This window comes from Leopardus geoffroyi, chromosome A2, assembly GCF_018350155.1.
Source record: "Leopardus geoffroyi isolate Oge1 chromosome A2, O.geoffroyi_Oge1_pat1.0, whole genome shotgun sequence".
Taxonomy (NCBI): domain Eukaryota; kingdom Metazoa; phylum Chordata; class Mammalia; order Carnivora; family Felidae; genus Leopardus; species Leopardus geoffroyi.
Genome location: NC_059331.1, coordinates 162959457 through 163103635, shown reverse-complemented (window position 1 = coordinate 163103635; position 144179 = coordinate 162959457). Strand labels below are relative to the sequence as shown.

Genomic DNA, 144179 nt, shown 5'->3' with positions numbered 1-144179 from the left:
TGCCCTCACATATAAAGGGAGACCTATAAGACTCGTGACTGATCTCTCTTTTGAAACTTGGCAGGCCAGAAAGAATTGGCACGAGATTTTCAGTGTGCTAGACAGAAAAAATATGCAGCCGAGAATCCTTTATCCAGCAAGTCTGTCATTTAGAATAGAAGGAGAGATAAAGGTCTTCCCAAACAAACAAAAACTGAAGGAATTTGTCACCACTAAACCAGCCCTACAAGAGATCCTAAGGGGGACCCTGTGAGACAAAATACCAGAGACATCACTACAAGCATAAAACATACAGACATCACAATGACTCTAAACCCATATCTTTCTATAATAACACTGAATGTAAATGGATTAAATGCGCCAACCAAAAGACATAGGGTATCAGAATGGATAAAAAAACAAGACCCATCTATTTGCTGTCTACAAGAGACTCATTTTAGACCTGAGGACACCTTTAGATTGAGAGTGAGGGGATGGAGAACTATTTATCATGCTACTGGAAGCCAAAAGAAAGCTGGAGTAGCCATACTTATATCAGACAAACTAGACTTTAAATTAAAGGCTGTAACAAGAGATGAAGAAGGACATTATATAATAGTTACAGGGTCTATCCATCAGGAAGAGCTAACAATTATAAATGTCTATGCGCCGAATACCGGAGCCCCCAAATATATAAAACAACTACTCATAAACATAAGCAACCTTATTGATAAGAATGTGGTAATTGCAGGGGACTTTAACACCCCACTTACAGAAATGGATAGATCATCTAGACACACGGTCAATAAAGAAACAAGGGCCCTGAATGAGACATTGGATCAGATGGACTTGACAGATATATTTAGAACTCTGCATCCCAAAGCAACAGAATATACTTTCTTCTCGAGTGCACATGGAACATTCTCCAAGATAGATCATATACTGGGTCACAAAACAGCCCTCCATAAGTTTACCAGAATTGAAATTATACCATGCATACTTTCAGACCACAATGCTATGAAGCTTGAAATCAACCACAGAAAAAAGTCTGGAAAACCTCCAAAAGCATGGAGGTTAAAGAGCACCCTACTAACGAATGAGTGGGTCAACCAGGCAATTAGAGAAGAAATAAAAAAATATATGGAAACAAACGAAAATGAAAATACAACAATCCAAACGCTTTGGGACGCAGCGAAGGCAGTCCTGAGAGGAAAATACATTGCAATCCAGGCCTATCTCAAGAAACAAGAAAAATCCCAAATACAAAATCTAACAGCACACCTAAAGGAAATGGAAGCAGAACAGCAAAGGCAGCCTAAACCCAGCAGAAGAAGAGAAATAATAAAGATCAGAGCAGAAATAAACAATATAGAGTCTAAAAGAACTGTAGAGCAGATCAACGAAACCAAGAGTTGGTTTTTTGAAAAAATAAACAAAATTGACAAACCTCTAGCCAGGCTTCTCAAAAAGAAAAGGGAGATGACCCAAATAGATAAAATCATGAATGAAAATGGAATTATTACAACCAATCCCTCAGAGATACAAACAATTATCAGGGAATACTATGAAAAATTATATGCCAACAAATTGGACAACCTGGAAGAAATGGACAAATTCCTGAACACCCACACTCTTCCAAAACTCAACCAGGAGGAAATAGAAAGCTTGAACAGACCCATAACCAGCGAAGAAATTGAATCGGTTATCAAAAATCTCCCAACAAATAAGAGTCCAGGACCATATGGCTTCCCAGGGGAGTTCTACCAGACGTTTAAAGCAGAGATAATACCTATCCTTCTCAAGCTATTCCAAGAAATAGAAAGGGAAGGAAAACTTCCAGACTCATTCTATGAAGCCAGTATTACTTTGATTCCTAAACCAGATAGAGACCCAGTAAAAAAAGAGAACTACCGGCCAATATCCCTGATGAATACGGATGCAAAAATTCTCAATAAGATACTAGCAAATCGAATTCAACGGCATATAAAAAGAATTATTCACCATGATCAAGTGGGATTCATTCCTGGGATGCAGGGCTGGTTCAACATTCGCAAATCAATCAACGTGATACATCACATTAACAAAAAAAAAGAGAAGAACCATATGATCCTGTCAATCGATGCAGAAAAGGCCTTTGACAAAATCCAGCACCCTTTCTTAATAAAAACCCTTGAGAAAGTCGGGATAGAAGGAACATACTTAAAGATCATAAAAGCCATTTATGAAAAGCCCACAGCTAACATCATCCTCAACGGGGAAAAACTGAGAGCTTTTTCCCTGAGATCAGGAACACGACAGGGATGCCCACTCTCACCGCTGTTGTTTAACATAGTGCTGGAAGTTCTAGCATCAGCAATCAGACAACAAAAGGAAATCAAAGGCATCAAAATTGGCAAAGATGAAGTCAAGCTTTCGCTCTTTGCAGATGACATGATATTATACATGGAAAATCCGATAGACTCCACCAAAAGTCTGCTAGAATTGATACATGAATTCAGCAAAGTCACAGGATACAAAATCAATGTACAGAAATCAGTTGCATTCTTATACACTAACAATGAAGCAACAGAAAGACAAATAAAGAAACTGATCCCATTCACAATTGCACCAAGAAGCATAAAATACCTAGGAATAAATCTAACCAAAGATGTAAAGGATCTGTATGCTGAAAACTATAGAAAGCTTACGAAGGAAATTGAAGAAGATTTAAAGAAATGGAAAGACATTCCCTGCTCATGGATTGGAAAAATAAATATTGTCAAAATGTCAATACTACCCAAAGCGATCTACACATTCAATGCAATCCCAATCAAAATTGCACCAGCATTCTTCTCGAAACTAGAACAAGCAATCCTAAAATTCATATGGAACCACAAAAGGCCCCGAATAGCCAAAGGAATTTTGAAGAAGAAGACCAAAGCGGGAGGCATCACAATCCCAGACTTTAGCCTCTACTACAAAGCTGTCATCATCAAGACAGCATGGTATTGGCACAAAAACAGACACATAGACCAATGGAATAGAATAGAAACCCCAGAACTAGACCCACAAACGTATGGCCAACTCATCTTTGACAAAGCAGGAAAGAACATCCAATGGAAAAAAGACAGCCTCTTTAACAAATGGTGCTGGGAGAACTGGACAGCAACATGCAGAAGGTTGAAACTAGACCACTTTCTCACACCATTCACAAAAATAAACTCAAAATGGATAAAGGACCTGAGTGTGAGACAGGAAACCATCAAAACCTTAGAGAAGAAAGCAGGAAAAGACCTCTCTGACCTCAGCCGTAGCAATCTCTTACTCGACACATCCCCAAAGGCAAGGGAATTAAAAGCAAAAGTGAATTACTGGGACCTTATGAAGATAAAAAGCTTCTGCACAGCAAAGGAAACAACCAACAAAACTAAAAGGCAACCAACGGAATGGGAAAAGATATTTGCAAATGACATATCGGACAAAGGGCTAGTATCCAGAATCTATAGAGAGCTCACCAAACTCCACACCCGAAAAACAAATAACCCAGTGAAGAAATGGGCAGAAAACATGAATAGACACTTCTCTAAAGAAGACATCCGGATGGCCAACAGGCACATGAAAAGATGTTCAGCGTCGCTCCTTATCAGGGAAATACAAATTAAAACCACACTCAGATATCACCTCACGCCAGTCAGAGTGGCCAAAATGAACAAATCAGGAGACTATAGATGCTGGCGAGGATGTGGAGAAACGGGAACCCTCTTGCACTGTTGGTGGGAATGCAAATTGGTGCAGCCGCTCTGGAAAACAGTGTGGAGGTTCCTCAGAAAATTAAAAATAGACCTACCCTATGACCCAGCAATAGCACTGCTGGGAATTTATCCAAGGGATACAGGAGTACTGATGCATAGGGGCACTTGTACCCCAATGTTCATAGCAGCACTCTCAACAATAGCCAAATTATGGAAAGAGCCTAAATGTCCATCAACTGATGAATGGATAAAGAAATTGTGGTTTATATACACAATGGAATACTACGTGGCAATGAGAAAGAATGAAATATGGCCTTTTGTAGCAACGTGGATGGAACTGGAGAGTGTGATGCTAAGTGAAATAAGCCATACAGAGAAAGACAGATACCATATGGTTTCACTCTTATGTGGATCCTGAGAAACAACAGAAACCCATGGGGGAGGGGAAGGAAAAAAAAAAAAAAGAGGTTAGAGTGGGAGAGAGCCAAAGCATAAGAGACTGTTAAAAACTGAGAACAAACTGAGGGTTGATGGGGGGTGGGAGGGAGGAGAGGGTGGGTGATGGGTATTGAGGAGGGCACCTTTTGGGATGAGCACTGGGTGTTTTATGGAAACCAATTTGGACAATAAATTTCATATATTATAAAAAAAAAAAAAAAAACTGAGAACAAACTGAGGGTTGATGGGGGGTGGGGGGGGTGATGGATATTGAGGAGGGCACCTTTTGGGATGAGCACTGGGTGTTGTATGGAAATCAATTTGACAATAAACTTCATAAATGAAAAAAAAAAAAAAAAGAAAAAAATTATAAACTGACACTTTAGAGTTTCTTAAAGATGATGATCATGAAAACACTAAATAGCAACAGCTATAGGATTCATTTAAAGAAATGAGGGGAGGGGCGCGTGGGTGACTCAGTCAGTTGAGGGTCCGACTTTGGCTCAGGTCATGATCTCACTGTTCGAGGCCTGCATAGGGCTCTCTTCTGTCAGCGCAGAGCCCAGTTTTGATCCCTCCTCTCTCTGTACATCCCCCACTTACACTGTCTCTATCTCTCTCAAAAATAAACAAACATTGGGGCACTTAGGTGGCTCCGTTGGTTCAGTGTCGTACTCTTGGTTTCACCTTAGGTGATGATGTCAGTTTTGGAACCAGCTCTGATCTGACAGTGGAGCCTACTTGGGATTCTCCCTCTCTCTCTGCCCCTCCCCCGTTCATACTGTCTCTATCTCTCTCAATATAAATAAGTAAACTTTAAAATAAATGAATAAATAAATCAATAAACATTTTTGAAAATAAAGAAATGAGGGGAGAAAATTCATTGCACCCAAGACTTGTCCAATAAGAATAAAAGAATGAAAAATAATAAATTCAATTCCTACCTCCAAAAATACCTGTGAAAACTAAAAGGAAGTAAACCAAAGGAAAGTATGGAAATAATAAAGATGAAAACAAAAATTAATGTAGTAGGGAGGAAAACACACTAGGCCTAATTAACAAATTAAAATTCAGGCTTGTCAAAAAAAATTAAACTACTAATTATTTTTTTGGAGAAGAAAAGGGGAAAGGACCACAAATAAAATTTTCAATATGATAAGAGGTTATGGCCATTGAATTAGAAGAAATTTTTTTCTTTTTTATTTAATGTGAAATTTATTGTCAAATTGGTTTCCATACAACACCCAGTGGTCATCCCAACAGGTGCCCTCCTCAAAGCCCATCACCCACTTTCCCCTCCCTCCCACCCCCCATCAACCCTCAGTTTATTCTCAGTTTTTAAGAGTCTCTTGTGGTTTGGCTCTCTCCCTCTCTAACTTTTTTTTCCCCTTCCCCTCCCCCATGGGTTTCTGTTAAGTTTCTCAGGATCCACCTAAGAGTGAAAACATATGGTATCTGTCTTTCTCTGTATGACTTATTTCACTTAGCATAAAACTCTCCAGTTCCATCCACATTGCTACAAAAGGCCATATTTCATTCTTTCTCATTGCCAGGTAGTATTCCATTGTATATATAAACCACAATTTCTTTATCCATTCATCAGTTGATGGACATTTAGGCTCTTTCCATAATTTGGCTATTGTTGAGAGTGCTGCTATAAATATTGGGGTACAAGTGCCCCTATGCATCAGCACTCCTGTATCCTTTAGAAGAAATTTTTAAAATTTAAGACCTATGTACAAATAAATATGAAGACCTAGATGAAATGGATAATTTCCTAGGGAAATACAGATTACCAATACTGTCCACTAGACTGGTGAAGGTGAAATCATAGACCAATTTACATGGAAGAGATAGGGAAAGCCATTCAGGAACCATACCACAAAGTAAACATCAGGGCCAGATGGTTTTGCATGGGAATTCTTCTGAACCTTCAACATCCAGATGTCCCAGTGCTCTTTAAATTGTTGCAGAACATTGGAAATGAACGGAAATTCCCCTAACTGCTCTTTCAAAAGAAATATAGCATTGATACCTAAGCTTGATAAAGACCATATAAAAAGATGAAACTATAAACCAATATCTCTCATGAGTATCAAAACAAAAATACCAAATAAAATACTAGTAAATAGACTCCAACACCACATTCTTAAACATAAATGAAAAATTGATTCGTTATTGGAAAATCTATTAATGTCATTGACTTATCAATAGACTTAAGGAAAAATAATCATAAGGTTATTTCCATAGATGATTTGTGAAAGCCTTTGACAAAATTTAACAGCTATTCATGATAAATAATATAATAGCTATTCACTCAAGAAAAGAGTGGACAGGGGCACCTGGGTGGGTCAGTTGGTCTAAACGTCTGACTCAATTTCAGCTCAGGTCATGATCTCACAGTTCTTGGGATTGAGTAGCGCATCTGACTCTTTGGGACAGTGTGGAGCCTGCTTGGGATTCTCTCTTCCTCTCTCTGCCACTCCCCTGCTCACACATGCTCGCTCTTCCTCTCTCTCTCTCTTTCTCAAAATAAATTTTAAAAACTTTTATAAAAAGTGGAGAATACTTGTTTAAAATATTTATACACACACAAATACAAATTGTATACTACTGTAATCCAATATCTCACTTACTTAACTGGGAATCACTGAAGATATATTTAGGAACAAAGCAAGCCATGTCCATCCTTTACTATTCAACATCGTGATAGACATCTTAGCCAATGCAATGAGATAAGAGCAATCAATTATGGGCATAAGACTAAATAAAAAAGAAGTGATAAACTGTGGTGCATCCATAAGATGGAATCCTAGTCAGCAATTAAAGAAGACAAGCTATGGACACACACCACATGGATGATTCTCAAAGTTTTTATGCTGAGTGAGTGAAGCCAGTCTCCAAAGGGACTTTGTTTTACTTATCTCTAAATTCTCAGTGTACTCTTTTGTTGTTGTTTTGTTTGTTTATTTACTTTGAAACGGAGGAAAGGGAGAGTGAGCACAAGCAGGGGAGGGGCAGAAAGAGAGGGAGAGAGAGAATCCCAAGCAGGCTCCAAGCTGTCAGTGTAGAGCCCGATATGGGTCCTCAGCCCACCCATGGTGTGATCATGACCTGAGCCAAAATCAAAAGTCAGTCGCTCAATTGACTGAGCCACCCAGGCGTCCCTAGACTCTCATTGTAGTATTATGGTATAAAATCTACCCTGAAGTAAAACAATCAATGAATGTTAATGAATTGATGAATAGATATGAACTGTTAAAACTCGAGAGAAGGGAATGTGTTGCATGTATCATTCTCCTATTGTATGAACCACCATATGTAGTATTTATCAAGGACTCTGCCTGCCTTCTGCCCTGGGAGAAAAATGGGCAATGCTGTTCTCAGGGTATTTCATTTTTTTTAATGTTCATTTTATTTTTGGAGAGAGAGAGAGAGAGAGAGAGAGAGAAAACGTGAGTGGGGGAGGGGCAGAGAGGGAGACACGGAATCTGAAGCAAGCTCCAAGCTCCAAGCTGTCAGCACAGAGGCCAACTCATGGCTCGAACTCACGAACTGTGAGATCATGACCTGAGCCAAAACCAAGAGTTGGATGCTTAACCAACTGAGCCACCCAGGCATCCTTAGTCCGTTTCATTTTTAAGAAACTAAGCAATCATCAAAATAGTAGCCTTTTCATATTTCCTTCATATTTTAAATTTCCAGGAAACTTTGTTCTTTCCTGTTGATCCAAGTTTTTTCTAGCATCATTCTGTTTTGGCCTGAAGAATTTATTTAACATTTTGTTTACGCAAGCCCTAGTGAGACAAATTCTGGTTTTCATTGTCTTCAAATGTATTTTTTAATCTTTATGCTTGAGAGAGAGTTTTGCTGAATAAAGAAGTCTAGGCTGATCTTTTCTTTCTCTTCAGCTTTTCAAACATATTCCAATGTTTTCTGGCTCACATTCTTTCTGATAAGAAAGCAGCTGTCATTCTTATATTGGTCCCCTATATATAATGTCTTTTCCCCTCCTCTGGTTGATTAAAAATTTTTTGTTTTCTTTGGTTTTTCAGTATTTTTACTATAAAGTGCCTGAGTTGTCTCTCTTTGTATTTCCTCCTTAAAGTTGATCATGATTTTTGGATTTCAAAGTTAAGGTTTTTCATCAGTTTTTTTTTTATTTGTGGTCATTATGCACTCAAGTTTTCATTCTTCTATTCTTGGGTTCAAACTGAATATATGAGAGTAGTTATTATTAGTCCATTGACATGAGCGCTACATTCATTTGGGGTTTTTTTTCAATATTTTCTTCCTTCTTGGGTTCGAATTGAGAATACGAGAGTGCTTATTATTATTCCACTGACCATGAGTGCCACATTCATTTGTTTTTTTCAATATTTTCTTTACTTTTTGTGCTTCAGTCTCAATAATTTCTCTTAACCTGTCTTCAAGTTTTCAGATCCTTTCATCAATGTCCCATATGCTTGTAGGTCCATGCATTTAAGATGTTTTTTTTTTTTAATTTTAGATACTTTATTTTCTAGTTCCAGATTTAATTCTATTTTACAGATTATATTTCTCTCCTGAGATCCTTAACCCATTATATTTATTTTTATATAAATCGTTAACACATTTATAATTGTTATTGTAAAGTCCTTAAATGATATTTCCAACAAATGAGTCATCAGTTTTTCTGTTTCTACTATTAATCCTTTCATTATAAGTCATATTTTTAATTTTTATTGAGTTCATTTTTAATATTTTGAGGAACCTCCATACTGTTTTCCAGAGTGGCTGCACCAGTTTGCATTCCCACCAGCAGTGCCAAAGTGTTCCCCTTTCTCCACATCCTCGCCAACATCTGTCATTGCCTGAGTTGTTAATTTTAGCCAGTGTGACCGGTGTGAGGTGGTATCTCATTGTGATTTTGATTTGTATTTCCCTGATGATGAGTGATGTTCAGCATTTTTTCATGTGTCTGTTAGCTATCTGGACGTGTTTTTTGAAAAGCGTCTAGTCATGTCTTTTGCCCATTTCTTCACTGGATTATTTGTTTTTTTGGGGTGTTGAGTTTGATAAGTTCTTTATAGATTTTGGAATCTAACCCTTTATTTGAGATGTAATTTGCAAATATCTTCTCCCATTCCATCAATTGCCTTGTAGTTTTGCTAAGACATGTTGAGTAGGAAGTTCCTGTGACCAGGATCAAAGAGGTTTTTCCTGCTTTCTCCTCTAGGATTTTGATGGCTTCCTGTCTTATGTTTAGGTCTTTCATCCATTTTGAGTTTATTTTGTGTATGGTATAAGAAAGTGGTCCAGATGAGGGGCAACTGGGTGGTTCAGTCGGTTGAGTGTCCTACTTCGGCTCAGGTCATGATCTCGCGGTCTGTGAGTTTGAACCCCGCGTCGGGCTCTGTGCTGACAGCTCAGAGCCTGGAGCCTGTTTCAGATTCTGTGTCTCCCTCTCTCTCTGCCCCTCCCTGCTCATGCTCTCTCTCTCTCTCTGTCAAAAATAAATAAACATAAAAAAAATTTAAAAAGAAAGAAAGAAAAAAAGAAAGAAAGAAAGAAAGAAAGAAAAAGAAAGAAAGAGGTCCAGATTCATTCTTCTGCATGTCCAGTTTTCCGAACACCATTTGCTGAAGAGACTATCTTTATTCCATTGGATATTCTTTTCTGCCATATTCTAGTTGGCCATATGTTTATGGGTCCATTTCTGGGTCGTCTATTCTGTTCCACTGATATAAGGGTCTGTTTCTGTGCCAGTACCATACTGTCATGGTGATCAATGCTTTGCAATACATCTTGAAGGCTGCAGTAGTGATGTCTCCAGCTTTGGTTTTCTTTTTCAGGATTGTTTTGGCTACTCGAGGTCTTTTCTGGTTCCATAAAATTTTAGGATTGTTTGTTCTAGCTCTGTTTAATGTTATATATAATATTATAAGCTCTGTGAAGAATTCTGGTGTTATTTTGATACAGATTGCGTTGGATATGTAGATTGCTTTGGGTAGTATCGACATTTTAATAATATTTGTTCTTCCAATCCATGAGCATGCAATATTTTTCTTTTTTTGTGTGTCTTCTTCAATGTCTTTCATAAGCTTTCTGTGTATAGATTTTTACCTCTTTGGTTAGGTTTATTCCTGGGTATTTTATGGTGTAAGGTTAGGTTGTGTTTCTGAGACCTTTCTTCCTTCATTAAGAAGGCCTGGATTGCTATATTCTCCCCTTATGATCGCCTTTGTTGCATCCCAGAGGATCTGGGCTGTAGTGTTATCATTTTCATTGGCTTCCATGTACTTTTTAATTTTTCTCTTTAACTTCTCGGTTATCCCATTCATTCTTTAGTAGGATGTTCTTTACTCTCCAACTATGTGTTGTCTTTCCAAATTTTTCCTTGTGGTTGATTTTGAGTTTCATAGTGCTGTGGTCTGAAAATATGTGATCATATGTGATATGATCTTGATATTTTTGTACTTGCTGTGTCCCACTATGTGATTTATTCTGGAGATTGTTCCATGTGCACTTGAGAAGAACGCTGCTTTATGATGAAATGTTCTGAATATATTTGTTAAGTGTATCTGGTCCAATGTGTCATCCAAAGCCATTGTTTCCTTGTTAATTTTCTACTTAAATGATCTGTCCATTGTTGTAAGTGGGGTGTTGAAGTCCCCTACTATTATGGTATTATTGTCAATGAGTTTATGTTTGTGATTTATTGATTTATATATTTAGGTTCTTACATGTTGGGTCATAAACGTTTACAATTGTTAGGTCTTCTTGGGGGAGAGACCCCTTAATTAAAATATAATGCCTTTCCTTATCTCTTGTTATAGTTTTTATTTTAAAATCTAAATTGTCTAAGTATGGCTACTCTGACTTTCTTTTGGCGACCATTAGCATGATTTCTCCATCCCTTTACTTTCAATCTGAAAGTGTCTTTCAGTCTAAAATGGGTCTCTTCTAAACAGCCAATAGATGGATCTTGTTTTCTTACCGATTCTGTTACCCAATGTCTTTTGATTGCAGAACTTAGTCCATCAACATTTAGAGTGAGTACTGAAAGATATGAATTTATTACCATTGTGTTGCCTGTAGAGTTTGAGTCTCCGGTGGATTTCTATGGTCCTTTCTAGTCTTTATTGCTTTTGGTCTTTTTTTGTCTTGGTTCATCTTTTCTTCCCTAAGAGAGTCCTCAAAATTTTTTTCTAGGCTGGTTATTGGTCACAAACTTCTTTAGATTTCCTTTGTCTGGGAAAGACTTTATCTCTCCTTCTAATTTGAATGACAACCTTGCTGGATAACGAATTTTCAGCTGCATATTTTTCCAATTCAGCACTTTGAGTATATCCTGCCACTCTTTTCTGGCCTGCCAATTTCTGATAGATCTGCTGAGAACCTGATCTGGCTTCCCTTGTAGGTTAAGGACTTTTTCCCTTACTGCTTTCATAATTCTTTTCTTGTCTGTTTATTTTGTGAATTTGACTATGAAGCGACTTGTTGATAGTTGGTTTTTGTTGAATCTAATGGGAGTTCTCTGTGTTTCCTGGATTTTGATGTCTGTGTCTTTCCTCATGGTAGAAAAGTTTTCTGCTATGATTTCCTCACATAAACTTTCTTCTCTGTTTTATCTCTCTTCATTTTCTGGGACCCCTATTATTCAGATGCGATTCCTTTTTAATGAGTCACTGAGTTCTCTAAATCTTATATCATGCTCTTTTGCCTTAGTTTCCCTCTTTTTTTCCTGAATCATTATTCTCCATAGGTTTGTTCTCTGCATCATTAATTCGCTGCTCTGCTTCATCCATCCTTGCCACCTTGGCATCCATTTGAGATTGCATCTCAGGTCTAGCATTTTTAATTTTGTGCTGACAAATTTTACTTTTTTTTTTTTTTTAATCTCCATGGAAAGGGATTGTATGCTTTTTCAATCCCAGATAATATTTATATTATCCAGACTCTAAATTCTGGTTGAAACATTTTGGTTATTTGTATGAAGCTTTTCCTCCTGTTCTTTCTTTTGGAGTGAATTCCTTCACTTCTTCATTTTGGATGAAAAAGAAATAATAAAAAAATAAAGATTAAAAGTTAAAAATTTAAAACAACACACAAAAAATGAAATAAAAGATTCTAGATCCTAGGTGTGTTCTGGTCTGGTTGTTGAAAGAAACTTGATAGAATAGAGAAAAAAGGGAAAGAAAGGGGGGAAAAGGGAATAAAAAGAAAATGTTTGATAATTAAAAAAACGAATACAATAAAATAGAATAGAGTGAAATGCTGAAAGTAAAATGGAATAAAAAATTTTACAAGAAAGTAAAAAACTACAGTAGATATAATTTAAAGAAAAATATTTTTTATAAAATCAGAAAATAAAAATAAATTTTTTCTCTTTCTATATTCAAGTATAAGAAAAGAAGAAGAAAAAAGAATGAATGGATGGACTAGCGAACAGAATGAAATATGAATGAAATTATATCCAGTTTCCACTAGAAGTCAAACTATGGAGAAATCGATAGTCTGTAAACTAAAGTGGTGGACTCATGTACCTCTAGAGCTTGGTTGGCACAATTGGATAGGGTTTGGTGTGATGGCTCCGTTTATACTAGATGGCACTGCTTAGATTACTGGGGTAGATCATTGTGGCACCTGTATCCATGAATGCACATGGGCGGGAGAGGTGTAAATGGTATCACCTACCTACCCAGTCTCTAGCATCAGAACTCTGTGCTCTCACTGACTGCAATCATGCACCCCTCCTTTGTCCCTGGCTTCTGTCCACTCCCTGCCTCTACACTATCCAGAACCAAGTCATCAGCCTGCCAGGTAGTACCTCCCTTCTGAATTTTATCTCAGATGAGGCTGTGATTCCAAACCCCTCATTTCTGAGGGCCCTGTGGCTTGGACCCACTCTGACCCCCTCAGGGAGTGTCTTGCCAAGACTTGTTTGGGTGCTGGCCGCCCTTGCCCCCAGGAAAATTTGCATGACCATGTTGCTGCTGAAGCCCAGAGACTATGGCCAGATGCCAACATTCCCAGAAAAAATTCACGCAATCTTGTAGCAGCAGCATCTAAGAGATTATGGTAAATCACACCACACATCTGGCATCAGGTTTCACTGCTTCCTAACACCCTTGCTCAACACCAACAAATGGCTGTTCTCTAGGGTCTGCTGGGACCTTTGCCTGTGGAGAAGCTGCATAGCCTCTACCAAATGTCCTCTTAACTGGGGAACCACCTCTCCCCATGTGGCCAGAGACCCCTCACCCTTGGACCTTGCTGTCTATTCCTGGGGATTTGCCCTTCCCACCAGAACACCACCAGGTGTTGAGCTGTATAATTTCCAACTCTGTGCTCCCCTGTTTATAGAGTGGCATTGAACTTTCTTCTTTCTCCTTTCTCTCTTTCTTGTTCAGTCCCTTATGTGTGTTTCCACTCTTTCTCTTTCTCTCCAGCTGCTTTCAGGAAGAATTTTTTCCTGTACTCTCCCCGCTGTCTCAATCCTCTTTCCACAAGCAAAAATAGTTCCTTAACATCTGAGCCTTCTCTCTCCACCAGTTCACCTCTCCATGCTGCATACCTGTGAAGTTCTGTGGCTCAAGTTATGAAGATTGTTGTGTTAATCCTCAGATGCATTTTCTAGGTGTTAAAAATGCTTTGGTGCTGATCTAGCTGAAATTCAGGGATGAGAGAAGCAGAAAACTTCCAAAACTCTGCCATCTTGGCCCCTTCTCCTAAGTGACTATTTCTAAAAGGATTGTGAGCTTCTTTGTGTTGTGTTTCTCTAATGCTTGAGATTAATTAAAAGTTCAGTCTACACCGGGATTTATTGGTAGAACATGGAAATGTGCTTTGGAAACCTTAGAATGGATAATGTGAGAAGTACCCAGGAGAAAAGTAGAAAAGGGATAAAGACACCTCTTATTGTTATACATATATTAAAGACAATTTTTGCTCCAGGAAAACCAGAAAGGTCTCTGAAGCCTTGGTTACACATAATATATATCAGTGAATAATTAATGAATCCAAGGAAAAGGTAGTGTTTGACTGGCAGAGGGGTTGAGAATGTGGCTGGGAATTTCCAAGGAAAAGGAGGAAAGATGTGCAGAGGGTAAACCAAAACTAGCTCCAAAATAATCTTGAACTTTTACCAAAAAGTAAAATTCAGTGTTCTTAGAAGAAGTAACAAAGGGGGTCACATGAGTGGCTCAGTCCATTGAGCATCTGACTCTTGGTTTCGGCTCAGGTCATGATCTCACAGTTCGTAGGTTTGGGCCCTGCATCGGGTTCTGCACTGATGTGTGGAGTCTGCTTGGGATTTTTTTCTCTCTCTGCCTCTCCCCTGTTCATGCTCTCTCTCTCTTTCTCTCAAAATAAATAATGAACTAATTTTAAATTAAGTAATAAAAAATAGCAAAGGTATTTTCCAAGAAAAAGTGGACTCCAATTTTACAGAAATATGAGAGAAGAGAAAATTTTTATTTTAATAACAAGCAAACAATTCAACTGGGAGGGGGTGTAAGTAATGAAGGTCTGAGGGGATGGAGGTGAAGTGGCAACAGTTAGTTTCACATGAAAAGAAGAGAACTGGTTATTCAGCAAATATATTGCATTGAGGTCAGTCAAAGAGTTGCTATACATACATCTGAATACAGCAAACAGTTGTTCTCTTCTGCGTTGAATCTCCGTCTTTCAACTGCTCTTTCTGGCATTTCACTTAGTTGAGTTTTGAGAGGTCTATTTTCTAAACAACTCTTTGTCCTTCAGTAGGCAGCTGATAAGGAACAATTTGAATCCTTCTGTAAAACTGTTACTACATAAATTTCCATTCATCTGGAAAGAATTCTATAAGCATCTCCACCAATAGATTACCCAACACAAAGAACAAATCTTTCTAACAAATCATAGGGGGAAGGTGATCACTGTGTCCTAAAGGAAAAATAAGTGAGTAGAAGCAACAGAGGGAGAAGATCTACCAATCTAGAAAGAAACTAGATTTTACTTGGGATAAATAGACAAAGTTCGGGGCCACCTTTATACCTTCTACTCTGGAGTTCCACAAATTGAGTATTCGTCCCTCCCCTGTTAAGTCAATCAAACATCTACCAATCTCCAACAGTGAATCTGATTATACCCCTTAGTCCTGAGAGTCTGAGAGACAGAAGCGAGAGTGCTCCAAGGTTGGTGAATGAGTTCAGGGGTGCGGGGGCTGGGTGGGGGGGTGGCAGACAGTGGGCAGGGCCAGTGGGAAATATGCAGGAAATAGAGAGATCTTTTCATTCAGGTAAATCTTACATAAACAGGTGAGAGAAAACAGGAAAAACTATCTGCAGTGCTTCCATGATCAATTCAAGGTTTCTGCAATGAGTCTCACCTTCATATCTGGCGTTCTGCTGCTTTAGGGCATAGAAAGCCTCTTTCCCTGCCAATTCTCTCTCCATTTGTTCCTTTCATTTCTGCCGCTCCAGTTTATCCTCCAGCTTCCTGATTTTTTCTTCAAACTCCTCTCTTACCTGCACTCTCTCTCTAGCTGTGCTCCATAAAATTCTTGCATCTCTTGGATTTGTTTCTGAATCTCCTCTTTGGCCTTTTGGTACATCTTCTTAGTGTAGCATTGTCCTTCATTCTAGGCCACAATGCGCTAGACCAGGGCCAGCAGTTGGCTTCTCTGGGCCTCCTGCTCAGCTTCTGTTGCACCATTCTTGTACACGCAGTAGTGATCACGGAACTATCCCTCCAGCTCTTGGATGCCTTCGGGTGCTTCCTCTAAGTAATCATGGAAATTGATGCCATCCAAGTCATCTTTCCAGGTGAAAAAGAGAATCATGTATCTCCTAGCTCTGAGTCCAAATATTTACTGAATCTTTTCAATGGCCTTGTGCTCTTCCTGCATGTACGGGACCAGCTGTCCCATCAGGGGCAGGGTGTGAGGTCCTGGGGAGGTCAGGAAGACGTAGCGAGTAAACTCTTTGCAGGTGTCAGCATCCTGTGCCTCGGTGTCAAAAATGCCTGGTGTATCCACGACACAATTTCTCTTACCTGCCACCTGCTGCTCCCTTTCTTACAGGTCTTGGTGGCAGAGGTTGTGGCAATGCTAGAAGGAAACACTTTCTCTCCAAGGGTGCTGTTGCCCATGGCACTTTTCCCTGCTCCGATCTTACCCACTAAGAGAAGTCTCAACTGTGAATCTCTGCCATCTTGGTTTCTAAGCCCTGGGATATCAGGAAACAAAATCCACAGCATTAGGAGGTAATCCAGCTGCTTCCCTATAGGGCCCCCATTTTCCCTCACACACACCCCTCCTCTGGTGCCCCAGGGTCCCCTACCATGAGTGACTGCTGCACTCCCAGAACTCTATAGAAGGCCCTTCTAGAGAAGCCTATTCAAAGTCTATAGAAAGCCTGAAGTTCTCTTGCAATACTTGGGGAATGCCCAAGTACTTTCCAGGATTTCCTGGAGCTTCTTACTCTTACTTTTTTGTAGCTAAGAAGCCTACAGAAGGGTAAACAAAATATTGTAGTTTACAATGAGAATTCTGAGCTGCTGCTGCTGGTAGCTATTCCTCATAAGAGCAATGCAGCAAGGAACACAAAATCTGTCTTTGGGGCATCTCAGTGGAAGACTCCCTCCCCATTTATATTCAGAATGGAACTTTGCTTCTCCCATTAAGAAGTCAGTTAGGCAGGTTACACAAACCAACTCATCCTTTTAGGGTACAAAAGGGATGCCTGTGTGGAAAGACCAAGTGTCTTTTTCTATTTCATGTGTGCAACCATCCTGTCAGGGGTTGTGGCATGAGAGAGAACAATATAATTTAACTTTAAAGTTTAAAAGCTTAGCTTAGAATACAGTGAAGTTTTTATATTCTAAAATAAGACATTACAGAATTATAGTCATAAATTACTGACATTTCTCCAAAGTTATTATAAAATCCCTTGATACTAAAAAAAATGAAAGAAAAAGAGCACCCGGGTGGCTCAATTGATTGAGTGTCGGACTCTTGATATTCGCTCTGGTTATGATCCCAGAGTCGTGTGATTGAGTCCCACATAGGCTACACGCTGAGCATGGAGTCTGTTTAAGATTCTCTCTCTCTCCCTCTCTCTCTTAATCTCTCTCCCTCTGTCCCTCTCCCTTTCTATCTCTCTCTCTAAAAAAAAGGAGGGGCTCCTGCGTGGCTCAGTCAGTTGAGCATCCAACTTTGCCTCAGGTCATGATCTCACAGTTCATGAGTTTGAGCACCAAATCAGGTTCTGTGCTGACATCTCAGAGCCTGGAGCCTGCTTGGGATCCTGTGTCTCTCTTTTTCTCTACCAAACCCCTGCTCTAGCTCTGCCTCTCTCTGACTCAAAAGTAAATAAGTATTAAAAATTTTATTAAAAACTTTTTTAAAAAAACGATCATATGATTCAGTAATGCCACTTCTGGGTATTTATCCCAAGGAAAAAACACTATCTGGAAAAGTTATCTGCATTCCCATGTTTATTGCAGCATTATCTACAATAGCCAGGATATGGAAACAATCTAAATGTCCACTGATGGATAAATGGACCAAGAAATCATGGCATATATACACAATTGGATATTAGTCATCCATTAAAAAAAACCCAAATCTTGCCATTTGCAACAGCATGGATGGATGTCAAGGGAATTATGCTCAGTGAAATAAGTCAGACAGAGAAAAACAAGTACTCTACGATCTCCCTTATATATGGAATCTAAAAAAGAAAAAACAAGACAAGCTCACAGTTACAGAGAACAGGCTGATGCTTCCCAATTTGAGGGGATTGGTGAAACCTGGGAAGGGATCAAAAGATAAAAGATAAAATAAAATGAATATATGTTATGACAACATACACGTATATAGGCTAGTGGGAAATAGCAAGACTTGCTGGATATATTTTTCAATTGATGATTAAATCTACTGAAAGGAGATGAATTTTATTTTATGTAAATTAAAATTCAATAAAGCTGAAAAATTGCAGCATTTTAGTACAACTGGATGCATTTAGGATAATCCGTCATGGTAGATTTACATGATTTTTTTTAAGTTTATTTATTTATTTTGACACAGAGAGAGAGCATGAGCAGGAAGGGGCAGAGAGAGGGAGAGAAAGAATCTCAAACAGTCTCCACGCTGTCAGTGCAGAGCCCAACACAGGGCTTGAACTCACAACCCATCAGATCATCACCTGGGCCAAAATCAAGAGTTTAAATTTAAAATCAAGACGTCTAACTCACTGAGCCACCCGGGTGCCCCAACATGATTTACAATCATCTAAAACTGGCTACAAGCTGTCATCCTACCTGTGTCCATGCCCCGTTATGATATGAATTTGTATCTTTTTCTCATCCACAGATCGAGTCTATTTCTGCATCTTTGGGAGCTCAAAGCCTCAAAGGTTTTGCAGTTTGCCTTTTGACAACGTCTGCTTCTTTATGCATTTCTTGCCTCTGTTTTATAATTTGACACATTTTTTCAACCCATGTCCTCCCTCTCATGCATTTAAAAATATCTGTAACACTTTATTAGAAATGACATAGTAAAGAGAAGAAAGGATGATTCCTATGCACCTCACAGCTCAGTCCCCAGGAAGTCTGTAGTCTACAATCGACGTTGGCCCAGTTCCCAGAACCTTCTCACAAGAACAAGCACGGTTGTTGTCAATTTACCAGTGCACAGCAACACTTCTTTCTTGTCTTCACCACAACTATTTCCTGCTGCATCTCCTTGTGTTTTTGTCTTCCGGTGACATAGGGTTGGAAGCACCTCACAGCACACAAGGCTGAGGTGCAAGGTCCATGACCCCTACCCAGCCCTGCAGTGGAAGCCTGCAGCATTTTGGTAGAATTGGATTCAATTAGGATGATCAGTTGTGGTAGATTTACATGATTTTTCAAAATTAGTCATTTATTTTGAGAGAGAGAGAGAGAGGGAGAGATAGAGAGTGTGAGCAGGAAGGGGCAGAGAGAGCAATCTACAAAGTGGGAGAAAATGTTTGCGAGTCACATATCAGATAAAGAAAGAACTTGTGTATATACTTGATAAAGATCTTGCAAAGAATAGAATGTGTCAAGAACTCTGAAAATTCATTAACACAAAGACAGTCCAATTTAAAATAGAAAATACAAACATTTTCGACATAATTAAAGTATGTATACACCAGTGAAACCATCATAACAAGCAAGATAGCGAATGTATCCGTCAGCCACAAAAGTTCTTCATGCACCGCTCACCTGCCCCTGTCTCTTAGGCACCATTTATGTGCTCTGCAAAATATGCACAGCAAACTGTTCCTGATGTGAACATTTGAGTGGCCAGACCTAGATTCAGAGCTTCAGGTCCTTAAGAAGAAGGTTTTCTTACCATCAATGCCACCTTCTGCAACATGGTAATTGTTGACCCCAAATCCTAGAGAATGCAGTCCAACTTAGGAAGAATTTCAGATAACCAAGATACTTCTTAACAGGAAGAAAGAACTTCAGAACAATTGCCTCAGATATTCCATTTTGTATTTTTGTCCATAAACATAGACGAGGCCAAGAATAAATAAATAAAATAAAATAAAAATAGATAGACCACTGTTTTAAAAACATACCAGAAATTATGCAACCTCACATTCACATTCACAAATGATTACAAATGCACTCTGGGTTGTTGTTCATGGACTATGTGCACAGCACTTTGGCAAATGATCGCTGCCTCTGGAACATGCATCTTCAGGGCTCATCACTCGCAACGTCTCTGAAACTCCCTCAGCAGAGTCGTCTTCAGAGTTAAAGGCAACAGTGGAGGACAAGTCTCTAATGTGGAGGTACTTTTTGCTTCCAAACACTAGCATGCTTTGGTCACTCACCCTATTTACCAGATTGAGACTGTCAAAAATGAAATTCACTCTTAAAAGGCCAAGTTGTGGTCTCCAAGTGTACTCAGAAATTTAGCCCCAGCGATGCCACAAGCTTACCTGCAAAATCACCCACACAGATGTAAAGATCATATCCATTTGCTGCTGTGCTCTTGACCACCTGTCCTCTCCTCGGACTCAAGCATGTGGACACTCCTTGGCACAGATTTTTAGCTGGTCAAGTCTTGGGTCTGATTGACCTTGAATAAGTAAGGCCCAGGGCCCAGAGGGACCCTGACCCACCTGAGATATTGGAGGCCCTACTCCACCTCTCTGAATCTCTAGATTCTCTGTGATTTACACATAAATATCCCTCCCTGGTGGGATGTGGGAACTTCCTGTCAGTTCTCTGCACGAACAAAGTGCCTGTCACCTGGATTCCCAGTGCTACACTCATAGGAAACACACACCTCAGTTACAGGATTAGGATCGGCAAGATCTTGGGGTTCTTCTCTACTGGATCTCCTCTCCATCAAGTCCTCCTGTGTGCAACTATGTGATTAAATAAGAGGGATGTCACAAGGACAGGGAGAGAAGACACTTATTCTTTCCTCCCATCGGCCCTTCAAACTGGCTCCATCCGTGCCACCTGAAGGAAACCTTACACAGGTTCTGCCTTAATCAAAAAACCTCTCCAATCACTATTGGTCACATTCATGTACTCAAATCCTCTAGTGTAATAATCACACTCTCAATTTCACTGAGGGGTGGGGCGCCTGGGTGACTCAGTCAGCTGAGCGTCTGACTTCAGCTCAGGTCATGATCTCGAGGTCCATGGGTTTGAGCCCCACGTTGGGGTGTGAGCTGACAGTTTGGAGCCTGGAGACTGCTTCAGATTCTGTGTCTCCCTCTCTCTCTGCCCTGCCCCTGCTCATGCTCTCTCTATCTCTCTCTCACAAATAAATAAACACTTGAAAAAAATTTAAAAAGGAGTTAACATGGCAGAGAAATAAAGGAATCTGAAGTTCCCTCGTCCCTAAACACAGAAGTATTGAGGCGAGAAGGCTTGAAATTCCAGGAATCCAGGCTACAGAATGACAGAAACATCTCCAGGGGCCCATGAGGAAAATGTGATGGGCCATAGATGCATGATTTCAAACTGGGAGAGATAAAAAAAAAGACAGCGTAGGAACGGAAGGGAGGGATACCCTTCTGCAGAAAAACAAAAGAAAGCGAAAGAGAGGTTGCAGAAGTGGAAGGTTGTATTTGGACAAGAGAAAAAACATGGGTTGGGGAACAGAAAAAATGGAGAAAGAACCAATTTTTAACTCCAGGGCTTTCTCCGGCCTCTTTGTGTACCTGGGGAGGAGGGGAGCCAGCCCAAGCTCTGTAGCCAGCTCCCAGGCACAGGTGGAGAGAGCAATCCCCTCCCTTGAGTGCTGTGGGAAGAAGGCAAATAGCCATTCCAAGGACAAAGGACACTGCAGGACCCCCCACCACCCAGAGGCCCTTTGTGACCATACCCTGGAGTGACAGTGTGCCAGAACTGGGGCACGTGGAGCAGGATCCTTTAAGACATTGGGGTTTGAATCCCAGCCGACTGCCTGGGAGACCCAGGATCCTGGAGCAGAACAGACTGCCCACTCTTGCTCCTATGGCACTGTGAGGATGACCTGAACGGAGTGGTCTAGGATGCCTGGTCTGGGGAGGAGAGACTGGGGTGTCACCATTTTACTCCCCATCACCAACAAGGTGGGGCTTCAGGGAACGGACAATGGATCGACAGTGGAGGTGGACCTGCTCACACCAAAGCATGCCCCTCTGCACCTGGTAACTGTGTGTCTAACAGAGCAAGACTCAACACTGACTGAACCAGACAGTCCCTCCTCCAGACCAGCACAGGCACTGGTTACAAGGCACCATCAGATATTGGTCCAGTAGTTTTGCATTCTCTGATTTGATTCTTGGTCAATATTTATTTTATGTATGTATATACATATATATTTCTTCTTCTTCTTTCATCTTTCTTCCTTCTTTTTCTTCTTCTTCCTCTTATTTCTTCCCTTCTCTAGGATGGTTATTCTGGTTGTTGGTTTGTTTAAGCAGACATTTTTAATCTATTCTCTTTATGCCTCTTCTGTATCTCCTTTATTTTCCTCTCTCTCTCTCTCTCTCTCTCTATGGACTAAGCCATAAAGTTTATCTGATCTCTGTTTGGTCAATTTTTTTTTCTTTTCCTTTTCCCTGCCCATGTCATTTCTCTCTTTGTATGGGATAAGGCCTCTTCCACCACCACCACCGCCATTAAAAATTATTTTTTCCAGGCATACTTCAACAAACAAATCAAAGCACTCCTGGTAGAAGGTCCAAACCACCACTAGGAATAGGGAGATAAAGTAATCAGAGTCTCAACAACAGAGAGCACAAAACACACTCCAAAAATACCTCTTGAAGGGCCAGGACCTGGACAACAATATGACCCCCTGTTTTAATATAATAGTTCTCACAAGAGCAAGACCCATAAGAAGCTATTAAAACACATAAGGAACAGAAAACTAGGCAAAATGATGAAACGGAAGAATTCTCCTCAAAAGAAACTCCAGGGGGAAATGACAGCTAGAGAATTGCTCAAAACAGATATAAGCAATATAACTGAGCAAGAATTTAGAATAATAGTCATATTACTGGGCTGAAAGAAGCATAGAAGACAGAAGAGAATCTATTGCCACAGAGATCAAGGAACTAAGAAATAGTCACAACAATTTAAGAAATGCTGTAAATGAGGTGCAAAATAAATTAGATGCAGTGACAGCAAGGATGAAGGAGACAAAGGGTAGATTAAGTGAAATAGAAGATAAAATTATGGAAAAGGAGGAAGCCAAGGAAAAGAGAGATAAGAACATACTAGACCCTTAGGGGAGAAATAGATAATGAGGAGATTCAATGAAACATAATAATATCCATATCATAAGAGTTCCAGAAGAAGAAGAAGAAAAGAGCGAGAAAAAGGGAAGAAGGTTTACTTGAACAAATTATTGCTGTGAACTTCCCTTATCTGGGGAAGGAAATGGACATCCAAATCCAGGAGACAAAGAGAACTCCTTTCAGATTTAACAAGAATAGATCTTCTCCACAGAATATCATAGTGAAACTGGCAAAATACAAAGATAAGGAGAAAATTCTGAAAGCATCCAGGGATAAACGGGCCTTAACCTACAAGAGTAGACACAAAAGGGTAGTAGCAGACATATCCACTGAAACTTGGCAGGCAAGAAGAGAGTGGCAGGAAATATTCAATGTGCTGAATAGGAAAAATATGCAGCCAAGAATCCTTTATCCAGCAAAGCTGTCATTCAGGATAGAAGGAAAGATAAAGGCTTTTCCAGACAAACAAAACCTGAAGGAATTAATGAACACTAAACAAGTTCTGCAAGAGATCCTTAGGGGGACTCTGTGAGTGGAATGCTGCAAAGACTACAAAGGACCAGAGATATCACCACAAGCATGAAACCTACAGGTAACACAATGACACTAAATCCATATCTTTCAATAATCACTCTGAATGTAAATGGATTAATGCCCCAATCAAACACCTAACATATCAGAATGGATAAAAAAAAAAACCCAAGATCCATCTATATGCTGTCTACAAGATGTCCATTTTAGACCTGAAGACACATTCAGATTGAAAGTGAGGGTATGGAGAACCATCTATCATACTACTGGAAGTCAAAAGAAAGCTGGGGTAGCCATACTTATATCACACGAACTAGATTTTAATCTAAAGGCTGTAACAAGACATGAAGAAGGGCAATATATCATAATTACAGTGTCTATACATCAAGAAGAGCTAACAATTGTAAATGTTTATGCTCCCAACTTGATTGCACCCAAATAGATAAATCAGTTAATCACTAACATAAGTGATCTTATCGATAGAAATTCTGTAATTGGAGGAAACTTTAATTCTCCACTTACAACAATGGACAGATCGTCTGGGCAAAAAAAATCAATGAAGAAACAATGGCTTTGAATGATACAGTGGACCAGATGGACTTGACAGATATATCCAGAACTTTTCATCCAAAAGCAGCAGAATTCTTTTCGAGTGCACATGGAACATTCTCCAAAATAGATCACATCCTAGGTCACAAAACAGCCCTCAAGAAAAATAAAAGATTTTCCCCGTTGAGGATGATGTTAGCTATGGGCTTTTCATAAATGGCTTTTATGATCTTTAAGTATGTTCCTTCTATCCCAACTTTCTCAAGGGTTTTTATTAAGAAAGGGTGCTGGATTTTGTCAAAGGCCTTTTCTGCATCGATTGACAGGATCATATGGTTCCTCTCTTTTTTTTTTTGTTAATGTGATGTATCACGTTGATTGATTTGCAAATGTTGAACCAGCCCTGCATCCCAGGAAGGAATCCCACTTGGTCATGGTGAATAATTCTTTTTATATGCCGTTGAATTCAATTTGCTAGTATCTTATTGAGAATTTTTGCATCCATATTCATCAGGGATATTGCCCTGTAGTTCTCTTTTTTTACTGGGTCTCTGTCTGGTTTAGGAATAAAAGTAATACTGGCCTCATAGAATGAGTCTGGAAGTTTTCCTTCCCCTTCTGTTTCTTGGAATAGCTTGAGAAGGATAGGTATTATCTCTGCTTTAAACGTCTGGTAGAACTCCCCTGGGAAGGCATCTGGTCCTGGACTCTTATTTGTTGGGAGATTTTTGATAACTGATTCAATTTTCGCTGGTTATGGGTCTGTTCAAGCTTTCTATTTCCTCCTGATTGAGTTTTGGAAGAGTGTGGGTGTTTAGGAATTTGTCCATTTCTTCCAGGTTGTCCAATTTGTTGGCATATAGTTTTTCATAGTATTGAGGAGGGCACCTTTTGGGATGAGCACTGGATGTTGTATGGAAACCAATTTGAAAATAAATTTCATATATTAAAAAAAAAAGAAAAGAAAAATAAAAGAACCGAGATTATACCGTGCATATTTTCAGACAACAATGCTATGAAACTTGAAGTCAACCACAAGAAAAAATTTGGAAAGCCTCCAAATGCATGGAGGTTAAATAACATCCTACTAATGAATGAATGGGTCAACCAGGCAATTAAGAGGAAATTAAAACGTATATGGAAGCAAGTGAAAATGAAAACATGACAGTCCGAATCCTTTGGGATGCAGCAAAGGCAGTTCTAAGAGGTAAATACATTGCAATCCAGGCCTATCTCAAGAAATAAGAAATATCCCAAATACAAAATCTAATAGCACACCTAAAGGAAGTAGAAGCAGAACAGCAAAGAAACCCCAAAGCCAACAGAACAGCAAAAGAGAAATAATAAAGATTAGGGCAGAAATAAACAATATAGAACCCCCCCCCCCCCGCCAAAAGAAATACAGTAGAACCGATCAATGAATCTAATAGCTAGTTTTTTTCTTTTCTCGAAAAAAGAAACAAAATTGATAAGCCCCTAGTCGGGCTTCTCAAAAAGAAAAGAGAGAGGACCCAAATAGATAAAAAGCACAAATAAAAGTGGACAGATCACAACCAACATCACAGAAATACAATTTTCAGGGAATACTATGAAAAATTACATGCCAACAAGCTGGACAACCTAGAGGAAATGGGCAAATTTCTAGACATCCACACGCTACCAAAACTCAAACAGGAAGAAATAGAAAATTTGAACACACCCATAACCAGTGAAGAAACTGAATCAGTTATCAAAAATCTAACAACAGATAAGAGTCCTGGGCCACATGGCTTCCTAGGGGAATTCTACCAGACATTTAAAACAGAGTTAATACTTACCCTTCTCAAGCTGTTCCAAAAAATAGACATGGAAAAAAGCTTCCGGGCTCATTCTGTGAAGCCACAATTACCTTGATTCCCAAACCAGACCGAGACCCCACTAAAAAGGAGAATGACAGACCAATATCCCTGGTTAACATGAATGCAAAAATTCCTAACAAAATACTAGCAAATCAAATTCAACAGTATCTCAAAAGAATTATTCACCACGATTAAGTGGGATTCATTTCTGGACTGCATGGCTGGTTCAGTATTCTCAAATCAATTAATGTGATACATCACATTAATAGGAGAAAGGATAAGAGCCATATGATCCTGTCAATAGATGCAGAAAAAGCATTTGACAAAATATAGCATCCCTTCTTAATAAAAACCCTCAAGAACGTTGGGATAGAAGAAACCTACCTTAACTTCATAAGAGCCATATATTCAAAGCCCACAGCTAATACCATCCTCGTGGAAACAAAGTAAGAGCTTTCCCCCAACATCAGGAACTTGGCAGGGATGTCCACTCTCATGCTGTTGTTTAACCTCATGTTGGAAGTTCTAGCCTCAGCAAGCAGACAACAAAATGAAATAAAAGGCATCCAAATTGGCGAAGAAGTCAAACTTTCACTTTCCGCAGATGACATGATACTCTACATGGAAAACCTGAAAGACTCCACCAAAAAGCTGCTAGAACTGATACATGAATTCAGCAAAGTCACAGGATACACAATCAATGTACAGAAATCAGTTGCCTTTCTATATACCAATAATGAAGCAACAGACTACTTTCTTACAGCATACACAAAATTAAACTCAAAATTGAGGATGTGGAGAAACAGTAACTCTCTTGACTGTTGGGAATGCAAACTGGTGCAGCCGCTCTGGAAAACATTATGGAGGTTCCTCAAAAAATTAAAATGGAACATCCCTACAACCCAGCAATAGCACTACTTAGAATTTATCCAAAGGATACAGGAGGGCTGATTCACAGGGAAACATGTATCCCAATATTTATAGTAGCACTTTCAACAATAGCCAAATTATGGAAAGAGCCCAAATGTCCATCAAGAGAAGAGTGGATAAAGATGTGGTTTGTATATACAATGGAATACTACTTGGCAATGAGAAAGAATGAAATCCTGCCTTTTGCAACAACATGAATGGAACTGGAGGGTATTATGCTAAGTGAAATAAGTCAGTCAGAGAAAGAAAGATGCCATGTGTTTTCACTCATATGTGGAGCTTAGGAAACTTAACAAAAGACCATGGGGGAAGGGAAGGGAAGAAATAATTTCAACCAGAGAGGGAGGCAAACCATAAGAGACTCTTCAATACAGAGAATGAACTGAGGGTTGATGGGGGGGGGGGTGGGCGGGGAATGGGTGATGGGTATTGAGGAGGGCACTTGTTGGGATGAGCACTGGATGCTGTATGTAAGTGACAAATCATAGGAATCTGCCCCCAAAACCAAGAGGACACTGTATACACTGTATGGTAGCTAACTTGACAATTTATTGACAATAAATTGTCAAGTTAGCTATATATATATGTATATATATATGTATATTTATATACATATATATATATATATTTACAAAAACTTTTAAAAAATATTACTGAAGGGTAAATCTTCTACTGTCCCTGGCATCCCTGGCATGTGCCTGCTCCCAGAGAAGAACCTGCAGTGTAGACAGGGCTGCTTAGAGCTCTCCCCACGCTGCCATTCTCCTCCTGTCCTTGCCTTGGCTCTGATTCTTCATGGGCTGGAGGAGAAGAGGCAGAAACACTGAAGATGAGTCAAGTGTAGTCTGGCCTTGGTGGGGGGACAGTGGCAGCATTCTTAGTGGCTCCTTTCCCCATGGAACACTGTTAATAGCCTTCAGAGTCTCCTCTGGGAATCTGAAATCATAAGCCCAACAGAAGGCCACTCTCTCCTCTCCCATCGCTTGCTTCAACGTCTGTTCCTAGTGCTGGACTTCCAGAACTCTGATGCACATACAAGCTGCTGGGATCCTTGCTGGGCCCCTGGGCAAGTCCCCTTCAAACTGGCTTTGGGTGCCTCCCTCCCATGTGGCCCCATTTGATATATGAAGAACACATACTTTTTCCCCATTAGTGAAAGTTCTGACTGCATCCAAGACCTCCACCACCATGTGTACTCTGCTCCCTCCACAGAGCAAAACAACAGCCTTCATGTATCCCATGACCACCAAGCAGCAGAGCCAAACTCCGAAGGACACACAAATCTCTTAATGTACACTGCCCACACCCCTCTGGCAGTATCAAACTCCAGAGGCCGCCTCACTAGGTTTCAGGAGAGAGAAAACCTCCATCTCTCTGGACATGGCAAGCAGAGACGACTCCCTGTGGAGCCTCCCTTACATAGTTACACAGTTACACCTGGGCCCCCTTCTGCCCTGGGGAGACGATTCTGCCACAGATGAACTCCAAGAATTGACCAATACTAATTTGTCATTGTCCCTATAAATTAAATGTTCTCGTCTAAAAGCCCTTTCCTCTTGGGATGCCTGGCTGGATCATTTGGAAGAGCATGCAACCCTTGATCTCATGGTCATGAGTTGGAGCCCCATGTTGGGTGTAGAGATTACTTAAATGCGGAAACCTAACAGAAAAGGTCCTTTCCTCTTGACCCCTTCAAATATCTATCAAATTAGTTGAAGGACTAAACCTCACAAAACGTTCTTGCTTCTTCCTTTGGACATCCTAATGGAGCTTCAAGCATATAGTTTTGGACTGTGGGGTATTGGCAATTAGTAAAGATTCAAATGATAATAAGGGAGATATTTATGTTACCCTGAGCCTTTCATATAGCCTTCTGACCCAGATTTCACGTTAATGCAGGTCATTTACATTAGACCCTAACTTTGACATCTGATATTGAACTTGTCACAAACCTAACTGAACGCTGTTGCCCCTGACTCTATCCTTCCCCTGAAAATCTTACCCGTCACCCTGAACTTTCCTGTTTCTGAATGGAAGCATGACCATTGTACCCATCACCCATATGGACACATCCTACACATCCTTCACAGTAGACTTCACACACTAAATTTTTCCTCAGGTCTTCCTCTATAAATCCTAGTGTAAATTCCCCATCATGAGTCATGACTATCACATATTTCAACAACAGGGATCATGCACACATTAAACGCTGGAAATTCCACAGTCTTCAGCACTGAAATAGAACCACATTCAGAGAAAACTGGAATATAAAATATGTTAAGAGAAGTGAGTGAACAATATTTCGATCGTCAAGTGAAGAGATAATGATTTATTTGATTTACTTGTTTTTTCTCTGGTTATCTCTTACCTTCCAAAATGGAATCTAATGTTGGGAGAAAAGAAATCAGCTTACATAAGCTGCACATTCAAATGGCCTGAACGCAAGTTAATTGTGTTAAGAATGCTTCTGCATATCTCTGGTGGAAAATATATTTTAAACGGTTCTGAAATGAAAAAGGACAGGGTACGAATACTTTGCTCTCTAGATATACTAGAGTCACTTACAAGGAAGTAGTTTTGAACATAAGAAGTGCATGATGGCAGAGAGTACTTTGGTCTCACTTTGTCATTTGATGCATGTTTTCTCATGAGAGGATTTTTTCTTCCGTGTTTTTACTGCATTCTGAATACTTATGATGAATCTTAGAATGAGCGGGTATTTAGAATCTTAAATTTTCCAGACTTAATCTCTAATCCATCTCCCAAAAAGTTACTGATATGGTAAATACTCTCAGCCATGTTCACAGACGAAACAAAGGACGAATAAAAAATCTAATAATTTGGATTTGGGATGTCTGCAATCCTTGTGAGTGACTGAGAGTCACCCATCTAACTTTGAAATTTCTCTATTATTTTAGCAAGGCAGAACCTTTCATCTACTTACTGCAAATGTCACAGCATGGATGGGTAAGGAGAGATTTTTCTGGTGTCAGGAAACAAGCACTAGAAGGAATGTAAAACCATCAACAACAATAAAGATGCTCTGAAAGAGAACTGGATACCATAAGGCTTATCAATCAGGTTCTCACAGGAAAAAGATAGTCTGCTCTCATTAGGTACTTGGAGAAAGTGTAGAGAAGGGGCCTCTTACACACTGTGGACACAGGGAACTTGGAAACCACAGGGACGTTGATAGTATCGATAAGAAAATTAAATCCCACCTGAAGGGGTGAACGAACACTGGAATTCAGAAGAAGAGCTGGGTAGAAAGCCCACCAAGGGAGGAGCTGTGACCTTTGGCGTAGGGTTGCAGTTAGTCAGAGATGGCCCTGCAGAGATAGAGGTGGGGGAATGGATACCCCAGCCTTGCTTTTCTACTTCCACAGGGCCTCTGACTTGGACTTCCCATTGGCCAGCCAGGCAGAAGTCAGAGAGCAAGAGATCCCACCGATGTAGTGCAAATAGATCAGCCTCAGGGGGCAAAGAGCTAGGGTGAGGTGTGATCCTGAAGAGGCAAATGAAAACTATGTGACCCAGATGGGATTTTTCAGATACAATTGGAGACATTTTAAGTTACGATGGTCCCTAAAAAAGAGAAGAGAGAAACACAATAAGAGAATCCTGTGACTTTCAGATCTCCATGAACCACAGAACAATCTTTCCAGAGAAACCCAATACCTCCCTAACATAGTATTTGTGGCCATGTGGTGCAACGACGCATGTGACCAGTGTTTCAGACACTTAACATGTGCAGGATTTCTGATTTGAATTTTCCTGAGTCTTTGAACTCTATATGCCATTGCCTGATTATGCCAACTTTCTGTGAAGAGGGACAGGTGGGAAGGGGAGGCGGTGGGGAAGGGGAGAGCTGGGAAGAGGCTTCATTCTGGTTAGTTCTCACTGCATAACCATTCTGAAGCTCACTGGTTAAAACAAAAACCATCATTTATTTGTTCTCATAAAGCTGCAATATGGGCAGCACTAAGTGGGAATGGATCATCTTTGCTTTCTGCAACTTCGCCTGAGATGGCGGGGCATCCGGAGGGCCCGCTTCTGGGACAGCCGGAGTTGCCTCATTTGCATGGTGGGCAACTTGATTTGAGTCACAAATGAAAGGTGAGCTGGGAAGTGGGCCAGTGACTTCAGGCCCTCTGCATGGGGGCCTCTCAAGAGGCAGCCTGGGCTTTTTCACAACATGACAGTCAAGTTCCAAGGGCAAGAACCCCAACAGGGCAAGGAAGCATTGCCCATATGTAACCTTAGAGTCACAAGGTGTTGCTTCAACCATCTGCTATTAATTGAAACGGTCCCAGATCTGCCCAGTTCCAAGGTAGAGGACACAGGCCCTGCAATTCAGTGACAGGAGTAACAGGGTCAGGTTATAGGAAGAATAAGTAGAAGCTACTGTCACAGCTGTCTATGGAAACTACAATCTACCACTATCGCAAATCATCGTAAATTCAGAAGAAAAAATGAAATGGACTTTACTACCAAAACATATCCCATATTTTTGAAAGCACGCTCATAATCCCATTTGAGCCATCTCTAAATAATCCCGTCTCAGCTTCTTCCCTGATATTTTTTATTTGTTCAGCATACTTCATCTTTAGCAATTTTGTTTTTTCCTCCCGTTCTTCCTATGATTTATCAGCATATTCCTTTTCTACTAGTTTAATTTCATTATTTAATTGATTGGCATAGATTTTCTTCAGGTCTTCTTCCCGTTGCCTCAGGCTCTTCTCTGTGTCCTTGTAAATGGCATTGGTAAAGTAAGCCCCTCCGTTGCTCTGCACCATCTCCTCTATCAGCTCCACCAGCTCCTGCACTTGAGCTTCCTTCTCAGCCTCTGACTCTGTTGTTGAAGGCACAGTAGCGGTTCCCACACTCGCTGATGATGTTTCTTAGCTTCACATCTGAATCTGCCAAGAAGTCACTCAGGCTCTTCTCCTCCAAGTCATCTTTGCGAGTGAACAACACGATCATGTGCTTCAAGGCTGGCTTCCCAAAGACAGCCTTGATCAATGCCACGGTCTTCTGCTCTTCTTCCCTGTAGAGGCCCACCTGGAGGACCAAGATGATGGCGTGGGGCCCAGGGCAGGAGTAGAGGACACACCGGCTGATTTCCCTGCACGTGGTATTCAGGGTCTCCTTGGTGTCAAAGAGCCCTGGGGTGTCAACAACAACAAGTTTCCTCCCCTTCCATTCCTTGGAGGCTTTTTGACACCTGGACCAGACAGCACGGGGAGCAACTCTAGACTCAAAGACTCTACTCCCCAGGATGGTGTTGGCCGTTGCGCTCTTCCCACTTCCAGTTTTCCCCACCAGAATAATCCTCAGAGTGTTGTCCTGAGGGTCTGCCATGTCACTACCAGTGGCTGTGGGGTGTAAAAAAGAGAAGGAGAAGAAAAAGAGTCAAAGAAGGTAAGTGGAAAGCATCACCTCGCTCTTATGACCTATGTGTTCCTCCCTGAAATCCTGCAGTAGTGTACTATCCATGTTGGTCCCATAAAGACAGAAAGATGAGACAATTCAATCACCATAGAAAAACAAAGTAGTTAAAGAGTTCCCCTACAAAAGAGTACCAGGTCCAGATGGTTTCATGGGGATCTCACTTACCCTTTCTTAAACTATTCCTGATGGCTTAAACAGAAGGAAACCTTTCCAATTCTTTCTATGACACAAGTGTGATATTGATCCCAAAGGTTAAGAAAGATTTCACCAGTAAATAAAGCTACAGACATGTCTCATTTGCGAATCCTAATACAAAAATCCCAAATAAATTGTCAGACACTAAAATGTAATACCCCATAATTACATGTGATTTATTTCAGAAATAGTAGGGTGGTTCAATATGAGAAAATGGATTGTAACAACACATCCTCGTTGGTAGATTTAAGAAGAAAATTCCTTGATGCAGAACAGACATTTCCCCAAATTCCACACTGTTTTAATAGATACTTCTTTAATATGTTTATATAGAAATATAAATTTTAAAAAATTTGTTACCCTTTTTTTCTCTGCAGCTAAAATAGTTGACTATTAAGTTCATTTGGATGAATGAAGAAGGAAAATTAGCCTGTAGAGTCAAAAAAGAGAAGAACAATGAGGGAGGGCCAGCTCTAACAGATAGTAAAATATTTTAGCCCCTATAATTAAGGCAGTATGAAGAGTGTGTGATCAGAGACAGATCAGAAAACAAAAACGGACAATTCAGAAATAGACCAAATTGGTCTACTATATTCATGAGTATCCAGTGCAATTGTATCATGTTACATTTATCGTCCATAAGGCAGCATCTCACAGCAATGGGGAGAAAGATGGACTCATAACCAGCATTGGGATAACTACAAAACCACACAGAAAAAGACAAAACTGCACCCACGTCTTCATGCCATTCACATGCTAAATACGTTAGAAATATAAACACTAAAAATAAATCCACATAAATACTAGAAGAAACTCAGACAAATCCTTTGTAACCTAGGGGCGGGGCAACCCTTTCTAAGATTTGAAAGATTGTAAGGAAAAGGATTCATACATCTGACTAGGTAAAGATCTAAAAGTCAATGGGAGACAAGGAACACCACAGACAATTAAAATACGAATGTCAGACTATATCAAAGAGGGTTAATTCTCTTCTTATACAAAGAATACCTAAAAGTAGAGAGACAAATATCCAACAGCTTGATAGAAAATGGAGCAAGAGATATGAATAAACAGTTCAAAGAAAAAAAGAAATGTCAATGCTCCTCAACTTTGTAAAAATATATGAACACTCACTTAAAGTAGAGAAAAATACATCCAACATAGGAAAAGAAAAAAACTAAACATAACAAATTAAAATTACACTGAGATACTATTTCTCCACTTATGGATTTGGCAAAAATTGAAAAATTTGCTGCTATAATTATCAGTAAAAGTTTAGAGGAAACAAGTTCTCATCTCTGTGGCTAATGAGAATAGAAAAACAGTCTAAAACCTTCAGAGGAGAAATTAGCAATATCATATAAATTACATATGCATTTATTCTTGGATTGTGAGTCCCAGTTTTAGGATTTATGCCTGTAGTGGTCAAGGGCAGGTCAGCCCTAAACATGCAATTTTGGCATACTGACTATTTCATATAAAAGTACCTTAAGACACAGCCTGTGTGGGAAGATTACTAAGACCCTCTTCTGTCCCTCTGCAAGCAGGAAACAAATCTCCCATGTAAAAGTCCCCTTCCTGTCCCAGGAGGTAAAGAGACACTCCACAGGCCTCTCCACTGCTTGTCTCCTCCTGCAACCCCGGAAACACAACTTTCCACCCAGGATCTTGCTCCTTCCACATAGTCAGAAGCAGAGAGATAAATGTGGACAAAGCCACAGCTTCCTTTTTTATGTTTTCCTTTGATCCTTTCCATTTCACACACACACAGAAATGTGGATATAATGAATTTTCAAAAGGTGTGGGGTCATTAAGAGACATTCCTTGAATTCTATAGGAGTCTTCTTGTGGGGCTCAGGGTGTTTTCTGATGCTCAGATCTAGATAATCTCAAAGCTCAACTTATTAAAATAGTGCAGAAATAATAGTAGTTTAAAAGAATCGTTCCCTCATTGTCCTGTTTCTTCTACATATCATCTTTGGAACCTTGGGGGATCCGATTCCTATTGCCTCCATAACAAATTCCCAAAACATTAGTAGCTGAAAACAATATAAACTTCATCTTCTACAGTTATGGAGGACAAGAGCATGGAATTAGTTTTATGGAGATAAAATCAAGGTCTTGCAGAGCTGGGTCTTTCTGGAGGCTCCAGGAGAGAATCCATCCATTGCCTCTTACATCTTCTAGAAGCTGCCAGATGTCCTGGGCTTGGGGCCACATCACACCAATCTCTGCTGCCTTCATCACATTGCCTACATGCCTCTCCTTAGAAGGACCTATCTGATTACATCTGGGGCCCACCCAGATAATCCGGAATAATCTCCCCATCTCAAAGTCATTAACTTAATGACACCTGCAAAGATGCTGATGGAATAAGGTAACATTCACAGGCCCTGGGGATTAGAGTGTGGCCATCTTTTGGGGGCCACCATTCAGCCTGCCACATTTGGGTGAGTTAACCTCTCTGCAACTCACTCCCCTAATCTTTAAAATGGAATACTTACTTCAGACAGTCATTGTGAAACCAGATAAATTTGTACACATGAAGTGGTACTCAAAACATAGTGATCAATAGGTATTAGTTAGTAGTAATAATTCAACCCTCAATGCTAGTCTCATAGATTACCATTCTGAGGCTCATGTACACATCATAGATGCTGTCTTAGTCAGTGTGGACTGCCATAATACCACAGCCTGGGAGCAGGAACAACAGGAATTAATCTCTCACAGTTCTGGAGACTGGGCAGCCCAAGCCCAATGTGCCAGCCAACTTGTTTCCCTGGGAAAGGCTCACTTCCTGATTTGCAAATGGCACTGTCTCACCGTGTGCATACATAATGGAGCGAGGAAGCAACTCTCTGCTATCTCTTCTTACAAGGGCACTAATCCCATCAAGAGGACCCCAGATTCATGAACTCATGGAAACCCACTTACGTTACCCCCAAATACCATCATGTTGGGGCTTAGGGATTCTGGAGCCTTTTCTCTTGGTGCCAAATAAAACTAGTCACTTCTACTTTGTAACAATCTCTTTTACATGGATATCACTCAAGGTTTCCTGGTTTCTCCCCACTCACTCCACTCCCAAAGGGCACTGCATGAAAAGGAAGACTCAGCACCTCCACAGCCTGTCTACCAGGATAAGGGATCTGGATTATCTATACCCCTGCACTCACATGTCTTCAATGAAATTGTCTTCTGGCTCCACGGATGTGCAAGAAGAGCTGCCTCTTGCAAGATAATGGCAGCCGTGTCACAAAAGAGATATAGGTGTTAGGTGTGACAGTGCACTTGGGGCTGAATCCTTCAAAGAAAACATTGACCAAACCCTCATGAAATAAGGACCATGCCCCCCAAAGGGGCTTTTACTGTCTTCCACGATGTTATATTCGGTTATGAACCACAACCATTCAGTCCTGTTCTCAAACAGGTCTCTGCTTCCTCCTAAGGCTTCTCCGAAGATCTGCCAAAAGTGACCACTCAGAATTTGTGTCTTCACCAGAGGGTCACAGTCTTGGAGCTTCAGGAAAAAACTGTAGGACGTGCTCTGAACTACTGGTGCCTCAAAGAGACTCTTCAGAGCAGGTTTCCAAGATGGCAGCACTGACTCCATGCTCAGACTGTGCCAGTGAGCAAAGCCAGGACTACTGGGACTCTCAGTCTGGAAGCATATGTACCTCATGAAATCAGACGACTGACTCAAGATCCAGCAGAGTGAGAAGTAATGACATAGGACTGAGTGAACGGATTCAAGATGTGCCATTGTGGTTATTTGTTTGGAATATTGATGGCATTCTGTTTGATGTTCTACTTGTATGGCTATTTGTGGAAACCTTATTTCTTTCTCCTTAAACGAATTAGTAGACTGTGTATTTGTAAACCCACAACAACCGTCTATAAATATTACCTCATCTTCACTTACACTCAAAATTCAGACAAAAATGCTTCTACTAAGTTTCATTCAATTTCATGATGATAGAACCATTTGCATAGGTTTAATAAAAATCTGTCCTCTTGTTTCCAAAGATATCATTGGAAAAATCGATTCTGCAGCAAGGCCATATATACAGTGTGATATCTGAGAGTGATTGTTGTTTAAACAAAGACCATCAGACCACTGTTAAGGAGCAATTGTTGGAGTTACATGTGGAGCTAATGTCTCCAAAACCTTCATAAGAAAACTAATATGATGTCTGGCTTCCAGGATCCCAATCTCTGGGAGTAAGGAAGTCCACTCCCAGGTAGTCCAGAAACCCAGGCAAATTTTGGAGACCTCAGGAAGAGGGAAATTCACTGAGATTTATGGGTACAGCATGCAAAGTTTACTGGAGCAAGTGTTTGAGCCTTGGTTTCCTACTCCTAGGATAGAAGAATGGCAGGGGCTTTGAAAAGTCTGATTCAAAATTCATTTTGAAAATTTCCAAAAGAAGTTTATCCTTTGGAATTGATAGTTGCTTAATATGATTAGGCTCTAGATTTCCCCAGCAACTCAAAGAGGCTTTTCCGGTTAAGATTCTTGCTGCATCTGTATAAATAATCAGGCCATGCATAGTAAAAACAATCTTCTAGGATCAACAATACTTGTTGGAGACTGTTTATGATCACAAAGTAGAGAACGCTATGAAAATGATCCAAAATTTAGAAATAGGCAAGAGAGATTACTGGAGTGTTCTATTGTTCTGTGTGGTGCTGTGCTTGATGATCAGCTGTGATATTTTACAACACTTTAAGGACAGAGAGAATTTTTGCACATCTCTGCCTTGGAGATACTCAGCGAATTTTCTGTCTGGTGGAATATAGAACTCAAAAATTACATTTTACTACTCTCTTGAACACATCAACATTTGATTTCAAATGAGCTTTGTGTTTCTGTTTGTTTGTGTTTTTTGTTTTATTCTTTGCTTCTTTGTTTGTTTTTAACTAGGGTTCACACCCAGCATGGAGCCCAAACTCAAGACCCTAAGGTCAAGACCTGAGCTGAGATCAAGAGTCAGATGCTTAATTGATTGAGCCACCCAAAGGATATTTGAACCAATTATAGAATCATATGGTTCTCTAGTTAAGCCATGAGTTGAGCAAAATCTTTGATGTGTTTATACTTGCCCAGGAGTCATGAGTTTGCTTTTTTTGAAAACTGCGGATAAGAAAGAGAGGCAGAAATAGCATGATTCAACCCTTGGAGGTGGAAATAACACTGACACCGAGAACAGCTAACAATTTGGAGTGCAGGAATCATTACCAGCCTTTACTGAGGGCCTACTGTGTCCCAGGCACTTGCCTCTCCATCATTATCACCTTCGTTCCATACAAAAGTGTAAACGGATATTAACGGGAACAATGATATCTAGAAGAATCTCATTCTTGGAAGAGGAGTTGAGACTGATTATAATGACTGTTAAATACCAGGCCAAGGAATGTGGATTCTAAGCCCTAGGCAGTAGAAGATTTCCAAGAAGCAGAGACCTAAGAAAACTATCCCAATGGGCTTAACCTGGTAACTGCAACTAGGACTGGAGAGGAAGAGATAAGGGGTACTGTACCCTCACACTGCACACACTGTCCCTCTCTTACCATCCATCCTAGGTTGAATTGTGTCCTCCTAAAGAAGTCCTAACTCCTGATACCTGAGAATGTGACCTACTTTGGAGCACGGTCTCTGTGATGTCATGTCATGAAGTTAATGTTGAGTCCTACTCTGATGCCTGGAATCGTTTCATTCACAGTGAGGGAAGTTTACACACAGATACACACAGAGAGCACCATGTGACAAAAGAGGCAGAGATTGGAGTGAAGCACCTAGAAGGCAAAGAACAAAGCAGGCCAGCCAGCACCAGAAGCTAAGACGCAGCAAAGAAGGATCCTTCCCCAGAGACTTCATGGCGAGTATGGCCCTGGGAACGTCTCGGTTTGGCACTTGTAGCCTGTGCCAGTGAGACAGTAGCCATAACAGTGAGACAGTAAGTTTCTGCTCTTTAAGCAACAGTTTGTGGTCATTTGTTACAGCAGCTCCTGGGGGAATTAATATAGATTTTAAGGCCAAGAAGTAGCGTCCTGCTCTGGTAATTACTTAAAATGTAGGAGTCGTTTCGAAATTGAGTAATGCATGGAGGCTCGAAGAATTCTGAGGTACATGATAAAAAGAAAGGCCTAAGGGGATGTCGGTGGTAGGATGAACATCCAGGTCACTTTTTGGTGAGGTCTCAGAGAGAGGTGGGGACCACGCTGCTGGCCATTGGAGGGACAATGGCACTTGCTATAAAATGGCAGGGGGCAGGGGTCAGTGAGGCGGGCTAAATTGAGGTGGGCTGCTGGGTGGAGAGTAGACCATGTAAGTGATGAACTTGAATATTTAGCTGAGGAGAATTCCAAGAACAGTGTGGAAGATGTGGCTGGTTTCTCCTTGCTGCTTCTAATGAAATGAGTGAGGAAAGAGAGTGGTGGCCTTTTTCCAGCCAAAGAGCACCAAGATGACCAGCTGCCATCAGAGCCCAGGAAGAAGAAAGCAAGGGCCTCCCCTCAAGGCTTCAGAGAGCGCATGCCTCTGCTGTCATCTTGACTTTGGACTCCAGGAGCTACCACACAATCCATGTCTCAGCTGTTTCAACTGCAGTTTGGACGACCTGTCATGCAGTGCTAGGCATCCAGTATGTCCCCTCCACCTTGCCCCTGCCTGCTTTCTTGTCCCATCCTCTGAGAAACCGAAAGGTATCCCCTTCTGTGGCACAGTGTCAGCAGGCAAGTCTTCTAGGCTACGTGCTTCCTCATTCCCGCCACATTTCTGGCCCAGACGGACCCCGGGTCTCCCTGATGAGAGAGAGCTTGCGGCTTTCTCAGAATTTAGATTTCAGTCCTCTAAAGAATTCTCTTTTTGGAAACAAATATACAACATCAAAACAAAAACTAACAATTGTTTCTTTTAAAGAGACACACAGGTATTTAAGGCCTGGGAGTGCGGTTAAGGCCTCCTGAACTCTGAAGCTAAAAAGGCAGACTATCAGGGTGCCATGAGCTGGGGGGTCTGAGGTAAAAGCGGGCCCCAGTCCCAGCAGCAACAATCAATCCCTCGCTCTTACAGAATACCAACACCGCACAAAAGGACTATTTTCTCTTAATCAGCAAAAATGTCTCCTTAATATATGAAAATCAGTCAGTGGAAAAGTCTGTGGGCCTGATTCTGCCACGATCAAGCTCTATGGCTTGGAGAAAACCCAAACACAAACAGACCCCCAAAAACCACATTCCCCATGTGCCCCACTATCTTTACAGATAAGAAGTCCCAGATTGTCTCAATTCAATGCCTCCTACACAACAGCATCATGCAAGACAATCTGTGCCTCTCCCAATGAGGACAAATCCCAAGACTTTTCCCCCCCCACATGACTCATGACCCTGGGCCCATGTACCTACACAACTTCTCAGGTGTAAATGGCATCTTGTAAATGGCATCGGTAAAGTAAGCCCCTCCGTTGCTCTGCACCATCTCCTCTATCAGCTCCACCAGCTCCTGCACTTGAGCTTCCTTCTCGGCCCCTGAGGCTCTGTTGTTGAAGGCACAGTAGCAGTTCCCACACTCGCTGATGATGTTTCTTAGCTTCACATCTGAATCTGCCAAGAAGTCACTCAGGTTTTTGTCCTCCAAGTTATCTTTGCGAGTGAGCAACACGATCATGTGCTTCAACGCTGGCTTCCCAAAGACAGTCTTGATCAATGCCACGGTCTTCTGCTCTTCATCCGTGTAGCGGCCCAGCTGGAGGACCAAGACGATGGCGTGGGGCCCAGGGCAGGAGTAGAGGACACACTGGCTGATTTCCCTGCATGTGGTATCCAGGGTCTCCTTGGCGTCAAAGAGCCCTGGGGTGTCAACAACAACAAGTTTCCTCCCCTTCCATTCCTTGGATGCTTTTTGACACTTGGTGGTGACAGCATTGGGTGCAACTCTAGACTCAAAGACTCTACTCCCCAGGATGTTGTTTGCCGTTGCGCTCTTCCCACTTCCAGTTTTCCCCACCAAAACAATCCTCAGAGTGTTGTCCTGAGGGTCTTCCACGTCACTACCAGTGGCTGTGGGGAGTAAAAAAGAGAAGGAGAAGAAAAAGAGTCAACGAAGGTAAGTGGAAACCATCACGTTCCTCTTATCTCCTTTGTGTTTCTCCATGAAAACCTGCAGTAGTGTACTATCCATGTTGGTCCCATAAAGACAAAAAGATGAAACAATTCACTCACCATGGAAGAAACAATAAAGTAGTTAAAGAGTTCCCCTACAAAAGAGTACCAGGTCCAGATGGCTTCATGGGGATCTCACTTAACTTTTCTTAAACTATTCCTGATGACTTAAAACAGAAAGAAATCTTTCCTGTTCTTTCTATGACATATGTATGATATTGATCCCAAAGGCTAACAAAGATTTCACCAATAAATAAAGCTACAGACATGTCTCATTTGCGAATACTAATGCAAAAATCCCAAATAAATTGTCAGACACTAAAAAATAAAACCCCACAATTAAATGTGATTTATTTCAGAAATAGTAGGGTGGTTCAATATGAGAAAATGGATTATTACAACACATCCCCTTTAGTATATTTAAGAAGAAAAATACCTTGATGCAAAACAGACATTACCCCAAATTCAACACTGTTTTAATAGATACTTCTTTAACGTGATTTTATAGAAATATAAATTTTAAAAAATTTGTCTCCATTTTTTTTCTCTGCAGCTAAAATAGTTGACTGTAAACTTAATTTGGAAGAATGAAGAAAGGAAATTAGCCTGTAGAGTCAAAAAAGAGAAGAACGATGAGGGAGGGCCAGCTCTACCAGATAGCAAAATATTTTAGTCCTATAATTAAGGCAGTATGAAGAGTGTGTGAACATAGAGAAAGCGAAAACAAAAACGGACATTTCAGAAATAGACCAAATTGGTCTACTATATTCATGAGCAACCAGTTCAATTGTATCGTGTTACATTTATTGTCCGTAAGGCAGCATCTCACAGCAATGGGGAGAAAGATGGACTAATAACCAGCATTGGGATAACTACAAAACCACACAGAAAAAGACAAAACTGCACCCACGTCTTCATGCCATTCACATGCTAAATACGTTAGAAATATAAACACTAAAAATCAATCCACATAAATACTAGAAGAAACTCAGACCAATCCTTTGTAACCTAGGCATGGGGCAACTCTTTCTAAGATTTGAAAGACTGTAAGGAAAAGGATTCATACATCTGACTACATAAAGATCTAAAAGACAATGGGAGAAAATGAACACCATGGACAATTAAAATACGAATGTCAGACTATATCAAAGAGGGTAAAATCTCCTCTTATACAAAGAATACCTAAAGGTACAGAGACAAATGTGCAATAGCTTGATAGAAAATGGAGCAAGACATATGAATAAACAGTTCAAAGAAAAAAAAAGAAATGCCAATGCTCCTCAACTATGTAAAAATATATGAACACTCAAAGTAGAGAAAAGAAACCCAACAAAGGAAAAGAAAAAAACTAAATACAACAAATTAAAATTACACTGAGATACTATTTCTCCACTTACAGATTTGGCAAAAGTGCAAAAATTTGCTGCTATAATCAGTCGGTAAAAGTTTAGAGGAAACAGGTTCTCTTCTCCATGGCTAATGAGAATAGAAAAACAGTCTAAAACCTACAGGGGAGAAATTAGCAATATCATACAAATCACATATACATTTATTCTTGGATTGTGAGTCCCAATTTTAGGATTTATGCCTGTAGTGGTCAAGGGCAGGTCACCCCTAAACGTGCAACTTTGGCATACTGACTATTTCATATAAAAGTACCTCAAGACACAGCCTGTGTGGGAAGATTACTAAGACCCTCTTTTGTCCCCCTGCAAGCAGGAAACAAATCTCCCATGTAAAAGGTCCCCTTGCTGTCCAGGAGGTAAAGAGACACTCTCATGACAAGGGATGGGAGATTTAGAGCCAAGAAGACTGTATAAACAGCCTACTACTTTCTACTTATTTACTACCCCAGCCCAAAGTCTCTTTAGAATTCTTCCCTAACAGATGCTCCCAAAGTTAAGTTTTCTTTGTTTTGTCAATCCCTCACAGATCCATCGTCTCTTTGCCTAAAAAGTATAAAAACTGGGGCACCTGGGTGGCGCAGTCAGTTAAGCGTCCGACTTCAGCCAGGTCACGATCTCGCGGTCCGTGAGTTCGAGCCCCGCGTCGGGCTCTGGGCTGATGGCTCAGAGCCTGGAGCTTGTTTCCCATTCTGTGTCTCCCTCTCTCTCTGCCCCTCCCCCGTTCATGCTCTGTCTCTCTCTGTCCCAAAAATAAAAATAAACGTTGAAAAAAAAAAAGTATAAAAACTGCCTGCGTTGGTCATCTCTCTTGGTCTTAGTTTCATTACTGAGCATCTTTGCACTCTGCTTTTTTTTCCCTCTTATTTATATGCCTCAAGTGAATTTAATTCTTAGTGCAGCTGGAAGACCTTGAAGGGTAGAGGAAGAAGTTCCCCTTCCTTATATCCCAGAGCTACACTGACAAAAACACAGGAAAAGATTAGGCATATTTTATTCTCTGCATCACTATTTGTAATAAACACCAAAAACCTACCAAATGCCCACTGGTAAGGGTCTGATTGAAAACCAAGGTACATACACACAGTGATGTACTATCCAACTATAGAAAGGAATAAGAAATACCTCACTATGCTGGGATGGAGAGATCTCCAGGATATTTCATTAAGCAAAAAAAAAGGCAAAGTGAAGAAAATAATATTTAATTTACTGTCATTTCTCCAGTGGGGAGGAACATGAAATGCAGGTACAAAATACAACATATATTTCATGCACATGAAAAAGCAATGGCAGATCATCTGAACCGTCACCAAAGAAGTTACTGACAGAGGGATGGGAGGAATAAGGCGGGGGACAGGGTAGAAGCTGGAAACTACTTTGAATATACTTCGATTTCATAGATTTGTCTTGAAAGCATGTACTTCCTTCTTTTTGAGAGTTCGAATTACAGCTCTTTTCCTTTATGAAAGACCTACATGTGTACCTGCTGTTGCTGGCTGACATAAATTCAAGAGGATTTTTCATTTGTACAAAAAAAAAAAGCTGAACATGAATACAGCGTTCCGCATTTGTTTCACAGCCAGTTGAGCTAATGGAGAGGCCGAGTGGGCCCTTGTCCACGCCAGCTGCCAATCACCTTCCCCGGGAACCTCACACAGGGGTTCACCATCCAGCCACCAGAGCTGTGAGCCAGATGAGCACGTGGGCTTTCTCTCAATTGAATTTGTGCATCTGTTAACAAGTTGTGTCTAAAAGTATCAGAAACACATAAGGGAGGTTATTTGGGGGAGATCTGGGAATGCGCACCCTTTTTCCATGTACATTCATGGTAATTGCTTCTCTCCTTTATGTCATTTTGTCTCATAAAAGATTTCATAGGAACGTTCTGCTTGAGGATAGTGAGGAACATCTGTAAATAGCTTACATAATTATACAACAAAAACTATATTTTCAGATAACTAGTAAAAATCAAAAGCAAATGCAATACATAGTATTTGGTGTAATAGACAAACCACACAAAGAATTGGTCCAAGAAACTTGAAAATGCAGTTGCTTCATTGGCTATTGTCCTAATGGGATATAGTGTAAGGCCAAATAGGGGGAAAAAACGTCAAGAAAATCTTAAATTGCTCTCAGGAATCCTGTCCTATTCTTAGCTTTTTGTGCACATGCGTAGTTTTGAAGCCCAAGGACAAGCCCATTAGCAATGAACACCCTTAGTACCCATACTGTGCCCTTCAAATGCCATTTCCCACCAAAAACATTAAGAATCTTAGGAGAATGTACCGATTCCAGATCTGGCCCAAGAAATGTGCAAGGGGATCCTAGACTATCTAGTCATACTAGAAAGTGAGGATTCTATCAAAAACTACTCAGACCGTGGGATGCCTGGCTAGCTCTGTCAATGCAGCATACATCTCTTGATCCCACGTTCATGAGTTCCAGCCCACATTGGGTGCAGAGATCACTTTCAAAAAAAAATGTTTGGATCTTACCGAAAGGACTACAGGGCCAACTTGAAGAGGCTGACTGGACAGAGATGGGGTAATTTGAGTACCAATGAGAAAAATAATGTCAATGGATTAAAATTCATCAAATATGTTGACGTTCATGAATTCATATCAATACCATCATCGCAAAAGAAGTGAAGTGTTCTCTCTGGGGTATGCTAGGAAATGATGTCATCAGTGTGAACATGGACAAAAAAAGAATCAATCGTTCCTTTTGTCTTATTAACTACACCTTATGAAATGAAAGTATGATTCAGGGGAAGTTTCTTTTTATAGGATTATGCCATCCAATAAATGAAGAAAGATGGATAGAATTATAATACTATAATTTGCGACCATTAATGAAACAAAGTTACTCTAGGCTACCATTACTGTCTGCTACATTACAGAAAGAGACAGAAGAATATATAAGGTGCCTTCTGATGGACGTTTACAATTGCACCTATGAAATATTGCCACCCAAATAACCAGGCAAATCTTAATCTGATCAAGCCTCTCCTTAAATTTAAATTTATACAAAACACGGAAACTGGAAGAACATGTCATATGACGTCTTGAGGATTTAATGAGCAAAATGTACACTGTCCAATTCTCTTGCAAAAAGGACCAACCATTTCTTAACCAAAAATATTTTACAAAAAAAAACAAAAAACGAAACAGGAAGGTGAAAACTTATTTATCAAATTAAACTTAAGAGATATGAAAGAATTGAAATTTATGAACCTTATTTGGAGCTGATTTCAATTTTAAATTCTATGAGATAATCTGGGAATTGGAATACACCTGGTAATTTTTTAAAAATTCTAATTGCTTTTTGAAGTCTGATCATGGTATATTTTAATGACCTTTATCTTCCAGACGTACATATGTAAGTATTTACTGATAAAGTGATAAAATTTTTAGTATTCTAGTAATTTAATACTTTTTAGTATTCTAATGTTTGAAGTGTATTAATTAATCAATTAATTTCATCTCTACACCCAGCTTGAGGCTCAAACTCACAACCTTGAGATCAAGAGTCCCATGCTCTTCCCACTGAGCCAGATAGGCGCCCCCACTCTAATTTTTGAAATGAGGAAATTGATGTGGCTCGGAAATGCTGAGGAAGTTGCCCAAGGTCACTGCGTTAATGGGCTTTGGGCAGAGGAGGGATCCAATGCAAAGTATGTCTGACCCTACACTCATGCATAACCCTTGCAAGCTCTGGTCCCTTCCTGGTTCCTTCTCAGGTCCTTGATTCTACATTTCTGTTTACATTGGATCAGAAATAGATCATGGGAGGCCAGGGGAGGTAGTTCACTCTCTGTCCAGAAACATGAACTGGTAGCAACCCTGGAATTAGGGAAGGCAAGCAAAGGGCTTCACGCACATTTGTTTTCTATAGAATAGCTCAATCTCTCTCCCATGGCATCCCTTCCTTACCTCCTCTGTTACACTGTCAATCACACCATTTCTCTCTTACATGTTGGAAAGAACACAGCCAGCTGAATTCTAGGCTTCCTATGCCATTTGTGACCTGGGTATCCCGGGGAATTTGATAAAACCACACACAAACCGTCTGGGATTCAGATTTTCTTTCAGGAAAAAAGAGGGATTGGGAAATACTGGTCTCTAAATTGCCTTCCAGCTCTAAAGACCTTCCTTGAGGACACTAGTTTCCCACCAAGGGAAACAGATGGGGTGTCAGGCAGCACTCACTCTGTCATAAGAGCAACTGATGGAAGACATGCTGTTCAGCAAGTTTGTCCTACTAAATAGGAGACATGTGGACATGGGCCACTCAATCTCCTTAGTCCCACCCTATCTTCTGCTGAGACCCCTGTGGCAGCTTCCTCATTGCTGGGCTGCTGGCACAGTACTCGGTCCCTTCTAGGAGCAGAACCCACACCCATGCACACCCCTATGTCCTGCTGCCCCTCACGGTTCCATTACTCTGAGGCCAGACTCACCCTCTTTTGAAGGAGCTGAGTTCCCCATTGTTCTCCAAACAACCTGTTTGAGCTGCTGCTTTTGCTTTCACTGTGAGGAAAATGTGTTTGCACCCTTCAAACCTCTGAGGCAGGAAGCTCAGAGGAGCTTGGGAGGAGCTAGTGAAGGAACTATTCGTCTTTAAAGAGACAGAAATATTGCCCTATAATTGGAGGAGTGCTTTACTTTTACCAAGGTGTAAGCTTTTTCTCCATGTGCCTGCTGTCACACCAAATTTTCCAAACCTATATTTGTTGTTTGGGGTTATACTGGTGGGTCCCAAAGGCCCTTATTACATGACACAAAACACGCAAACAGAGCCAGGTGTGGTGTTGGATCATCTTCCCTGCATGGCGTGGGAGACTCTGGGGTGATTCTAGGAAGAAGAAACTCAAATACGTGGCTAGATGTGTCCAACTTTAGAGCCTGGGACACTTCCCAGTGATTGTATCATATGGGTTTTCATGACAGTCTTTCATGAAGGTCTCAAGTTACTCATTAAAAATTTACCAGCCTTCAGGTACAAAGCCAAGAGTCTAAACCATTGGGAGCCAAGAGAAAAAAAGGAAGATGTGGCCTGGAAAAAGTCTTCCAATGACCGTACACCTTCTCTAGTTTTCTTCATATGGTTCTTTCAAGCCCCAAAATATGCATGACCTGACAACCAAAGATGCACCCAGGGAGGAGATCAAACTTTCCCCTTCAACCTTCCTACTTTCCTCTACCCCAGACCCAGGCACAGGTAGATTTCCCCAGATTTAGCCAGTGCATCCATTCCAACCTGCTCTGGAAACTTTGAGATGATAGGCAGATGGTCAAACCTCTCACGGTTGGCCAGCTGTTCCAATTGTCTGTTGCATCATCGTAAAATTATAATGTTTCTGATTATATATATTTGTTCACTACATTGAGACATGGGATTAGTTGATGCTCACACTTGAAGGTGGGTACTAAGAGAACTAAATGTGGCAGGAAGTAGTGGACAATGGGGTGGCAACCCATGGAGGGAAGCAGCTAGATTTGGAAATTATTGTATTAACACTATATTATTGGTCCATACCATTAGACCAGTTATTGGTGCTAATGACGTGGAGGGTCCCAGGTAACTGTTTTCCAACTTGCAATAAAGACACAGACCGGGACCAGCTATGTAATTTGCAAAGTCTGGCACAAAAGGAATATGCCAGGCCCTTTGTCAAAAACAAACAAAAAAAATTCAGAATTGCAAGATGACATCAATAGAACAGTAAACCCTTCTAAGTACAGGGCCCTGTGCAATGGCACAGGTCACATACCCATGAACTTGGTCTTGATGAGGCTGCATACATAAAAGTCTAGAGGAGAGCTAGAATTATATTTCCTCCCCAAAATATCTCTACCACTTCCTAGTTTCATTTCAAGCTACATATTCCTTGAGGGAAACTTGTCCTTGGATGTTTTCATGGTCAGCTAATTGCTTTTCCAGGTATTATGCTCAGGTATGCTGCTAAGTTCCCTAGAGGGAACAGGAGACTAGTTGACACAGAATCCATGGATGCCACAAGAAATCAGATGCGGGTCTCAAATGGTGACAGCCTTGTGATCATTGGTCAAAAAGGAGCATGTGGCCCCCATCAGTCCCATCCTGAGCCCTAAGTTAGGAGTGATCTCCTTCTACAAGATTCTGGATAGAAGCAGTGTAGCCCCATATCTGAATTGTTCACTTAGCCACGGTCCTGATCATTGAGGGCTTCCTTCCACTTGCACCTATGCTGTGAGCCACAGGCCTCTCCACCGCTTGTCTCCTCCTGCAACCCTGGAAACACAACTTTCCACCCAGGATCTTGCTCCTTCCACATAGTCAGAAGCAGAGAGATAAATGTGGACAAAGCCACAGCTTCCTTTTTTATGTTATCCTTTGATTCTTTCCATTTCACACACACACAGACATGTGGATATAATGAATTTTCAAAAGGTGTGGGGTCATTAAGAGACATTCTTTGAATTCTATAGGAGTCTTCTTGTGGGGCTCAGGGTGTTTTCTGATGCTCAGATCTAGATAATCTCAAAGCTCAACTTATTAAAATAGTGCAGAAATAATAACAGTAGTTCAAAAGAATCGTTCCCCCATTGTCCTGTTTCTTCAACATATCGTCTTTGGAACCTTGGTGGATCCGTTTCCTATTGCCTCCATAACAAATTCCCAAAACATTAGTAGCTGAAAACAATATAAACTTCACCTTCTGCAGTTATGGAGGACAAGAGCATGGAATTAGTCTTATGGAGATAAAATCAAGGTCTTGCAGAGCTGGGTCTTTCTGGAGGCTCCAGGAGGAATCCATCCCTTGCCTCTTACATCTTCTAGAAGCTGCCAGCTGTCCTGGGCTTGTGACCACATCACACGAATCTCTGCTGCCTTCATCACATTGCCTTCTCGCCTCTCCTTAGAAGGACCTATCTGATTACATCTGGGGCCCACCCAGATAATCCGGAATAATCTCCCCATCTCAAAGTCATTAACTTAATGACACCTGCAAAGATGCTTATGGAATAAGGTAACATTCACAGGCTCTGGGGATTAGAGTGTGGCCATCCTTTGGGGGCCACCATTCAGTCTGCCACATTTGGGTGAGTTAACCTCTCTGCAACTCACTCCCCTAATCTTTAAAATGGAATACTTACTTCAGACGGTTATTGTGAAACCGGATAAATTTGTACACGTGAAGCGGTACTCAAACCATAGTGATCAATAGGTATTAGTTAGAAGTAGTAATAGAACCCTGTATGCTAGACTCATAGATTACCCATCTAAGGCTCACCTACACATCAGAGATGCTGTCTTAATCAGCTTGCATAACCATAATACCACAGCCTGGGAGCAGGAACAACAGGAATTCATTTCTCACAGTTCTGGAGACTGGGCAGCCCAAGCCCAATGTGCCAGCCAACTTGTTTCCCTGGGGAAGGCTCACTTCCTGATTTGCAGATGGCGCCGTTTCACCATGTCCATACATGATGGAGCAGGGAAGCAACTCTCTGCTATCTCTTCTTACAAGGGCACTAATCCCATCAAGAGGACCCCAGATTCATGAACTCATGGAAACCCACTCACCTTATCCTCAAATACCATCATGTTGGGGGTTAGGGATTCTGGAGCCTTCTCTCTTGGTGCCAAATAAAACTAGTCACTTCTACTTTGTAACAATCTCTTTTAAGTGGATATCACTCAAGGTTTCCTGGTTTCTCCCCACTCACTCCACTCCCAAAGGGCACTGCATGAAAACGAAGACTCAGCACCTCCACAGCCTATCTACCAGGATAAGGGATCCGGATTATCTATGCCCCTGCACTCACATGTCTTCAATGAAATTGTCTTCTGGCTCCACGGATGTGCAAGAAGAGCTGCCTCTTGCAGGATAATGGCAGCCGTGTCACAAAAGAGATGTAGGTGTTAGGTGTGACAGTGCACTTGGGGCTGAATCCCTCAAAGGAAACATTGAACAAACCGTCATGAAATAAGGACCATGCCCCCCAAAGAGACTTTTAATGACTTCCACGATGTTATATTCAGTTATGAACCACAACTATTCAGTCCTGTTCTCAAACAGGTCTCTGCTTCCTCCTAAGGCTTCTCCGAAGATCTGCCAAAAGTGACCACTCAGAATTTGTGTCTTCACTAGAGGGTCACAGTCTTGGAGCTTCAGGAAAAAACTGTAGGACGTGCTCTGAACTACTGTTGCCTCAAAGAGACTCTTCAGAGCAGGTTTCCAAGATGGCAGCACTGACTCCATGCTCAGACTGTGCCAGTGAGCAAAGCCAGGACTACTGGGACTCTCAGTCTGGAAGCATATGTACCTCATTAAATCAGACGACTGACTCAAGATCCAGCAGAGTGAGAAGTAATGACATAGGATTGAGTGAACGGATTCAAGATGTGCCATTGTGGTTATTTGTTTGGAACATTGATGGCATTCTGTTTGATGTTCTACTTGTATGGCTATGGGTGGAAACCTTATTTCTTTCTCCTTAAACGAATTAGTAGACTGTGTATTTGTAAACCCACAACAACCATCTTTAAACATTACCTCATCTTCACATACCCTCAAAATTGAGAAACAAATGCTTCTACTGTGTTTCATTCACTTTCATGATGATAGAATCATTTGCATGGGTTTAATAAAAATCTGTCCTCTTGTTTACAAAGATACCATTGGAAAAATCGATTCTGCAGCAAGGCCATATGTACAGTGTGATATCTAAGAGTGACTGTTGTTTAATCAAAGACCATCAGACCACTGCTAAGGAGCAATTGTTGGTGTTACATGTGGAGCTAATGTCTCCAAAACCTTCATAAGAAAACTAATATGATGTCTGGCTTCCAGGATCCCAATCTCTCGGGTAATAAGGAAGTCCACTCCCTGGTAGTCCAGAAACCCAGGCAAATTTTGGAGACCTCAGGAAGAGGGAAATTCACTGAGATTTATGGGTACAGCATGCAAAGTTTACTGGAGCAAGTGTTTGGACGTTGGTTTCCTACTCCTAGGATAGAAGAATGTCAGGGGCTTTGAAAAGTCTGATTCAAAACTCATTTTGAAAATTTCCAAAAGAAGTTTATCCTTTGGAATTGATAGTTGCTTACTATGATTAGGCTCTAGATTTCCCAAGCAAACCCAAGGAGGTTTTTCCGGTTAATTAAGATTCTTGCTGCATCTGTATAAATAATCAGGCCATGCATAGTAAAAACAATCTTCTAGGATCAACAATACTTGTCGGAGACTGTTTATGATCACAAAGTAGAGAACACCACGAAAATGATCCAAAACTTAGAAATAGGCAAGAGAGATTACTGGAGTGTTCCATTATTCTGTGTGGTACTGTGCTTGATGATCCGCTGTGATATTTTACAACACTTTAAGGACAGAGAGAATTTTTGCATATCTCTGCCTTGGAGATACTCAGAGAATTTTCTGTCTGGTGGAATATAGAACTCAAAAATTACATGTTACTACTCTCTTGAACACATCAACCCTTGATTTCAAATGAACTTTGTGTTTCTGTTTGTTTGTGTTTTTTGTTTTATTCTTTGCTCAATTGTTTGTTTTTAACTAGGTTTCACACCCAGCATGGAGCCCAAACTTAAGACCCTAAGGTCAAGACCTGAGCTGAGATCAAGAGTCAGACGCTTAACTGATTGAGCCACCCAAAGAAACTTTGAACCAATGATAGAATAAAACTGGTTCTCTCCTTAAGCCATGAATTGAGCAAAATCATTGATGTGTTTATACTTGCCCAGGAGTCATGAGTTTGCTTTTTTTGAAAACTGTGGATAAGAAAGAGAGGGAGAAACAGCATGATCCAAGCCTTGGAGGTGAAAATAACACTGGACACAGGCAGAGAACAGCTAACAATTTGGAGTGCAGGAATCATTACCAGCCTTTACTGAGGGCCTACTGTGTGCCAGGCACTGACCTCTATATCATTATCACCTTCGTTCCTTACAAAAGTATAAAATGGATACTAACGGGAACAATGATATCTAGAAGAATCTCATTCTTGGAAGAGGAGTTGAGACTGATTATAATGACTGTTGAATACCAGGCCAAGGAATGTGGATTTTAAGCCCTAGGCAGTAGAAGATTTCCAAGAAGCAGAGACCTAAGAAAACTATCCCAATGGGCTTAACCTGGTAACTGCAACGAGGACTGGAGAGGAAGAGATCAGGGGTACTGTACCCTCACTGCACACACTGTCCCTCTCTTACCATATTGTAGGTTGAATTGTGTCCCTCTAAAGAAGTCCTAACTCCTGGTACCTGACAATGTGACCTTCTTTGGAGCACGGTCTCTGTGATGTCATGTCATGAAGTTAAGGTTGAGCCCTACTCCAATGCCTGGAATCGTTTCATTCACAGTGAGGGAAGTTTACACACAGATACACACAGAGAACACCATGTGACAAAAGAGGCAGAGATTGGAGTGAAGCACCTAGAAGGCAAAGAACAAAGCAGGCCAGCCAGCACCAGAAGCTAAGACGCAGCAAAGAAGGATCCTTCCCCAGAGACTTCATGGCAAGTATGGCCCTGGGAACGTCTCGGTTTGGCACTTGTAGCCTGTGCCAGTGAGACAGTAGCCATAACAATGAGACAGTAAGTTTCTGCTCTTTAAGCAACAGTTTGTGGTCATTTGTTACAGCAGCTCCTGGGGGAATTAATATAGATTTTAAGGCCAAGAAGTAGGGTCCTGCTCTGGTAATTACCAGTCGTTTCGAAATTGAGTAATGCATGGAGGCTCCAAGAATTCTGAGGTACATGATAAAAAGAAAGGCCTAAGAGGATGTCGGTGGTAGGATGAACATCCAGGTCACTTTCTGGTGAGGTCCCTGAGAGAGGTGGGGACCACGCTGCTGGCCATTGGAGGGACAATGGCACTTGCTATAAAATGGCAGGTGGCAGGGAGGCGGGCTAAACTGAGGTGGGCTGCTGGGTGGAGAGTAGACCATGTAAGTGATGAACTTGAATATTTAGCTGAGGAGAATTCCGAGAACAGTGTGGAAGGTGCGGCCTGGTTTCTCCTTGCTGCTTCTAATGAAATGCGTGAGGAGAGAGAGTGGTAGCCTGTCTGCCAGCCAAGGAGCACCAAGATGGCCAGCTGCCAGCAGAGCCCAGGAAGAAGCAAGCAAGGTCCTCCCCTCAAGGCTTCAGAGAGCGCACACCTCTGCTGGCATCTTGACTTTGGACTCCAGGAGCTACCACACAATCCATGTCTCAGCTGTTTCAACTGGAGTTTGGCCGACCTGTCGTGCAGTGCTAGGCATCCAGTATGTCCCCTCCACCTTGCCCCTGCCTGCTTTCTTGTCCCATCCTCTGAGAAACCCAAAGGTCTCCCCTTCTGTGGCACGGTGTGAACAGGGCAAATCTTCTAGACTACATTCTTCCTCATTCGTGCCACATTTCTGGCCTAGACGGACCCCAGGTCTCCATGATGAGAGAGAGCTTGTAGCTTTCTCAGAACTTACATTTCAGTCCTCTGAAGAATTTTCTTTTTGGAAACAATTATACAACATCAAAACAAAAACTAACAACTGTTTCTTTAAAAGAGACACACAGGAATTTAAGGCCTGGGAGTGCGGTTAAGGCCTCCTGAAATCTGAAGGCAAACAGGCAGACTGTCAGGGCGCCATGAGCTGGGGGTCAGAGGTAAAAGCAGGCCCCCTTCCCAGCAGCAACAATCAATCCCTCACTCTTACAGAATACCAACACCGCACAAAAGGACTATTTTCTCTTAATCAGCAAAAATGTCTCCTTAATATATGAAAATCAGTCAGTGGAAAAGTCTGTGGGCCTGATTCTGCCACGATCAAGATCTATGGCTTGGAGAAAGCCCAAACAGAAACAGACCCCAAAAAAACACAATCCCCATGTGCCCCAGTATCTTTACAGATAAGAAGTCCCAGATTGTCTCAATTCAATGCCTCTTACAGAACAGCATCATGCGAGACTATCGGGGCCTCTCCCAATGAGGACGAATCCCAAGTCTCTCCCCCCCGGCATGATTCATGAGCCTGGGCCCATGTACCCACACAACTTCTCAGGTGTAGGTATAAATCTCCAGGTGGAACAGGGGCCTGTGGCCGCCAAAGGGAGACCCTGAGGAGGACCCAGTCCCAAGACTCCTGGCTGGAGGACACAGGTGTGAATACGAGTATGGGCCTTCTTTCCCCAGGGCTTTGGTGTCCCTGGGCCATCAGAGTAATGGACACTTACAGATGGTTATGGACATCACCTTTATTTACCAGCCAGCACCAACAGCCATGAACACAAGAAGCAAAGGCACAGGCATGTTTCACCCCGAGTTCTCTGCTACTCTCCACATACACAGCATCCTTCCTCACTCATCCGCCTAGACCTTCCAGTCCCACGCCTCCAAACCCCACAGCCTTTGCTTGGATGGCCCCTGGATTATTAGCCATTCCTCGGTACCAACGGTGGAAGTGGCGGTTTGGGAGAATGGGGGTCAGGGAAAGAACTCACAGGCTGCCAGGACCAGCCGACAGCATTCAGTGATCTGCCCTCTCTGGGATTTAGAACAAAGTTGGCACGGTTTCTGCTGTTACCTTCATTTCTTTCTTTTGGTTTCAACTTGACATCTTTTATTGCTTCACTCATACCTTTGTGGAGTGTCTCGAGTGCTTTATTACAAATGATAAACACGGTAAGTAAATCTTTAACGAGGGATGAAGGAAAGACTGTTATATTTATGGCACCATATCACAGCACAGTTTTTTCTGTTATTGTTTCCCACAGTCCCTTGCATTTTCAAGAAACGGGCAACAGGGTGATTTCTCGTAAATTCACTCATGCACAGAAAAACATACATCTTACTTCAGCCCCAGCAATTACCTGCCTCACCTCTCCCAAGTCTGTCTTCCTCATCAGGCCACAAAGGCAAGGTCACAGTGTCATGTCTTCTCATTTGTGGCTGCTCTCGTGCTCAAAAGGGACTGGGGTAGGAAGGCGGGGCCAAAGAGGAACCCCACCATGGAGGTCTCACTGGCCTCTGCACAGGATACTTTTCCCATCTCTCCCCAGGCTGGTGCTGGCCTGAAGATGAGGTGGATGTCTTCCTGGGAATCTCCCACCAGGACCCGTTCAAAGCAAGCACAGCAGCTAGATCTTTTGAACCTGACGTGGGCTGAACAAGTCAGTTCTGCTCTTTATTAGAACAGGTGCACACGGATGCTGCTATCTTCCAAAATTTTGACCAATTTTTCTACTGGTTGTTTGTTCATTGAATGATTGGTTGATTGATTGATTGAAATTTATTAATTTTGAGAGAGAGAAAGAGTGAGGAGGCGAGGGACAGATAAAGAGGCAGAGAGAGGATCCCAAGCACACTCTCTGCCAGCACAGAACCCAGCGCAGGGCTTGTTTCAAGAACTGTGAGATCATCATTCTGAGGTGAAACCATGAGTTGGATGTTCAACCAAATGAGCCCCCCAGGTCCCCCCAACTTTTAAAAAATTTTCACTCAAAACATAAATAGCTAACAAACAGCCGAGCAGCTTTATTATTTTGACTATTATTTATTTATCAGGAAGATATAGAACGTGAAAGTTGCACTGAAATGACTCATGTCCAAGCTGTTAAAGAATATAAATGACTCTTTGGAAATACAGGGAGAGGCCAGCGTCTCTCTCACCCTCTGCAAGTTCACCATATCTGCAGTTAGTAGGACAGCGGGACTCCGGGACTCCGTATAAAGACGGCTGTCTGTAAGATGGTGGTAACTGTTGCCTGGCTCCCTTTTGACGCTGTTTCATTTAAATATAATAAGACACCTGAAGGGGAAGACAAAAGGAGGCAAACTCCAGGCAGCCAGCAGGAAAGAAGAAGAGGGGAGTTGGCATGGTGGCCAGAGTTTGACCCAAAACTAGGGCAGGCTTCCATATGCCCTGGAGGAACCTTACAGACCTAGTACTGGTGGGACAGCCATAAGTGGTACAAGGTATAGATTTTCAAATCTATTCACTTACCATAAGCTGCTTCCTCCCTTCCAACACACACTCAGCTCCTCTGGAAGGAAACTGCATTCTGGCAGGTGTGGCCGAGAAGCTGGGGCTCCCTGTCCCCTCAGCCTTCCAGCAAGAGAACAGTATCTTGGGAGGAATCAGCTGGAGGTCAGTAGGTTTAACCACCGGGTATAGTACAGACAGACAGAGTGGTTAGGGAAGGACGCACAGAGTGGGGCTAAGACAACTGTCACCTCCCAGGACTGTGCAGGCCCAGGCTGCACCCTCTGAGGAGAGACACCAGAGGTTTCACCCTGCAGGGGAAGCAGACTTCACCAGGAGAGTCCAGCCAAACATGCAAACCCCCTGCACAAAGTTGCAGTGAAGCGACCAGAGCAGATATCCTTGTCTTATCTCTGATCACAGAGGCAAAGCTCTCAGCCTTTCATCAAGTATGGTACCAGTGGTGGGAGTTTTCACACTGATTTCCTTCAGTTCTTTCAACATGCTTAGAATTCCTCTTTGGAAGCCCTGTCTCTGAATCCAATATCCAGGGCCTCTGCCAGGCAATTCCTGTGGCCTGAGTTTTTCCAGTATATGGGTCACACCTTCCTGTTTCGTTGTACATCTTACAGGTGTTGTCAAAAACTGGGTATTTTAGGGAACATGGTGTAGTGAATCTGGATACTGATTCCCTTTCTGCTTTTCTAGGCTTTGATTTGCTGCTGTCTGTGTGTCCATAAGGATACAGAAATTGCTTTTTTATTTTTTTTATTTTTTTTTTTTAATTTTTTTCAACGTTTATTTATTTTTGGGACAGAGAGAGACAGAGCATGAACGGGGGAGGGGCAGAGAGAGAGGGAGACACAGAATCGGAAACAGGCTCCAAGCTCTGAGCCATTAGCCAGAGCCTGACGCGGGGCTCGAACTCACGGACCGCGAGATCGTGACCTGGCTGAAGTCGGACGCTTAACCGACTGCGCCACCCAGGCGCCCCAGAAATTGCTTTTTTAAACAACAAAATAGAAATTATGCAGCAGAAAAGTATGACTGAAATGAAAATTTTACTAGTGGAGCTCAACGATAGATTTCAATGGCTGGAACAAAGATTCAGTGAATTTGAAGATGTAATAATTATAAACACACATGAACTTCACAATTGAGCCCCAAAACACAGGAAGAAAAAAATAACGGGCATCAAGGAGAAATAGACAATTCAACAACAAGCTGTAGACTTCAATGTCCACGTTGAACACCGCGTACCACAGCTAATCAGAAGGTCAAAACAGAAACAGAAGATGTGACCCAGAGATAAACCAACTAGACCTAACACTAGAGCACTTTACCCAACGAAGTAGATTATGCATTCTGTTCAGGTACACAGAGAACGTTCTCCTAAATATGACCAATAGGCCATAAAATGGGCCTCAATAAATCTCAGAGACTTGAAATCCTAAAGTATAACAGGGGGTAAGCTCCTTTACATCAGTCTTGGCAATAATTTTTTGGATTTGACCACAAAAGCAAAGGCAGCGACAGATAAAATGAACAAGTGAGATTACATCCAACTAATACGCTTCTGCCTGGCAAAGGAAACCATCAACAATACAAAAAGGCAGCCCACTGAATGGGAGAAAGTATTTGCAAATCATATATTTGGTAAAGGGTTAATACCCAAAATACATAAAGAACTCATATAATTATTAGCAAAACCCCAGCAATTTATTTAAAAAGGACAGAGGAACTAAACAGGCATTTTCCCAAAGAGGACATCCAGGTGGCACATAGGTGCATGGAGATGTGCTCAGTATCACCATCATCAGGGGAACCGCAAATCAAAACCACAATGAGGTATCCCCTCACACCTGTTAGAATGGCTATCATCAAGAAGACAAGAGGTAACAAGTGATAGGGAGGATGTGGAGAAAAGGGAAGCCTTGTGCTCTGTGCATGGGACGCAAATTGGTGCAGCCACTGTGGAAAACAGTATGGACGGTCCTCCAAAACTTATAGGTAGCATTACATTTGATCCGGCAATCCCACTTCTGGGTATTTATCCAAAAGAAATGCAAGTAAGATCTCAAAGAAAGATCTGCACTCACAAGCTCCAAGCAGCATTGCTCACAATACCCAAGATGTGGAAGCAACCTAAGGGTCCAACTATGGGTATATATATATTGTTCTGTGAAGAGAAAGAGGAACATCTTGTCATTTGCAACAACAGGGTCGAACTTGAGGGCATTATTGTAAGCGAAACAGGTCGAACAGAGAAAAACAAATACTGTATGATATCACTTTTATGTGGAATTTTAAAAAGCCAAACTGATAGAAATGGAGAGTAGAATGGTGGTGACCAGGGGCTGGGGGATGGGGGGATGGGGAGACATTGGGCAAAGAGTACAAAGTTCCAGTTATAAGATGATTAAGTTGTGGGGATCTAATGTGCAGCAGAGTGACTATAGTTCATCCCAGTGTATCATACCTTAATAGTTACAAGAGAGTAGATGAACTTAAATGTTCTCAGTCAAAACGAGTAATGGTAAATATGTGATGTGATGCAGGTGTTAGCTAATAATACTGTGGTGGCAATTATTTTGCAATATAGAGTGTATCAAAGCAACATATTGCACCCTTTAAAATTACAGTGTTACATTTCAATTATATCTCAATAAAGCTGGATAGCATGTGGGGGGATAAGGTGGAGGGCCATGGGTGAGGTATCTTCACTAGAGAGAATGAACTGGCAAGACTGGCTAAAAATCAGGCCCCAGAGCATTAGCTTCAGGTTAACTGAAAGCCCTCACTACACACCAGGAGAGGTGACTCCAGAGACTGTAAGTGAGTTGGGCAAGATCGCAGAGTTGATTCCAGAACAAACCAGGTCCAGGGCACATAGCACCATACGCTGTTGTAGCCTTCTCTCCACAAAAAGTCTGGCTATTTTACTCACGGCTATTTTACTCTCTCATGACCTCCTGACAGGAGAAACAGACACTTGGGTCAGAGATACCAACTTGAGGCTAGACTAAGTCTCCTATGAAAATTCCATCCTCTTCCTGCCGTCTGATCTTTAATAGCTGAAAAGACCTCTTTTTCTTTAGGAATGAGGAGATGGCAGATAGGACCACATTGGTGGCCCTGTCCACACTGATGTCCAGTCAAGGATTCCTCCCTGATTCCTGGGGAAGGAGACTCTCAAGAGGCCATTTTCTAGGAAAACACCCGAAAAGCAAAAGGCAACTGGACATAAGAGTGGTGGGCAGAGGCCAAAACTGAGAACAGGCCTCAGAAATCTAAACTGCCCTTCACTGAGGTTAAAGCCCCTCCCGGGAACAAGATGTGGTGCCACAGCGACCTTCGGAAAAGATCAGCACAGTCCCAAGCAGGGGGTGGGTTGCCCAGTGGAAACAATGCAAAGGCACCCCTCGCTGGCCCATGTCCTGTCCCTTTAAATCGGCACCACTGGGCCCTCCCTCCCTGGGCTCTGAGACTTCCTCCCTGTGCTGTGCTGGCAGGAACAGCCTCTGTACTCACAACCCAAGGCACAGCACCAGGTCGCGGGTTTCTGCAACCAACATAGAGCCTGTCACCACTTCTGCTGGAAGGTGAGCACACACGGGGAGGAAGGGAGCCACCTGGGACAGAGGGGAGTGGAGGAAGTGGGAGGGGATAGGAGGGCTCTAAGGAATTCAGGGCCTGGTTGCAGCTCACTGAGTGGGCACCTGCATTCTACTACCTCCCAGGAAGGGGAGCGGGATCTAGAAAGAATAACTTCACCCTTGCAGGCTTTTCAGGGAGCTCTGAGTTTCAGAACAAGCAAGGGAAGAAGAAATGGTAAGCATCTTCTCCAGCCCTGGAGTGCGCACACTTTTACTTGGGACTACATACTTCGTCCTGCCCTGCTCCTCGCCTGGTCAGAAAGGTGTTTGCTAGAAGCACTGCCAGGGCTGAGCACGCTGGAGAAGGCTGCAGACACTCCCGCTGAGGGCATGTGCAGCCAAGGAGAGAGACATTTCTGAGGACAAACAAGTGAGTCTAACCTCAGAACACATCGCAGAGTGGAAATCGTGTCTGTGAGCCGAACCCCACTCACACCCTCCACCTCCTCAGCCCTGTGCACCCCCAGGGACTTGCAGTAGCCAGCAACAGTTATGAACATGGTCTTCAGACCTCTGCAGTACACGTGCTTGTGTGTCCTTGCACATCCCTTCCCCTGCCCAAGCTGCCCAGGGCTCTGTGCGCTGGGAGCCCTCTTCATCCCCACACACTGGCTCTAAATGAAGGGCTTGGACAGGATGAATGGCTCACAACTCAGAGCAGGGACCCAATGCATTAGAATCACTCAGGGGGTTGCGGTGAGTACCTCGGTGGCTGGGTCCATTAAGCTTTGAGCCCTGCGATGGTTTCTGTGCTGTCAGTTCAATGCCTGGAGCCTGCTTTGGATTCTTCGTCTGCCTCTCTCTTTCTGACTCTCCCCTGCTCGAGCTGTGTCTCACCGTCTCTCAAAAAAATAAGTAAACAGTAAAAAAAATTTTTTTAATTAAAAAAAATCCCTCAGGAGGAGGGGTGAGAGATACCGTTTTTTTAATGTTTATTTATATATTATTTATTTATTTGTTTGTTTGTTTATTTTTGAGACAGACATGTGACCAGGGGAGGCACACATGAAGAAGAAGGAGAGAGAATCCGAAGCAGGCTCTGTGCTATCAGCACAGAGCCTGATGTGGGGCTCAAACCCACAAAACATAAGACCATGAGCTGAACCAAAATTAAGAGTCAAACACTTAACAGACTGAGACACAAAGGCACCCCCTTTTTTCTTATTAAAGTACACATCTATGAAACAAAATGTCAAATATATATTTTAAAGACTCCCATAAATACTTCCAAAAGACAGCAGGTTCAGGAAGCAGGGGACTACATAATATCCAATCGCATTTAAGATGGTAGGAGTCTCCATGTTCTACATCAGTCAGTGACTCCAAGCCTCTAAACCCCAGATGTCAGCTCTCAGAAACTCTGGAAGAATTTTTCAAATCCCATCCCAAACCATCGCAAACCTTTGGGAAGTCCCATAGGGGTCAGGAGTCCAGTGGATTTCCTAGAGCACACTTGGTCAGTTCCATCATCGATAAGGACTTCTTGCTTTAGCTAAATTCTTGTTCTTTGCACTGAATCTTCTGGCTGTTTCTTCAGTTCTGCTGTGCAGTCAGTTATGGGAGTTTGCTAATTTTTACACACAAGATCACTACTCACCTGAGGCCTGTGGGATCAACTTTACCAAGGGCTTTGGGGAGCCGAAAGGGGCGTTACGCAGAAGACAAACCTGTCATCTAACAGGTCAGAGACAAGTTATCAATCAACCCTTCCCTTTGCTTGTCCTTGTGTGTTGCCCATGGGACTCAGCAGTAGCCAGGTATTGCCATGAAGAGGTAGCATTTGACATGGATGGCGGAGAACAGAGAGGACTCAGACAGAAACGTGGGAGAGAAGGAGTGGTCATGGGGGTGAGCGCACAGGCGGGCTGGAAAGGCCCTGTAACCTGTCCTCTGCGGAGCAGCTGACCCAGAAGGGGAGTGAGTGAGACACAGGACTGGTGAAGCAGACAGAGCAGAGCTGCGCCCTTGTGACCAGGTCCTCGTGAGATCATGCAGACTCCATCACTGAGTGGCTAGCTGTAGTAAATCCTGCCGGACTTGGGGTCATCGCTTAGTTTGAGAGGACTCAGATTCGGGGCAGGAACACCAGCAGCCGGAAGGGAGTGTCCCATCTCTCCAGCACACAGGTCATATTTACACAAATGACACAAGCCAAATTCTTTGGTCTTCGGAGAGCAGATCACAGGTTCTTCACATCAGCATGGGAGATAAGTATCTTTCCCAATTTTTAAAAGCAAACTGCAAACTCTCTTCTTGTCCTCCGCGCCCCCCCTCCCCGGCCCATCCCCGGCCAACCGCCCTAAGGTGGTTCCTATGTCACTGAGCAGAATTTCTGATTCTCACGGTTTTCCAAAGTCTCCCCTGGCTGTGGAATCTTCTGGGAAAACTTTGTGCCTACAGTTAATGCCACTGACATAAATTACCTGGGAGATTCTCAGCTAAGGCTCACTCACTGACACAGAGGACGGGTTATCACCACCACTCTGTCATTTGCATTCAGGGTCCCTGAAAGGACCAACGAGGCTCACCAAAGGTTCTCATGGTTTGGTTCCAATACCAACCAGATCCTTCCGGGGTTCTTCCCCAAATTCTGATGTTCAGCAGAGGGCTGGAAGCATGACCTTTTTATTGGGATGTCACCAGCTCTTTGGACCTTGCCTGGGCCACCTTAGGTAGTTATACCTATTCGATAAATGAATTAATGATTGAAGGAATGAAGGAACTAACAGGTTGTGTTTGGAACTCTTTCAGGTGGGCATGGGAGGACGCAAGATGTCCAGGGATGAAAAAAATGCCGATGGTAAGAACTGATTTCAGTGTGTACTTGCCCCTAGGCGTCAGCTCTGGGTCCCAAGGCCATGGGCTAACTCAAGACTGAACAGAGACATTGGGGCACCTGGGTGGCTCAGTCGGTTGAGCGTCTGACTTCAGGTCAGGTCATGATCTCGCAGCTCGTGAGTTCGAGCCCCACGTTGGGCTCTGTGCTGACAGCTCAGAGCCTGGAGCCTGTGTCAGATTCGTCTCCTACTCTCTCTGTCCGAACCCACTCGCATTCTGTCTCTGTCTCTCTCAATAATAAATAAACATTAAAAAAAAAAAAAAAAAGACCGAACAGAGACAATCTTAGACATGTGCTGGGGTGAAACAGCTACCGCCCCAGCTTTGCATTTTTGCTGGACCTCTGCCCCTGTCCTACTGTAGGATATTAAGTGCCTTGACTAGCCGTGCCTTGGGTCCCAAAGGGTACAATGAGGATAATACATCTACTCGATCTTCACGGAAGATGTGGAGGGTTGAGCTCATGGACTGGAGGGAACACGGTTTACCAGGAAGACTGTGTCGGTGAACAGGGATGGAGGGTTAACTGTGTCTTACTGGAAGCAGGTTTCCTAGAGAGAAGAGGGAGGAGGAGGGGAAGTGGAGGAAGGGAAGAAGCAAAGAGATCCTGTCACCTAATACTCTGAGCAACCCTGGGAGACACAACTCTCTGTCACCCCTCCCATTATGCAGAAGACGTTGAACGCTTAGACTAAACTTGCCCAGGGTTCCACAGCTGGCACATGCGGGGCTGTGATTCCAACCCAGGGTGTCTGGGACTCCAGACAGCCCTTCACTCCCTGGCCTTCTGTGCCCTCCCGCATCTCCTCGCTGGGATGGCCCTGGGAGAAGTCTGGCAGAGGCCTGGGAAGTCGTCGAGCACGGAGCAGCTCTGCAAGGTGCTGACGACCAGAGGCAATGTCAGCTGAAGTCATGGCCTGCGACCGTCGAGGGGGACCCTCCAGAGCAGTGTGCACCCGGTGCCAGAGCATGGACTGGGGGGCAGGTGCACGCACTGGAGCCCAAGATGGAAGAAAGGTGGCTAAAGATGCCCCCGGAGTCGCACAAGCTCTAACCAGAGCGCCTGGGAAAGGCCTGGTTGGACAAGCAGAAGCGGGAGGTGTGGGTGCCCTCCTCAGTTCAGGAGGCAGCCCGGAGCCCCTGTGGAGCGGGACGCGCGCTCTCAGGCCAGCGGCCCACGCCTACTCTGTCCTCACAGGTTCCCAGGACCTGGACGACCAGCAGCAGCCGCAGGCGCAGGAGCGCAGGCTCAGGCTCATCCTGGCCGGCAGGACCGGAGTGGGCAAGAGCGCCACGGGCAACAGCATCCTGGGCCACAGGCTCTTCCCGTCCAGGCTCGCGGCCACCCCGGTAACCAGAAGCTGCGCCCTGGGGAGCCGGAGCTGGGCCGGGTGGCGCGTGGAGGTCACCGACACCCCCGACCTCTTCACCGCCCAAGGCCGGCACGCGGACCCGGACTGCACCGAGCGGGCCAGCTGCTACCTGCTCTCGGCGCCCGGGCCGCACGCGCTGCTGCTGGTCACGCAGCTGGGCCGCTTCACCGCCCAGGACGAGGAGGCGGTGCGCGGCGTCCGCGAGCTGTTCGGGGCCGGCGTCCTGGCCCGCGCCGTGCTCGTCTTCACGCGCAGGGAGGACCTGGAGGGGGGCTCGCTGCACGACTACGTGCGCGCCACCGACAACCGCGCGCTGCGGGCCCTGGTGGCCGAGTTTGGCGGCCGCGTGTGCGCCCTGGACAACCGGGCGGAGGGCGCCGAGCGCGATGCGCAGGTGGGCGAGCTGCTGGCGCTGGTGGAGCGGCTGGCGCTGGAGCACGACGGCGCGCCCTTCACCGACGACGTGTACGGCCTGGCGTGGGCCCGGCGCCACGCGCGTCCCGAGGACACGCTCCACCTGGTGTCCGCGCGGCTGGTGTCCCGCGGTCTGAGGCGGGGGCGGGGGCGGCGCTGGCTGGAGGCCCGCGGTAGGGGTGGCAGCGGGCGCTCCAGCTCCTGGAGGGGGAACTGTTACCTGTCCTGCTGCTTTTCCCGTGGGGGGGCCCCAGACCCAGATTGAAGGCTCTGCCCTTCCAAATGCAGGGAGCCTGCAAGGAGAGGGGCTGGGTACAAGGCGCTGAGAGAGACTTAAAACCAATTTCAAAGGAAACGTGGAGTTTCAGACTGCGTGTCTTAATGACGCAGGAAGCCTTGGACACTATATCGACTTTACAAAGGCTCAAGTTGACTTTTCGCGTTTATATGTCACTTTTGACTATATGTACACTATTCAAATAAATGTGGTTAACTTTCAAATGTCCTTAATTCATTTTAGTAGTGTGGATGCATTTTTCTTTCTTGAAAAAATAGTGGAATGACTGGTAGTGTTTTGTAGAAAGTGGATTCTTGGCAAAGGGAAACAAACATTTGTGTGTGTGTGTGAGCATTTATCAAAACGTAGACACTGTCTTAGTCAGCTTGAGTTGCTATTAAAAAAAAACAATGGGAAAGCTCTCAGTTTTTCCCCATTGAGGATGATATTAGCTTTGGGCTTTTCATAAATGGCCTTTATGGTGTTTAAGTATGTTCCTTCTATCCCAACTTTCTCCAGGGTTTTTTTTTTAAGAAAGGATGCTGAATTTTGTCAAATGATTTTTCTGCATTGATTGACAGGATCACACGGTTCTTTTCTTTTCTTTTATTCATGTGATGTAGCACACTGATTGATTTGCATATGTTGCACCAGCCCTGCAGCCCAGGAATGAATCCCACTTGATCATGGTGAACAATTCTTTTTATATGCTGTTGATTTTGATTTGCTAGTATCTTACTGAGAATTTATGCATCCATATTCATCAGGGGTATTGGCCTGTAGTTCTCTTTTTCTTGCTGGGTATCTGTCTGGTTTAGGAATCAAAGTAATGCTTGCTTCATAGGATGAGTCTAGAAGTTTTCCTCCCCCTTCTATGTTTTGGAACAGCTTGAGAAGGATAGGTATTATCTCTGCTTTAAATGTCTGGTAGAATTCCCCAGGGAAACCATGTGGTACAGGACTCCTATTTGTTGGGAGATTTTTGATAACTGATCGAATTTTTTATTTCTTCCTGTTTGAGTTTTGGAAGTGTGTGGGTGCTTAGGAATTTGTCCATTTCTTCCAGGTTGTCCAATTTGTTGGCATATAATTTTTCATACTATTCCCTGAGAATTGCTTGTATTTCTGAAGGATTGAGATCAGGATCACGACAGGGATGTCCACTCTCTCCACTGTGTTTACCATGGTGTTGGAAGTTCTAGCATCAGCAATCAGACAACAAAAGGAAATCAAAGGCATCAAAACTGGCAAAGATGAAGTCAAGCTTTCACTTTTTGCAGATATCATGATATTATACATGGAAAACCCGATAGACTCCCCCAAAAGTCTGCTAGACCTGATACATGAATTCAGCAAAGTCGCAGGATACAAAATCAATGTACAGAAGTCAGTTGCATTCTTATACACCAATAATGGAGCCACAGAAAGACACATAAACTGATCCCATTCACAATTGCACCAAGAAGCATAAAATACCTAGGAATAAAACCAACCAAAGACGTAAGATCTGGATGCTGAAAACCGCAAAAACCTTATGAAGGAAATTGAAGAAGATACAAAGAAATGGAAAAACATTCCATGCTCATGGATTGGAAGAATAAATATTGTTAAAATGTCAATACTACCCAAGGCTATCTACACATTCAATGCAATCCTAATCAAAATTGCACCAGCATTCTTCTTGAAGCTAGAACAAGCAATCCTAAAATTCGTATGGAGCCACAAAAGACCCTGAATAGCCAAAGTAATATTGAAGAAGAAGACCAAAGCAGGAGACATCACAATCCCAGACTTTAGCCTCTACTACAAAGCTGTAATCACCAAGACCGCATGGTATTGACCCAAAAATAGACACATAGACCAATGGAATAGAATAGAGACTCCAGAATTGGACCCACAAAAGTATGGCCAACTACTCTTTGACAAAACAGGAAAGAATATCCAATGGAAAAAAGTCTCTTTAACAAATGATGCCGGGAGAACTGGACAGCAACATGCAGAAGAATGAAACGAGACCACTTTCTTACACCATTCACAAAAATAAACTCAAAATTGATAAATGACCGGAATGTGAGACAGGAAACCATCAAAACCCTAGAGGAGAAAGCAGGAAATAACCTCTCTGACCTCAGCCGCAGCAATTTCTTATGTGACACATCTCCAAAGGCAAGGGAATTAAAAGCAAAAATGAACTTTTGGGGCCTCATGAAGATAAAAAGCTTCTGCACTGCAAAGGAAACGAGCAACAAAACTAAAAGGCAACCAACAGAATGGGAAACGATATTTACAAATGACATATGAGACAAAGGGCTAGTATCCAAAATCTATAAAGAACTCACCAAACTCCGCACCTGAAAAACAAATAATCCAGTGAAGAAATGGGCAGAAAACATGAATAGACACTTCTCTAAAGAAGACATCCACATGGCCAACAGGCACATGAAAAGATGCTCCATATCACTCCTCATCAGGGAAATACAGATCAAAACCACACTGAGATACCACCTCACACCATCAGAGTGGCTAAAATGAACAAATCAGGAGGCTATAGATGCTGGAGAGGATGTGGAGAAACAGGAACCCTCTTGCACTGTTGGTGGGAACGCAAACTGGTGCAGCTGCTCCGGAAAACTGTGGAGGTTCCTCAGAAAATTAAAAATAGAACTACCCTATGACCCAGCAATAGCACTGCTAGGAATTTACCCAAGGGGTACAGGAGTGCTGATGCATAGCGGCACTTGTACCCAATATTTATAGCAGCACTCTCAACAATAGCCAAATTATGGAAAGAGCCTAAATGTCCATCAGCTGATGAATGGATAAAGAAATTGTGTCTCATATACACAATGGAATACTACTTGGCAATGAGAAAGAATGAAATAGGGCCTTTTGGATCAATGCGGATGGAACTGGAGAGTGTTATGCTAAGTGAAATAAGTCATACAGAGAAAGATAGATACCATATGTTTTCACTCTTATCTGGATGCAGAGAAACTTAACAGAAGACCATGGGGGAGGGGAAGGAAAAAAAAAACCATTAGAGAGGGAGGGAGCCAAACTAATAGAGACTCTTAAAAACTGAGAATAAACTGAGGGTTGATGTGGGGTGGGAGGGACGCAGGAGGTGATGGGCATTGAGGAGGGCACCTGTTGGGATGAGCACTGGGTGTTGTATGGAAACCAATTTGACAATAAATTTCATAATAAAAAAAAAATAAAATTAAAAAAAGCACAGACTGGGCCACTTCTAAATAGCAGAAAAATTTTCTGCATGGTTCTACAGGTTGGAGGTCCAAGATGGAGATGTGATTTCAGTCAGGATCTGGTGAGAGACCTCTCTGGGTTGCAGGCTGCTGACATCTGGCTGTGTCCTCACATGGTGGAAGGGATGAGTCAGCTTTCTGGGGCCTCTTGTAGAAGGGCACAATTCTCAGTCATATGGGATCTACCCTCTTGACTGACTCACCTTCCAAAGACCCCAGCTCCTGAAACCATGCTCTTGGGCACGAAATTTTCAATATATGAAACCTGTGAGGGGACACAAACATTCAGACCAAAGCAGACACTGACCCTCCTTAATACTGTCCTAGTTCTTATACCTGGCTAGATCTGGCCCTTTGTGACCCTTGGATGTTTTATTATCACCAGTGAAAGTGATGTCAGGGTCATACATATTAATGTTTACTTCTGATACATCGGTTTATTTCCTTTACAATAATTTACTGCCAAAAAAGAGAAATAACTATACTGAAAATAACACAGTTCCCAAGTTTCTAGCATTTATTATGGCTGATGTCTTTCCAAAGTGAAGTCGAAGTTTGGGGAATGTCTTCATTGTGCTTCTCAAATGGATTACTATGCAAAAAAAAAAAAAACAAAAACAAAAACAAAACAAAACAAACAAACAAATAAAACAAAACAAAGCAAAACCCAGAGGTCGTCTCACACAATGGAGAAAGAGGGAGCCACAGGTGCACTGCTGGAAAGCCTCAGACCCGACATTCCACTGCTATGGTGGTACCATGGAGTTTAATGGGGGTAGGCCAGCCCATGAAAGTGCTTGATCGCCACATCATTAGAAAATCAGGTGCCATCCTTAGGTTGTGTAACCAAACCCATAGGGTTTCCTTATTGCTCTGTCAGGATGTGACAAAACACTTTCAAGGAAGTTGGCTCCTCTCTTCAAATCAGCCATGCTCTAGTCCGGAGGTGTGGATGCAACAGGAGGCACCTACTCACCTGGCCCAGGGTCAGGGGCTGGAAGGAAGGTGGTGTTGGCGGGAGGGGGGTGGAGCTCCACGTGGAGAAGGTGGTTGTTGGGGGGACCCCTAGGGCTATCCTAGTTCCACGTGGATTAAAAGGGCCCGCGCGCGCCTGTGCTTAGATGCCACTAGTTCCTGGGGCGCCAGAATGCGGGTGGCAGGTTGGACTTCGGGGTTGTGGTGAGCTGTGGTCAGGAGGCCTGAGGGCCCCGGTGGCCCTTGCAGTGAGCTGGGCTCGGTGAAGTGCCGCTGGGCGGAAGTCCGCCATTAATCTCCGTCTTTAGCGTCCTCAGCAGCCCTCCGGGCCTCACACAGGGGCTCTGAGTGAAGGGGGAATTCCTTCGGTAACCCGGCAACTCGGGAACCCGCGGGGCAGCAGGGAGGGGGCCGGGGTTGGGGGGACGGCCGCTGTCCCTAGCTCTGCCTCCAGGGCCGCGTGTGCACGAGCACGCACTGTGGGGCTGACTTTAACCCGTCATTCTTTCATTTCACGTTGTCTCGTGACCACGTGTCCACACACGCCCTCCAATTGTTGTTTGTTTCTGTCTTGTTTGCATGTAGAAATGGGAAGTTAAAATAAATATAAGTATTATGGCTTTTAAATTCGCATACGGAAATGTATGCTCGAATCAAAGGAAGGCTTTGACATCCACGGGTAAAAAGCTCTACTTGGGACGTGGCGAGGGCATGTTAGAAGGAGTAGCGGAGAGAGCAGGGTGTGGCACGTGGCCCCGCACTTGTGTCTGTCTCAGAGCCATCCCCTATGCACCTGCTCCAAGAGGTGGGGCCGAAAGGGGTTCCGTTTCTTTATTGACGTGATCACATTAATGTTCATCTTGATAGCTTTCGTGTATGATGAAATAATATGATGAAACCACTTTGTAGGTTGAATTCCATAAAACTGTGATACAGAATCATCAAATCCAAGAAGAAACTTTTTGTAATAGTAAATACTCATAAATTTAAAAAAAAGGTTTCATAAACAGATACATTTCACACTCATACATACTCCACAGGTATTATTCACAATAATAAATACTGCACATTATTGTGTGTATATTCCTGGGAGCTAGTGGAAGTGTAAGGTAGGATATGATTAGATGCCAGTTACAAAGTGCAAATGTGGAAAGATACCAATATCTATAGATACAGATATATATCTCCATCGATAGAGAGAGAGATAGGTATAGACATTGATATCTTTCCACCTGGTTCTATTTCTCTTGAGAACCCTAGTACAGTCAGACCTACTGAGAAAGTGCACGTCCCCAGGCCCAGGTGCACAGGCCATGCTTAAGACTCAGGCTGGACCAGGACAACAGACATATGTGCTGCCCTGCCCCCACACGCCATAGGAGCAATGATTGATAAGCACCAGCCATCCATCATGGGCCTGGAGAGATTCTGGGAAGCAGAGTGTGTAGGGATGACTGGAAGCTGAAGGTAAACAGGATGAGAACACTGAGTAAAGCCACATGGCATCTGAGTGCCCACACTAAGCTCAAGGCACCCTAGAGAAATATGGGGCCTTAGCTGTTCCATCGATAATTGTAGCAACAATCCCAACCGGTACAACTCCCTGTGGGCTGACTCAAATCCCACCCTAACAGCCTGATGGAGGACAAGGGATTCTGTATCTAGGCATCAAAATTATTTATTTCATTTGCTCCTTTCCTCCTATGTCTACAATTTAATAAAATTATGAAACTTGTTTTAAAAGCAGGAGAACAAAAATAAAACACAACAACAGGGTAGACTCAGAAAAAGTCCAGAAACTGAACAGGGATTTTAAAATAACGGGGCGCCTGGGTGGCGCAGTCGGTTGGGCGTCCGACTTCAGCCAGGTCACGATCTCGCAGTCCGTGAGTTCGAGCCCCGCGTCAGGCTCTGGGCTGATGGCTCAGAGCCTGGAGCCTGTTTCCGATTCTGTGTCTCCCTCTCTCTCTGCCCCTCCCCCGTTCATGCTCTGTCTCTCTCTGTCCCAAAAATAAATAAACGTTAAAATAACAACAAGGACTGAATAAAAACTGGACAACATGAAATAAAAGATGGGGGAATTTCAACAGACAGATGAAAACCATAAGAATCAAACATACGTGGTAGAAGTCAAAAGCACTATCAGAGGTGAAGTGTTCCCTAGCAGGTACATCAGTCAACACAGTTGACTCAACATGAGTCAGTGAATTTGAAGAAGAGAGAATAGAAATTCTTCCAATGAAAACAAAAGTTAAAAATGAGTGAGAAAAAGAAAAAGAGAATAGAGTATCCGGGAGCTGCAAAGCAAATCAAACAGGTTAACACACATGTATATGAAGTACCAGAAAAAGAAAAAAAGAGAATGAACAGAAGAAACATTTGAAGAGCTAATGGTTCAGACGTTTTTAAAAACAAGGGAAGACACCAAGACACAGATCCAAGAGTCCCAGAGAAGCTTGAGCAGGATAAATACAGAAACAAACAAATAAAAATCTAGGCACTTCATACTCAAACTGCAAAAAACCAAAGATAAAGAGGAAGACTTAAAAATAACTGCGGTGTAAAAGGCACATTATATTAGAGGAATAAAGATTAGAATTACAGATGATTCCTTGTCAGAGCTTGCAATCCAGAAGACAATTGACTGACATCTTTATATTACTGAAAGAACAAAAGTGTCAGCCCAGAATTCTCTAAGCCATAAAAATAGCTTTCAAGAATGAAATATGGCCCTTTGTAGCATCATGGATGGAACTGGAGAGTGTTATGCTAAGTGAAATAAGCCATACAGAGAAAGACAGATAACATATGGTTTCACTCTTATGTGGATCCTGAGAAACTTAACAGAAACCCATGGGGGAGGGGAAGAAAAAAAAAAGAGGTTAGAGTGGAAGAGAGGCAAAGATAAGAGACTCTTAAAAACTGAGAACAAACTGAGGGTTGATGGGGGGTGGGAGGGAGGAGAGGGTGTGTGATGGGTATTGAGGAGGGCACCTTTTGGGGTGAGCACTGGGTGTTGTATGGAAACCAATTTGACAATAAACTTCATATATTGAAAAAAAAATTTTTTTTAATAGCTTTCAAATATAAAAGTGAGCTAAAGACTGCCTCACAGAAGCTGAGCGAATTCACTGTTGACTTACCTGTACTACAACAAATATTGGAGGAAGTTCCTCATCCAGAAGGAATGAAGGTGATACCAGACAGAAATTTGTATTTACCTAAAGAAATAAAAAGCTCCAGAAATGGCAAAAAGGAAGATAATACAAAAGACATTTTGTAGCTTACATTTTATAGCTCTAAAAGATAATTGTCTAAAACAAAAATAGTAATAGTGTATGGAGGGACCTACAACGTATGTGAAAGTCAGGCCTGACAACACCCAGGAGGCAGAAATTGTTAAGTACACTAGTGTAAGTTCCTTAAACGACATGTGAAGTGGTCTAATAGTATTTCCATGTAGACTGTGATAAATGGTCTAAACACCCTGGAATAAAAAGCAGGGACTGTAGGACTGGATTAAAAAGCAAGGCCAACCACATGCTATTTAAAAGAAACTCACTATAAATATAACAAGTGCATTACTTTTTTATCGGTGCCTAACAAATGACCTCCAACTTAGCAACTTGAAACAACATACGCTTATTGGCTCCGTCTCTGGGGGTCTGGAGTCTAGGCAAGGCCTGACTAGGTCCTGTGCTCAGAGTTGCTTGAAGCTTCAGTCAAGGAGTCAGCTGCTCAGTAGTGTCCTCTGTGGAGTTCAGGGTCTTTTTCCAAATTCATTCAAGTTGTTGGCAGCATTGAGTTACTTGTGGTTGTAGGACTGAGTTCCTCCTCCCAGAGGGTCACCCTGGCTGTCCCTCTTGATAGGCAGTTCTCAATACAGATATTCAACATGGATATTCTCTCCAGTGGGAGAATCTCTTGCTTTTAAATATTTTTTGATTAGGTCAAGCCCACCTGGTATAATGCCACCTCCCTTTTTCCCCTAAAGTTTATTTATTATTTTGAGAGAGCCTGAGATAGCACAAACGGGGAGGGGCAGAGAGAGAAGGAGAGACAGAATCCCAAGCAGGCCTTCCACTGTCAGCATGGACCCCTACTCAGGGCTCAGACTCAGGAAACCATGAGATCATGACCTCAGGCAAAGGAAACCAATAGTCATATGCTTGACCAACTGAGCCACCCAGGCACCTCATTAGCATTTTTTTGAAAGACACAGAGAAGGATACAAGAGGTGACTCTCCTCTCTCTGGCTCAGAGGAGAAAGTGCTGATCCCTCCACCTTCACCCCAGGGAAGCAGAAACTCTGCTGCGAGCCCTTCATAAATGATCTCCTCATGAAAGACAGTGATTGATCTGTTTCAGAATGTGAGAATGTTAGGATAGTTCAGTAGACCACTTTTTCCTATTATGTTTTATTTTTTAAAAACATGAAACAGATGGTACTTTCTCCGTCATAGCTTACTGGGGCCAGACGTGACCCACACTTTTGGTCCCTTATTCCATTCTGTATACACACCAAAGATATTCTTTCTGGCAGGTCCCAGCTGAGTCACCTTCTTGGACAGTAAATCTGGTTGTCAGATGGCCCCAGGGTGTGCGACTAGCTCTGTTCCATTCAGGGAGAAGAAAAAGTTTTCCAACTTCGGGTTTTGGCCCCTGCTCTGGTCTCCACTCCCTCTTTAGTAGGGAGTCCTAGACTTTGGATAGAAATCTGGCATTTTGCCTTATTTGATTTAGTTCCTTTGCATGTATACTTGAGAATCTTGGAGACGAGGAGTCTTCTGTATTCTGAATCTAGCTGGTAACATTTGTAACGAGGGAAATGCCTTGAATATGATTGAAATGACTTTGTCCCTTTCAAATGTGAGATTATTTGCGACTGGGCAGTCACTCTGAAGGTATGGTCCCAGACGAGCAGCATGGGCAACACCTGTGAACAACACAACTTGTAGGGAATGCAGTTTCTCAAGCTCCACTCCGAGCCTACTGAATCAGGCTTTGTACTTTAACAAGTCTTCCTGATGGCTCTGATACATGCTAATGCTTCACACAGTATAGAGAAAAACCTGAAGAAACAGCTTCTAGACTAAAAAAAGAAAAGAAAAAGAAAAAAGGATTTGTGAAAACATGACAGCCTTGTAATGCAGGGTGTTGGTGTTTCTTTACAAGGGATTGCCTATAGTCTATCACTTGTCCAATTTACATGACAAAGCCCAGGGCTCCCTTGCTGCCCAATAGAATTTTATATAGTAGATGTCCAGATAACAGAAGTTGAGAACACTCTGTCTTCTTCTACGGGAAAGAAAACAGAGAGGAAGAAAGAATAAACCAATGAGACATGTGTCCCAGATTCCACCTCTCCAGGTTCAGAAAGCAAGAGGTATATTGTCTTTTCCTCAGTTCATGGAGGAATGAAGAAGCATGAAGAATTGTATGAAAATTTGGTTGGGAGATTGTCAAGGGAATTCACCATGAGGGTGAGAATGAGGTAGCTGTGCAGCGTCTATGTTTAATTTTGCTACGTAGGCTGTTCCCCGTGTACTCCACACTGCTCCACAAGAAGCAATTGACTTAAAGTCTAAGGGACTCATTTGCATAAGCCTGCTCAAAGCATTTTTCCTACAAAAGCAACTATTAACTCAAGAGGAATTAAAAATAGAATTAAAATCTCCCTATCTCATTGTCCTTTCTCACAAATCTGTATCAGAGAATTGGTGCTTAAGAAAATGTGCACACCAATGAGAAAGAATGAAATCTGGCCCTGTGTAGCAACGTGGATGGAACTGGAGAGTGTGATGCTAAGTGAAATAAGCCATACAGAGAAAGGCAGATACCATATGTTTTCACTCTTATGTGGATCCTGAGAAACTTAACAGAAACCCATGGGGGAGGGGAAGGAAAAAAAAGAGGTTAGAGTGGGAGAGAGCCAAAGCATAAGAGACTTTTAAAAACTGAGAACAAACTGAGGGTTGATGGGGTGTGGGAGGGAGGGGAGGGTCGGTGATGGGTATTGAAGAGGGCATCTTTTGGGATGAGCACTGGGTGTTGTATGGAAACCAACTTCACAATAAATTTCATATATTAAAAAAAAAGAGGGAAAAAATAAAAATAAAAAAAATAAAACAGGTCTTTTGGAAACAGCCTAAAGATGGATCTTGTTTTCTTATTCATTCTGTTGGCCTATGTCTTTTGACTAGAGCATTTAGTCCATTGACATGTAGAGTGAGTACTGAAAGATATGAATTTATTGCCATTGTGTTGCCTGTAGAGTTTGAGTTTCTGGTGGTGTTCTCTGGTCTTTGTTGCTTTTGTCTTTTTTGCTTTGGTTCACCTTTTCTCCCCCGAGAGAGTCCCCCAGAAAATTTCGTTCCGGGCTGGTTACTGGTCACAAACGTCTGTAGTTTTCCTGTGTCTGGGAAACACTTTCTCTCTCTTTCTATTTTGAACAAACAGCCTTGCTGAATAAAGAGCTTTGGGCTGCTTATTTTTCCAGTTCAGCACATTAAATATATCCCACCACTCCTTTCTGTCCTGCCAATTTCTGTGGATAGGTCTGCTGAGAACCTGATCTGGTTGCACTTGTAGGTTAAGGGCTTTTTTCCTTTGCTGCTTTCATAATTCTTTCCTTGTCTGTTTATTTTGTGAATTTGAATATGAAATGACTTGTTGATAGTTGGTTTTCCTTGAATCTCATGGGAGTTCTCTGTGCTTCCTGGGTTTTGATGTCTGTCTTTCCTCAGGGTAGGAAAGTGTTCTGGTATGATTTCCTCACATAAACCTTCTTCTCTGTGTTCTCTGTCTTCATTTTCTGGGACCCCTATTATTCCGATGTTGTTCCTTTTTAATGAGTCACCACGTTCTCTAAATCTTATATCATGCTCTTTTGCCTTAGTTTCCCTCTTTTTTTCCCTGCTTCATTAACCCCCATAAGTTTGTCCTCTGCATCATCGATTCCCTGCTCTGCTGCACCCATCCTTGCCACCGTGGCAACCATATGAGATTGCATCTCAATTCTAGCATTTTTAATTTCATGATGGCAAATTTTAGTTCTTTTATCTCCACAGAAAGGGAATCTATGCTTTTTTCAAACCCAGCTAATATTCGTATTATCGGGACTCTAAATTCTGGTTCAGACATTTTGCTTATTTGTCGGGAGCATTTCCTCCTGTCCTTTCTTTTCAGTGAATTCCTTCATTTTGGAAGAAGTAAAGGAATTATTTAAAAAATTTAAAAATTTTAAACAACACACAAAAAAATCAAATGAAGGATGCTAGATCCTAGGTGTGTTTTGGTCTGGTTGTTGAAAGAATCTTGACAGAATAGAGAAAAAAGGGAAAGAAAGGGGGGGGAAAAGGAAATAAAAAGTAGGAAAACATTTGATAATTAAAAACATGCAACCTTCCTTTGTCTCCAGCATCCATCCACTCCCCACTTCTACACTATCTGCGACCAAGCCATGAGGTGGCACCTCCCTTCTGAATTTCATCTCAGAAGGGGCTGTGTTTCCAAACCCCTCATTTCTGAGGTCCCTTAGTCGTGGACCCACTCCAACCCTCCGTGGGAGGGTCTTGCCAAGCAATGGCCAGGTGCTCGCCACCCCTGGGAACATTCATGGGACCACCTGCTACAGATGCCCAGAGCCTACAGCCAGGTACCAATGTGCCCCACAAGACTTTTGCCCAGTCATGTAGCAGCAGCGTCTCAGGGGTTGTGGTAAATCACAACACACATCTGGTGCCAGACTTCAATGCCCCATAATGCCTTTGTTCCAAAACCAACAAACAGCTGTTCTCCAGGGTCCACTGGGACACTTACCTGTGGGGAGGCCACACGACCTCTACCAAATGTTCTCTTAGCAGGGGAACCGCTTCTCCCCACGTGGCCCTCGGAGCCCTCGGACCTCGCTCCTGGGGATTCACCCTTCCCACCAGATCACCACCAGGTAGCGAGGTACAGAGTTTCCAACTCTGGGCTCCCTTGTTTATAGGGCCCATCTTCTTAATGGTATTGAAAATCTACTTTCTCCTTTCTTGCTTTCTTGTTCAGTCCCTTTTGGGTGTTTCCACTCTTTCTCTTTCTCTACAGTTGCCTTTTGGGGGAGCGTTTTCCTGTATTCTACCCCCTGTTTCTGTCCTATCTCCACAAGCAAAAACAACTCCCTATCCTCCATGGCTTCTCTCTCTCCCAAATCACGTCTTGTCCTGTGTATCTGCCAAGTTCTGTGGCTCAGGTTATGCAGATTGTTATGTTGATCCTCAGATAAATGTTCTAGTGTGCAAAATGCTTTTGTGCTGATCTGGCTGAATTTCAGGAATGAGAGAAGCAGAAAACTTCCATGCTACTCCACCATCTTGGTCCCTTCTCCTGGGGAGAAGGGATTGTGAGGGATTGTGAGCTTCTTTGTGGTGTGCTTCCTTTATCCTCGAGGTTAATTAAAAGTACAGTCTAAACTCATGGGTGTTTGAGGAAAACTGGGAGAGGTATATGTCCCTTTGGGCAAAATGGCTTTGAGCATAGACAAGCCAATGTCAAGATGGCAGAGTGAGGAGAGTTGCCATAAGTCACATATGACCACCAGAACATATTGGTAGAACATGGAAATGTGCTTTGGGAACACACATGGATTCGCATGGATTATGTGAGAAGTACCAAATAGAAAACTAGAAAACAGATAGAGACCCCTCCTACTGTTATCCATATATTAAAGGGAATTTTTGCTCCAGGAAAACCAGAAAGGCCTCTAAAGCCTTGGTTACACATAATTTCTATCAGTGCATAATGAATGAATCCAACTAGAAGGTGGTGTTTGACTGGCAGAGGGGTTGAGAATGTGGCTGGGAATTTCCAAGGAAAAGGAGGACAGATGTGTTGAGGGTAGATCAAGACTAGCTCTGAAATCATCTTGAACTGTTACCAAAAAGTGAAACTCACACCTGTAGTCTTAGAAGAAGTGGCAAACATAGGGCACCTGGGTGGCTCAGTCCATTGAGCATCCCACTCTCAGTTTCAGCTCAGGTCACGATCTCATGGTTTGTGGGTTTGAGCCCTGCATCAAGCTCTGCACTGATGTGTGGAGCCTGCTTGGGGTTCCCTCTATCACTGCCTCTCCCCTGCTCATGCCTCTAAATAAATAAATAAATAAATTTTAAATAAAATAATAAAGAAAAAGGAATATCAAAGGTATTTTCCAAGAACAAGTGGACTGAAATTTTATAGAAATATGACAGAACAGAAAACTTATATTATAATACCAACTAGCAAGCAGTTCAGCTGGGAGAGGGTGGTATGTGCAGTAAGTTATGAAGGTCTGAGGTGGTGGAGGTGAAGTGGCAACAGTTAGTTTCACATGAAAAGGAGAGAACTGGTTATTCAGCAAACATGTTGCATTGAAGTCTGTTTAAGAGTTGCTGTAGATATATCTGAATACAGCAAACCGTTGTTCTCTTCTGTGTTGAATCTTTGTCTTTCAACTGCTCTTTCTGGCATTTCACTTAGTTGAGTTCTGAGAGGTCTATTTTCCAGACAACTCTTTGTTCTTCAGTGGGCAGCTGATAAGAAACAACTTGAGTCCCTCTGTAAAAATGTAACTAAATAAATTTCCATTCATCTGGAAAGATTTCTATAAGCATCTCCATCATTAGACTACCTAACATGAAGAACCAATCTTTGTAACAAACCATATGGGTAAGGTGATTGCCGTGTCCTAAAAGCAAAAATAAGTGAGTAGAAGCAACAAAGGGAGAGGATCCACCAATCTAAAAGGAATCTGGATTTCACTCAGGACAAACAGAGAAATTTTGGGGTCATCTTCTTAGAAGAGCATCAATACCTTCTACTCTGGAGTTCCACAAATTGAGAATGCGTCCCTCCCCTGGTAAGTCAATCAAACATCTACCAATCACCACCAGTGAATCTGATTATACCCCTTCGTCCTGAGAGTCTGAGAGACAGAATCGAGAGTGCTTCAAGGTTGGTGAATGAGTTCTGGGGTGAGGGGCTTGGCAGGGCCAGCGGAAAATGTGTAGCAAATCAGGAGATCTTCTCATTCAGGTTAATCTTCCATAAACAGGTGAGAGAAAACAGGAAAAACCATCTGCAGAGCTTTCATGATCAAGTCAAGTATCTTATACTGATTCTCATCTCTGTGTTTTTGCAGCTTTACAGCATATAATGCCTCTCTGTCAGCCAATTCCCTCTCCATTTGTTCCATTTGTTTCTGCTGCTCCAGTTTATCCTCCAGCTTTCTGATCTTGTCTTCAAACTCCTTTCTTATCTGCACTCTCTCTCTCTCTCTGGCTCTGCTGTGTAAAATTCTTGCATTTCTTGCATTTGTTTCTGAATCTCGTTGTCAGCCTTTTGGTACATCTTATTAGTGTAGCATCTTCCTTCATTCTCAGCGACAATGTGCTGGACCAGGGCGAGCAGCTGATTTCTCTGGGCCTCCTGCTCAGCTCCTGTCGCCCGATTGTTGAACACGCAGTAGCGATCACCAAACTTGCCCACCAACTCTCGGATACCTTTGGGTGCTTTCTGTAAGTAATCATGGAAATTGATGCCATCCAAGTCATCTTTCCGGGTGAATAAGAGAATCATGTATCTCCTAGCTCTGAGTCCAAACATTTGCAGGATCTTCTCCATGGCCTTTCACTCTTCCTGCGTGTACTGGCCCAGCGGGACCACCAGGAGCAGAGCATGAGGTCCTGGGGAGGTCAGGAAGATGCAGTGAGAAATCTCCTTGTAGGTGTCAGCATCCTGTGCCTTGGTGTCAAAAATGCCAGGCGTATCCACGACCACAATTTCTCTTCCCGGCCACCTGCTCTTCCGTTTCTTATAGGTCTTGGTGGCAGATGTTGCCGCAATGCTGGAACGAAACACTTTCTCTCCGAGGATGCTGTTGCCTGTGGCACTTTTCCCTCCTCCAGTCTTACCCACTAAGACTAGTCTCAGCTGTGAATCTCTGCCATCTTGGTTTCTAAGCCCTGGGACATCAGGAAACAAAATCCACAGCATTAGGATGGTAATCCAGCTGCTTCCCCTGCATGGCCCCCCATTTCCCCTCACACACATCCCTCCTCTGTAGCCGCACGTTCCCCCCCCCCATAAGTGACTGTGGCACTCCCAGAACTCTAGAGAAGGCCCTTCTAGAGAAGCTTATTCAAAGTCTCCAGAAAGCCTGACGTTCTCTTACAATACTTGGGGAATGCCCAAGTACTTTCCAGGATTTCCTGGAGCTTCTTACTCTTACTTTTTGTAGCTAAGTAGCCCACAGAAGAGGAAACAAAATATTGTAGTTTACAAAGAGAATTCTGAGCTTCTCCGGCTGGTAGCTATTCCTCATAAGAGCAATGCACCAAGTAACACAAAATCTGGCTTTGGGGCATCTCAGTGGGAGACTCCCCTCCCCATTTATATTCAAAATAGAACTTTGCTTCTTCCTATTAAGAAGCCAGCTAGGCAGGTTACACAAGCCAACTCACCCTTGTAGGGTACAAAAGGGATGCCTGTGTGGAAAGACCAAGTGTCTTTTTCTATTTCATGTGTGCAACCATCCTGTCAGGGGTTGTGACATGAGAGAGAACAGTATAATTTAACTTTAAAGTTAAAAACCTTAGGTTAAAAACCTTAACTTAGAATCCAGTGAAGTTTTTATATTCTAAAATAAGGCATTACAGAATTGTAGTCATAAATTACTGACATTTCTACAAAGTTATTATAAAATCCCTTGATACTAAAAAAAATGAAAGAAAAAGAGCACCTGGGTGGCTCAGTTGATTGAGTGTTGGACTTTTGATATTCGCTCTGGTCATGATCCCAGAGTCGTGTGATTGAGTCCCACATCAGGCTACACGCTAAGCATGGAGTCTGCTTAAGATTCTCTCTCTCTCTCTCTCTCTCTCCCTCTCTCTCTCTTTATCTCTCTCCCTCTGTCCCTATCCCTTTCTCTCTCTCTCTAAAAAAAATGAGGGGCTCCTGCGTGGCTCAGTCAGTTGAGCATCCAACTTCGCCTCAGGTCATGATCTCACAGTTCAGGAGTTTGAGCATCAAATCAGGTTCTGTGCTGACATCTCAGAGCCTGGAGCCTGCTTGGGATTCTGTGTCTCTCTCTTTCTCTACCCCTCCCCTGCTCTAGCTCTGTCTCTCTCTGACTCCAAAGTAAATAAGTATTAAAATTTTTATTAAAAACTTTTTTTAAAAAACGATCATATGTTTCAGTAATGCCACTTCTGGATATTTATCCCAAGGAAAAAACACAACCTGGAAAAGTTATCTGCATTCCCATATTTATTGCAGCATTATCTACCATAGCCAGGATATGGAAACAATCTAAGTGTCCACTGATGGATAAATGGACTGAGAAATCATGGCATATATACACAATTGGATATTAGCCATCCATTTAAAAAAAATCCCCAAATCTTGCCATTTGCAACAGTATGGATGGATGTCAAGGGAATTATGCTCAGTGAAATAAGTCAGACAGAGAAAAACAAGTACTCTACGATCTCCCTTATATATGGAATCTAAAAAAGAAAAAAACAAGACAAGCTCACAGTTACAGAGAACAGGCTGATGCTTCCCAGTTTGAGGGGATTGGTGAAACCTGGGAAGGGATCAAAAGATAAAAGATAAAATAAAATGAATATATGTTATGACAACATACACGTATATAGGCTAGTGGGAAATAGCAAGACTTGCTGGATATATTTTTCAATTGATGATTAAATCTACTTAAAGGAGATGAATTTTATTTTATGTAAATTAAAATTCAATAAAGCTGGAAAATTGCAGCATTTTAGTACAACTGGATGCATTTAGGATAATCCGTCACAGTAGATTTACATGATTTTTTTAAGTTTATTCATTTATTTTGAGAGAGAGAGAGTGAGCATGAGCAGGAAGGGGCAGAGAGAGGGAGAGAAAGAATCTCAAACAGTCTCCAGGCTGTCGGTGCAGAGCCCAACACAGGGCTTGAACTCAAACGCAACAGATCATGACCTGGACCAAAATCAAGAGTCTAAATTTAAACTCAAGACATTTAACGCACTGAGCCACCCTGGAACCCCAACATGATTTACAATCACCTAAAACTGGCTACAAGCTGTCATCCTACCTGTGTCCGTGCCCCGTTATGATATGAATTTGTATCTTTTCTCATCCACAGATCGAGTCTATTTCTGCATCTTTGGGAGCTCAAAGCCTCAAAGGTTTTGCAGTTTGCCTTTGACAATGTCTGCTTCTTTACACATTTCTTGTTTCTGTTTTATAATTTGACACATTTTTTCATCCCATGTCCTCCCTCTCATGCATTTAAAAATATCTGTAACACTTTATTAAAAATGACATAGTAAAGAGAAGAAAGGATGATTCCTATGCACCTCACAGCTCAGTCCCCAGGAAGTCTGTAGTCTACAATTGACGTTGGCCCAGTTCCCAGAACCTTCTCACAAGAACAAGCACGGTTGTTGTCAATTTACCAGTGCACAGCCACACTTCTTTCTTGTCTTCACCACAACCATTTCCTGCTGCATCTCCTTCTGTTTTTGTCTTCCAGTGACAAAGGGTTGTGAGCACCTCACAGCACACAAGGCTGAGGTGCAAGGTCCATGCCCCCTACCCAGCCCTGCAGTGGAAGCCTGCAGCATTTTGGTACAATTGGATGCAATTAGGGTAATCAGTTGTGGTAGATTTACATGATTTTTCAAAGTGAATCATTTATTTTGAGAGAGAGAGAGAGAGGGAGAGATAGAGAACATGAGCAGGAAGGGGCAGAGAGAGCAATCTACAAACTGGGAGAAAATGTTTGCGAGTCACATATCAGATAAAGAAAGAACTTGTGTATATACTTGATAAAGATCTGACAAAGAACAGAATGTGTCAAGAACTCTGAAAATTCATTAATACAAAGACAGTCCAATTTAAAATAGAAAATACAAACATTTTCGACATAATTAAAGTATGTATACACCAGTGAAACCATCATAACAAGCAAGATAGCAAACGCATCCGTCAGCCACAAAAGTTCTTCATGCACCGCTCACCTGCCCCTGTCCCTTAGGCACCATTTATGTGCTCTGCACAATATGCACAGCAAACTGTTCCTGATGTGAACATTTGAGTGGCCAGGCCTAGATTCAGAGCTTCAGGTCCTTAAGAAGAAGGTTTTCTTACCATCAATGCCACCTTCTGCAACATGGTAATTGTTGATCCCAAACCCCAGAGAATGCAGTCCAACTTAGGAAGAATTTCAGATAATCAAGATACTTCTTAACAGGAAGAAAGAACTTCAGAACAATTGCCTCAGATATTCCATTTTGTATTTTTGTTCATAAACATAGACGAGGCCGAAAATAAATAAATAAAATGAAATTAACATAGATAGACCACTGTTTTAAAAACTTACCAGAAATTATGCAACCTTACATCCACATTCACAAATGATTACAAATGCACTCTGGGTTGTTGTTCATGGACTATGTGCACAGCACTTTGGCAAATGATCGCTGCCTCTGGAACATGCATCTTCAGGGCTCATCACTCGCAACGTCTCTGAAACTCCCTCAACACAGTTGTCTTCAGAGTTAAAGGCGACAATGGAAGACAAGTCTCTAATGTGGAGCTTCTTTTTGCTTCCAAAGACTAGCATCCTTTGGTCACTCACCCTATTTACCAGATTGAGACTGTCAAAAATGAAATTCATTCTCAAAAGGCCAAGTTGTGGTCTCCAAGTGTACTCAGAAATTTATCCCCAGCCACGCCACAAGCTTGCTGGCAAAGTCACCCACACAGATGTAAAGATCATGTCCATTCGCTGCTCTGCTCTTGACCGCCTGTCCTCTCCTCGGACTCAAGCATGTGGACACTCCTTGGCACAGATTTTTAGCTGGTCAAGTCTTGGGTCTGATTGACCTTGAATAAGTAAGGCCCAGGGCCCAGAGGGACCCTGACCCACCTGAGATATTGGAGGCCCTACTCCACCTCTCTGAATCTCTAGATTCTCTGTGATTTACATATAAATGTCTCTCCCTGGTGGGATGTGGGAACTTCCTGTCAGTTCTCTGCACGAGCAAAGTGCCTGTCACCTGGATTCCTAGTGCTACACTCATAGGAAACACACACCTCAGTTACAGGATTAGGATCGGCAAGATCTTGGGGTTCTTCTCTACTGGAATCTCCTCTCCATCAAAGTCCTCCTGTGTGCAACTATGTGATTAAATAAGAGGGATGTCACAAGGACAGGGAGAGAAGACACTTATTCTTTCCTCCCATCGGCCCTTCAAACTGGCTCCATCCGTGCCACCTGAAGGAAACCTTACACAGCTTCTGCCTTAAGCAAAAAAACTCTCCAATCACTATGGGTCACATTCATGTACTCAAATCCTCTAGTGTAATAATCACACTCTCAATTTCACTGAGGGGTGGGGCGCCTGGGTGACTCAGTCAGCTGAGCGTCTGACTTCAGCTCAGGTCATGATCTCGAGGTCCATGGGTTTGAGCCCCACGTTGGGCTGTGTGCTGACAGTTCAGAGTCTGGAGACTGCTTCAGATTCTGTGTCTCCCTCTTTCTCTGCCCCACCCCTGTTCATGCTCTCTCTCTCTCACACAAATAAATAAACACTTGAAAAAATTTTCAGAAGGAGTTAACATGGCAGAGAAATAGGGGAATCTGAAGTTCCCTCGTCCCTCAAACACAGAAGTATTGAGGCGAGAAGGCTTGAAATTCCAGGAATCCAGGCTACAGAGTGACAGAAACATCTCCAGGGGCCCATGGGGACAATGTGATGGGCCATAGATGCATGATTTCAAACTGGGAGAGATAAAAAAGGCAGCATAGGAACGGAGGGGAGGGATACCCTTCTGCAGAAAGACAAAAGAAAGCGAAAGAGAGATTGCAGAAGTGGAAGGTTGTATTTGGACAAGAGAAAAAACATGGGTTGGGGAACAGAAAAAAATGGAGAAAGAACCAATTTTTAACTCCAGGGCTTTCTCCGGCCTCTTTGTGTACCTGGGGAGGAGGGGAGCCAGCCCAAGCTCTGTAGCCAGCTCCCAGGCACCAGTGGAGAGAGCAATCCCCTCCCTTGAGTGCTGTGGGAAGAAGGCAAATAGCCATTCCAAGGACAAAGGACACTGCAGGACCCCCCGCCACCCAGAGGCCCTTTGTGACCATACCCTGGAGTGACACTATGCCAGAACTGGGGCAGTTGGAGCAGGATCCTTTAAGACATTGGGGTTTGAATCCCAGCCGACTGCCTGGGAGACCCAGGATCCTGGAGCAGAACAGACTGCCCACTCGTGCTCCTTTGGCACTGTGAGGACGACCTGAACGGAGTGGTCTAGGATGCCTGGTCTGGGGAGGAGAGACTGGGGTGTCACCATTTTACTCCCCATCACCAACAAGGTGGGGCTTCAGGGAATGGACAATGGATTGACAGTGGAGGTGGACCTGCTCACACCAAAGCATGCCCCTCTGCACCTGGTAACTGTGTGTCTAACAGAGCAAGACTGAACACTGACTGAACCAGACAGTCCCTCCTCCAGACCAGCACAGGCACTGGTTACAAGGCACCATCAGATATTGGTCCAGTAGTTTTGCATTCTCTGATTTGATTCTTGGTCAATTTTTATTTTATGTATATATATACATATATATTTCTTCTTCTTCTTCTTCTTCTTCTTCTTCTTCTTCTTCTTCTTTCATCTTTAGTCTTTCTTCTTCTTCTTCTTCCTCTTATTTCTTCCCTTCTCTAGGCTGGTAATTCTGGTTGTTGGTTTGTTTAAGCAGACATTTTTAATCTATTCTCTTTATGCCTCTTCTGTATCTCCTTTATTGTCCTCTCTATCTCTCTCTCTATGGAGTAAGCCATAAAGTTTCTCGGATCTCTGTTTGGTCAATTTTTTTTTCTTTTCCTTTTCCCTGCCCCTGTCGTTTCTCTCTTTGTATGGGATAAGGCCTCTTCCACCACCACCACCCCCATTAAATTTTTTTTTTCCAGGGATACTTCAACAAACAAATCAAAGCACTCTTGATGGAAGGTCCAAACCACCACTAGGAATAGGGAGATAAAGTAATCAGAGTCTAAACTACAGAGAGCACAAAACACACTCCAAAAATACCTCTTGAAGGGCCAGGCCCTGGACAACATTATGACCCCCTGTTTTAATATAATAGTCTTCACAGGAGCAAGACCCATAAGAAGCTATTAAAACACATAAGGGACAGAAAACTAGGCAAAATGATGCAACGGAAGATTTCTCCTCAAAAGAAATTCCAGGAGGAAATGACAGCTAGAGAATTGCTCAAAACAGATATAAGCAATATAACTGAGTAAGAATTAAGAATGATAGTCATATTACTGGGCTTGAAAGAAGCATAGAAGACAGAAGACAATCTATTGCCACAGAGATCAAGGAACTAAGAAATAGTCACAACGAATTAAGAAATGCTGTAAATGAGGTGCAAAATAAACTAGATGCAGTGACAGCAAGGATGAAGGAGGCAAAGGGTAGATTAAGTGAAGTAGAAGATAAAATTATGGAAAATGCTGAAGCCAAGGAAAAGAGAGATAAGAACATACTAGACCCAGAGGGGAGAAATAGAGAACGAGGAGATTCAATGAAACATAATAATATCCATATCATAAGAGTTCCAGAAGAAGAAGAAGAAAAGAGAGAGAAAAAGGGAAGAAGGCTTACTTGAACAAATTATAGCTGTGAACTTCCCTTATCTGCGGAAGGAAATGGACATCCAAATCCAGGAGACAAAGAGAACTCCTTTCAGATTTAACAAGAATAGATCTTCTCCACAGAATATCATAGTGAAACTGGCAAAATACAAAGATAAGGAGAAAATTCTGAAAGCATCCAGGGACAAACGGGCCTTAACCTACAAGAGTAGACACATAAGGGTAGTAGCACACCTATCCACTGAAACGTGGCAGGCAAGAAGGGAGTGGCAGGAAATATTCAATGTGCTGAATAGGAAAAATATGCAGCCAAGAATCCCTTATCCAGCAAAGCTGTCTTTCAGGATAGAAGGAAAGATAAAGGCTTTTCCAGACAAACAAAACCTGAAGGAATTCATGAACACTAAGCAAGTTCTGCAAGAGATCCTTAGGGGGACTCTGTGAGTGGAATGCTGCAAAGACTACAAAGGACCAGAGACATCACCACAAGCATGAAACCTACAGGTAACACAATGACACTAAATCCATATCTTTCTTTTTTTTTTTTTAATTTTTTTTTTCAACGTTCATTTATTTATTTTGGGACAGAGAGAGACAGAGCATGAACGGGCAGGGGCAGAGAGAGAGGGAGACACAGAATTGGAAACAGGCTCCAGGCTCTGAGCCATCAGCCCAGAGTCTGACGCGGGGCTCGAACTCACGGACCTTGAGATCGTGACCTGGCTGAAGTCGGACGCTCAACCAACTGTGCCACCCAGGCGCCCCTAAATCCATATCTTTCAATAATCACTCTGAATGTAAATGGACTAAATGCCCCAATCAAACACCTAACATATCAGAATGGATTAAAAAAAAAACCAAGATCCATCTATATGCTGTCTACAACAGGTCCATTTTAGACCTGAGGACACTTTCAGATTGAAAGTGAGGGGATGGAGAACCATCTATCATACTACTGGAAGTCAAAAGAAAGCAGGGGTAGCCAGACTTATATCACACGAACTTGATTTTAATCTAAAGGCTGTAACAAGACATGAGGAAGGGCAATATATCATAATTACAGGGTCTATACATCAAGAAGAGCTAACAATTGTAAATGTTTATGCTCCCAAGTTGATTGCACCCAAATACATAAATCAGTTAATCACAAACATAAGTGATCTTATTGATAGAAATACTGTAATTGGAGGAAAGTTTAATTCTCCACTTACAACAATGGACGGATTGTCTGGGCAAAAAAAATCAATGAAGAAACAATGGCTTTGAATGATACAGTGGACCAGATGGACTTGACAGATATTTCCAGAACTTTTCATCCTAAAGCAGCAGAATTCTATTCGGGTGCACGTGGAACATTCTCCAAAATAGATCACATCCTAGGTCACAAAACAGCCCTCAACAAATATAAAAGAACCGAGATCATACCGTGCATATTTTCAGACAACAATGCTATGAAACTTGAAGTCAACCACAAGAAAAATTTTGGAAAGCCTCCAAATGCATGGAGGTTAAAGAACATCCTACTAAAGAATGTTGGGTCAACCAGGCACTTAAAGAAGAAATTAAAACCTATATGGAAGCAAGTGAAAATGAAAACATGACAGTCCGAATCCTTTGGGATGCAGCAAAGGCAGTTCTAAGAGGTAAATACATTGCAATCCAGGCCTATCTCAAGAAATAAGAAATATCCCAAATACAAAATCTAATAGCACACCTAAAGGAAGTACAAGCAGAACAGCAAAGAAACCCCAAAGCCAACAGAACAGCAGAAGAAGAGAAATAATAAAGATTAGAGCAGAAATAAAAAATATAGAACCCCCCCCGCCAAAAAAAAAATACAGTAGAACCGATCAATGAATCTAATAGCTAGTTTTTTTTCTTTTCTCGAAAAAAGAAACAAAATTGATAAACCCCTAGTCAGGCTTCTCAAAAAGAAAAGAGAGAGGACCCAAATAGATAAAAATCATAAATAAAAGTGGACAGATCACAACCAACATCACAGAAATACAATTTTCAGGGAATACTATGAAAAATTACATGCCAACAAACTGGACAACCTGGAGGAAATGGACAAATTTCTAGACACCCACACGCTACCAAAACTCAAACAGGAAGAAATAGAAAATTTGAACACACCCATAACCAGTGAAGAAATTGAATCAGTTATCAAAAATCTAACAACAGATAAGAGTCCTGGGCCACATGGCTTCCTAGGGGAATTCTACCAGACATTTATTTTTTTTAATTTTTTTTTCAACGTTTATTTATTTTTGGGACAGAGAGAGACAGAGCATGAACGGGGGAGGGGCAGAGAGAGAGGGAGACACAGAATCAGAAACAGGCTCCAGGCTCTGAGCCATCAGCCCAGAGCCCGACACGGGGCTCGAACTCACGGATCGCGAGATCGTGACCTGGCTGAAGTCGGACGCTTAACCGACTGCGCCACCCAGGCGCCCCATCTACCAGACATTTAAAACAGAGTTAATACTCATCCTTCTCAAGCTATTCCAAAAAATAGACATGGAAGAAAGCTTCCGGACTCATTCTGTGAAGCCACCATTATCTTGATTCCCAAACCAGACCGAGACCCCACTAAAAAGGAGAATTACAGACCAATATCCCTGATTAACATAAATGCAAAAATTCCCAACAAAATACTAGCAAATCAAATTCAACAGTATCTCAAAAGAATTATTCACCACGATTAAGTGGGATTCATTTCTGGGCTGCATGGCTGGGTCAATATTCTCAAATCAATTAATGTGATACATCACATTATTAGAAGAAAGGATAAGAACCATATGATCCTGTCAACAGATGCGGAAAAAGCATTTGACAAAATATAGCATCCTTTCTTAATAAAAGCCCTCAAGAAAGTCGGGATAGAAGGAACCTACATTAACTTCATAAGAGCCATATATTAAAAGCCCACAGCTAATACCATCCTCGTGGAAACAAAGTAAGAGCTTTCCCCCAACATCAGGAACATGGCAGGGATGTCCACTCTCATGGCTGTCGTTTAACATCATGTTGGAAGTCCTAGCCTCAGCAAGCAGACAACAAAATGAAATAAAAGGCATCCAAATTGGCGAAGAAGTCAAACTTTCACGTTCCGCAATGACATGATACTCTACATGGAAAACCTGAAAGACTCCACCAAAAAGCTGCTAGAACTGATACATGAATTCAGCAAAGTCACAGGATACAAAACCAATGTACAGAAATCAGTTGCCTTTCTATATACCAATAATGAAGCAACAGACTACTTTCTTACACCATACACAAAATTAAACTCAAAATTGATGAAAGACCTAAATGTGAGAGAGAAAACCATTAAAACCCTAGAGGAGAAAACAGGCAATAACCTCTTTGACCTGAGCCCCAGCAATTTCTTGCTCGACCCATCTCCGAAGGCAAGGGAAATAAAAGAAAAAATGAACTCTTGGGACCTCATCAAGATAAAAAGCTTCTGCACTGCAAAGGAAACAATCAACAAAACAAAAAGGCAACCAATGCAATGGAGAAGATATTTAAAAATGACATATCCAATAAAGGGTTAGTATCCAAAATCTATAAAGAACTTACCAACCTCAACACCCAAAAAACAAATAACCCAGTGAAGAAATGGGCAGACAACATGAATAGACACTTTTCCAAAAAAGACATCCAAATGGCCAACAGACACATGCAAAGATGTTCAACGTCACTCATCATTAGGGAAATACAAATCAAAACCACATTGAGATGCCACCTTACACCGGACAGAGTGGCTAAAATTAACAACTCAGGAAACAAAAGATGTTGGCTAGGATGTGGAGAAACGGTAACTCTCTAGACTGTTGGTGGGAATGCAAACTGGTGCAGCCGCTCTGGAAAACATCATGGAGGTTCCTCAAAAAATTAAAATGGAACATCCCTACAACCCAGCAATAGCACTACTAAGAATTTATCCAAAGGATACAGGAGGGCTGATTCACAGGGGAACATGTACCCCAATATTTATAGTAGCACTTTCAACAATAGCCAAATTATGGAAAGAGCCCAAAAGTCCATCAACAGGAGAATGGATAAAGATGTGGTTTATATATACAATGGAATACTACTTGGCAATGAGAAAGAATGAAATCCTGCCTTTTGCAACAACATGGATGGAACTGGAGGGCATTATGCTAAGTGAAATAAGTCAGTCAGAGAAAGACAGATGTCATATGTTTTCACTCATATGTGGAGCTTAGGAAACTTAACAAAAGACCATGGGGGAAGGGAAGGGAAGAAATAATTTCAACCAGAGGGGGAGGCAAACCATAAGAGACTCTTAAATACAGAGAACGAACTGAGGGTTGATGGGGGTGGGGGAGGGGGGAAAATGGGTGATGGGTATTGAGGAGGGCACTTGTTGGGATGAGCACTGGATGCTGTATGTAAGTGACAAATCATAGGAATCTGCCCCCAAAACCAAGAGGACACTGTATACACTGTATGTTAGCTAACTTGACAATTTATTGACAATAAATTGTCAAGCTACCTATATATATATATATATATATATATATATATATATATATATGTATGTATTTACAAAAACTTTTAAAAATATATTCAGTTTCACTGAAGGGTAAATCTTCTACTGTCCCTGGCATCCCTGGCATGTGCCTGCTCCCAGAGAAGAACCTGCAGTGTAGACAGGGCTGCTTAGAGCTCTCCCCACGCTGCCATTCTCCTCCTGTCCTTGCCTTGGCTCTGATTCTTCATGGGCTGGGGGAGAAGAGGCAGAAACACTGAAGATGAGTCAAGTGTAGTCTGGCCTTGGTGGGGGGACAGTGGCAGCATTCTTAGTGGCTCCTTTCCCCATGGAACACTGTTAATGAGCCTTCAGAGAGTCTCCTCTGGGAATCTGAAATCATAAGCCCAACAGAAGGCCACTCTCTCCTCTCCCATCGCTTGCTTCAACGTCTGTTCCTAGTGCCTGGACTTCCAGAACTCTGATGCACATACAAGCTGCTGGGATCCCTGCTGGGCCCCTGGGCAAGTCCCCTTCAAACTGGCTTTGGGTGCCTCCCTCCCATGTGGCCCACATTTGATATATGAAGAACACATACTTTTGCCCCCCTGCTCCTTAGTGAAAGTTCTGACTGCGTCCAAGACCTCCACCACCATGGGTACTCTGCTCCCTCCACAGAGCAAAGCTAGAGCCTTCATGTATCCCATGGGACCACCAGGCAGCAAAGCCAAACTCCGAAGGACACACAACAAGTCTCTTAATGTACACCATCCACACCCCTCTGGCAGTATCAAACTCCAGAGGCCGCCTCACTAGGTTTCAGGAGAGAGAGAACCTCCATCTCTCTGGACATGGCATGCAGAGACGACTCCCTGTGGGGCCTCCCTTAAATAGTCACACGGTTACACCTGGGTCACCTTCTGCCCTGGGGAGACGATTCTCCCACAGATGGACTCCAAGAATTGACCAATACTAATTTGTCATTGTCCCTATAAATTAAATGTTCTCGTTTAAAAAGCCCTTTCCTCTTGGGATGCCTGGCTGGATCATTTGGAAGAGCATGCGACCCTTGATCTCATGGTCATGAGCTGGAGCCCCATGTTGGGTGTAGAGATTACTTAAATGCAGAAACCTAACAGAAAAAAAAAAAAAGTCCTTTCCTCTTGACCCCTTCAAATATCTATCAAATTAGTTGAAGGACTAAACCTCACAAAACTGGTTCTTGCTTCTTCCTTTGGGCATCCTATATGGATCTTCTAGCATAGAGTTTTGGACTGCGGGGTATTGGCAATTAGCAAAGATTCAACTGATATTAAGGGAGATATTTATGTTAATATCCACCCACATTTACCCCGAGCCTTTCATATAGCCTTCTGACCCAGATTTCAAGTTAATGCAGGTCATTTACATTGGACCCTAACTTTGACATCTGATATTGAACTTGTCACAAACCTAACTGAACACTGTTGCTCCTGACTCTATCCTTCCCCTGAAAATCTTACCTGTCACCCTGAACTTTCCTGTTTCTGAATAGAAGCATGACCATCATACCCATCACCCACATGGACACATCCTACACATCCTTCACAGTAGACTTCATATGCTAAATCCTTCCTCAGGTCTTCCTCTATAAATCCTAGTGTAAATTCCCCATCATGAGTCATGACTATCACATATTTCAACAACAGGGATCATGCACACATTAAACGCTGGAAATACCACAGTCTTCAGCACTGAAATAGAACCACATTCAGAGAAAACTGGAATATAAAATATGTTAAGAGAAGTGAGTGAGCAATATTTCGATTGTCAAGTGAAGAGATAATGATTTATTTGATTTACTGGTTTTTTCTCTGGGTATGTCTTACCTTCCAAATAGAATCTAAGGTTGGGAGAAAAGAAATCAGCTTACATAAGCTGCACATTCAAATGGCCTGAACACAGGTTAATTGTATTAAGAATGCTTCTGCATATCTCTGGGGGAAAATATCTTTTAAACGGTTCTGAAATGAAAAAGGTCAGGAGAGAGCATGAATACTTTGCTCTCTAGACATACTATCACACAGATGAGTCACTTACAAGGAAGTACTTTTGAACATAAGAAGTGCATGATGGCAAAGAGTACTTTGGTCTCACTTTGTCATTTGACACATGTTTTCTCATGAGAGGATTTTTCTTCCGTGTTGCTTTTACTGCATTCTGAATACTGGTGATGAATCTTAGAATGAGCGGGTATTTAGAATCTTAAATTTTCCAGACTTAATCTCTAATCCGTCTCCCGAAAAGTCACTGATATGGTAAATACTCTCAGTCATGTTCACAGAAAAACAAAGGACGAATAAAAATTCTAATAATTTGGATTTGGGATGTCTGCAATCCTTGTGAGTGACTGACAGTCACCCATCTAACTTTGAAGTTTCTCTATTATTTTAGCAAGACAGAACCTTTCATCTACTTACTGCAAATGTCACAGCATGGAAGGGTAAGGAGAGATTTTTCTGGTGTCAGGAAACAAGCACTAGAGGGAATGAAAAACCATCAACAACAATAAAGATGCTCTGAAAGAGAACTGGGTACCATAAGATTTATCAATCAGGTTCTCACAGGAAAAAGATAGTCTGCTCTCATTAGGTACTTGGAGAAAGTTTAGAGAAGGGGCCTCTTACACACTGTGGACACAGGGAACTTGAGAAACCACAGGGACGTTGATAGTATCGATAAGAAAATTAAATCCCACCTGAAGGGGTGAACGAAAGACTGGAATTCAGAAGAAGAGTTGGGTAGAAAGCCCACCAAGGGAGGAGCTGTGACCTTTGGCGTAGGGTTGCAGTTAGTCAGAGATGGCCCTGCAGAGATAGAGGTGGGAGAATGGATACCCCAGCCTTGCTTTTCTACTTCCACAGGGCCTCTGACTTGGACTTCCCATTGGCCAGCCAGGAAGAAGTCAGAGAGCAAGAGATCCCACCGATGTAATGCAAATAGATCAGCCTCAGGGGGCAAAGAGCTAGGGTGAAGTGTGATTCTGAAGAGGCAAATGAAAACTATGTGACCCAGATGGGATTTTTCAGATACAATTGGAGACATTTTAAGTTAGGATGGTCCCTAAAAAAGAAGAGAGAGAAACACAATAAGAGAATCCTGTGACTTTCAGATCTTCATGAACCACAGAACAATCTTTCCAGAGAAACCCAATACCTCCCTAAAAAGTACTTGTGACCATGCAGTGCAACGACACATGTGACCAGTGGTTCAGACACTTAACATGTGCAGGATTTCTGATTTGAATTTTCCTGAGTCTTTGAACTCTATATGCCATTGCCTGATTATGCCAACTTTGTGTGAAGAGGGACAGGTGGGAAGGGGAGGCGGTGGGGACTGAGAGCTGGGAAGACGCTTCATTCTGGTTAGTTCTCACTGCATAACAAACCATTCTGAAGCTCACTGGTTAAAAACAAAAACCATCATTTATTTGTTCTCATAAAGCTGCAATTTGGTCAGGACTCAGTGGGAATGGATCATCTTTGCTTTCTGCAACTTCGCCTGAGATAGCGGGGCAGCCGGAGGGCCCGCTTCTGGGACAGCCGGAGTTGCCTCATTTGCATGGTGGGCAACTTGGTGTGAGTCACAAATGAAAGGTGAGCTGGGAAGTGGGCCAGTGACTTCAGGCCCTCTGGAAGGGGGCCTCTCAAGAGGCAGCCTGGGCTTTCTCACAACATGACAGTCAAGTTCCAAGGGCAAGAACCCCAACAGGGCAAGGAAGCATTGCCCATATGTAACCTTAGAGTCACAAGGTGTTGCTTCAACCATCTGCTATTAATTGAAACGGTCCCAGATCTGCCCAGTTCCAAGGTAGAGGACACAGGCCCCACAAGTCAGTGGCAGGAGTAACAGGGTCAGGTTATAGGAAGAATAAGTAGAAGCTACTGTCACAGCTATCTATGGAAACTACAATCTACCACTATCGCAAATCATCGTAAATTCAGAAGAAAAAACGAAATGGTCTTTACTACCACAACATATCCCATATTTTTGAAAGCACGCTCATAATCCCATTTGAGCCATCTCTAAATAATCCTGTCTCAGCTTCTTCCCCGATATTTTTTATTTCTTCAGCATACTTCATCTTTAGCAATTTTATTTTTTCCTCCCGTTCTTCCTGTGATTTATCAGCATATTCCTTTTCTACTAGTTTAATTTCATTATTTAATTGATCGGTGTAGATCTTCTTCAGGTCTTCTTCCCGTTGCTTCAGCCTCTTCTCTGTGTCCTCGTAAATGGCATTGGTAAAGTAAGCCCCTCCGTTGCTCTGCACCATCTCCTCTATCAGCTCCACCAGCTCCTGCACCTGAGCTTCCTTCTCCGCCTCTGAGGCTCTGTTGTTGAAGGCACAGTAGCGGTTCCCACACTCGCTGATGATGTTTCTTAGCTTCACATCTGAATCTGCCAAGAAGTCACTCAGGCTCTGCCCCTCCAAGTCATCTTTGCGAGTGAACAACACGATCATGTGCTTCAACGCTGGCTTCCCAAAGACAGCCTTGATCAATGCCACGGTCTTCTGCTCTTCCTCTGTGTAGCGGCCCACCTGGAGGACCAAGATGATGGCGTGGGGCCCAGGGCAGGAGTAGAGGACACACCGGCTGATTTCCCTGCACGTGGTATACAGGGTCTCCTTGGTGTCAAAGAGCCCTGGGGTGTCAACAACAACAAGTTTCCTCCCCTTCCATTCCTTGGATGCTTTTTGACACTTGGGGCAGACAGCACTGGGAGCAACTCTAGACTCAAAGACTCTACTCCCCAGGATGGTGTTTGCCGTTGCGCTCTTCCCACTTCCAGTTTTCCCCACCAAAACAATCCTCAGAGTGTTGTCCTGAGGGTCTTCCACGTCACTACCAGTGGTCTCTGTGGGTTGTAAAAAAGAGAAGGAGAAGAAAAAGAGTCAACGAAGGTAAGTGGAAACCATCACATTCCTCTTATCTCCTTTGTGTTTCTCCATGAAAACCTGCAGTAGTGTACTATCCATGTTGGTCCCATAAAGACAAAAAGATAAAACAATTCACTCACCATGGAAGAAACAATGAAGTAGTTAAAGAGTTCCCCTACAAAAGAGTATCAGGTCCAGATGGTTTCATGGGGATCTCACTTAACCTTTCTTAAACTATTCCTGATGACTTAAAACAGAAAGAAATCTTTCCTGTTCTTTCTATGACACAAGTATGATATTGATCCCAAAGGCTAACAAAGATTTCACCAATAAATAAAGCTACAGACATGTCTCATTTGCGAATACTAATGCAAAAATCCCAAATAAATTGTCAGACACTAAAAAGTAAAACCCCACGATTAAATGTGATTTATTTCAGAAATAGTAGGGTGGTTCAATATGAGAAAATGGATTGTTACAACACATCCCCTTTAGTAGATTTAAGAAGAAAAATACCTTCATACAGGACAGACATTTCCCCAAATTCAACACTGTTTTAATAGATACTTCTTTAACGTGATTTTATAGAAATATAAATTTTAAAAAATTTGTCACCATTTTTTTCTCTGCAGCTAAAATAGTTGACTGTAAACTTCATTTGGATGAATGAAGAAAGGAAATTAGCCTGTACAGTCAAAAAAGAGAAGAACGATGAGGGAGGGCCAGCTCTACTAGATAGTAAAATATTTTAGCCCCTATAATTAAGGCAGTATGAAGTGTGTGTGAACAGAGACAAACCGAAAACAAAAACTGACAATTCAGAAATAGACCAAATTGGTCAACTATATTCATGAGTATCCAGTTCAATTGTATCGTGTTACATTTATCTTCCATAAGGCAGCATCTTACAGCAATGGGGAGACAGATGGACTAATAACCAGCATTGGGATAACTACAAAACCACACAGAAAAAGACAAAACTGCACCCACATCTTCATGCCATTCACATGCTAAATACGTTAGAAAATACACACTAAAATTCAATCCACATAAATACTAGAAGAAACTCAGACAAAACCTTTGTAACCTAGGTGCGGGGCAACTCTTTCTAAGATTTGAAAGATTGTAAGGAAAAGGATTCATACATCTCACTACATAAAGATCTAAAAGACAATGGGAGACAACGAACACCATAGACAATTAAAATACGAATGTCAGACTATATCAAAGAGGGTTAATTCTCCTCTTATACAAAGAATACATAAAGGTAGAGAGACAAATGTCCAATAGCTCGATAGAAAATGGAGCAAGACATATGAATAAACAGTTCAAAGAAAAAAAAAATGTCAATGCTCCTCAACTATGTAAAAATATATGAACACTAACTTAAAGTAGAGAAAATATAAACCCAACATAGGAAAAGAAAAAAACTAAATATAACAAATTAAAATTACACTGAGATACTATTTCTCCACTTACAGATTTGGCAAAAGTGCAAAAATTTGCTGCTATAATCAGTCTGTAAAGGTTTAGAGGAAACAGGTTCTCTTCTCCATGGCTAATGAGAATAGAAAAACAGTCTAAAACCTACAGGGGAGAAATTAGCAATATCATACAAATCACATATACATTTATTCTTGGATTGTGAGTGCCAATTTTAGGATTTATGCCTGTAGTGGTCAAGGGCAGGTCACCCCTAAACGTGCAACTTTGGCATACTATTTCTTTTTTTAAATTTTTTTACATTTATTTATTTTGGAGAAACAGAGTGAGACAAAGCATGAGCGGGGGAGGGGCAGAGAGAGAAGGAGACACAGAATCTGAAGCAGGCTCCAGGCTCCCAACAAGCGGTTAGCACAGAGCCTGACGCTGGGCTTGAACCCACGAACTGTGAGATCATGACCTGAGCGAAGTCGGACGCTCAACCGACTGAGACACCCAGGCGCCCCGGCATACTGACTATTTCATATAAAAGTAACTTAAGACACAGCCTGTGTGGGAAGATTACTAAGACCCTCTTCTGTCCCCCTACAAGCAGGAAACAAATCTCCCATGTAAAAGGTGCCCTTCCTGTCCCAGGAGGTAAAGAGACACTCTCATGACCAGGGATAGGAGATTTAGAGCCAAGAAGAGTGTATAAACAGCCTACTACTTTCTACTAATTTACTACCCCAGCCCAAAGTCTCTTTAGAATTCCTCCCTAACAGATGCTCCCAAAGTTAAGTTTTCCTTGTTTTGTCAATCCCTCACAGATCCATCATCTCTTTGCCTAAAAAGTATAAAAACTGCCTGCCTTGGTCATCTCTCTTGGTCTTAGTTTCATTACTGAGCATCTGTGCACACTGCTTTTTTTTCTCTTGTTAATCTGCCTCAAGTGAATGTAATTCTTAGTGCAGCTGGAAGACCTTGAAGGGTAGAGGAAGAAGTTCCCCTTCCTTATATCCCAGAGCTACACTGACAAAAACACAGGAAAAGATTAGGCATATGTTTATTCTCTGTGTCACTATTTGTAATAATTAAAGACCAAAAACCTACCAAATGCCCACTAGTAGGGGTCTGATTGAATAAACCAAGGTACATACACACAGCGATGTACTATCCAACTGTAGAAAGGAATAAGAAATACCTCTCTATGCCGGGATGGAGAGATCTCCAGGATATTTCATTAAGCAAAAAAAAAGGCAAAGTGAAGAAAATAATATTTAGTTTACTGTCATTTCTCTAGTGGGGAGGAACATGAACTGTAGGTACAAAATACAACATATATTTCATGCACATGAAAAAGCAATGGCAGATCATCTGAACCGTCACCAAAGAAGTTACTGACAGAGGGATGGGAGGAATAAGGCGGGGGACAGGGTAGAAGCTGGAAACTACTTTGAATATACTTCGATTTCATAGATTTGTCTTGAAAGCATGTACTTCCTTCTTTTTGAGAGTTCGAATCACAGCTCTTTTCCTTTATGAAAGACCTACATGTGTACCTGCTGTTGCTGGCTGACATAAATTCAAAGAGGATTTTTCATTTGTACAAAAAAAAAGCTGAACACGAATACAGCGTTCCGCATTTGTTTCACAGCCAGTTGAGCTAATAGAGAGGCCGAGTGGGCCGTTGTCCACGCCAGCTGCCAATCACCTTCCCCGGGAACCTCACACAGGGGTTCACCATCCAGTCACCAGAGCTGTGAGCCAGATGAGCACGTGGGCTTTCTCTCAATTGAATTTGTGCATCTGTTAACAAGTTGTGTCTAAAAGTATCAGAAACACATAAGGGAGGTTATTTGGGGGAGATCTGGGAATGCGCACCCTTTTTCCATGTACATTCATGGTAATTGCTTCTATCCTTTATGTCATTTTGTTTCATAAAAGATTTCATAGGAACGTTCTGCTTGCGGATAGTGAGGAACATCTGTAAATAGCTTACATAATTATAAACAAAAACTATATTTTAAGATAACTGGTAAAAATCAAAAGCAAATGAAATACATAGTATTTGGTTTAATAGACAAACCACACAAAGAATTGGTCCAAGAAACTTGAAAATGCAGTTGCTTCATTGGCTATTGTCCTAATGGGATATAGTGTAAGGCCAAATAGGGGGAAAAACGTCAAGAAAATCTTAAATTGCTTTCAGGAATCCTGTCCTATTCTTAGCTTTTGTGCACATGTGTAGTTTTGAAGCCCAAGGACAAGCCCAGTGGCAATGAACACCCTTAGTGCCCATACTGTGCCCTTCAAATGCCATTTCCCACCAAAAACATTAGGAATCTTAGGAGAAGGTACCGATTCCATTTCTGGGCCAAGAAATGTGCAAGTGGATCCTAGACTATCCTAGTCACACTAAAAAGTGAGGATGCTATCAAAAACTACTCAGACCGTGGGACGCCTGGCTAGCTCTGTCAATACAGCATGCATCTCTTGACCCCACGTTCATGAGTTCTAGCCCCACATTGGGTGCAGAGATCACTTTCAAAAAAAAATGTTTGGATCTTACTGAAAGGACTACAGAACCAACTTGAAGAGGCTGACTGGACAGAGATGAGGTAATTTGAGTATCAATGAGAATAATAATTTCAATGGATTAAAATTCATCAAATATGTTGAAGTTCATGAATTCATAACAATACCATCATCGCGAAAGAAGTGAAGTGTTCTCTTTGGGGTATGCTAGGAAATGATGTCATCAGTCTGAACATGGACAAAAAAGAATCAAGCATTCCTTTTGTCTTATTAACTACACCTTATGGAAATGAAAGTATGATTCAGGGGAACTTTCTTTTTAAAGGATTATGCCATCCAATAAATGAAGAAAGAATGATAGAATTATAATATTATAATTTGTGACCGTTAATGAAACAAAGTTACTCTAGGCTATCATTACTGTCTGCTACATTACAGAAAGAGACAGAAGAATATATAAGGTGCCTTCTGATGGACGTTTACAACTGCACCTATGAAATATTGCCACCCAAATAACCAGGCAAGCCTTAATCTGATCAAGCCTCTCCTTCAATTTAAATTTATACAAAACACGGAAACTAGAAGAACATGTCATATGACGTCTTGAGGATTTAATGAGCAAAATGTACACTGTCCAATTCTCTTGGACAAAGGACCAACCATTTCTTAACCAAAAACATTTTACAAAAAGAAACAGGAAGGTGAAAACTTATTTATCAAATTAAATTTAAGAGATATGAAAGAATCAAAATTTATGAACCGTATTTGGAGCTGATTTCAATTTTGTTTTTTAAAAAAAAATTTAGTGTTTATTTATTTTTCAGAGAGACAGAGACAGAATGCGAGTGGGTTAGGGGCAGAGAGAGAGGGAGACCCAGAAGCAGAAGCAGGCTCCAGGCTGTGAGCTGTCAGCACAAAGTCCGACGCAGGGCTCGAACTCATGAGCTGTGAGATCATGACCTGAGCCGAAGTCGGACACTCAAACAACTGAGACACCCAGGCACCCCTGATTTCAATTTTAAAATCTAGGAGATGATCTGGGAATTGGAATACACCTGGTAATTTTTTAAAAATTCTAATTGCTTTTTGAACTCTGATCATGGTATATTTTAATGACCTTTATCTTCCAGACATACATATGTAAGTAATTACTGATGAAGTGATAAAATTTTTAGTATTCTAGTAATTTAATACTTTTTAGTATTCTAATGTTTAAAGTGTATTAATATGTATGTATGTATTATGTATTTAATCTCTACACCCAGCATGAGGCTCAAACTCACAACCCTGAGATCAAGAGTCCCATGCTCTTCCCACTGAGCCACATAGGCGCCCCCACTCTAATTTTTGAAATGAGGAGATTGATGTGGCTCAGAAATGCTGAGGAAGTTGCCCAAGGTCACTGCGCTAATGGGCTTTGGGCAGAGAAGGGATCCAATGCAAAGTATGTCTGACCCTACACTCATGCATAACTCTTGCAAGCTCTGGTCTCTTCTTGGTTCCTTCTCAGGTCCTTGATTCTACATTTCTGTTTACATTGGATCAGAAATAGATCATGGGAGGCCAGGGGAGGTAGTTCACTCTCTGTCCAGAAACATGAACTGGTAGCAACCCTGGAATTAGGGAAGGCAACCAAAGGGCTTCACGCACATTTGTTTTCTATAGAATAGCTCATTCTCTCCCATGGCATCCCTTCCTTACCTCCTCTGTTACACTGTCAATCACACCATTTCTCTCTTACATGTTGGAAAGGACACAGCCAGCTAAATTCTAGGCTTCCTGTGCCATTTGTGACCTGGGTATCCCGGGGAATTTGATAAAACCACACGCACACCGTCTGGGATTCAGATTTTCTTTCAGGAAAAAAGAGGGATTGGGACAGACTGGTCTCTAAATTGCCTTCCAGCTCTAAAGACCTGCCTTGAGGACACTAGTTTCCCACTAAGGGAAATGGATGGGGTGTCAGGCAGCACTCACTCTGTCATGACAGCAACTGATGGAAGATATGCTGTTCAGCAAGTTTGTCCTGCTAAATAGGAGACATGTGGACATGGGCCACTCAATCTCCTTACTCCCACTCTTCCTCCCCCGGACCCCTGTGGCAGCTTCCTGTTTGCTGGGCTGCTGGCACAGTACTCGGTCCCCTCTCAGACCAGAACCCACACCCATGCACACCCCTATGTCCTGCTGCCCCTCACGGTTCCATTGCTCTGAGGCCAGGCTCACCTTCTTTTGAAGGAGCTGAGTTCCCCATTGTTCTCCAAAGAACCTGTTTGAGCTGCTGCTTTTGCTTTCACTGTGAGGAAAATGTGTTTGCACCCTTCAAACCTCTGAGGCAGGAAGCTCAGATTGGGTGGAGCTAGTGAAGGAACTATTTGGCTTTAAAGAGACAGAAATATTGCCCTATAATTGGAGGAGTGCTTTACTTTTACCAAGGTGTAAGCTTTTTCTCCATGTGCCTGCTGTCACACCAAATTTTCCAAACCTATATTTGTTGTTTGGGGTTATACTGGTGGGTCCCAAAGGCCCTTATTACATGACACAAATCATGCAAACAGAGCCAGGTGTGGTGTTGGATCATCTTCCCTGCATGGCGTGGGAGACTCTGGGGTGATTCTAGGAAGAAGAAACTCAAATACGTGGCTAGATGTGTCCAAATTTAGAGCCTGGGACACTTCCCAGTGATTGTATCATATGGGTTTTCATGACAGTCTTTCATGAAGGTCTCAAGTTACTCATTAAAAATGTACCAGCCTTCAGGTACAAAGCCAAGAGTCTAAACCATTGGGAGCCAAGAGAAAAAAAGGAAGATGTGGCCTGGAAAAAGTCTTCCAATGACCATACACCTTCTCTAGTTTTCTTCATATGGTTCTTTCAAGCCCCAAAATATGCATGACCTGACAACAAAAGATGCACCCAGGGAGGAGATCAAACTTTCCCCTTCAACCTTCCTACTTTCCTCTACCCCAGACCCAGGCACAGGTAGATTTCCCCAGATTTAGCCAGTGCATCCATTCCAACCTGCTCTGGAAACTTTGAGATGATAGGCAGATGGTCAAACCTCTCACGGTTGGCCAGCTGTTCCAATTGTCTGTTGCATCATCGTAAAATTATAATGTTTTTGATTATATATTTTTGTTCACTACATTGAGACATGGGATTAGTTGATGCTCACACTTGAAGGTGGGTACTAAGAGAACTAAATGTGGCAGGAAGTAGTGGACAATGGGGTGGCAACCCATGGAGGGAAGCAGCTAGATTCGGAAATTATTGTATTAACACTATATTATTGGTCCATATCATTAGACCAGTTATTGGTGCTAATGACTTGGAGGGTCCCAGGTAACAGTTTTCCAACTTGCAATAAAGACACAGACCGGGACCAGCTATGTAATTTGCAAAGTCTGGCACAAAAGGAATATGCCAGGCCCTTTGTCAAAAACAAACAAAAAAAATTAAGAATTGCAAGATGACATCAATAGAACAGTAAACCCTTCTAAGTACAGGGCCCTGTGCAATGGCACAGGTCACATACCCATGAACTTGGTCTTGATGAGGCTGCATACATAAAAGTCTAGAGGAGAGCTAGAAACATATTTCCTCCCCAAAATATCTCTACCACTTCCTAGTTTCATTTCAAGCTACATATTCCTTGAGGGAAACTTGTCCTTGGATGTTTTCATGGTCAGCTAATTGCTTCTCCAGGTATTATGCTCAGGTAGGCTGCTAAGTTCCCTAGAGGGAACAGGAGACTAGTTGACACAGAATCCATGGATGCCACAAGAAATCAGATGCGGGTCTCAAATGGTGACAGCCTTGTGATCATTGGTCAAAAAGGAGCATGTGGCCCCCATCAGTCCCATCCTGAGCCCTAAGTTAGGAGTGATCTCCTTCTACAAGATTCTGGATAGAAGCAGTGTAGCCCCATATCTGAATTGTTCACTTAGCCACGGTCCTGATCATTGAGGGCTTCCTTCCACTTGCACCTATGCTGTGAGCCACAGGCCTCTCCACCGCTTGTCTCCTCCTGCAACCCTGGAAACACAACTTTCCACCCAGGATCTTGCTCCTTCCACATAGTCAGAAGCAGAGAGATAAATGTGGACAAAGCCACAGCTTCCTTTTTTATGTTTTCCTTTGATTCTTTCCATTTCACACACACACAGACATGTGGATATAATGAATTTTCAAAAGGTGTGGGGTCATTAAGAGACATTCTTTGAATTCTATAGGAGTCTTCTTGTGGGGCTCAGGGTGTTTTCTGATGCTCAGATCTAGATAATCTCAAAGCTCAACTTATTAAAATAGTGCAGAAATAATAACAGTAGTTTAAAAGAATCGTTCCCCCATTGTCCTGTTTCTTCTACATATCGTCTTTGGAACCTTGGTGGATCCGTTTCCTATTGCCTCCATAACAAATTCCCAAAACATTAGTAGCTTAAAACAATATAAACTTCACCTTCTGCAGTTATGGAGGACAAGAGCATGGAATTAGTCTTATGGAGATAAAATCAAGGTCCTGCAGAGCTGGTTCTTTCTGGAGGCTCCAGGAGAGAATCCATCCCTTGCCTCTTACATCTTCTAGAAGCTGCCAGCTGTCCTGGGCTTGTGACCACATCACACCAATCTCTGCTGCCTTTATCACATTGCCTTCTCGCCTCTCCTTAGAAGGACCTATCTGATTACATCTGGGGCCCACCCAGATAATCCGGAATAATCTCCCCATCTCAAAGTCATTAACTTAATCACACCTGCAAAGATGCTTATGGAATAAGGTAACATTCACAGGCTCTGGGGATTAGAGTGTGGCCATCCTTCGGGGGCCACCATTCAGTCTGCCACATTTGGGTGAGTTAACCTCTCTGCAACTCACTCCCCTAATCTTTAAAATGGAATACTTACTTCAGACGGTTATTGTGAAACCGGATAAATTTGTACACGTGAAGCGGTACTCAAACCATAGTGATCAATAGGTATTAGTTAGAAGTAGTAATAGAACCCTGTATGCTAGACTCATAGATTACCCTTCTAAGGCTCACCTACACATCAGAGATGCTGTCTTAATCAGCTTGCATAACCATAATACCACAGCCTGGGAGCAGGAACAACAGGAATTCATTTCTCACAGTTCTGGAGACTGGGCAGCCCAAGCCCAATGTGCCAGCCAACTTGTTTCCCTGGGGAAGGCTCACTTCCTGATTTGCAGATGGCGCCGTCTCACCATGTCCATACATGATGGAGCAGGGAAGCAACTCTCTGCTATCTCTTCTTACAAGGGCACTAATCCCATCAAGAGGACCCCAGATTCATGAACTCATGGAAACCCACTTACCTTATCCCCAAATACCATCATGTTGGGGGTTAGGGATTCTGGAGCCTTCTCTCTTGGTGCCAAATAAAACTAGTCACTTCTACTTTGTAACAATCTCTTTTAAGTGGATATCACTCAAGGTTTCCTGGTTTCTCCCCACTCACTCCACTCCCAAAGGGCACTGCATGAAAACGAAGACTCAGCACCTCCACAGCCTATCTACCAGGATAAGGGATCCGGATTATCTATGCCCCTGCACTCACATGTCTTCAATGAAATTGTCTTCTGGCTCCACGGATGTGCAAGAAGAGCTGCCTCTTGCAGGATAATGGCAGCCGTGTCACAAAAGAGATATAGGTGTTAGGTGTGACAGTGCACTTGGGGCTGAATCCCTCAAAGGAAACATTGAACAAACCCTCATGAAATAAGGACCATGCCCCCCAAAGAGACTTTTACTGACTTCCACGATGTTATATTCGGTTATGAACCACAACCATTCAGTCCTGTTCTCAAACAGGTCTCTGCTTCCTCCTAAGGCTTCTCCGAAGATCTGCCAAAAGTGACCACTCAGAATTTGTGTCTTCACTAGAGGGTCACAGTCTTGGAGCTTCAGGAAAAAACTGTAGGACGTGCTCTGAACTACTGTTGCCTCAAAGAGACTCTTCAGAGCAGGTTTCCAAGATGGCAGCACTGACTCCATGCTCAGACTGTGCCAGTGAGCAAAGCCAGGACTACTGGGACTCTCAGTCTGGAAGCATATGTACCTCATGAAATCAGACGACTGACTCAAGATCCAGCAGAGTGAGAAGTAATGACATAGGATTGAGTGAACGGATTCAAGATGTGCCATTGTGGTTATTTGTTTGGAATATTGATGGCATTCTGTTTGATGTTCTACTTGTATGGCTATGGGTGGAAACCTTATTTCTTTCTCCTTAAACGAATTAGTAGACTGTGTATTTGTAAACCCACAACAACCATCTTTAAACATTACCTCATCTTCACATACCCTCAAAATTGAGAAACAAATGCTTCTACTGTGTTTCATTCACTTTCATGATGATAGAATCATTTGCATGGGTTTAATAAAAATCTGTCCTCTTGTTTACAAAGATACCATTGGAAAAATCGATTCTGCAGCAAGGCCATATGTACAGTGTGATATATGAGAGTGACTGTTGTTTAATCAAAGACCATCAGACCACTGCTAAGGAGCAATTGTTGGTGTTACATGTGGAGCTAATGTCTCCAAAACCTTCATAAGAAAACTAATATGATGTCTGGCTTCCAGGATCCCAGTCTCTCGGGTAATAAGGAAGTCCACTCCCTGGTAGTCCAGAAACCCAGGCAAATTTTGGAGACCTCAGGAAGAGGGAAATTCACTGAGATTTATGGGTACAGCATGCAAAGTTTACTGGAGCAAGTGTTTGGACGTTGGTTTCCTACTCCTAGGATAGAAGAATGTCAGGGGCTTTGAAAAGTCTGATTCAAAACTCATTTTGAAAATTTCCAAAAGAAGTTTATCCTTTGGAATTGATAGTTGCTTACTATGATTAGGCTCTAGATTTCCCAAGCAAACTCAAGGAGGTTTTTCCGGTTAATTAAGATTCTTGCTGCATCTGTATAAATAATCAGGCCATGCATAGTAAAAACAATCTTCTAGGATCAACAATACTTGTTGGAGACTGTTTATGATCACAAAGTAGAGAACACTATGAAAATGATCCAAAACTTAGAAATAGGCAAGAGAGATTACTGGAGTGTTCTATTGTTCTGTGTGGTACTGTGCTTGATGATCCGCTGTGATATTTTACAACACTTTAAGGACAGAGAGAATTTTTGCACATCTCTGCCTTGGAGATACTCAGAGAATTTTCTGTCTGGTGGAATATAGAACTCAAAAATTACATGTTACTACTCTCTTGAACACATCAACCCTTGATTTCAAATGAACTTTGTGTTTCTGTTTGTTTGTGTTTTTTGTTTTATTCTTTGCTTATTTGTTTGTTTTTAACTAGGTTTCACACCCAGCATGGAGCCCAAACTTAAGACCCTAAGGTCAAGACCTGAGCTGAGATCAAGAGACAGACGCTTAACTGATTGAGCCACCCAAAGGAACTTTGAACCAATTATAGAATCAAACTGGTTCTCTAGTTAAGCCATGAGTTGAGCAAAATCATTGATGTGTTTATACTTGCCCAGGAGTCATGAGTTTGCTTTTTTTGAAAACTGTGGATAAGAAAGAGAGGGAGAAATAGCATGATCCAAGCCTTGGAGGTGAAAATAACACTGGACACAGGCAGAGAACAGCTAACAATTTGGAGTGCAGGAATCATTACCAGCCTTTACTGAGGGCCTACTGTGTGCCAGGCACTGACCTCTATATCATTATCACCTTCGTTCCTTACAAAAGTATAAAATGGATACTAACGGGAACAATGATATCTAGAAGAATCTCATTCTTGGAAGAGGAGTTGAGACTGATTATAATGACTGTTGAATACCAGGCCAAGGAATGTGGATTCTAAGCCCTAGGCAGTAGAAGATTTCCAAGAAGCAGAGACCTAAGAAAACTATCCCAATGGGCTTAACCTGGTAACTGCAACGAGGACTGGAGAGGAAGAGATCAGGGGTACTGTACCCTCACACTGCACACACTGTCCCTCTCTTACCATCCATCCTAGGTTGAATTGTGTCCTCCTAAAGAAGTCCTAACTCCTGGTACCTGACAATGTGACCTTCTTTGGAGCACGGTCTCTGTGATGTCATGTCATGAAGTTAAGGTTGAGCCCTACTCCAATGCCTGGAATCGTTTCATTCACAGTGAGGGAAGTTTACACACAGATACACACAGAGAACACCATGTGACAAAAGAGGCAGAGATTGGAGTGAAGCACCTAGAAGGCAAAGAACAAAGCAGGCCAGCCAGCACCAGAAGCTAAGACGCAGCAAAGAAGGATCCTTCCCCAGAGACTTCATGGAGATCATGGCCCTGGGAACGTCTCGGTTTGGCACTTGTAGCCTGTGCCAGTGAGACAGTAGCCATAACAATGAGACAGTAAGTTTCTGCTCTTTAAGCAACAGTTTGTGGTCATTTGTTACAGCAGCTCCTGGGGGAACTAATATAGATTTTAAGGACAAGAAGTAGGGTCCTGCTCTGGTAATTACCAGTCGTTTTGAAATTGAGTAATGCATGGAGGCTCGAAGAATTCTGAGGTACATGATAAAAAGAAAGGCCTAAGAGGATGTCGGTGGTAAGATGAACATCCAGGTCACTTTCTGGTGAGGTCTCAGAGAGAGGTGGGGACCACGCTGCTGGCCATTGGAGGGACGATGGCACTTGCTATAAAATGGCAGGTGGCAGGGAGGCGGGCTAAACTGAGGTGGGCTGCTGGGTGGAGAGTAGACCATGTAAGTGATGAACTTGAATATTTAGCTGAGGAGAATTCCGAGAACAGTGTGGAAGGTGCGGCCTGGTTTCTCCTTGCTGCTTCTAATGCAATGCGTGAGGAGAGAGAGTGGTAGCCTGTCTCCAGCCAAGGAGCACCAAGATGGCCAGCTGCCAGCAGAGCCCAGGAAGAAGCAAGCAAGGTCCTCCCCTCAAGGCTTCAGAGAGCGCACGCCTCTGCTGGTATCTTGACTTTGGACTCCAGGAGCTACCACACAATCCATGTCTCAGCTGTTTCAACTGGAGTTTGGCCGACCTGTCGTGCAGTGCTAGGCATCCAGTATGTCCCCTCCACCTTGCCCCTGCCTGCTTTCTTGTCCCATCCTCTGAGAAACCCAAAGGTCTCCCCTTCTGTGGCACGGTGTGAACAGGGCAAATCTTCTAGACTACATTCTTCCTCATTCCCGCCACATTTCTGGCCCAGATGGACCCCAGGTCTCCCTGATGAGAGAGAGCTTGGGGCTTTCTCAGAACTTACATTTCAGTCCTCTGAAGAATTTTCTTTTTGGAAACAATTATACAACACCAAAACAAAAACTAACAATTGTTTCTTTTAAAGAGACACACAGGAATTTAAGGCCTGGGAGTGCGGTTAAGGCCTCCTGAAATCTGAAGGCAAACAGGCAGACTGTCAGGGCGCCATGAGCTGGGGGTCAGAGGTAAAAGCAGGCCCCAGTCCCAGCAGCAACAATCAATCCCTCACTCTTACAGAATACCAACACCGCACAAAAGGACTATTTTCTCTTAATCAGCAAAAATGTCTCCTTAATATATGAAAATCAGTCAGTGGAAAAGTGTGTGGGCCTGATTCTGCCACGATCAAGATCTATGGCTTGGAGAAAACCCAAACACAAACAGACCCCAAAAAAACCACAATCCCCATGTGCCCCAGTATCTTTATGGATAAGAAGTCCTAGATTGTCTCAATTCAATGCCTCCTACAGAACAGCATCATGCGAGACTATCTGGGCCTCTCCCAATGAGGACGAATCCCAAGTCTCTCCCCGCCGCATGATTCATGAGCCTGGGCCCATGTACCCACACAACTTCTCAGGTGTTGGTTGGCTGTAGGTATAAATCTCCAGGTGGAACAGGGGCCTGTGGTCCCCAAAGGGAGACCCTGAGGAGGGCCCAGTCCCAAGACTCCTGGCTGGAGGACCCAGGTGTGAATACGAGTATGGGCCTTCTTTCCCCAGGGCTTTGATGTCCCTGGGCCATCAGAGTAATGGACACTTACAGATGGTTATGGACATCACCTTTATTTACCAGCCAGCACCAACAGCCATGAACACAAGAAGCAAAGGCACAGGCATGTTTCACCCCGAGTTCTCTGCTACTCTCCACACACACAGCATCCTTCCTCACTCATCCGCCTAGACTTTCCAGTCCCACGCCTCCAAACCCCACAGCCTTTGCTTGGATGGCCCCTGGATTCTTAGCCATTCCTCGGTACCAACGGTGGAAGTGGCGGTTTGGGAGAATGGGGGTCAGGGAAAGAACTCACAGGCTGCCAGGACCAGCCGACAGCATTCAGTGATCTGCCCTCTCTGGGATTTAGAACAAAGTTGGCACGGTTTCTGCTGTTACCTTCATTTCTTTCTTTTGGTTTCAACTTGACATCTTTTATTGCTTCACTCTCATCTTTGTGGAGTGTCTCGAGTGCTTTATTACAAATGATAAACACGGTAAGTAAATCTTTAACGAGGGATGAAGGAAAGACTGTTATATTTATGGCACCATATCACAGCACAGTTTTTTCTGTTATTGTTTCCCACAGTCCCTTGCATTTTCAAGAAACGGGCAACAGGGTGATTTCTCGTAAATTCACTCATGCATAGAAAAACATACATCTTACTTCAGCCCCAGCAATTACCTGCCTCACCTCTCCCAAGTCTGTCTTCCTCATCAGGCCACAAAGGCAAGGTCACAGGTTCATGTCTTCTCATTTGTGGCTGCTCTTGTGCTCAAAAGGGACTGGGGCAGGAAGGCGGGGCCAAGGAGGAACCCCACCATGGAGGTCTCACTGGCCTCTGCACAGGATACTTTTCCCATCTCTCCCCAGGCTGGTGCTGGCCTGAGGATGAGGTGGATGTCTTCCTGGGAATCTCCCACCAGGACCCGTTCAAAGCAAGCACAGCAGCTAGATCTTTTGACCCTGACGTGGGCTGAACAAGTCAGTTCTGCTCTTTATTAGAACAGGTGCACACGGATGCTGCTATCTTCCAAAATGTTGACCAATTTTTCTACTGGTTGTTTGTTCATTGAATGATTGATTGATTGATTAAAGTTTATTTATTAATTTTGAGAGAGAGAGAGAGTGAGGAGGGGAAGGACAGATAAAGAGGGAGAGAGAGGATCCCAAGCACACTCTCTGCCAGCACAGAGCCCGACGCAGGGCTTGTTTCAAGAACTGTGAGATCATCATTCTGAGGTGAAACCATGAGTTGGATGTTCAAGCAAATGAGCCCCCCAGGTCCCCCCAACTTTTAAAAATTTTTCACTCAAAACATAAATAGCTAACAAACAGCCGAGCAGCCTTATTATTTTGACTATTATTTATTTATCAGGAAGATATAGAACGTGAAAGTTGCACTGAAATGACTCATGTCCAAGCTGTGAAAGAATATAAATGACTCTTTGGAAATACAGGGAGAGGCCAGCGTCTCTCTCACCCTCTGCAAGTTCACCATATCTGCAGTTAGTAGGACAGCGGGACTCCGTATAAAGATGGCTGTCTGTAAGACGGTGGTAACTGCTGCCTGGCTCCCTTTTGACGCTGTTTCGTTTAACTATAATAAGACACCACAAGGGGAAGACAAAACGAGGCAAACTCCAGGCAGCCAGCAGGAAGGAAGAAGGGGAGAGTTGGCAATGTGGCCAGAGTTTGACCCAAAACTAGGACAGGCTTCCATATGCCCTGGAGGAACCCTACAGACCTAGTACTGGTGGGACAGCCATAAGTGGTGCAACGTATATATTTTCAAAAATATATTAAAGTCTCTTAAAGATGTTCCAAGATCATTCAGCAAACAAAGAAAGACTATTTCAAAAAAACAAAAAATCTACTAAATGGTAGTAAGAACATTGAGTCTGTGACACTTACCATAAGCTGCTTCCTCCCTTCCAACACACACTCAGCTCCTCTGGAAGGAAACTGCATTCTGGGAGGTGTGGCCAAGAAGCTGGGGCTCCCTGTCCCCTCAGCCTTCCAGCAAGAGAACAGTATCTTGGGAGGAATCAGCTGGAGGTCAGTAGGTTTAACCACTGGGTATAGTGCGGACAGGCAGAGTGGTTAGGGAAAGACGCACAGAGTGGGGCTAAGACAACTGTCACCTCCAGGGACTGTGCAGGCCCAGGCTGCACCCTCTGAGGAGAGACACCAGAGGTTTCACCCTGCAGGGGAAGCAGACTTCACCAGGAAAGTCCAGCCAAACACGCAAACCCCGTGCACAAAGTTGCAGTGAAGCGACCAGAGCAGATATCCTTGTCTTATCTCTGATCACAGGGGCAAAACTCTCAGCCTTTCATCAAGTATGGTACCAGTGGTGGGAGTTTTCACACTGATTTCCTTCAGTTCTTTCAACATGCTTAGAATTCCTCTTTGGAAGCCCTGTCTTTGAATCCAATATCCAGGGCCTCTGCCAGGCAATTCCTGTGGCCTGAGTTTTTCCAGTATATGGGTCACACCTTCCTGTTTTGTTGTACATCTTACAGGTGTTGTTAAAAACTGGGTATTTTAGGGAACATGGTGTAGTGAATCTGGATACTGATTCCCTTGCTGCCTTTCTAGGCCTTGATTTGCTGCTGTCTGTGTGTCCATAAGAATACAGAAATTGCTGTTTAAAACAACAAAATAGAAATTCTGCAGCGGAAAAGTATGACTGAAATGAAAATTTTACTAGTGGAGCTCAACGATAGATTTCAATGGCTAGAACAAAGATTCAGTGAATTTGAAGATGTAATAATTATAAACACACATGAACTTCACAATTGAGCCCCAAAACACAGGAAGAAAAAAATAACGGGCATCAAGGAGAAATAGACAATTCAACAACAAGCTGTAGACTTCAATGTCCACATTGACCAATGCGTACTACAGCTAATCAGAAGGTCAAAACAGAAACAGAAGATGTGACCCAGAGATAAACCAACTACACCTAACACTAGAGCACTTTACCCAACGAAGTAGATTATGCATTCTGTTCAGGTACACAGAGAACGTTCTCCTAAATATGACCAATAGGCCATAAAATGGGCCTCAATAAATCTAAGAGACTTGAAATCCTAGAGTATAACAGGGGGTAAGCTCCTTTACATCAGTCTTGGCAATAATTTTTTGGATTTGACCACAAAAGCAAAGGCAGCGACAGATAAAATGAACAAGTGAGATTACATCCAACTAATACGCTTCTGCCTGGCAAAGGAAACCATCAACAATACAAAAAGGCAGCCCACTGAATGGGAGAATGTATTTGCAAATCATATATTTGGTAAAGGGTTAATACCCAAAATACATAAAGAACTCATATAATTAATAGCAAAACCCCAGCAATTTATTTAAAAAGGACAGAGGAACTAAACAGGCATTTTCCCAAAGAGGACATACAGGTGGCACATAGGTGCATGGAGATGTGCTCAGTATCACCATCATCAGGGGAAATGCAAATCAAAACCACAATGAGGTATCCCCTCACACCTGTTAGAATGGCTATCATCAAGAAGACAAGAGGTAACAAGTGTTAGGGAGGATGTGGAGAAAAGGGAAGCCTTGTGCAGTGTGCACGGGACACAAATTGGTGCAGCCACTGTGGAAAACAGTATGGATGGTCCTCCAAAACTTATAGGTAGCATTACATTTGATCCGGCAATCCCACTTCTGGGTATTTATCCAAAAGAAATGCAAGCAAGATCTCAAAGAAAGATCTGCACTCACAAGCTCCCTACAGCATTGCTCACAATACCCAAGATGTGGAAGCAACCTAAGGGTCCAACTATGGGTATATATATATATATATATATATATATATATATATATATATATATTTATATATATATAGTTCTGTGAAAAGAAAGAGGAACATCTTGTCATTTGCAACAACAGGGTCGAACTTGAGGGCATTATTGTAAGCGAAACAGGTCGAACAGAGAAAAACAAATACTGTATGATATCACTTTTATGTGGAATTTTAAAAAGCCAAACTGATAGAAATGGAGAGTAGAACGGTGGTGACCAGGGGCTGGGGGATGGGGGGATGGGGAGACATTGGTCAAAGAGTACAAAGTTCCAGTTATAAGATGAATAAGTTGTGGGGATCTAATGTGCAGCCCAGTGATTATGGCTCATACCACTGTATCATACCTTAATAGTTACAAGAGAGTAGATGATCTTAAATGTTCTCACTCAAAACGAGTAATGGTAAATATGTGATGTGATGCAGGTGTTAGCTAATAATACTGTGGTGGCAATTATTTTGCAATATAGAAGTGTATCAAATCAATACATTGCACCCTTTAAAATTACAATGTTACATTTCAATTATATCTCAATAAAGCTGGATAGCATGTGGGGGGATAAGGTGGAGGGCCATGGGTTAGGTATCTTCACTAGAGAGAATGAACTGGCAAGACTGGCTAAAAATCAGGCCCCAGAGCATTAGCTTCAGGTTAACTGAAAGCCCTCACTACACACGGGGAGAGTTGACTCCAGAAACTGTAAGTGAGTTCGGCAAGCTCACAGAGATGATTCCAGAACAAACCAGGTCCAGGGCACGTAGCACCATTCGCTGTTGTAGCCTCCTCTCCACACAAAGTCTGGCTATTTTACTCACGGCTATTTTACTCTCTCATGACCTCCTGACAGGAGAAACAGACACTTGGGTCAGAGATACCAACTTGAGGCTAGACTAAGTCTCCTATGAAAATTCCACCCTCTTCCTGCCGTCTGATCTTTAATAGCTGAAAAGACCTCTTTTTCTTTAGGGATGAGGAGATGGCAGATAGGACCACATTGGTGGCCCTGTCCACACTGATGTCCAGTCAAGGATTCCTCCCTGATTCCTGGGGAAGGAGACTCTCAAGAGGCCATTTTCTAGGAAAACACCCGAAAAGCAAAAGGCAACTGGACATAAGAGTGGTGGGCAGAGGCCAAAACTGAGAACAGGCCTCAGAAATCTAAACTGCCCTTCACTGAGGTTAAAGCCCCTCCCAGGAACAAGATGTGGTGCCACAGCGACCTTCGGAAAAGATCAGCACAGTCCCAAGCAGGGGGTGGGTTGCCCAGTGGAAACAATGCAAAGGCACCCCTCGCTGGCCCATGTCCTGTCCCTTTAAATCGGCACCACTGGGCCCTCCCTCCCTGGGCTCTGAGACTTCCTCCCTGTGCTGTGCTGGCAGGAACAGCCTCTGTACTCACAACCCAAGGCACAGCACCAGGTCGCGGGTTTCTGCAACCAACATAGAGCCTGTCACCACTTCTGCTGGAAGGTGAGCACACACGGGGAGGAAGGGAGCCACCTGGGACAGAGGGGAGTGGAGGAAGTGGGAGGGGATAGGAGGGCTCTAAGGAATTCAGGGCCTGGTTGCAGCTCACTGAGTGGGCACCTGCATTCTACTACCTCCCAGGAAGGGGAGCGGGATCTAGAAAGAATAACTTCACCCTTGCAGGCTTTTCAGGGAGCTCTGAGTTTCGGAACAAGCAAGGGAAGAAGAAATGGTAAGCATCTTCTCCAGCCCTGGAGTGCGCACACTTTTACTTGGGACTACATACTTCGTCCTGCCCTGCTCCTCGCCTGGTCAGAAAGGTGTTTGCTAGAAGCACTGCCAGGGCTGAGCACGCTGGAGAAGGCTGCAGACACTCCCTCTGAGGGCATGTGCAGCCAAGGAGAGAGACATTTCTGAGGACAAACAAGTGAGTCTAACCTCAGAACACATCGCAGAGTGGAAATCGTGTCTGTGAGCCGAACCCCACTCACACCCTCCACCTCCTCAGCCCTGTGCACCCCCAGGGACTTGCAGTAGCCAGCAACAGTTATGAACATGGTCTTCAGACCTCTGCAGTACACGTGCTTGTGTGTCCTTGCACATCCCTTCCCCCGCCCAAGCTGCCCAGGGCTCTGTGCGCTGGAGCCCTCTTCATCCCCACACACTGGCTCTAAATGAAGGGCTTGAACAGGATGAATGGCCCAGAACTCAGAGCAGGGACCCAATGCATTAGAATCACTCAGGGGGTTGCGGTGAGTACCTCGGTGGCTTGGTCCATTAAGCTTTGAGCCCTGCGATGGTTTCTGTGCTGTCAGTTCAATGCCTGGAGCCTGCTTTGGATTCTTCGTCTGCCTCTCTCTTTCTGACTCTCCCCTGCTCGAGCTGTGTCTCACCGTCTCTCAAAAAAATAAGTAAACAGTAAAATAAAATTTTTTAATTAAAAAAATGCCTCGGGAGGAGGGGTGAGAGATACCGTTTTTTTAATGTTTATTTATATATTATTTATTTGTTTGTTTGTTTGTTTATTTTTGAGACAGACATGTGACCAGGGGAGGCACACATGAAGAAGAAGGAGAGAGAATCCGAAGCAGGCTCTGTGCTATCAGCACAGAGCCTGATGTGGGGCTCAAACCCACAAAACATAAGACCATGAGCTGAACCAAAATTAAGAGTCAAACACTTAACAGACTGAGACACAAAGGCACCCCCTTTTTTCTTATTAAAGTACACATCTATGAAACAAAATGTCAAATATATATTTTAAAGACTCCCATAAATACTTCCAAAAGACAGCAGGTTCAGGAAGCTGGGGACTACATAATATCCAATCACATTTAAGATGCTAGGAGTCTCCATGTTCTACATCAGTCAATGACTCCAAGCCTCTAAACCCCAGATGTCAGCTCTCAGAAACTCTGGAAGAATTTTTCAAATCCCATCCCAAACCATCGCAAACCTTTGAGAAGTCCCATAAGGGCCAGGAGTCCAGTGGATTTCCTAGAGCACACTTGGTCAGTTCCGTCATCGATAAGGACTTCTTGCTTTAGCTAAATTCTTGTTCTTTGCACTGAATCTTCTGGCTGTTTCTTCAGTTCTGCTGTGCAGTCAGTTACGGGAGTTTGCTAATTTTTACACACAAGATCACTACTCACCTAAGACCTGTGCGATCAACTTTACAAAGGGCTTTGGGGAGCCGAAAGTGGCGTTACGCAGAAGACAAACCTGTCATCTAACAGGTCAGAGACAAGTTATCAATCAACCCTTCCCTTTGCTTGTCCTTGTGTGTTGCCCATGGGACTCAGCAGTAGCCAGGTGTTGCCATGAAGAGGTAGCATTTGACATGGACGGCGGAGAACAGACAGGACTCAGACAGAGACGTGGGAGAGAAGGAGTGGTCATGGGGGTGAGCGCACAGGTGGGCTGGAAAGGCCCTGAAACCTGTCCTGCCGGACTTGGGGTCATCGCTTAGTTTGAGAGGCCTCAGATTCGGAGCAGGAACACCAGCAGTTGGAAGGGAGTGTCCCATCTCTCCAGCACACAGGTCATATTTACACAAATGACACAAGCCAAATTCTTTGGTCTTCGGAGAGCAGATCACAGGTTCTTCACATCAGCATGGGAGATAGGCATCTTTTCCAATTTTCAAAAGCAAACTGCAAACTCTCTTCTTGTCCCCCGCCCCACCCCCCCTCCTCGGCCCATCCCCGGCCAACCGCCCTAAGGTGGTTCCCTATGTCACTGAGCAAAATTTCTGATTCTCACGGTTTTCCAAAGTCTCCCCTGGCTGTGGAATCTTCTGGGAAAACTTTGTGCCTACAGTTAATGCCACTGACATAAATTACCTGGGAAATTCTCAGCTAAAGCTCATTCACTGACACAGAGGACGGGTTATCACTTCCACTCTGTCATTTGCATTCAGGGTCCCTTAAAGGACCAACGAGGCTCGCCAAAGGTTCTCATGGTTTGGTTCCAATACCAACCAGATCCTTCCGGGGTTCTTCCCCAAATTCTGATGTTCAGCGGAGGGCTGGAAGCATGACCTTTTCATTGGGATGTCACCAGCTCTGTGGACCTTGCCTGAGCCACCTTAGGTAGTTATACCTATTCGATAAATGAATTAATGATTGAAGGAATGAAGGAACTAACAGGTTGTATTGGGAACTCTTTCAGGTGGGCATGGGAGGACGCAAGATGGCCAGAGATGAAGAAAATGCCTACGGTAAGAACTGATCTCAGTGTGTATTTGCCCCTAGGCGTCAGCTCTGGGTCCCAAGGCCATGGCTAACTCAAGACTGAACAGAGACATTGGGGCACCTGGGTGGCTCAGTCGGTTGAGCGTCTGACTTCAGGTCAGGTCATGATCTCGCAGCTCGTGAGTTTGAGCCCCATGTTGGGCTCTGTGCTGACAGCTCAGAGCCTGGAGCCTGTGTCAGATTCATCTCCCTCTCTCTCTCTGTCCCAACCCACTCACATTCTGTCTCTCTCTCTCAAAAATAAATAAACATTTAAAAAAAAAAAAAAAAAAGACTGAACAGAGACAAATCCCAGACATGTCCCCATGCTGGGGTGAAACAGCTAGAGCCCCAGCTTTGCATTTTTGCTGGACCTCTGCCCCTGTCCTACTGTAGGATATTAAGTGCCTTGACTAGCCGTCGCTTGGGTCCCAAAGGGTACAATGAGGATAATACATCTACTCGATCTTCACGGAAGATGTGGAGGGTTGAGCTCATGGACTGGAGGGAACACGGTTTACCAGGAAGACTGTGTCGGTGAACAGGGATGGAGGGTTAACTCTGTCTTACTGGAAGCAGGTTTCCTAGAGAGAAGAGGGAGGAGGAGGGGAAGTGGAGGAAGGGAAGAAGCAAAGAGATCCTGTCACCTAATACTCTGAGCAACCCTGGGAGACACAACTCTCTGTCACCCCTCCCATTATGCAGAAGACATTGAACGCTTAGACTAAACTTGCCCAGGGTTCCACAGCTGGCACATGCGGGGCTGTGATTCCAACCCGGGGTGTCTGGGACTCCAGACAGCCCTTCACTCCCTGGCCTTCTGTGCCCTCTCCCGCATCTCCTCGCTGAGATGGCCCCTGGGAGAAGTCTGGCAGAGGCCTGGGAAGTCGTCGAGCACGGAGCAGCTCTGCAAGGTGCTGACGACCAGAGGCAATGTCAGCTGAAGTCATGGCCTGCGACCGTCGAGGGGGACCCTCCAGAGCAGTGTGCACCCGGTGCCAGAGCATGGACTGGGGGGCAGGTGCACGCACTGGAGCCAAAGATGGAAGAAAGGTGGCTAAAGATGCCCCCGGAGTCGCACAAGCTCTAACCAGAGCGCCTGGGAAAGGCCTGGTTGGACAAGCAGAAGCGGGAGGCGTCGGTGCCCTCCTCGGTTCAGGAGGCACCCCGGAGCCCCGGTGGAGCGGGATGCGCGCTCTCAGGCCAGCGGCCCACGCCTACTCTGTCCTCACAGGTTCCCAGGACCCTGACGACCAGCAGCCGCTCTCGCAGGAACGCAGGCTCAGGCTCATCCTGGCCGGCAGGACCGGAGTGGGCAAGAGCGCCACGGGCAACAGCATCCTGGGCCACAGGCTCTTCCCGTCCAGGCTCGCGGCCACCCCGGTAACCAGAAGCTGCGCCCTGGGGAGCCGGAGCTGGGCCGGGTGGCGCGTGGAGGTCACCGACACCCCCGACCTCTTCACCGCCCAAGGCCGGCACGCGGACCCGGACTGCACCGAGCGGGCCAGCTGCTACCTGCTCTCGGCGCCCGGGCCGCACGCGCTGCTGCTGGTCACGCAGCTGGGCCGCTTCACCGCCCAGGACGAGGAGGCGGTGCGCGGCGTCCGCGAGCTGTTCGGGGCCGGCGTCCTGGCCCGCGCCGTGCTCGTCTTCACGCGCAGGGAGGACCTGGAGGGGGGCTCGCTGCACGACTACGTGCGCGCCACCGACAACCGCGCGCTGCGGGCCCTGGTGGCCGAGTTTGGCGGCCGCGTGTGCGCCCTGGACAACCGGGCGGAGGGCGCCGAGCGCGATGCGCAGGTGGGCGAGCTGCTGGCGCTGGTGGAGCGGCTGGCGCTGGAGCACGACGGCGCGCCCTTCACCGACGACGTGTACGGCCTGGCGTGGGCCCGGCGCCACGCGCGTCCCGAGGACACGCTCCGCCTGGTGGCCGCGCGGCTGGCGGCCCGCGGTCTGGGGCGGGGGTGGAGGCGGGAGTGGGGGCAGGGGCGGCGCTGGCTGGAGGCCGTGAGGCGGGGGTGGCCGCTAGCGCTCCTGCTGCTGGGGGGCGCACTGTTACTTGTCCTGCTGCTTCTCCAGCGGGGGGCTCCAGGCCCAGATTGAAGGAGCTGCCCTTCCAAATGCGGGGAACCTGGCGGGTAAAGGGGCTGGGTCAAGGCGCTGAGGGGAACTAAACCCAATTTCAAAGGAAACCTGGGGTTTCGGACTGGGAGTCTTAATGACCCAGGACGCCTTGGACACTGTATCGACTTTGCAAAGGCTCAAGTTCACTTTTAGCATTCAAATGTTACTTTTGACTATATGTACACTATTCAAATAAATGTGGTTAACTTTCAAATGTCCTTAATTCATTTTAGTAGTTTGGATGTATTTTTCCTTCTTGAAAAAATAGTGCATTGACTGGTAGTGTTTTATATAGAAAGTAGATTCATGGCAAAGGGAAACAAACATTTTGTGTGTGTGTGAGAGCATTTATCAAAACGTAGACACTGTCTTAGTCCGCTTGAGTTGCTATTAAAAAAAAAAAAAAAAGCAACAGCGGGAAAGCTCTCAGTTTTTCCCCATTGAGGATGATATTAGCTTTGGGCTTTTCATAAATGGCCTTCATGGTGTTTAAGTATGTTCCTTCTATCCCAACTTTCTCCAGGGTTTTTTTTTTAAGAAAGGATGCTGAATTTTGTCAAATGGGTTTTCTGCATTGATTGACAGGATCACACGGTTCTTTTCTTTTCTTTTCTTTTCTTTTCTTTTCTTTTCTTTTATTCATGTGATGTATCACACTGATTGATTTGCATATGTTGCACCAGCCCTGCAGCCCAGGAATGAATCCCACTTGATCATGGTGAACAATTCTTTTTATATGCTGTTGATTTTGATTTGCTAGTATCTTACGGAGGATTTTTGCATCCATATTCATCAGGGATATTGGCCTGTAGTTCTCTTTTTTTTGCTGGGTATCTGTCTGGTTTAGGAATCAAAGTAATGCTGGCTTCAAAGGTTGAGTCTAGAAGTTTTCCTTCCCCTTCTATTTTTTGGAACAGCTTGAGAAGGATAGGTATTATCTCTGCTTTAAATGTCTGGTAGAATTCCCCAGGGAAGCCATGTGGTACAGGACTCTTATTTGTTGGGAGATTTTTGATAACTGATCGAATTTTTTATTTCTTCCTGTTTGAGTTTTGGAAGTGTGTGGGTGCTTAGGAATTTGTCCATTTCTTCCAGGTTGTCCAATTTGTTGGCATATAATTTTTCATGGTATTCCCTGAGAATTGCTTGTATTTCTGAGGGATTGAAATCAGGATCACGACAGGGATGTCCACTCTCACCGCTGTGTTTACCATGGTGTTGGAAGGTCTAGCATCAGCAATCAGGGCGGCGGGCTCGGAGCGCGATGCGCAGGTGGGCGAGCTGCTGGCGCTGGTGGAGCGGCTGGCGCTGGAGTACCACGGCGCGCACTTCACCGACGACGACGTGTACGGCCTGGCGTGGGCCCGGCTCCACGCGCGTCCCGAGTACACGCTCCGCCTGGTGGCGCGCGGCCTGGAGCGGGGGTGGAGGCGGGAGTGGGGGCGGGGGCGGCGCTGGCTGGAGGCTGCGCGATGGAGGTGGTGGCTGGTGCTTCTGCTGCTGAGGGGCGTGCTGCTGCTGGGCCTGGTGTTCCCGCGTGGGCCCCTGGCCTTGCCTGAGGGCCGTCCTGAGTGACCCTGTTAGAAGGACTTTGACCCATCAACTGAAGATCACGTTCCTCTGCTGGTGTTGTGTGTCTCTAGGGCCCACAAGCTCTTCCTTCCTCAGTCCTATTCAGAGCCCTGCCTTAGGCCAACTCCTACAATACCTTCCCAGAGGTCAAGGGCTTCCCTGACCTCTCTCTCCCTTGAGTGAAGCCGAACAACCAGCGTTTCTTTGGTCTGTTTTCCACCGATCAGACTGCCTCTCCCGTCCTTGAACTGTCTCCGCTCCTGTCTTTGCCTTCCTGTCCTGGACACCCCTCAGGTTAGGGTGAAAGCCAACAATGATCAGAGCCTCCGGCCATACTCGTTTATTTGAGTTATCTGAATTGAATAAATACACGCACTAAATCACATTGTGTTTTCTTTAAATATAATTTATTGTCAAATTGGCTTCTATTCAACACCCAGTGCTCATCCCAACAAGTGCCCTCCTCAATGCCCATCCTTCAGCTGGTAGATGATTTTTCTGCTTTATCTGCCCATTGAATAGACACTATGTCATTCCTAGCCCAGTCTGCAAAAGCCAGATACCTCATGCTTGCGCGTGCGTGCACACACACACACACACACACACACTCAAGCACCTAATCATAAGAACAGAATATACTGGAATAGAACTGTCCATCTGTACCAGCAAGGGAATGTATCCCTGGGCATGGCCATTCCCACCCCTCTGCAGCTTGCAAGCAGACGTTCTACAAGTCCCAGGAGAATAAGACTAGAGACTCCGTTCCCTAGGGGCCATTGAGACCCTGAAGAAAGTCCACTTCCAAAGAGGAGTTTTTTTCACTGGCTCACACACTCACAGGGCGAGGATACACTTTTCAACTCAGGGATAAATAACATTTAAGAGGTTTAGAAATTTTTCTTTTATTTCAATCTCAAAAAAAGGCCGGGTGGGTAGGGGGACAAACAGATTTGTGGGCCAACTAGTGAGATAATGTGAGGTGTAGAATCATCTCCTTCTGTCCCATGCATCTCTGGAAGGATCATCTCTCTGGTCCAGGTCAAATGAGCCAGGTTAGCCTCTATTGTCCATCCTAACTGTGCCTCCTTGGCTCTCCACCCACACTTGCTTTGTCTCCAACATCTCTACCCTCACACACAAAGCCAAGCCCCTCTCTGATACTACAGTGCAATTCCATATCTCTTCCCTCCAGTATCCTCTGCCAGGTTGTCCTCACAGCCAGGGATTCTCAGGTTGCTGATGACCTCAGATTTCTAATGAAATGCATACAAAGGGGAAATTGTCTGCAACAGCTGAGCACACATCGCAAAGAAAAGCCCACCAGCCTGCATGCAAGCCATGCAGACATGAACAGGGACACGGATGCCACACGCTAAGACCTGAAATTCCCTCAACTGCAAAAGTTATTCTGGCTTAAGGGGTTGTGTATGGTTCTAGCAGAAGCCCTGATAAGGAATCTTGATTTGGGTCTTGTTCACTTCTCAAACAGAAAGAAAGAAAAAAAAATAAAACAAAACTCTGGCACTGTCACTTTGCTGAGAAAGGGGATGGTCCCTTGCAAAAATAAATGTGAGAAAAGAATAACAAGGTGTCCAGCGTGAACAATGGAAACTTTTAACTCACGACCCAAATAGTGAGAAATATTGGCTTCTTGCTCTTTAGTTGGGGAGGTTGAGAGCCCAGGGAACTCCCAAAGAGCAGTGTTTGAGCTGATGGGAATATGGGAAGGAACATTCCGGGGGTCCTAGAGGGCCAGCATGTCCCACTGAGGCTGCGATCCAGGACATATTGAGAAGAGAGTGTGTTTGTGGGCAGTGTGTTAGAAGCTATCTATACATGTAGGATATATGTGAAAGTATAGAGCATGCCAGGAAAAAATGTCTGAAACAGGGTGCCTGGGGCACTCAGTTGGTTAAGTGTCCAACTCTTGATTTCAGCTCAGGTCATGATCTCACTCACGGTTCATGAGATGGAGCCCCACGTTGGGCTCTGTGCTGACAGTGCAGAGCCTGCTTGGAATTCTCTCTCCCTCTCTTTCTGCCCCTTCCCCCTCTCAAAATAAATAAACTTAAAAGAAAACCTATAAAACTCTGAAAACACAGTGTAAATCTTTACAACCGTAAGTTAGGCAATAGTTTCTAATATATGACACCAAAATCAGAAGCAACCAAAGAAAATAGATATACTGGATTTCGTCAAAATTTAAAATTTTTGCATATCATGGAACACCATCAAAAATGAAAAGACAACCCACAGAATGGGAGAAAATATTTGCAAATTACATATCTGACAAAGATCTAGTGCCAGACTATACAAAGAACTCTTACAACTCCACAATAAAAAGACAAATCACTCAGTTTTTAAATAGATAAAAAAAAATGGATTAGACATTTCTCCAAAGAAGATACACAAATAATCAACAAACACATGAAAAGATGCTCAACGTCATTAGTCACTAGGGAAATGCAAATCACAGAATGAGAAACCACTTCACATTCATGGAGTGGTTATAATTTTAAAAAAAGAAAAAGAAAAACTAACAAACACTAGTGAGGATGTAGAGAGATTGAACCTTTATACATTGCTGCTCAGGGTGTAAAATGGTGCTGCCACTGTGGAAGATAGTCTGGCAATTCCTCAAAAAGCTAATCATAGAGTTGTCATGTGACTCAGTAATTCCATTCCTAGGTATATACCCAAGAGAACTGAAAACATGTTCACACAAAAACTTGTACATGGATGTTCATAGCATTATTCATTATAGCCAAAAAAGTGGAAGCAACCCAAATGTATATCAACTGATAAATGGATAAACAAAATATGATATATCTAGACAATAGAATATCATTTAGCCATAAAAAGAAATGGAGTACTGATCCATGTTACAACCTTAATGAACCTTAAAAGCATTATGCTAAGTGGAAGAAGCCAGACACCAAAAAATCACATAAAGGTATGGTTCCATTTATATGGAATGTCCAGAAACTTGAGTGGGCTCATGAGAGCGTCCTTAAGAGGGTTTTAACTTCAGTTCTTTGTACTCTGTTAACATTTATATTCAGTTTCACTTTTTAAGCTTTTCTCCCCACTAATGGGTTGAATTGTACTATCCCAAAAAAAGATATGTTCAAGTCCTAAACCCCAGTACCTATGAATGTGACCTTATTTAGAAATAAGGTCTTTGAAAATTTAATTGTTAAGAAAAAGCTATTAGACTTCAAACTGTATTACAAAGCTGTAATCATCAAGACAGTATGGTACTGGCACAAAAACAGATACATAGATCAACGGACCAGAATAGAAAAGCCAGAAATGGACACACAAATATATGGCCAACTAATCTTTGACAAAGCAGGAAAGAATATCCAATGGAAAAAAATACCGTCTCTTCAGCAAATGTTGTTGGGAAAACCGGACAAACAACATGCAGAAGAATTAAACTGTACCACTTTCTTATACCATACACAAAAATAAATTCAAAATGGATGAAAGACCTAAATGTAAGACAGGGAACCATCAAAATCCTACAGAACACAGACAGTAACCTCTTCAACCTCGGCCACAGCAACTTCTTGCTATACATGTCTCCAGAGGCAAGGGAAACACAAAAGCAAAAATAAACTATTGGGACTTCATCAAAATAAAAAGCATCTGCACAGCAAAGGAAACAATCAACAAAACTAAAAGGCAGCCAGCCTATAGAATGGGAAAAAATATTTGCAAATGACATATCTGATAAAGGGTTAGTATCCAAAATCTGTAAGGAACTTATAAACTCAACAACCAAAAAACAAATAATCCAGTGAATGGGCAGAAGACATGAATAGACACTTTTCCAAAGAAGGCATCCAGATGGCTAACAGACACATGAAAAAATACTCAACATCGCTCATCATCAGGGAATTGCAAATCAAAACCGCACATCTGTCAGAATGGCTAAAATTAACAACTCAGGCAACAACAGATGTGGGTGCGGATGTGCAAAAAAGGGAACCCTTTTGCACTGTTGGTGGGAATGCAAACTGGTGCAGCCACTCTGGAAAACAGTGTCGAGGTTCCTCAAAAAATTAAAAATAGAACTACCCTACAACCCAGCAATTGCGCTACTAGGTATTTATCCAAAAGGTAATAGGAGTGTTGATTCGAAGGCGCACATGCACCCAAATGTTTATAGGAGCACCATCAACAATAGCCAGACTATGGAAAGAATCCAAATGTCCATCAACTGATGAAAAGATAAATAAGATATGACATATATATATATGCCACTCCTATGTGCAATTTAAGAAACAAAACAGATGAACATAAGGGAAGGGAAGGAAAAATAAAATAAGATAAAAAAGAGAGAGGGAGGTAAACCATAAGAGACTCCTAAGTATAGAGAACAAACTGAGGGTTGACAGAGGGAGGTGGGTGGGAGATGGGCTAGATGAGTGATGGGCATTAAGGAAGACACTTGTTGGGATGAGCACTGGGTATTGTATGCAAGTGATGAATCACTGAATTCTACTCCTGAAACCAATACTACACCATATGGTAACTAACTTGAATTTAAATTTAAAAAAAGATAAGGCCATTAGGGTACACCTTAATCCACATGACTTGTATCCTTATCAGAAAAGGGAAAGTGGACACAGACACATACAAAGGGAAGACAGGCATGTAAAGACGGAGGCAGAGGTGGGAATCATGTTGCCAGGGAACATCTGGGGCCATCAGAAGCTCAGAGAGACAAGGAAGGATCATCCCCTTCAGTCTTCAGAGGGAGCCTAGCCCGGCCTACACTTTTATTATGGATTTCCAGCTTCCAGAACTGTGAGAAATTAAATGTCTGTCATTATAAGCCACCCAGGGTGTGGCACTTTATTACAGAAGCCCTAGAAAACTAATATGGTTGACCTTTGAACATGGGGGTTAGGAGTGATGACCTCCCCACCTCCTGACAACTGAAAATCTGAGTATAACTTTGGACTCCTCCCCAAACTTTACTAATAATGTAAGTGGTTGATTAGCACATGTTTCGATTCGATTTTTTTATTTGGGAGAGACAGAAAGAGAGAGAGAGAGAGAGAGAGAGAGAGAGAGAATCTCAAGCAGACTCCATGCTCAGCACAGAGACCGATGTGGAGTTCGATCCCACAACCCTGGGATAACGATCTGAGCCAAAATCAAGAGTCAGACACTCAACCTACAGAACCACCCAGGCGCCCCGACACATACTTTGTATGGTATATATGTTATACGCTGTATTCTTACAATAAACTAGAGAAAAGAAAATGTTACTATGAAAATCATAAGGAGAAAAAATACATTTACAGTACTGTACAGTTTTTTTAAAGATTTTATTTTAAAGTAATCTCTACACCCAACATGGTTCTCCAGCCCACACCCCTGAGATCAGGAGTCACGTGCTCCACCGACTAAGCCAGCCAGGTGCCCCATACAGTACTGAACAGTATCTATTGAAAAAAAAAACCCATGTGTAAGTGGACCCACCGAGTTCACACTCACGTTGTCCAAGGGCCAACTGAACATCCTTCATGTTGTGATTTCTTCTAGTTAACCCTGGTCAACGTACATTAATTATATGTTTGTGCCATTAAAGGAGAGCACAATCGATGTGAGGAGACAGGGCAGTAAGGAAGTGTAGGCTGCCCCCACATCACCCTGCTCTGAGGATGGCCCCGTAGTAGCAGTAATGACTAGGGAAGACATCAGTCCTGAAGGGGCAGCTATTGATCCAAACCAAAGCAAGCTGAGACCCACTGTGACACTGAGTGAAATTCAAGCACAAGGTGATCATGGAGTAGCTGATACATAAAGACAAACTGGAAGTGCCTGACCCTTAATACATGGTGGGATAAGGGCAGGGATCCTGGATCCTACTGTTCTGTAGAGAGGGGATATAGAAGTGACAGGCTCTGGAGAACTAGCCTATGATGCAGCAATTGCACTACTAGGTATTTATCCAAAGAAAACAAAAATACGAATGCAAAGGGATGCATGAACCCCAATGTTTATAGCAGCATTATCAACAATAGCCAAATTATGAAAAGAGCCCAAATATCCACTGACTGATGAATGGATAAAGAAGATGTGATACGCACACACACACACAGTAAAACCTTGGATTGTGAGTAACTTGTTCTGAGAGTGTTCCACAGGATGAGCAAACATTTCTAATAAATTTTAACATAATAAATGAGTGATGTCTTGCAATACAAATAGTACATGATGCCAAACTCACATGATCACAACAGAGACAATGGTTCATCTCTCTCTCTCTCTCTCTCTCTCTCTCTCTCTCTCTCACTGAGGGATTGTGGATGATCATCTCCCATGCTCCAATGCTGGTCTCAGGCCACGGCATTTGGCAGAAATCAGTGATTTTTTTTCAGAACATTGGGAGGTACCTACAACTGGCACTAGTGTATTTTTTGTCACTTCAAAGCACCTATGGACAGTCCTTTGCTTTTCCATACAAGAATAAGCCTAGGAAAGCTTTGCTTCTATTCTAGGTCAGGCTGCCTGCAGATAGAGACCCTTTCCTCTGCTGCCTTATTGCCAGTTACATTAAATGCAGTATATGACAAGAGTTTATTAATTCTGTACTGTAGTCAACATCCGTGCCACTGTATGCAATGGCCCCCATGCAGAAAAAGGTTGAAAAGAAAGGCAGTAAGGAGAAGGAGATGATTACAGTGGAAGCTAAGAAGGAAATCATCAAGAAGTACAAACAAGGTATGCAAGTGGCAGAAATTGCAAGATTTTATGACAAGTCTACATCTGCATCTCATCTGCAGAGGAGGAGAAAAAGGCGGAGGAAGAGAATGGAGGAGGAAGAGAATGGAAGAGAGGAAGGAATCTCACTTCAAATGAGATTAGAGAGATGTGTAAAACGTGAGAAGCAGTGCAAAATTCTGTAGAAAATCACCACCCGAATAAGGCTGTAGCAGTGTAGTGATAAATCTGTTTAACAACAATGCAATGTCACATTTCCGCAAAATCCTCAAAAGGAGGCAAAATAAAGTGTCATGGGACAGGTTCCATGTTAAAGTTGCATGAAAAGAAAAAGATTCCATTGAGCCAATAGATAGCAGTAATTCCGTTAGCGATAGTGAATGTTGTCCTATACAATAACCCTCCTCTCTCACGTCTCCCTCACACCAGCCATGAAGGTTTTCAAAGGGAAGTGTAGGTTGATTTGCTTATTTTTCTTTATATTTTGTATTTGATTTATTATTTTGTATTACATTACAGTATTTTAATTCATTTTATATGAAAATTTGGGGGCTGGGAAAGAATCATCTGAGTTTCCATTATTTCTTATGGGGAAACTTGCTTTGATATACAAGAGCTTTGGATTGCAAACATGTTTCCAGAATGAATTATACTCGCAAACCAAGGTTTGACTGTGTGTGTGTGTGTGTGTGTGTGTGTGTGTGTGTAATGGAATATTACGCAGCCATGAAAAAGAATGAAATCTTGCCATTTGCAACAATTTGGATGGAGCCAGAGTATAATGCTAAGTCAAATAAGTCAGTCAGAGAAGGACAAATACCATATGATTTCACTCATATGTAGAATTTAAGAAACAAAACAAACAACCATAGGGGTGAAAAAGAGAGAGGAAAACCAAAAAACAGACTCTTTACTGTAGAGAACACACTGATGGTTACAGGAGAGGAGGTGGGTAGGGGCATAAGTGGGGATTGAGGATGATGAGCACTGAGTGTGGTATGGAAGTGTGGAATCACTAAGCTGTACACGGGAAACTCACTGTGTATTAACTAACTGGAATTTAAATAAAAACTAACACACACACACACACACACACACACAACCAATAAATAAATAAATAAATAAATAAATAAACTACATTAAAATCAAAATAGAATTATAAAATTGTTCAAGTATCCCACAGGAATGTAGAGGGGAAAATAGAGAAGTGAAAACTGGAGAGAACAAAGGAAAATAAAATAAAATAAAATAAAAATGGCAGATTTACGCCCTAACACCTCAATAATTAATTACATTAAATGTAAGGATCTGAATACACCAATCAAAAGATAGAAATGGGAAGGTAGATTAAACCACATGACCCAACTATATGCTGCTTATAAGAAAATCATTTCAGATATTATGGTAGAAACAGGTTGAAAATAAAAGGATGAGAAATGATAAACAATGCAAATAGCAACCATGCAAAGGAAAGAAGGAATGGCTATATTAATATCAAATAAAGTAGATTTCAGAGCAAAGAAAATTATCAAAACCAGAGAGTGATGTTATACAGTGATGAAAAGGTCAGTCCATCAAGAAGACAAAGCAATTCTAAATGTATATTCCCAAAAACAGAACTGCAAAATGTGTGAAGCAAAACCTTAAAGAATTGAAAGGAGAACTGATGAAGCCACAATTCTATTCGAAGACTCCATACCTCTCTCTCAACCATCGATAGAGCAACTTTTAGAAAATGAGCAAGCACATAGGAGAAATGACCCAATAACACCATCAACCAGCAGGATGTAATTGATATTGACAGAAACAACCACAGCAGACACATCCATTTCAAGTACACATGGGACATATACCAAGACAGACCACATCCTGGGCTATAAGACAAATCTCAACAAATTTAAGAGTTGAAACCAAATGGAGTATATTCTCCAACCACAATAGAATCCAGTTAGAAATCAAATAACAGAAAGATAACAGAAATATCTTCTGGACTGCCCTATAGGCAGCATCATGACTCCCTTAACAATCACCAGAATCTGAACAAAGGCTTTGTTGATGGTCTTCCAATGTCAAATTCTAAGGCTGAAAAGGGACTTTTCTGGGCTTGGAAAACACTCAAGACTGTCACCGAAGGATGGAAAAGTAAGTGGTAAATAGCCATTTCTTCTTTTTTTTTCTACCCATTACTAAAGCCAACTTCTTTGCCATTGAAGAGAAGAGGGAATTATATGTTCCCTACTGCATGTCTGTCCCCTGTCCCAACGTTTACTCGTTTTTCACTTTGAGTGCAGATGACTTTACTCAAGAATGGACAAACCCGATGTCTACTCACCCTTGGCCAGCTTCTGCCCACCAGTTATGGCCTAGCCAACCCTCTGGGCACAATCAACTCAACTATGTAATTTAGCCCGTAGGTGAAAATGCTGAGAGCACTTCCTGGTCAGGGACAGACACCTTCCAGCCTATGCTGAGAATAGGTCTAACAGGATGCTGGGAACACCACAGCTCCCATCCCTGGTGCACTGTGAACAGCCTCCTCCATGCACTCACAGGGATCTCAGGGATTCCAACTTTACTCACCCAAGAGAAAGATGACTCTTTTTCTTTTTTTTGACAAAAGAGAAAACTGAAGCCTGGAAAGCTTAGATAGCATATACCAAGCCCCTCTTTGTGCAAGATCTGGAACTAATTGAAATCTGACAGTTCATCTCCTCTCTGTCCCTCCACACACCTCACAAGACCCCACCCCATCCACTCAATGATTAGACTGATAGTGGTAAGAAATGTGGAAATGAAACCACAAGTCAGAGTTTGATGGGAAGAAATCTGAATTATGAAACAATATTTCTTCCCTTGTCTATGCTCAGTCTTGAGAAGAAAATGTATGCTGTTGAGAAAGGAGTGTTGAAATCTCTAGTTCTATGGATTTGTCTATTTCTCCACTCATTGTTTTCAGTTTCACTTCTTCAGTTTTGAAGTTCTCTTGGTTTTTTGGTTTGGTTTGGTTTTGGGGTTTTTTTTGCAGCTCTGTTACTAATGAGGTACATGCACTTTCAATATGATTGTGTCTTCTCGATGAATTAACCTATTTATTACTATGAGGGTCCTTCTTTATCCCTGGTGTACAGATGGCATTGTTCTGAAGCTTACTTTGTCTGATACCAATATAGCCACTACAGGTTTTATAGACTTTATGTATGTTATATCATTTTCAGTTCTTCAACTTGAACCTATCTGTGACTATATTTTTATCTTTTATTTTGAGAGAGAGAGAGAAGCTTAAGCAGGTTCCATGCTCAGCTGGAGCCCAATACAGGGCTTGATCCTACAACCCTGGGATTATGACCTGAACTGAAATCAAGAGTTGGAGGTTCAGCCGAGTGAGGTACCCAGGCACACCCCCCTTTTAAATTAATTAATTTATTTTTTAATAAATCTGTGACTTAATATGTAAACCCAGACCTTTGGGGTTTCTATGGAGGCTTTGCTGCATAGTCATGATTGACTAAATCATTGGCCATTGACTGATCCGACCTCAGTCCTCACCTCTCCCATCCTGGGAGGTCTGGGTGTGGAACTGAAAGCTCCAATGCTCTATAATCACCTTGCTGGTCCTCCAGGCAATCAGTACTGGCCCTGCCTTGGGTGGATCCTTCATTAATATAACAAAGACACCTTTATCATCCATATCACAGGAAATTTCAAGGGTCTTAGAAGCTGAGCCATGAGCCATAGACAAAGACCAAATACATATGAGAAATATATTTTGATCATTTGACAAAATAAATATTGCTTTCTTTTTTTTTTTTTTTAGTTTATTTATTTATTTTGAGAAAGAGAGAGAAAGTGAACAGGGGAGGGGCAAAGAGAGGGAGAATCCCAAGGACTCAATCTCATGACTGTGAGATCATGACCTGATCCGAAATCAAGAGTCAGACACTTAACTGACTGAGCCATCCAGGCACCCCAAATATATATTTCTTATAAATCACAGTATCACAGGATGGATGATAAATAATTACCTTGGTTATTCCATCATGGCCTGAAACAGAAGACCCCCACCCCCTGTCTTCTTTTGCAAAGTGCTTACCCAAGACATTAGACATTTGTACAGTTAATTTTCCCACATTCTGAATTTTTCTGTTTTCACCCTCACAGTGTCTTTTAGTACGTTCCTCTGTCTCAAACATTTTTGTAAGCTGGCACTTAGCTGTGATTGGTTTGATTGGACAGATCAGAATCAAGTTCAATTTTTTTTTGACAATGTTACTTATAAATGGTGCCCTATGTTTCCATCAGGGGGGATGTAGTGTATTTTTTCATCTCTTTTTATGTTAACAGTCATTGATGATCACTGTGGAGATCTATTATTTAAATAAGTATTGCAGGTGTGCCTGGGTGTTTCAGTCGGTTGAGCATCAAACTCTTGGTTTCAACTCAGGTTATGATCTCATGGTTTGTGAATTCGAGCCCCACATCAGGTTCTGCACTGACAGTGCAGAGCCTGCTTGGGATTCCCTCTCACCCTCTCTCCCTGCCCCATCCCTGCTCACTCTCTCTCTCTCAAAACAAACAAACTAAAAAATATTTAAATAAGTATTGCAAAATGGTGATTTTCTATTCTAGTATTTCTTTTCCATTATGCAGCTAGAATATTTGTACTAGGATATTCTTTCCCTCTTCACTTACTTAGTAACCTGAAGTACAGTTGATGATAGAAAGGCAAGATAAATGCTTGATAAACACCAGGATAAATTACACATGAATAAAAGATTTAAATGTTAGCAAAAAGGAAATCAAAAAAGTTCTAGAAGGAAACATAAAAGTATGCATGTGGAAAGTCTTTCTAACTATGACTCAAAAGCCAGAGCACATAAATTTATTGATTCATTTGCCTACGATAACAGTGATACACAACTACATTTTTTAAAAAGTAAAATATGAATAACAAACTAGAAAATATTTTTAACCTATATAATAGACAAATCACTAAGCTGTCTAATACATAAAGATTCTAGGAAATTGAAAGGGAAGAGACCAACAACCCGTTGTAAAAATGGACAAAAGAAAACTCGAGAGTTGCCAGAAAAACAAACTGATTCTAAACATACAAAAAAGATCCTTCATCTCACTCATGTGGAAAGAAATGCATATCAAACGGTGTCGTAGACTCTGGGTCTAGAGTTCTTTCTTGCCCAGCAAGAAAGCAGGATGCAGGATTAAAATGCAAGAGATGGCTAATGTCCAGGAGAATACAAGAACCCCGATTAAGGGTACTTGCTCCATTTTTATTAGAATCAGAAGGCTTACAAACATGATGATGGACATGCACAAAGAGACAATAAATCTGTGAACATTAACTCATGGGCATGAGGGAAAGGCGTTTTTGAAGATATAGGTGTTAGGGGTTTAGGTCAATATAAAACAAAATCCTGGCGCCTGGCAGATGGATGTTAATGGCAGACATGAGATGCCACATCTATTCATCTTAGCTAGCCTAGGGGATAAGACAGATAAAGCATGCTACCTGAGGATCAACAAAGCACCTTTCTTTTGCTAATTAGCTCTGCTCGGGCAGCTTCACCCCAAAGAGTCTATAGCCCTATTTACCTGTTTACCTAATTTGGTCCTTCCTTCCATGAAAGCAGCTTTTTGCTATAGTACTAAATTAGAGGGCGTTTTCGCCCTGAATACTTAATCTTGTTTACCTCATATACCTTTGTATTGGGACCTTTGCCCTGCCCTGTCTATACTGGGGCCTTTGCCCTGCCCTCTCTATACCCATTTACCTAATCTTGTTTACCCAAACTTGGGTGTGAGCATCCTATGGCTTCACAATTCCTTATGCCTTGTTAACCCATCAGTGCAGCTCAGGGAATTCCTAAGCTTATTCCTCACAAAATGGCACTCAGGTATGACTCCTCCCCTACCAGGTTTTCAAAACGAAAAGTATGCCTCTGATAGATTTTAGCCACGTTCATGTGCTTAGAAAGACAAAAGAGTAAGCCTGTTAATAATTTTTGAACTGCTATTCTCATTCCGGATGCTATTGTTTCCATTCAGAGTGCCAAGGAGCCTCTTCTTTCCTCCAGAGTTCTGAATAATAGCATATACACACAAAGAATGGAGTCATTTGGGCAAACTATCACCTTTTCATCCAAAGTACAGAGCCCCCTAGTAAGTTAGGGTAAAGAATGTAGCAGGAATCTAGGTTAAAATGGAGCTCTCCAAACCTTCTGGACTCAATGGAAGACTTGCGGGGCCCAGAGTGAGCCTCTACTCACCCCACCCCACCCCACACCACACTGAGAAAGGTAAACCTGAAGAGGAAGACCCACCTGAGTCAGCCAGAGACCTTCTGTAGTTAGATTAGACCATGGAGACCAGAAACCCTAGGCAGGACCCTAGGACATGGGTCCAGGGAGATCCAGGAACTGAAGAGAGGGGACATGGAACCTATTTCCTGGTTTGAGGCAAAGAAACCCTACTCCATTTTTCTGGACACAATGGATGTCAGGCTTTCCCCCAAGTTCTTTCCCCCAAATTACTTCTGGTTCTATGAGAAGGAGTGAATATTATTCTCTTCCCAGGGAGTGGAATTCAAGTATTCTCTCCTTTGGAAACTGAGGAACAAGAGATTCTCTATGAAAAGAGTAGGGAGCTCATGGAACACTGCTCTTTGAACAGTCCCTCTCAGAACCCAGCCACCATGTTCTGCAAAGCTCAGACTGGAGCAGAAGACCACATGTGGGCACTGCAGTTGACAGGCCCAGCTGGGCTCCCAGCCAAAGCCAGCATCCACTACCAGCCTATGAGTGAAGCATCTAGTACAAGTATCTAGTGAAGCATCTAACTGGGACCCCAGGTGATTGCAACTCCTGCCAATGTCACACAAGGAAGAACCATCTGACAAGCTCAGTCAACCCACAGGTTTCTGGGAGATAATGAAATGTAGGAAATGTTATAAATACATAATGACTATATTAGATCATATAGTGCATATAAATTAATTAGCAAAAAAGATCAATGCTTTTATATTATCCCCGGACCTCAGCCATACAACAGGGTGTATAGATTCCTGAAAATCAGGGTGTACCTTCTTTAATGGAAATAAATGTGTACCTCATTTTTGGTAGATATCATGAAATTTTAGCCACAAAAGTATCTAAGGCCAAGAAAGATTCAGAGCTATGGAATCTAAAAGCTTTGGGGCGCCTGGGTGGCGCAGTCGGTTAAGCGTCCGACTTCAGCCAGGTCACGATCTCGCGGTCCGTGAGTTCGAGCCCCGCGTCAGGCTCTGGGCTGATGGCTCAGAGCCTGGAGCCTGTTTCCGATTCTGTGTCTCCCTCTCTCTCTGCTCCTCCCCCGTTCATGCTCTGTCTCTCTCTGTCCCCAAAATAAATAAACGTTGAAAAAAAAAATTTAAAAAAAAAATTAAAAAAAAAATAAAAGCTTCAGGTGAGTTGACAATAGTTTAGTACAGATGTCAACAAAACAATTTACAATTTCCTCCTGTGGGTAAGAAACATTGGTCTACACTGCACAAATGCAGGAAAAGCTACAGTGCAACTACCTGAAAATGACCCTATTTATGATGAGATTGGCTTTCTAGTCAAACTCCTGTCAAAGTAACAATTTGCTTGTTGCTATTTGCTGTACGGTTGTAAATTTCACTTTGGAGGCCGTTCTCGTGGCTCAGCCTCCCTCAGTTTTCACACAGCCATCTCAGTACTGTCTGGGTTTTGAAGACAAGGAGATAAATGGAGCTTGGTGTGTTTAAAAATGCAAACTTATCTCCAAACCAGTGGCCTCTAATTTAACATAGAGTAAATGCTTGATTTGCAAGCATAATTCATTCTGGAACCATACTTGTAATCCAAAGCACTTGTATATCAAAGCAAATTGCCCTGTAAGAAATAATGGAAACTCAGATGATTCGTTTCACACCCCAAAATATTCATGTAAAAAGGATTACAATAATGTAATATAATACAAAATAATAAAGAATATACAAAATATAAAGAAAAATAAAGAAATTCACCTGCACTTCCTTTTGAAACCCTTTGTGGCTGGTGTGAGGGAGACAAGAGAGAGGAGGATTATTGTGTAGGATGATTTCCACTATCACTAATGGAATCACTGCTATCTATTGGCTCAGTGGAATCTTTTTCTGCACCAGGGCCATTGTATATGCTCGCACGGATGTTGACTACACTACAGAATTAATAAACTCTTGTCATAGACTGTATTTAATGTAACTGGCAATGAGGCAGCAAAGGAAAGGGTCTCTATCTGCAGGCGGCCTGACCTAAAATGAAGGAAAGCCTTCTTTAGCTCACTCTTAGGTGGAAAAGCAAAGGCCTGTCCATAGGTGCATTGAAGTGACAAAAAATACACTAGTGCCAGTTGTGGTCACCTTCCAACGTTCTGAAAAAATCACTAATTTCTGCCAAACATAATGGCCTGGGACCAGCATCCAAGCATGGGAGAAGATCACCCACAATCCCACAGTGAGAGGGAGAAAGAGAGGGAAGAACCATTGGCTCACTTGTGATCATGTGACATTGAGCATCATGTACTACTCATATTGCAAGACATCACTTGTTTTTCAAGTTAAAATTTATTAGACATGTTTGCTCATCTTGCAGAACACTCGCAGAACAAATCATTCGCAATGCAAGGTTTTACTGTACTTTGTTTGGTGCTCCGATGAGGGAGGAGCACAGCTTAACTGCTACATGTGCTAAGAATGGGTGCAAGATTTTGCATTTTACTAGCGCTTTCCTGCCTAAGAATAATGTGCTATCAAATGCAGAAAAACAGCTGCTCTCTTAGCAGAAATCTTTTGACATAGTATTTCCAATGAAATCTGTAACATATGAAACAGTTCTAAGCAAAGTACCCAATGAGAAGCCAATATTGAAATGACTTTTAGAACTCCAGGTATAAGAAACCAACAAGTCACTCTTCTCAACCTGCATGAGGAAACACCCAAGAACATGGAACCACAGGAGCAAAGTAATAAGCCATAATCAAAAACAGCTCCTACAATATGTAAAGGAAGAACAAGGCCAAAAGCTGAAAAACAAGCACACCACAAAATATCTTCCCTCAAGCAACATCATGAGACCCTGGGAAAGAGGGGAAAAATCAAGAGCCCAGAGAAGGAACTGGCAGTGATCTGGTAATGGAAATAACAAGCAGCAGGCAGTAAACAGTTGAAAAAAAAAACATTGGAGAACATTCAAAAAGAGACAGCCTTTCTCTAGGTGCTAGAAGATTTACAGTGGAGTCTTTCAACTATTCACAGAACACAAGCAGGATACCAAAAATAAGTACAAATAGATCTTCTCACTGAGCCTGACGGAATACCCTGAACATTTTCTTTAATGTTTTTATTTTATTTCTGAGAGAGAGAGAGAGAGAGAGAGAGCGTGAACAGGGGAGGGGCAGAGAGAAGGAGACACAGAATCCAAAGCAGGCTCCAGGCTCTGAGCCATCAGCACAGAGCCCAACGCGGGGCTCGAACTCATGAACTGCAAGATCATGACCTGAGCCTAAGTCAGATGCTTAACCGACTGAGTCACCCAGATGCCCCGATATTTTTTGGTCCACACTTGATGTTTATCATTCCTCTACGCAATGTTCTTAATATGTGGGAAATTTTTAAATTTTAAATGAAGTGTATTAAATTGACTTTTCCTCCCTTTCAATACAATGCAGGGGAGGGTGCTTGGGGAGTGAGGGGCTTTTTACACCAAAGCTTGACAGACTGAAAGAGAAATGTCATCATTGTCCACGAAGGGACAGGATCTCATATACATGAGTAAAATCATCTGAAAAATTGTTTAAAAGAGAGGAGAGCGAAGAGAAGAGAGTGATCAAAATGAAAGAGGAAGCTGTGGGCTGACTCGTGTGCTCTGCGCAAATCTCCGGTAACATTTCTAAAATTAAAAAAAGAAAGAAAAGTCTGAATATTAACAATTGTGTGTGCATACCAGTTTAAATAAAAACTGTAAAAGCACTGCATTTTGGACTTTCAGAGACATAGGCTGAAACTGAAACAGTGCATAATTTCATAGGAAAGAGAAAATGGAGAAAAGGCTGAGGAAGAGCACAGAGCTCTTAGAAATGGGAAGGAGGACTTCAAGCTCTCACATACTGTGTAACAATGGATTGGACCAAATTTAACCAATTCATCAGAGTAAGGGATACTCAACTGACATTTGAGTGACAAATTCAAAACTGAGGAGGGCCTTGGGGGTGCCTGGGTGGCTCAGTGATTTAAGTGTTGGACACTTAATTTCAGCCCAGGTCATGACCTCAGGGTGGTGGGATGGAGCCTTGAGTCAGGCTCCAAGCTGGGCACAGGGTCTGCTTGGGATTCTCTCTCTCCCTTTCCCTCTGCCCCTCTCGTATGTTCTCTCTCTGTCTCTAAATAAATACATACATACATACATACACACATTCATACATAATAAATAATAAATAAATAAAAATAAAAACTGAGGGCCTTGGACATATCAAATATTGGGATATAACTTAACAACAAGGAGTTTCTGTCACCAAAGATTTTACAATGTACTTGGGTATATAGACAAGATAGTAAGCACTTGATCTGAGTGTCATATAGGACAGACACTTAAGCCAACCTTGGGTGGATCAGAAAACTTTCCTTAAGAATATAAGCTATAAGGGTGCCTGGGTGGCTCAGTCGTTAAGCATCTGACTTTGGCTCAGGTCATGATCTCATAGTTCATGAGTTCAAATCCCGCATTCAGTGAGCACGAGCCAGGCTTTGGGTAAAACGTGAATCCCAGGTGAGCCCCGCCTCTCTCTCTGACTCTCTTTCTGCTCCTCCCTCACTTGTGCCCTCTTTCTCTATAAATAAATAAATAAATAAATAAATAAATAAATAAATAAGAATATGAGCTGTAAGATGAATCCATAAGTCTAAGCAATAAGTTGGCACAGTCATCCACAGCATGCGTGTGTCTGGGGAGGTGACAGGGGACTGCTGCAGGAAGCACTGTGGGCAGGAGGGCAGCACCCTGGGGTATGACTACAGAAGTAAGAATTGTGAGTGGAGAGTTACAAGGAGGCCACAATTGAACAGCTTTGCCTAAAATACCAAGGAGTTAGGACAGCTGTGAAGCACATCGTGATTATATTTCTTCCCAGTTTCCCAAGTATTTTATCATAAAGGGGTGTTGGATCTTGCCAAATGTTTTTTCTGCATCTTTTGAGATAATATGTGATTTCTATCCTTTATTCTCTTAATAGGGTAGAATACACTGATATATTGAATGAGGGTTAAATCCCATGTAGATATATTTTTAGGTGGTACATACTTCTCATGGTCTACTCTTCTTTTTATAAGTTGTTGTATTCAATTTGCTAGTGTTTTTTTTCACCTTTATATGTATATATATTTTTTAATATAATTTATTGTCAAGTTAGCTAACATATAGTGTATACAGTGTGTCCTTGGCTTCAGGGATAGATTCCCACGATTCATTGCTTACATACAACACCCAGTGCTCATACCAACAAGTGCCCTCCTCAGTGCCCACCACCCATTTTCCCCTCCCTGCCCATCAACCCTCAGTGAGTCTCTTATAGTTTGTCTCCCTCTCTGTTTGAAACTATTTTTTCCCCTTCCCTTCCCCCATGGTCTTCTGTTAAGTGTCTCAAATTCCACATATGAGTGAAAACATGATACCTGTCTTTCTCTGACTGACTTATAATTTGCTAGTGTTTTGTTGAGGATTTTTGCCTAAGTCAAGGTTTTTGGCATGGGCATCTGTGGAGTGTCACCATTTCCATTGTAGGTAACCCAGGGAGGAAGGGGATGAGTGACCAATGGAGCCAACAGTGGTGCCCATGAGAACCTCATTGCCCAATGGAAACAGATGGTTAGAAGAAATAACAGGGGTGTTTAGCGAAAGCTCCAGTCTCCAGTAGACCTAGCAATGTGGAGAACCTGGCTGACCAATGAGATTGAGAGTTATGCTTGATGATCAATAGTGCCTTCTACGCAGTACCCAGCAGAGGATTCATATCAGAGAAAGAAGAAAAACACGGTAATACCACATGGCAGGTCACAGGTTTTCAGGAGCTAATGGGATTCATCCTTTGGGGAACCTCAAAAATATATCCAAGGAAAACCAGAACTTGTGGGGCTCTGGAGGGCTGCACCAGCAGGAAGAGTGAAAGCTAGGAAAACATTCATAATGTCTAAATGACCTCATTTTGAACTTACTAGCCTTATTAGAGACAAATTACAAATCTATTTCCAGAGGCTCATTTGAGCATAACACTTCTTGGCACAGGCTTGACCCCTTTTCATCTAGCCCACACACCATCCTCTAATCTGGGAAAACACAGAACCACCACACTACCACCACCTAACACATATGAAGAAGCATTAGGTGAAAAGCAATAAACAGGAAAAGTTTGCAGCCGAAGATCAAAATGTGTCATGTTTTTCACAGGTAGATTTCACACCAATCTGGTAAGTATATCCTGTGTCTATTCTCAGAAATAAACACAAGAATTAAGACCAGAAAGTTTTCCTGTTAGCATCACATTGCTTCTGCTGGTAAAATAGAAGATGAGATATGCTGATGCCTAAGTCCGTTAGGGAGGAGGACAATATGGCAGCGGGGAAGGCTGGGCCAATGGGTCCACGGTACAAACAATTGTAATGATGGGACAGGAAGATGAGGGTTGGGGTGTGTTTGCGGTTTTTTTTTTTTTTTTCATATTTCCTGCCTTTTTGCATCAGCAAACTGTTTTTTTTTTTAACTCTTAAAAATTAAACTCACCACAAAAGCCATATTCTGAGCAATGCCTTTCTCAGGGCAGGAAGAGAGAGAACAGGAAGTGAAGGGGGTCGCTGTAAGGAAGGGGAGGCTGTAGGGGGGAGTCGAGGGGCACTTGATGATCCAATGTGACAAATAGGTACACACGCAGTGCATTAGCAAAACAGAAACACTGTGAATAAGGAAAAAACACTTCCTTCGAAGCTACTTCTCCACTCTCTAATCCAATCCAAAGACAGCTGGTGTGTCTGGACACCCTTCAATCCATTGCATTGGGGTCTCTCACCCTCAATACTATCAACATATGGGGCCATACAGGGACTGTCCTGTGTATTGCAGGATGTTTAGCAGCATCCCTAGCCTCTACCTACTACATTCCAGTAGCATCCCCCTACTGTGACAACCCAAAATGGCTCCAGGGATTGCCAAGCCTACTTGTGGGGCAAAATCATTCCCATTTGGGAACCACCATGTGACATCCATGATATCTCACTCAAAAGGCAGGGTGAGCAGTTCATGGCCAGCATTTAGTGGCCTTGTTAAGACACATACGCTTGAGAGAGTCTTGAGGTCTTACCAGGGTCTTAGATCCTTCAGGAATAAAGGTTTAGGTCACACAACAGGCAAATACTGACGTGAACATCAATGAGAGCTGAGTGTGAGGGAAAGGAAGATGGACGGTGGAGGAGGAAGACTGAGCACTGGCTGTAGCCCAAGATTGAATGCAATGACAAGGACTGCAGTTCAGCCTAGAAATTTTCCTCTTTTAGTCGCCTTGCAGGAAAAGAGACCCTGCGGAACCCCATAGGAACCGATCTCCAAACATACATGGAGAAGTGGATCTGTATGGAGGACAGCAGAGGATGTGACAGCCTCGAAGGTGCACCAGTCTCTAAGGTCTCCCTTGAAGCAAATGTATTAGTCAACTGGGGCACATAGGTGGCTCAGTCAGGTAAGCATCCAACTTCAGGTTATGATCTCACGGTTTGTGAGTTTGGGCCCTGCATCAGGCTCTCTGCTGTTAGTGCAGAGCCTGCTTCAGATCCTCTGTCCTGCCTCTCCTCTCTCTGCCCCTCCCCAGCTTGCTCACTCTTTCAAAAATAAATAAACATTGGGGCACCTGGGTGGCCCAGTCATTTAAGCATCCAACTTTGGCTCAGGTCATGATCCATGGTTCATAAGCTCAAGCCCCTGCTTCAGACTCCATGCTGACCATGCAGAGCTTGCTTGGAATTCTCTCTCTCTGTTCCTTGCTCACCAGCACCCTCTCTTTTCAAAAATAAATAAATAAAAATTTAAAAACAAACACATAAATAAACATTTTTTAAAAAAGAAAAGAGGGAATTGTGGGAAGATGGCGGCGTAGGAGGATACTGGGCTCACCGTGTCCTGCGGATCACTTAGATTCCACCCACACCTGCCTAAATAACCCAGAAAACCGCCAGAAGACTAGCAGAATGGATTCTATGAAGCCAAGCACAGACAAGAGGCCCACAGAAGAGGGTAGGAAGGGTGGAGAGGCAGTGCGTGCCACACAGACTGGCAAGAGGGAGCCGGGGCAGAGGGGCAGCCCGCTGGCAAAGCAAAGCCCCCGAGTCTGGCTTGTAAAAACAGAGGGGCGGGACGGAGTGTGTTTGGAAAGCAAGCGGGACTTAACATCTGGAAGGTTATAAGTTAACAGCTCTGCTTGAGAGCAGGAGGGCTGGAGGACAACGGAAGGGAAAGTTGTTGAGCCCTGGACAACAGAGCATAGCTTGGCGGGGAACAAAGGTGCTCGCCAGCGCCATCTCCCTTGCCCATCCCCCAGCCAAAATCCCAAAGGGAACCAGTTCCTTCCAGGGAACTTGCTTGCACCGCGTAAACACCCAATGCTGTGCTTCTGCAGATCCATCCCTCCAGTGGCAGGTCTGACTCCCTCCCGGTGCTGCAGGGCCCCTCCCAAAGTGGATCACTGAAGGAAAAGTGAGCTGAGCCTGCCCCTTCCGCCCCTGTGCACCTTGCTGATCCACCCCAGCTAATAGGCCAGATACCCAGCACCACAAGCCTGGCAGTGTGCAAGTGGCCCAGACAAGCCACGTGACCACACAGTGAATCCCGCCCCTAGGAGAGGGGAAGAGAAAGTAGACACCAGTCTGACTGTGGCCCCAGAAGTGGGCTGGGGGCAGACATCAGGTCTGACTGCGGCCCTGCCCACTAACACAAGTTATTCAAGACAGCACAAGGGAAGTGCCCTGCAGTTCCGCATCACTCCAGGGACTATCCAAAATGATGAAACAGAAGAATTCCCCTCAAAAAAACCTCCAGGAAATAACGACAGCTAACGAACTGATCAAAAACGATTTAAACAATATCACAGAAAATGAATTTAGAATAATAGTCATAAAATTTATCGCTGGGCTTGAAAACAGTATAAAGGACAGCAGATAATCTATTGCTACAGAGATCAAGGGACTAAGGAACAGCCAAGAGGAGCTAAAAAATGCTATTAATGAGATGCAAAATAAAATGGAGATGACAACAGCTCGGATTGAAGAGGCAGAAGAGAGAATAGGTGAATTAGAAGATAAAATTATGGAAAAAGAAGAAGCTGAGGAAAAGAGAGATAAAAAAAAATCCAGGAGTATGAGGGGAAAATTAGAGAACTAAGTGATGCACTAAAGAGAAATAATCTATGCATAATTGGTATTCCAGAGGAGAAAGAGAGAGGGAAAGGTGCTAAAGGTGTACTTGAAGAAATAATAGCTGAGAACTTCCCGGCTCTGGGGAAGGAAAAAGGCACTGAAATCCAAGAGGCACAGAGAACTCCCTTCAGACGGAACCTGAATCGATCTTCTGCACAACATATCATAGTGAAACTGGCAAAATACAAGGATAAAGAGAAAATTCTGAAAGCAGCTAGGGATAAATGTGCTCTAACATATAAAGGGAGACTGATAAGACTAGTGACGTATCTCTCTACTGAAACTTGGCAGGCCAGAAAGGAATGGCAGGATATCTTCAATGTGATAAACAGAAAAAATATGCAGCCGAGAATCCTCTATCCAGCAAATCTGTCATTTAGAATAGAAGGAGAGATAAAGGTCTTCCCAAACAAACAAAAACTGAAGGAATTCGTCACCACTAAACCAGCCCTACAAGAGATCCTAAAGGGGGATCCT

At 42.9% G+C, this 144179-nt stretch overlaps 4 protein-coding genes and 2 pseudogenes across 12 annotated transcripts; 2 read left to right on the top strand and 4 right to left on the bottom strand.

The window, feature by feature from the left end:
- Positions 1-15238: 15238 nt before the first annotated feature.
- LOC123607097 lies at positions 15239-16408 on the bottom strand (annotated as a pseudogene).
- A 14266-nt stretch (positions 16409-30674) lies between these two features.
- On the bottom strand, positions 30675-102100 carry LOC123607094 (annotated as a pseudogene).
- GIMAP1 (GTPase, IMAP family member 1) lies at positions 59449-64708 on the top strand. 3 transcript variants are annotated; one of them, XM_045496134.1, is made up of 4 exons: positions 59473-59526; positions 59707-59752; positions 62330-62380; positions 63617-64708. In XM_045496134.1, the coding sequence occupies exons 3-4, from the start codon at positions 62338-62340 to the stop codon at positions 64468-64470; spliced, it is 897 nt and encodes a 298-aa protein (XP_045352090.1). In that variant the 5' UTR covers positions 59473-59526; positions 59707-59752; positions 62330-62337; the 3' UTR covers positions 64471-64708. The 3 variants fall into 3 exon arrangements, with proteins under 3 accessions (XP_045352089.1, XP_045352090.1, XP_045352087.1); XM_045496133.1 differs by lacking the exon at positions 59707-59752 and having other exon boundaries at positions 59449-59526; positions 62332-62380; XM_045496131.1 differs by lacking the exon at positions 59473-59526 and having other exon boundaries at positions 59738-59755; positions 62332-62380.
- Positions 59718-120100, top strand: LOC123607095 (GTPase IMAP family member 1-like). 7 transcript variants are annotated; one of them, XM_045496126.1, is made up of 4 exons: positions 114962-115031; positions 115212-115257; positions 117697-117747; positions 118995-120100. In XM_045496126.1, the coding sequence occupies exons 3-4, from the start codon at positions 117705-117707 to the stop codon at positions 119861-119863; spliced, it is 912 nt and encodes a 303-aa protein (XP_045352082.1). In that variant the 5' UTR covers positions 114962-115031; positions 115212-115257; positions 117697-117704; the 3' UTR covers positions 119864-120100. The 7 variants fall into 7 exon arrangements, with proteins under 7 accessions (XP_045352083.1, XP_045352081.1, XP_045352082.1 ...); XM_045496121.1 differs by lacking the exon at positions 115212-115257 and adding an exon at positions 118466-118690 and having other exon boundaries at positions 114967-115031; positions 117699-117747; XM_045496123.1 differs by having other exon boundaries at positions 115009-115031; positions 115212-115260; positions 117699-117747.
- On the bottom strand, positions 77946-79786 carry LOC123607096 (GTPase IMAP family member 4-like). The gene is given in 2 exon segments (XM_045496129.1): positions 77946-79035; positions 79038-79786. Coding segments are annotated over 2 exon segments (957 nt in total). The 5' UTR covers positions 79737-79786; the 3' UTR covers positions 77946-78777.
- LOC123607098 (GTPase IMAP family member 7-like) lies at positions 94354-102058 on the bottom strand. The gene is made up of 2 exons (XM_045496130.1): positions 102016-102058; positions 94354-95804 (listed from the first exon to the last, which is right to left on the bottom strand). The coding sequence occupies exons 1-2, from the start codon at positions 102041-102043 to the stop codon at positions 94915-94917; spliced, it is 918 nt and encodes a 305-aa protein (XP_045352086.1). The 5' UTR covers positions 102044-102058; the 3' UTR covers positions 94354-94914.
- Positions 120101-144179: the final 24079 nt, after the last annotated feature.

Coding starts and splice junctions, on each gene's coding strand:
- LOC123607095 (XM_045496121.1), top strand. CDS start 118,516: ATGCGGGGCTGTGATTCCAACCCGGGGTGTCTGGGACTCCAGACAGCC. Junction 118,691..118,994: donor CAAGGTGCTGACGACCAGAG/GCAATGTCAGCT, acceptor CTGTCCTCACAG/GTTCCCAGGACCCTGACGAC.
- LOC123607098 (XM_045496130.1), bottom strand. CDS start 102,043: ATGGGGAACTCAGCTCCTTCAAAAGAAG. Junction 95,805..102,015: donor CTCAGCTCCTTCAAAAGAAG/GTGAGCCTGGCC, acceptor AACCCACAGAGA/CCACTGGTAGTGACGTGGAA.
- GIMAP1 (XM_045496131.1), top strand. Junction 62,381..63,616: donor GGATGAAAAAAATGCCGATG/GTAAGAACTGAT, acceptor CTGTCCTCACAG/GTTCCCAGGACCTGGACGAC.